Source organism: Coregonus lavaretus (assembly GCF_964263955.1).
Source record: "Coregonus lavaretus genome assembly, chromosome: 3".
NCBI lineage: Eukaryota > Metazoa > Chordata > Actinopteri > Salmoniformes > Salmonidae > Coregonus > Coregonus lavaretus.
In genome coordinates, this window is record NC_139990.1 from 72741614 (window position 1) to 72855600 (window position 113987).

The 113987-nt window shown below is 43.3% G+C and overlaps 5 protein-coding genes across 11 annotated transcripts; 2 read left to right on the forward strand and 3 right to left on the reverse strand.

The window, feature by feature from the left end:
- Nucleotides 1-17156: 17156 nt before the first annotated feature.
- Nucleotides 17157-22913, reverse strand: LOC311110239 (PR domain zinc finger protein 13-like; the record flags this gene model as incomplete). Its single annotated transcript, XM_084152988.1, has 4 exons — nucleotides 17157-18601; nucleotides 20814-20934; nucleotides 21051-21182; nucleotides 22740-22913. The coding sequence occupies 4 exons, from the start codon at nucleotides 22911-22913 to the stop codon at nucleotides 17157-17159; spliced, it is 1872 nt and encodes a 623-aa protein (XP_084009114.1).
- An 8470-nt stretch (nucleotides 22914-31383) lies between these two features.
- Nucleotides 31384-37564, reverse strand: LOC311111659 (desmin-like; the record flags this gene model as incomplete). Its single annotated transcript, XM_084154444.1, has 11 exons — nucleotides 31384-31477; nucleotides 31832-32395; nucleotides 32574-32698; nucleotides 32908-33018; nucleotides 33203-33313; nucleotides 33428-33562; nucleotides 34311-34406; nucleotides 34505-34624; nucleotides 34892-35041; nucleotides 35544-35703; nucleotides 37344-37564. The coding sequence occupies 11 exons, from the start codon at nucleotides 37562-37564 to the stop codon at nucleotides 31384-31386; spliced, it is 1887 nt and encodes a 628-aa protein (XP_084010570.1).
- An 8340-nt stretch (nucleotides 37565-45904) lies between these two features.
- On the reverse strand, nucleotides 45905-50253 carry LOC311117318 (thiosulfate sulfurtransferase/rhodanese-like domain-containing protein 3). The gene is made up of 4 exons (XM_084157510.1): nucleotides 50023-50253; nucleotides 49639-49824; nucleotides 46675-46834; nucleotides 45905-46261 (listed from the first exon to the last, which is right to left on the reverse strand). The coding sequence occupies exons 1-4, from the start codon at nucleotides 50147-50149 to the stop codon at nucleotides 46204-46206; spliced, it is 531 nt and encodes a 176-aa protein (XP_084013636.1). The 5' UTR covers nucleotides 50150-50253; the 3' UTR covers nucleotides 45905-46203.
- Nucleotides 50254-51618: 1365 nt separating this feature from the next.
- Nucleotides 51619-92965, forward strand: LOC311122471 (ubiquitin carboxyl-terminal hydrolase 45-like). 3 transcript variants are annotated; one of them, XM_084158069.1, is made up of 19 exons: nucleotides 51619-51884; nucleotides 52946-53054; nucleotides 53312-53481; nucleotides 53687-53787; nucleotides 54083-54183; nucleotides 73077-73228; nucleotides 75166-75261; nucleotides 75597-75727; nucleotides 82950-83037; nucleotides 86669-86752; nucleotides 87121-87202; nucleotides 87437-87528; nucleotides 87960-88016; nucleotides 88152-88277; nucleotides 88367-89009; nucleotides 89694-89791; nucleotides 89973-90059; nucleotides 90278-90425; nucleotides 91682-92965. In XM_084158069.1, exons 2-19 carry the CDS (start codon nucleotides 52952-52954, stop codon nucleotides 91810-91812), a joined length of 2490 nt encoding a protein of 829 aa, XP_084014195.1. In that variant the 5' UTR covers nucleotides 51619-51884; nucleotides 52946-52951; the 3' UTR covers nucleotides 91813-92965. The 3 variants fall into 3 exon arrangements, with proteins under 3 accessions (XP_084014195.1, XP_084014196.1, XP_084014197.1); XM_084158070.1 differs by lacking the exon at nucleotides 86669-86752; XM_084158071.1 differs by lacking the exons at nucleotides 90278-90425; nucleotides 91682-92965 and having other exon boundaries at nucleotides 89977-90059.
- Nucleotides 92966-99209: 6244 nt separating this feature from the next.
- Nucleotides 99210-109383, forward strand: LOC311126641 (arginine/serine-rich protein PNISR-like). Of its 5 annotated transcripts, none has more exons than XM_084158544.1 (12): nucleotides 99210-99269; nucleotides 100082-100203; nucleotides 100375-100557; nucleotides 102718-102962; nucleotides 103075-103264; nucleotides 103404-103663; nucleotides 103855-104007; nucleotides 105644-105743; nucleotides 106377-106430; nucleotides 106996-107181; nucleotides 107274-108387; nucleotides 109037-109383. In XM_084158544.1, exons 2-12 carry the CDS (start codon nucleotides 100116-100118, stop codon nucleotides 109065-109067), a joined length of 2604 nt encoding a protein of 867 aa, XP_084014670.1. In that variant the 5' UTR covers nucleotides 99210-99269; nucleotides 100082-100115; the 3' UTR covers nucleotides 109068-109383. The 5 variants fall into 5 exon arrangements, with proteins under 5 accessions (XP_084014670.1, XP_084014671.1, XP_084014672.1 ...); XM_084158545.1 differs by having other exon boundaries at nucleotides 107277-108387; XM_084158546.1 differs by having other exon boundaries at nucleotides 103075-103240.
- Nucleotides 109384-113987: the final 4604 nt, after the last annotated feature.

The following is a 113987-nucleotide window of genomic DNA, read 5'->3' on the forward strand; positions in this document are numbered from 1 at the left end:
GGATGCAAGCGGTACCGGAGCGCCAAGTCTGGGACCAAAAGGCTCCTTAACAGCTTCTACCCCCAAGCCATAAGACTGCTGAACAGTTAGTCAAATGACTACCCTGACTATTTCAAATCAAATCAAATCAAATCAAATTTTATTGGTCACATGCGCCGAATACAACAGGTGCAGACATTACAGTGAAATGCTTACTTACAGCCCTTAACCAACAGTGCATTTATTTTAAACAAAAAAAGTAAGAATAAAACAACAACAAAAAAAAGTGTTGAGAAAAAAAGAGCAGAAGTAAAATAAAGTGACAGTAGGGAGGCTATATATACAGGGGGGTACCGTTGCAGAGTCAATGTGCGGGGGCACCGGCTAGTTGAGGTAGTTGAGGTAATATGTACATGTGGGTAGAGTTAAAGTGACTATGCATAAATACTTAACAGAGTAGCAGCAGCGTAAAAAGGATGGGGTGGGGGGGCAGTGCAAATAGTCCGGGTAGCCATGATTAGCTGTTCAGGAGTCTTATGGCTTGGGGGTAGAAGCTGTTGAGAAGTCTTTTGGACCTAGACTTGGCACTCCGGTACCGCTTGCCGTGCGGTAGCAGAGAGAACAGTCTATGACTAGGGTGGCTGGAGTCTTTGACAATTTTGAGGGCCTTCCTCTGACACCGCCTGGTATAGAGGTCCTGGATGGCAGGAAGCTTTGCCCTAGTGATGTACTGGGCCGTACGCACTACCCTCTGTAGTGCCTTGCGGTCAGAGGCCAAGCAGTTGCCATACCAGGCGGTGATGCAACCAGTCAGGATTTGCATTGTCCTATCTATTCGTATTTTTTGTACTTACTCTCTTGCAGAGGCTCGATGTACACTCACTGGACTCCAACCACACACCCACACATACTACATTGACACACACACACACACACACACACACACACACACACACACATATGGACCAGCCAGTGCCGTTTAAGATGAGGGAGTACGATTTTTTTTTATGTGCATGGCCTTATTTCTATTACAGCATATTGGATGACTGTTATTCATATTCCATTCACCCAATTCAATGTAACAGCGATAGGTTTAGGCTACTACATGACACTTGAATTTTCCCTATACCCATCATGAGGTTGCTACAACCTAGCCTATGAATTAAAGTTTACAACGTATGTGCACACAGGTCGAGAGGAAAATTTGAGGTGACACATTCAACATCGCCTTGCACACCCTTGCCTGCATCTAGCTGATTTAGTGTGTAATCATTAGTCCAGCAGTTGCAAACATGACTTTCAATTTGACAAATTCAGTTATGTTTATCGCCGTTTTGTTCCGTTTGCTTCCGTTTAAGACACGTTTTTCTCTCTCTTTGAGTCAACTACTCACCACATTTTATGCCCTGCAGTGCTAGCTAGCTGTAGCTTATGCTTGCAGGACTAGATGAATTCTCTGATCCTTTGATTGGGTCGACAACATGTCAGTTCATGCTGCAAGAGCTCTGATAGGTTGGAGGACGTCCTCCGAAAGTTGTCATAATTACTGTGTAAGTCTATGGAAAGGGGTGAGAACCATGAGCCTCCTAGGTTTTTTATTGAAGTCAATGTACCCAGAGGAGGACGGAAGTTAGCTGTCCTCTGGCTACACCATTGTGCTACCCTACAGAGTGTTGTTGAGGCTACTGTAGACCTTCATTGCATAATAGTGTGTTTTAGTATAGTTTTATCTAAAAAGGATACGTTTGTTTATGTTTAAAAATATATATATTTAATTAAATTCACTGAGGAGGATGGCCCTCCCCTTCCTCCTCTGAGGTGCCTCCACTGATATGGACACACACACACACACACATACATACATACATACATTCACAGATGTTCCCCAATGCTGGAAGGGAGGCCTGAGTGAAAAAGTTTGAATCCAGCCCATTGCAATTTCAGCACACTCTCTCCTCTTTCCTGTCCTATCCAATACAATATACCAAATTAAAAAGGGAAATGATCGGGGGGGGGAAAGCATATGCAGTGTGCCAAGTTAATGTAACCATCAAATTAGATGGAACGGTACATCCATGGCTGGTGCTGAACACTGCAACTGTGTATTCCTTGCACAATTCAGTAATGTTTTGTGAGAGGAAAATTGTTGCCCTTACTTTTGAGTCTATGTGAGTGTGTATGCAGTGTATCTAGTGGGTGACCAGTTGTGTATGTTTACTCTACCTGCCTTCTCCTGGTTTACCTGCTCCAGGAGAGCCAGTCTGTCAGCAGCAGCAGGAGAGCAGTTACATCACATCCTATCTCTCTGACCTCAGATAGACACAACACTGACATAACGGACAGACATGTCTCTATTAAATGGATTCTCCAAATACTGGGGAAGAAAAACCTGCTTTTGTGTGTGTGTGTGTGTGTGTGTGTGTGTGTGTGTGTGTGTGTGTGTGTGTGTGTGTGTGTGTGTGTGTGTTTGTGTCTGTCTGTCTGCCTGCTTATACTGTATGTGTGTGGACTAAATCACACTTTGTGTGAGGGACACACAATGCACATTAGCGTTTTCAGGCCTGGACGAATGAGAATGGATTCTCATTATTCCCCACATCAAACAGGGGTAGTGCTCATTTGCAGCTGAATGTGGGAGGCAGTGGGGATGGAGCTCTGCTTAGCATGTGTTTGTTTTTGGACGCGGACCTGGGATAGAGGAGGAAAGGGTACCAGTGAGCCACAGCTGGTGTGCGCCGCGCCCCTACCTGCTTGTGCATCAGGTCTGACTCGGTATGACCTTAAGACAGACTACCTGTCACCTCCATACCTCCTCATAAGGTGGATCACTATCAGTCTGGGTGGCAGGTTCAGGGTTACACTGAGGTACAATGAGTGACATGAGTGACATTTGTTCTGCTGATGTGAGTGAGGATGGGGCATGTGTGCTATAAGAAACACACACAGTATGGTAATAGAATAATTTTAGACTGAATAGGAAGAGGAAAACAACATGTAAATGTGTGTTCACTGTTGACTACTGTATATTGTATGTGTGTGTGTGTGTGTGTGTGTGTGTGTCTGTGCATGCCCATAGACCCTCAGACCCTCATTAATAGTATGCACATGCAGTGTATCCAGTGTGTGTGTTTGGCCAGCATCGTGTGTTTACTCTACCTGCGCTCCTCTCCTGGTTTACCTGCTCCAGGAGAGCCAGTCTGTCAGCAGCAGCAGGAGAGCAGTCACATCACATCCTATCTCTCTGACCTCAGATAGACACAACACTGGGCTGAGAGCTCTCTGCTCCACTGAGAGGGACAGGTTCACCCCCACAGAGATAGAGGGCACTAGATGGATATAACCCGTTTTAGCATGGACATTGCCATTGAGGGCTTCCACCATTTTAAGGTAGTCAACTGGGTGGGGATTCCTATAGGTTTGGAGTGATCAGCCAATGATCAGAGCATTGTCTTCTCCTTTAAATTTGGTTGCCTATGGTTTGTAAATGGCTTTAAGCTATATCACCACCATCTAGTGGTCACAATAAATTAATGACACACAAGATTTGGTTTAGGACTCCAACACTGCAGGTGCAGTAAATCACCAACATTAGCTTTAGAAGAAGAACATTTACTACTTTAAAATGGAGATAGCCTCAATTGCCCTGCCCGTGCTATCACAGATGATAATAGCACAGATGCGATGATGAGTCCTCTATCTATCTCTGTAGTTCACCATGAGACATCAGCTGGGAAAAGACAGTTAAACCACAAATACAAATAAAATAAAATACACATTTATCAAATAAACGCAGATCTACCCACACACGCAGAACTGGTCGGTTACTTCCACCATTTTAGTAGCAGTGTTCTTTCCTGAGAGATAAACTGTGTCTTTCCTTTTTTTAGAGTAAACATTCTGTTGATACAGCAGCGGGTAAGGTTCAAGGTTGGCCTTCCTGGTTTGACTGAGAGGGGACCAATACTGGTGCTACTGAATGCATCTGAAGGAGATTGTCTCCGACGCTGTGCTAGTGCAGGCTGCTTGTTATCTTTGTGCTCTGTTGTCCTTGCTCTGCTGTCTTTCCAACAACATCCCTTTCTCCCTGCCAATTGTGTTTGTCTCCTCCACAGCCTCTGTTTGTGTGTGTGTGTGTGCATACGTTTGCGTGTACTTGCGTGCTTTTTTATTGGATATTACAAACTTTAGAAGCATTTTTAAACATTGAATACACTACAATTTGCATTTCCTGCTGCACAGGAGAATTCCCTGTGACAACAGAGTGATCAAATTAAGATAGCAGATCTGTACCTGGGTGATGCATAGTGGCGAGCATTTTGCACCATGATGCCCACCACACATCAACAATTGCAGTGAAGAGAGATGCTTTGGCAGGTGAATATCGATTGGCCCCTTCACCAGTCACATTACGGTGTACTAGGGCTGTACATCTCTCCTTTCAAGCACGATTCGATGCACATCTAGATACATCACTGTCTGCCCATATGTAGCCTATCTCTGTGGCTTAGAGATTGAGATCCATTAACCTGTTAATGGAGCTTGTTGATAAACTCCTCATGTGCTGTGACCCCTCTAGAAGCAGGTAATACACTACTGTAGCTGTATCCTACTCAAAGGAAATAGTAAGATTCATCCCCCTGAAGCATAAAGATGTGTAATTCACATACCCTCCTGAGGAGTTTGGAGTATGTACTCTGATAGGTGCTGACTTCCCAGTTGCCCTAGAAACGAGACATGTCTTCAACCAAAGTACAGGCAGTTGTGTTAGCTGGCATCGCAGAGCATCACTATCAAATTGTATCATCCATGGACAGATTTGAAGCAATATGCACACACACACAGGCAGGCATGCATGCATACACACACACACATACATTCTCGTGGACATACGTGCGCATTCACACGCACACGCATGCACACACACACACACACACACACACAGAGCACACAGAAGCCTGGGGTCCTGTGCTGTTGCGGAGTATTTGTATTGCTCAGTGACTGTTACTTCCTCTTTCTCCATCAGATTCCCTCAATAGGAGCAGTTCAACAAAGCCAATGTGATTATACCTTACAGAGAAATCAAATGAAAGAGAAGAACATGTCAAGACAAAACCCTCATTTTAATTAACCTGAGCTTTGTCTCACTCTAAGCTCAAGGTTGCTTCACAAATTAAAATTTCAATTATTAATTTAGGTCTGTTTGGCCTGTTAGTTTTCTTTGTAATTATTCTTATCTGATTTAATTAGCAAAAAAATATGTTTGATGTCTTCAGGACTGTATTGTGCGTGGCCTTTTTGTGTGCTGGGTTTGTGTGACTCCAGGAGTGAGCAAATTGAGAGAATTTAATTAACTTATTTTTGAAAGAGCAGACAATGTGTGTCTGTATTACACAGACTTAGTGGGTGAACGAGAGATTTTTAACATAACCAAGATTTTCTGTTGATAATAGATATAGGAAGTGATGTGAGCTAGTGCATCGGTAGTGATTGTATAGTGGCTTCAATGAGAGAGAACAGTCTCTGATAAGGGAGCAGAGATGTCTGCTGCTTATTACATACTGCATGTCACACACACATACCCACATACACACACAAATAATTTGTGAAGCATTTATGCAACGCTTATGAAGAATGTATTAATGTCCAACAAAGCATATATAGACTGATTTTTTTATGCATTGGAACACACTTGGTCTCAAGTAAAATTGTTAAGAGACAACCCAACTGGAAGAAACTTAAATACCTTAAAATACCTTAAAAGAACTGATATTAAAGGATCTTGAATTTGATCAAGCACTTTAGCCTTCCACTAAAAACTCTGAAGATAGTCCTCTTGTTCTATCAGCAGCCAATGAGTAATAGCCCTGTGGGACCGTGAAGATCTATTTATATTCTGTATCTTCCTGTGTGGATAACACCTAAGACCCCTACTATTTCATCCTATATACACGGTTCTCCTATTCACAGTATGAACTATTGGCCCTCAGTGTTTTCCCATGGTTCCACCTGAGTGAGTCTTCTTTTCTGTACCTATACTTTCTCCTCTCTCTCCATTCTCCTCCTTCTTTCTCCTTCATATGACAATATGTCTTCCTCGGATGAACTGAAAACATGGTATTGATCGAATGCACATCTTTCTCCGAGAGTTTTTCAATTGTACCTACCAATGTCATTATATTTCTATGTGCGTACCAGCCTTTTAAAAAACTCTGAAACATCGAATTTTCTCTGAGTGGTTTTAAAGGTCCTTGTTTTTCAGATTCGATGGTGGTCTGGTTGGTTGGTCGGTATGGACAGCCACATGGATTTGGGTTTTGGCTGTAGTTCTAGGGCCGAGTGTCAAACTCCCTCAATGAAACTCGTTCTAGTGTCCCCACTAATGAACGACACTAATCGATTATAACGCTGGTGGAAGGGGGTGGGTGTTAGCAGGGTGTTGGTGAGAGAGTGAGCTGGGACTGGGGAGGGTGAATATGGTCTCTGGCCTCATTCCAGACCAATGGGGCCCACAGCACAGAGAAAGACGGGAAAACGTACTGTATTGTGAACTCAGTGAAACATTATACCAGAATATATAGCACAGCTATTAGAACAAAAGGCGAGCTTACCAAAGAGCATGTTTGCGTACGAATGAACAGGAATGGAAATAGATACAGAGGCACTCTCCAACATGCACCACCTCACAGGCACACAAAGAGATCAGGTATACACAGGCAAACACTCATAAACAAAGAAATGCACACCGATGCCCTATACAATACTGGAATAAAACACATGCATGTGCACAGGCAGACAGAAAAATAAGCCCTCCACCTACAAAAGCAAATACCGTCGATCACAGTCATTTGAAACCGCCACCAGAAAGATATTGTTGGATGTTGCCCATAGAAATGGCCATGGCTATGGCGTAGCCCAAGTGTTTCACATGTCACTGCCATGACAACATGCTAAATGTGACTGGTAACAACAGAGAACTGAAAGAGACTGAAGACAGAGACAGACAGACAGACAGACAGACAGACAGAGCCAGGGTGTTCAGACTGAGAATCAGTCAGCAGGCCACGTCAAGGCCACACCAGTCCTTCTCTATACATAATGCGCTGAGATGAGTGAATGAAGATAACAAATGACTTTGGGAAAAGCACTAAAGAAATTGAAAGCCTTAGATTTCCAGGATAAATATTTATAAAACCTTAGATTTCCAGTAAAATAGTCAAATTAGCCTATAGTCAAATTTCTATGACATATGTGTTTTGTGGGTAGGCTATTGCTTTGTAAAGAATGCAATGCAACTGCAATATATGCAAGAGGAGAGCTTGTAAAAAACAGAGCACACAATATCTTGACTAGGACCTCACAAGTCAAAATGGTCAATAATGGTATATACTGTAAATTGTCTCTAGTCTGAATGGCCATCATGTTCTTATTTTATCTCCAGTTGTGTGATTGCAGGTAAAATGTGGATGAGTTGAAATGTCTAGGCCAGATTCAGGAGACAACCGTCAGCCACAACACTGGGCCTCGTTTCCCAGAGCCTTCGTAGAGTTAAGATCATTGTTAGAACCATCTTACAATGTATCTTTAGTAGCCTAGGTGTTTCCCAGAGCCTTCATTACTAACGTTACTCTTAAAAACCTTAGCACATTTATGAGTGATCCCAACCTGGATGATCCAGACCACTCGTAAAGCAGCCAAAGTGAATCGTTAGATGCTTTTTGCCATTCCGAGTCACATTATTCACAGAAGAATTCTGCTAAACATAGAATCAAGATGTTTAGGCTGGGTATCCAGATGTGGATCACTTGTAGATGTGTTTTCGTAAGAGTGAGGAGGTTTTTAAATATCCACTGAACACGCAGATTGCAGGTGTATTTTTCTGTTGCTCAATAGAAAAACAAGATTTCAGTCTCGGAGGTGTGTTTCCTGACCAATTCCGTGTTTGGTTATTGATGTTTATCCCCCATGAGAAGCCTATTTCACTTCCTCAAAATCCCCAGAATGAATCTAAGATAACTCAAGAAATCTGACATGAATTTTGCCATTTTTGCCGAGGATGTTTTAGCGCAAAGGTGTTTGGTGCAGTTTCTCAAGTAAAAAAATGTGCGACGTGTTGTCTTATGTAAGCAAAGTCAGAGCTGCTGGGCAGGTATGTCTCACTGTCTATGCTATTGGATAGAGAGCAATCACCACAGCTGTTCATCCCATGTTAGTGGGCAAATGGACATCGTCAAATCAAAACCCAACCTTCATTCACCAATTGTGACACACAGACGTTCCAAACTCCCTTTTAGACGAGATGTATTAAATCTTTTTTTTTTTTTTTTAAGCAATTTCTTTTTTCTGGCCACTCTTCCATAAAGCCCAGCTCTGTGGAGTGTACGGCTTAAAGTGGTCCTATGGACAGATACTCCAATCTCCGCTGTGGAGCTTTGCAGCTCCTTCAGGGTTATCTTTAGTGTCTTTGTTGCCTCTCTGATTAATGCCCGTGAGTTTTGGTGGGCGGTCCTCTCTTGGCAGGTTTGTTGTGGTGCCATATTCTTTCCATTTTTTTATAATGGATTTAATGGTGCTCCGTGGGATGTTCAAAGTTTCTGATATTTTTTTATAACCCAACCCTGATCTGTACTTCTTCACAACTTTGTCCCTGACCTGTTTGGAGAGCTCCTTGGTCTTCATGGTGCCGCTTGCTTGGTGGTGCCGCTTGCTTAGTGGTGTTGCAGACACTGGGGCCTTTCAGAACAGGTGTATATATACTGAGATCAAGTGACAGATCATGTGACACTTAGATTGCACACAGGTGGACTTTATTTAACTAATTATGTGACTTCTGAAGGTAATTGGTTGCACCAGATCTTATTTAGGGGCTTCATAGCAAAGGGGGTGAATACATGTGCACTTTTCCGTTATTTATTTTTCAGAATTCTTTGAAACCAGTAATTCTTTTCATTTCACTTCAACAATTTGGACTATTTTGTGTATGTCCATTACATGAAATCCAAATAAAAAATCAATTTAAATTACAGGTTGTAATGAAACAAAATTGGAAAAACGCCAAGGGGGATGAATACTTTTGCAAGGCACTGTATTTTAAATACGAAGCCCAAAACCCAGTAATATAATCTCCCACCAATACCAAGTCTTTCCATCTTAATCAGTAGGCCTTCTCTCCACATAGTGTAATAAGCCTTTTCGATCACAACAGGATATGACCCAGATGCAGACACAGGAGGCGGATGGTTCAGTTCTCAGATCATTTATTATAACACGGGGAGCAGGCAAAGGGCAGGTCGAGGACAGGCAGAGGTTCGTAACCATATTAGAGTCTGACAGGTACAGGACGGCAGACAGGCTCAGGGTCAGGGCAGGCAGAAGTTCATAAACCAGGTCAGAATCAGGCAGGTACAGAACGGCAGGCAGACTCAGCGTCAGGGCAAGCAGAAAGGTCAGAACCGGAAAGTCTAGAAACAAAAAACTAGAGAGCAGGGAAAACAGGAAACACTCTGGGACGACCTGACAATACAAGACAAACTGGCAACAGAGAAACAGAAAACGCAGGTATAAATACACAGGGGATCATGGGGGAAATGGGAGACACCTGGTAAGGGGTGGAGACAAGCACTAGACAGGTGAAACAGATCAGGGTGTGACATTTTCAATGTCAAAAAAGACAGTAGCCACTTTTTTCATGACCAGAGTTTTTTCAACTTCATTGCTCACCTTTACTAATGCATCCAAAGTAGACCTATCTTTATGGAATCCACTTTGACATTGACTCAATAAACCTCTATGTTCCAGGAAATATGACAATCTATTGACTATCATCTTTTTCATCAGTTTACACAAGTTAGAGGTCAGTGCTGTTGGTCTATAACTATCAGCATATGAAGGGTCTTTACCAAGCTTTACAAAAGGTCATATCACTGCATGTTTCCAACCCAAAGGTATAACCCCCTTAATCCAAATCGTATTAAATAATCCCAGGAGAACATGTATGACCTCATCAGGTAGATGCTTAAACATTACATAGCAGCCTATCAAGGCTGAATGCATCTCATGTATGGTAAAAACAGCATCCAAAGAAGAGTCAACAGTATCCCTTTTCTTATACACATTAACATGAGCATTTAAAATCTCACACCTGCGTTGCTTATATACTTCATCCAAAGTAACCCCACTATGTACCCTAGCAAATGTCTTCCCCAACAAGTTAGCTTTATCTTTATCAGTTACGGTCATTTTTTGACCCACAACCAAAACTGGAATTCGAGTGGACTTGCTTCTTCCAGTCATGTTCTTCAACATAGACCATACATCCCCCAGCTCAGTACCCCTGCCTATTGTAGAGCAGAACTGTCCCCATGCATTTCTCTTGACAGACTTATTGACTCTACGTACTAAAGCTCTCTTCCTTTGGAAATCAAGTAGATTCTCAGGAGTCATATTCCTACGCAACACTCTGTAAGCCATATTTATTTCTCGAATAGCCGCAGTGCACTCTTCAGTCCATCAAGGAACCATCTTCCTTTTCTCACCCACTTCACTCACTGGTACATATACATTTGCAGCACTCAAAATCAGAGAGGTCACACATACATCAACCGGCCTCTCTAAAGACAACTGTCCAACAGACTTTAAGCAATGATCAGCACCATCTTCTGAATGGTACCCTATCTGGAATAGTAACATCAAAGTTCATGGTACACGAAATTGGGAAATGATCACTTCCAACAGTAGAATCATTCATTACATTACATTCACACATAGATGCAATAGATTTAGAAGCCAGCGTGAGGTCCAGGCAGGATGTAACCCCTCTACCAACATCAACTCTTGTAAAACATCCATCGTTAAGACATACTAACGCTCTTGTTTCCATCATATCTTCCACATTAGTACCATTAGCATCTGTAGGTGTGCTTCCCCATAAACTATTATGTGCATTAATGTCGGCCGCTGCACCATATCTCTCTAGAGCCCAATTCTCCTGATATTTCATCAAATATCGCTACAGATAGTTGACGACAAGGCTTGTAAAAATGGTGTCTTTTATTTTTATTTAATCTTTATTTAACCAGGTAAGCCAGTTGAGAACAAGTTCTCATTTACAACTGTGACCTGGCCAAGATAAAGCAAAGCAGTGCGATAAAAACAACAACAACACAGAGTTACATATGGAACAAACAAAACGTACAGTCAATAACACAATAGAAAATCTATATACAGTGTGCGCAAATGTAGTAAGTTATGGAGGTAAGGCAATAAATAGGCCATAGTGTAAAATAATTACAATGTAGTATTAACACTGGAGTGATAGATGTGCAGAAGATGATGTGCAAATAGAGATACTGGGGTGCAAATGAGCAAAATAAATAACAATGTAAATAACAATATGGGGATGAGGTAGTTGGGTTGGCTAATTACAGATGGGCTGTGTACAGGTGCAGTGATCAGTAAGCTGCTCTGACAACTGATGCTTAAAGTTAGTGAGGGAGATAAGAGTCTCCAGCTTCAGAATTGTTTGCAGTTCGTTCCAGTCATTTGCAGCAGAGAACTGGAAGGAATGGCGGCCAAAGGAGATGTTGGCTTTGGGGATGACCAGTGAGATATACCTGCTGGAAGTTACTGTGTAACTTAATATTACTACCTGCATTGTAGATTTCCACCATCACACATTCATATTCAGATGGGTCAGGTATATTACGATATACAAGACCTTCCCTTATGAACGTAGCACACCCACGACCCTGTCCAATTGATCTATCAGATCTGATTGAGCAATAACCAGGAATAATAAAATCTAGATGTTTCTTTTTTGTAGACGCTCTTATCCAGAGCGACTTACAGTTAGTGAGTGCATTCATTATTTATTCATACTGGCACCCCTTTGGAATCGAACCCACAATTGTGCACCGCCCCATGGGTCTCCCGGTCGCGGCCGGCTACGACAGAGCCTGGATTCGAACCAGGATCTCTAGTGGCACAGCTAGCAAATCTATTAAATATGTCTTAAACTCCTGACCGTTAGCAATAAGGCTTCTGGCATTCCACTGAAGGATAACAAACTCTAATTATCATCATACTGAGACATTCCATCATTAGTATTATTAGGAGTCAACATATCAACTATCATGGCGACAGTAACATCTGTTACTCCTAAAAACTCTGTTGCTGCTTCCACAATGATCTTCAACTTGCCAGTTCTTCTTTCCACAAACGCAGTCAGGTTGGTAACCTTTCCAATGAAGGCTATGAAGTCAATCTTATTAACTATTAAGGTGTCCTTTGAAACAGCACATTTGTGAGAGCAAGATTTCTGAACAGAACTCGTACCTGTGTCTGGACCAACATAAGCAACATTTCCTACAGTAGGTCCACTTACTCCAGGAGTAACCTTATAATCTCCATCATTCTGCCTAACAGTTCCACCAATCTGCCTTGCAGCCTCTGCATAAGAGACAATTTGAGTGATTTTATATATTTGAGCCCCTAGCCTCTTTCTGCACCTGGCATCCACCAAATGCCGCACTGTGTTGCCCCCCACAATTACAACATTTAACCTTGACATTGTTCCCACATTCACCATAATCATGTTCCCCTCCATACTTGGCACATCTTTTCTTTTCTTTGCACAGAGCCGCTACATGTCCCATTCTTTGTTATTTAAAACACCTTAATGGAGGTGGGACAAACTCTAACAGTGAAAGCCATGGCATTTCAAAGTAACATTATCACGTGGTCAATGACATCTGAAGCTTGGTTTGATCACGTTTTTTCAAATCGTGTGTTGTAAAATGCGAGATCCCACTGATTTCGCCATGTTTCTGGTGCTTTCTTCTATTCTAAGCTGCTTTCAAATGCCGACCTTTACTTGACACCGTATTTACAATGTATTTTTTCATGTAGTGTCACCTGATTGGTAGCTTAGCAGGTAGGGTTTGGGGACTCAGGGACAAGAACACTCTCAGACCACAGTGAATTGGGTCGAATCCTGGTGAAGGCATTTTATTTTGAAAATAGTGACACCACACTTTCTGCACATTTTTGTTCAAACAATTTATTTTATGTAGTAAAGTATAAGCTTCTATCCTAAATAATGTCATAGATTCACAATTTCTGACAGCAAAAAAACGGTATTCACAGCAAAAAAGGAAAGCATGATGGAAGGTGCGAACCTGTAACAGTAGCTAACTGATAATAGGTGACTAACCACTGCACCACTGAGATATGATGTACTGTGCAATAAACTTCTATATGAACATCAAACCCTGCTTTTCATTGCTGACCAGCGGATATCACTAATTTGCATTATGTTAAAAGCTCAGAGTAATCAACCATTTTTCGGCACAATTTGGTGAAAGCCCCAAAGGCTTCAGAAAGTCTCTGTTTCCCATCACGAAGGCTCTGGGAAACGAGGCCCTGTTCAATTATTGTGGTGCCTATCTTCAGGAGAGGACCCCTGACATCTGAGCGATCTTAATGCACTTTGTATCCAGTTGCTTCCTCCCACAGGCTCGCGCTCGCAGTCAAACGTCATCCATCACGGAGAAACGGAACCAGCAGAAGCCTCGTCATAATTGGCTTCGGTATAGCTCAGTGCCTCGTTTCCCAGTTGCGATGTAACTTAAGCATTACGATGATCGTACCAGTTGCATCGTTATTTATGAGCAAACTTTTTAAGAGTGTTTCCCAAACAAGCCTGTAGAGAGAACGTTCGCTAAGTACGTCGTTAGACCATGTGTCGATATTGATAGGATCGAAAGAAAAGCAATGCCGCTCTCGGATCAGCCTTCACTCATATCTTACCTTAGCATTATAATTATTTCACAATAGTGACAATTGATCAGCAGGTCCGGGACAGGGTAGCACATCCGGTGAAGAGTTCAGGGTTCCATACCCGCAGGCAGAACCGCAGAAACTGGATCAGCAGCACGACCCAATAGTGTGCAACTGCAGCCCGCAATGCAGGAACACCCCCCTCGAGCATCACATTGGTTCCTGCATGAACACCCCACTCGATCACCCCATTGGTTCCTGCATGAATGCTAGCTAGCGGGAGCGACACAGGTAGACAGTGTCCTTCACTCCCACCTGCCGAACACCTGCCCTCACCATGTTAAAAGAACTGCGGGAAAACAGTGCCTGACAGGTGGGGGCAAAGGACACTGTCTTCCGGTCGCCCCCGCCTCCCGCCTCTCGCTAGCACAGCAGGCGGGAGGCTGGGGCGACACCATGTGCTAGCTAACTAGCTAGAGTTGTTAGCGACACCGTGTCGCCCTCGCCTGCTGTGTGCTGGAGAAAACCATGCCTGACAGGCGGGGGGCGAAGGACAATGTCTACCGGTCGCCCCCGCCTCCCGCTTGCACAGCAGGCGGGAGGCTGGGGCGACACTGTGTGTTAGCTAACTAGCTAGCTTGCTAGTTAGGGACACCCGGTGCTAGCTAGCATGCTAGTTAGCTAGCTAGCACACAGTGTCGCCTCCCGCCTGCTGTGTACCGGACTATCTGGCTAAGCTAGCACAGTGTCCTTCGCTCCTGCCTGCCGAACACCTGCCCTCGCCGTCGTCAACAGAACTGCGGGAAAACAGTGCCGACAGGCAGGGACGAAGGACACTGTCTACTAGTGTACAGCTAGCTAGCTACCGTTGTCGCCACTGCCCCTTATTCTGTGGGGTTTATCAGTAGCTGGCATCCAACATTACTGTGCATTAACGCCGCCTACTGTACTGGAGTGCCTCCACCTGTCCTACCTTAAAAAATGACTAATAAAAGCATAAATTCCTGCAGATGCAGGAACGCCCCGAATAGCTGGCAGCAATTGCCCTTCTAGCACAACCAGGTGGACTGGGGACTGGACAGCCAGGAGTCATCAGGCCAGGTAGTCCTGAGGCATGGTCCTAGGGCTCAGGTCCTCTGGGAGGGGAGAGAGAGAGAGAGATGGGTAATTTAGAGGGAGCATACCTAAGATAACACAGGACACCAGATAAGACAGTGGAATTAAGCCTCAATAGCCTATTTGCAGGAATAGGTGGTAATGTCTCTCTAGGAGCTGATCCCTCTCAATATTGTCGAATAATTATAATGGTAAGGTAAGATTTGAATGGAGAAAGCTGATCTGAGAACAGGGCTGCTATTTCTTTCGATTCTATCAGTATTGACACATGGTCTAGTGACGCACTTGTTACATCACAACTGGGAAACGAGGCCCAGAGCCCTTAATGAAAAAGTAGACAGCAGGAGTCTTAAAAAGTCTGACAGGCTTTTGTTTCAAACTGGGAAACCCAAAGGCCTAATGATTGTTGTTTTTTATTGATTCTTTAATGGGTGTTATTCACTTTATACTATTTTATAACTATCTGCGTCTCAAATGCATCAATATTTTTGTTCTAACCCTTTTCTGGATCTGACCTTTTACCCAAGTAAACGTATTTTGTCCTTTAAATGTTCCTTTTACAACAGGCCATAAATCTGACCTGCTGTTATTTTAAGATTATATCTGCTCTTTCCAGGGAACAAGACACGTTCCGACCATGCACTTTTACGCACAATGTAGGAAGGAAGCGTTTTCACTGCTCGGTTAAAACTGTTCGTTATCTCTATAACGAAAAGTTGACTTTATTTGGTGAATAGTGCAGGTTTAGCTCTCTATCAAGATGGAGGTTGATTTCATTTAATTTCCAGCCAGGCATTTCAGCACACATGCGTACACATTCGTGAATGTGTTGAAAACGGACCATGTTTATTTATTTTCTTAATTAAATTCAAATATAAATACAATTTGAATCAAATTAATCCAGTATGGATCTAGAAGCCTACTTGTTGCAGACCCCACATTTAGTTTTTGTTTTCAATTTACCTGGATATTGTTGAAACTCTTACTTGTTGATCAGACATTTGGTTGTAGACCATTTTGATGATGACGATGATGATGATGATGATGATGATGATGATGATATTGGGATGATAACCTCTTTAACCCAATATAATATTCTATTTACAAAGGTAAGAACCCAGTAGGCCTACTTTCTAAACGCCCCAACGCTCGTCGACTCGAATCATTCTTCTTAATGGCTACACCATGCTCTACAATGGGGAGATATATTGCGGATTTACTGCAATGCGCACAAGCCAAGCCTTTCGTATGGGTGCGATAGTGTCCTCATAGGAATTCAGAGGACACCCCATTTGAAAAACGTCTTCAAACTGAAAGAATCTTAAGTTTAACTGCACAGGAAATATAGAGACTAACATCCTGATAACCCTGTCTACAATGTAGGTCTACAAGTGGAATATGGAATTATTCATTAGTGCACTAACCACGGCAGTTAAAGGTGAGGGGATGTGTTCTTCTTCTGTGCGTTAGATAATCTACTAAACAAGTAGGCTATAGAGTAGACTATATATTTGAATCAAGTAAGTTACAAACAATTTCAAAGTTTTAAATTACATTTATTAAAAAGGAACAACTCAGTGAACAAGAAGAAAATATTGTCAATATACAATATCACTTATGAACAAACGTACAACACTTTTTCACTGAACAGTGAAATATCATATTCTTACATTTGTACATTATGCTGTGTAAATCAGATGTTATTTCCTACTATAAACAAGATCCTTAAATAATGGAGTGGTACTAATTGCTATAAATATTTGCTGCCCTTTTCAACTTTGCCCTAAAACAATTGAATGCCCTCGCAAGAAAGTGCAACATTTAAGTAATTGTAATTCAAATGAATGAAAAAATAGTAGTAAGTGTGATTTTAAGTGTTTAAACACTTGACCTACATGGCTTGATAATTAATTGTTCATAACTGTTTTAAAGTGCAGCCGACCTCTATTTGGGGAACATATTGGCTATCAATTAGCATATAAAAAAATAAATGCATTATCATCAGCTATGATATTATACAATTCTGAAATCATACTGCCTATACTTTGTTCCATCTGAAACAAATAGGACATTGTTGTAAAAGAAACAGCAGTAATTGGAAAATTATCTAGTATTAATTCGATTTTTTAAAGAAAAAACAATTACATTTTCAATAGCTTTAAAACATACATAAATAACTTTCACTCATTGGGGAAACATAAATTACACAGAAATCTGTACAGGTAACCTGTTAACCATTTCACAAAACATTGTGCAGTCTTTGCCATAGCCCTATACGTGTCAAAATCTCAATCATCTATTTTACTGGATTCTTGGTCGCTCTGATCATCGGTGAAGCATACATCAACGTCGCTGTCATTGTCGCTCTTTTGCTCGTGATCCTCGAATATGCCCTCGGTTTTGTCCTCAGCTTTTTTTATTGTTTGTCCAGGGTGCCTCGATTTGACATGACGCTCCAAATCCCTCCGGCGCACCAGCACCTTGCCACAGAACTCGCACCTGTACGGGGTGTTCCCCTCCGCGTGCAGACGGATGTGCTTATTCAGGTTGCTGGGGTCACCGAAGGGCCGAAAACAAACTTTGCACTTCAATGGTTTGTACCCTGTGTGAGTTCTCATGTGGATCTTGAGTCCGTATTTCCGAGAGTACAGTTTACCACAGTAAAGACATAAGTGTCCCTTTTTGGGCTTCCCTGAGCCTGTGTTAGCAGTGGGCATAGAGTCGAGCCTGGCTCGGTTCTTTTCGACGGCTATTTCAGACAACTGTTGAGTGTGCATGGCTATCTCCCTGTCAATGTTGGTTATTGAACCCAGGTCTTGGTTGAGTGCAGGTGCGCCAAAGTAGGACATAGACTCCGGGTATTTTAGGAGATTGCTCAAATGGAATTTCAGTGGGTAGTAGGGTGAACTATAAAGCAGCTCGCCATTGTACACGGTGAATGGCATGAGGGGGATATTGCAATCTCCATTATATGGCTTGACGCCATCGAACTGAGGCAGAGAAAACCTCTCAAAATGGAATCCAGAGGACATCTGAGAGTAGCGTGAGGGGGACAGTCCAGGGTGCATCCGGCTTTCCACGTGCTTAAAAGCCGATGTCTCCTCGAAATTAGGTATTAACGGAAAACCCCTGATGGCGTTTGCACACGGGACTACGGGAGATGTGGAGGGATGGCTTCCGGTCAAAGGTTCATTCAGGGCTCGCGTCGATTTCATGTTCCCCAGGAGTTTGCTGAAGCCTAGTCCATTATGCTTTCCATTAGTTTCCTCTCTGTAGACGTCAGCCACGGGGACCTTGGATTGGCCCATGGGCCTGAATGCAGAGCGCACACCTGGGTTGAACCCCATGTTGCTCAACATTGAAGACGTTGCGCCAAGGCCCATGAGATGTCCGTGATTTCTGGCTGAGGTAACGCTCATGTCAAGTGCTCTGTCCTGCTCCTCAGAGCTGGGTTTCTTTGCTACCCCCGCTTTGTTGAGGAAGGGTGAGGAAGACACGGTCCGTCTGACAGAGTCTGAGATGGAGGTGTTGTGGCCGTTCCTGGGCGAGGCCGAGGTGTTGGGAATGTCCCCGGATTTGGGTGACCTGCTGAAGCTGTCTGTGCCCCTGGCCTGCTCGCTGTTCACAAAGCCCCGTCCGTTGCTCAGAGCGCAGTGGAAATGGACGTGGGCCTTGAGTGTGTTGGGATATTTAAATATTCTCCAGCAGTACCAGCAAATGTAACGTTCTTCACCTGTAGAGAAGCACAGAGACATGAGGTTAATATCGATGGGTCTCCATATTCCCGAATCTTCCCACTTCTGTCAATAAAGCGCTTTCAAACCTGAACATTTGTGTTCCTACACATTTCTATATATTGCTTTGTGAGTGTAGAAGCCTATTATCTGGTGCTTTATGACTGATGTTCCATCTGCAGATGCTCCCAGTGACCTATTAGAATAACCTCAAACTGTACGGTTATTTTTGTGCCACATGCAAATCTTTTCCATTTCCCATTTAAATGTTTTGGATAAATCCCTTGAGATGAATCGACTCATTTCCAATGGGATTCAGGTTTTGAATAGGCGACAGAGTATATTAACCCTATCCACCTCATCAAATGTGAGCAATGACACAAGTTGAACAATAGGAGGTCAATTATATAGATGTAATGATTTTGTAATCCTTATAGGGCTGTTGTTTATCATCGCCATCAAAAGAGCAAACGCCCCGTCCAATCTGTCGCTCCGAAACCAATACGTTGAATAGGGGGACTTTCTCTGTGCTCTTTCCCGTGGAAATGACAGCAGCTGTTGCTTGAAATCGCAAATCGCCATAGACAATAAGGCTAGCCCATCTGTTAACGCCAAATAATAGGACGCGTATGTCAAGGAGCGCACGCTGTATTGGCCGGAGAGCAGCAGAAAGTGCTTCGCCACAAATCAGGGCAATATACATCCCACATAAAAGTTAGCATTCATTAGGCAACAATACCTTATGTAGCCAGCTAATTTACCGTAAAGCACCTTTTTTGAAATTATTTGCTTTTGAATACATTAATATTAACGAGGCGATGACATTTGTTAACCTCTGTCCCCCTATGAATTACTATCGTCTGCTTTGATGATTGTTAAAACACGCCTATTCCTGCTTTTAAATTGCGGGTTTATTCCATGTGCCTGTCATTGTAATTAGTGTAACAGTCGAATATAATTTTGGTAGGCTATATCTTGAAAATTATTGTCATGCCCTCCATTTCACATGCCCTATTTTTCTCAGACAGAGTGATTACACACACTCTTAGAAAAAAAGGTTATAGATAGAACCAAATAGGGTTCTATTGCTTGCTTCATATATGGCACCCCTAAAGGTTCTATATAGAAACCCTTTGTAGGGTTCTTTGATCAGAACCCCAGGGGTTCTTCTTCACTGAACCAACATTTCGTTTCTGTATAGAACCTTAAAGGGTGCCATATATGCAGCAAGCATAGAACCCTTTTTCGTTCTATCCAGAACCGTTTTTTCTAAGAGTGCAGTAATAGATGGGTGAAATAATATAGTCTAGGCATTATAATTTAATCTAAACACAGTTATCGAATTTTCCTGAGTTGGCGGTATGTGTAATCTAATTAAAACTGGATTATTTCGCTGGTGATTATATGATTAGGCTATAATTCGATAGGCCTATAAACCTATGGCATCGACGCCACTGTTTGAATATCCAGAGAATTGTTTTGGGGAAAAAGTTATTATTATTATTATTGTTATTATTGTTATTTTCTGTTTATTACACTAGCACAACGAAGCCTAGTAGGTGGTGGTTGGGCCTATTGCTGTCTGTTTTACACATTTTCATTTAAAATGATGAAAAACAATTCGATTTTATTATTGAATTGTTTAACATGAAATTCTGTCAAGCCTATTTAGTTAACAAGACCATTTAACTTTTTAATGTAAATAAAACCATCAAATGACCCCGGAATCGAAATGTATGCTCTGGGGATGCACATTTGTCAACCGTGAAAATATAGGCCTACAACCTTTCCACATAAATTGATTATAATAGCTGGATGCCAAGGTTTGGACAGTCACTTAACTGTGCAATGATGGAACTCACAAAATGTCAATGCCAGTAAGCAGCATCAGCAGGGCTATACTGTAGCCTAATCCATTTCTATTAAAACTTTTGTTTGGACAAGACCACATAATGATACATGTGAATTTCGATCGTGCATAAACTGTTGAACCACCGGCAAACAAATATACATCATATTAACAACATGCCATTTAGCAGACACTTTTATCCAAAGCGACTTACAGTCATGTGTGCATACATTTTTACGTATGGGTGGTCCCGGGGATCGAACCCACTACCCTGGCGTTACAAGCGCCATGCTCTACCAATTGAGCTACAGATTGAGCTACTGTTCTCATCGTTTTAAAGGGTCATTCTACAGTTGTCTTACCTTTCTCGTCGTGTGTTGGAGTGGCAGTGGCAGGGATGTCGTACCACCTGGCCAGAGTGTTGGAGTACCACACACTCAGCTCCTCGCCTGCTGGGATCTCCGTCAGCACACGATAGAAAATCTAACGTCAAAGGGCAACGTTAGATACATGCAACTAACTGTTTCAGCTTGTGTAAAAAAATGAAATAATCAAATGACTTGAGCTTTATGCATTTTTAAATAAAGCACAGTACTGACCTGCCCACCAGGTAGATCTGAGACAGCCTCCAAGTTCTGTTCTTGACTGTTTCTGGCCGCCCGGATACACCCAATCCAGTCTGACACAGAGCAACCTGATTCATCCACGAATTCTCCCCTCAGCAGCCGAATCTAGATCCACAACATGGATGGTTCAACGCTAGAAATGACGCTAACAAGGCCTAACATTCGATAAAATCATAGATCACTAAAAGGCCGGCAGCCGCAGCTTATAATAGTTTATGAATAAATCATGAACAGAGCTGCATATTTGACATTGCAACGTCACGCTTGACTGCAATTGCAGCAAAAAAAAGCTTTGTGTTTCTGTCGGTATAGGCTTAGCACAAATCAATATTAAAGGCTTTAGTTTTTAGAAATATTGGTTTATTAAATATTGAATTAATCGTTTGTAAATAGTATTGTTATTATGCCCAATGGCTATCTGATAGGCTATAGCCTACCTTGATGTGTGCCAAAGCGTTTAATGCGTCTTTATCTGCTATGTTAACCAGCGGTGATAATTTACCAGGGAGAATGACACATAATTGAGTTGATATGGGAAACGAATTTGAGAGGTGTCAAAGGGTCTCTAAACTGTTCAAGCAAATTAAAGATTGAAGCGTGACATTTGACACGGAGATTGCACCTGATGCATCACATGAAGCCCAGGGCGATGCATTTAGCCGCATCAATCACAAACGTCGACAACAGTGTGAAGGCCTATGCCTATATTTATAATGCAGTTTTAATGTAGGGTACTTATCTATTGGTTTGTTTAAGACCATAAACTCAGCAATAAACAATTAGCCTGTATAAAAAATTATGTTAAATATATGAATAAACATTCAATTAAAATAGAAATAGCATCCATTTCTGGTAGTTCCATATTGTATTAAGAACGATATGTGTTGCAGGAATGTTATTTTAGATGTTCTATACATTTCTATAGGCTATATTTTAGCATTTCTTATCCATGTTCTTATTTTATAGCTCGAGGCTGTGGTCTTATGCCTTAGCATCTTTCCATGGCCGGATTGCATAAAGATTAAATGGTTCATTGGAATATCTAGCCTACTAGAAATTTAAAGCGGGCGAGGAAATGAAATCTCACACAACACCCCAGGTTGCCCTATTAGGGCGGTTATGTAAAGGCACAGAGTGACAAGTCGTCCCACTAATATAACTCAATTATTTCCAACCTGACAGCACGAACCAATTAATAACCGAAGGCCCAATGAACTTTGACAGGTCTGGTTCAAAATGTTAAAAAAGATCACTGTGTCCCCTTTACCTGCCCTGATAATTAAATATAGGTCCTATAGAAAGAAAATAATGTTTTCGAAATTCATTTTCTAGTTTTATCTTTCATTAGGTGAATGATTCCCCTAAAGTTTCCATTATTCTTATTAATCTTGTACATAAATAATAATATGAGTATTAATATAGGCCTAAAAGTGATAATGATAATAATAATCAAATTATTTGTCATTCAAATAGGAAAATAATTAAAACAATGCCACAGTATGTATGGGCTGTCGACAATTTTTTCTTCCGATAGTTTGTAATTCAATTCTGAAGCCTGCAAAAATCATTCTACAAAAAGCAGAATTGTAAAAAAGGAATATTTGCAGATGGAAATAATTAGGAATAAATCATATTTCATGCGATAATAAAAACGGTGCTTACCTTTTTCTTGGTTACGACCTCTTTGCGATCAGTCACGTATTTCCCTAGTTTGAAGATGCCCGGCACCGGTCCTATCCGCAGGCCGGTCGGGATGCTGCAGTCTGCAAACACACTGATAGTGGATGCCCGCGTTGCTTGCATGGCTGGCTCTGCGTGCAGTGGTTTGAGAACCATGAAGACCACGCAGTGACTGATTGAGACAAGAAGTAGTCACAGAGATGAGGACAGGCCAATCTCCGCCCGCAAAGTGATGCGGTGGCGTATGTGATCCGGCTTTTCTAATGGAGCAGCAAGGTACCCCCTCGACACATTAACGCGCAAGGGCGAGCAGTATGCGCGCGGTGTGAGAGAGTTTGGCTCTTTCGGCAGCTGTGGGGAGAAAACGGGCCGAGATGGTCACATGGAGACTTTCCCTCACCCTCGCATATAATGAATTGCTCCAAAAACGGCCAGGAGACAATGGGCCAGGCGACCTTCCCATCCCCAAAATCCAATTTGTCAAGGGCAGAGAAAAAAGAGTGCAGAATCAAAGGTCTGGAGCTACCATTAATCCTCAGCATGTGGCTTTGTACCCCAGACAGCTCCGATATTTTAACTGACAAATCCACTGTATAATTTCTCCATAAATTCTCCCCTTTTTATTGTTCCTTTACAAACCAGTTTTTGGAAATCAGTCACTACTTTAAATCTACTTGGCTGCGTTATTTTGGGTTTATATACTTCAAAGCACTTTATTATCTCCGTTTGGCTGCATTGTGTGTCCCTAGTTTAACAAAAGGAGCAGGAATGTTTGGAAGACTTGTTAACTTCTATTGACTCCCGGCGTGTGCCGGGTTGAGATCGGGCAGGTACCAGAACCACCAGAAAAATAGCAAAAGCTTTCAAAATAACCACCATCTTATCATTTCACACTTGTGGGTTTCTTGTCATGAATTCACTCCAGACGTTTTCATTCAGCTGTGACATGGCACAACACAGACCTTCATAACTTTGACTTTAAGTTGCCACAGTTTTGAGTTTGATCATTTAAATTTCATCTAATTATTTATTTCAAAAAAATCTTATTTTAAGATGTTTTTAGTTTTTTTTTATTCATCCTTTATTTAAGCAGGGAAGTAACGTTGAGACTGGCATCTCTTTTTCAAGTGAGCCCTGATATTTTAAGAGCATATTTTATATTTTACATTATTATATCATAATTTCTATGCTTGTTATAAACTTCCATTTTGTTTTCTTTTTATTGATACACTCAAATACGAATCAATATATTAGTCAATAAACCATTTATTTATTATGTGTTTTTCTTAGGCTACTATTTGTATTAGATTACTGGCTATTGGATGCTCAAATCCTCTGAATGAACTTTCAGTGTTTTACGTGGGAAAACTTCACTAGTTCTACTTATAAGCTACAATAGGCCTGCCTATATTATGAAATACTAGTATACTAGGCTGAGTATAGGCCTACTCAGTATTCTGTACAGCCTTTTTTATAGGCCTATCATTATTAGGCCTACTTAATTTCACGAAGTCAAGTTATGTGATCTCAAAAAAAGGGAAAGAAACCTCCAGTCGCTTTTTCACCACAGGTTTTAAAACTGCGATTGATCCCTTGATCATCTGGCGTGGAAGTCTCAACAGAGGGCGAGATAGTGGGAACAAGAACCTGTGGGCGATAAATTCAGGCCATGAACATGTCCTGCTAACCTCTGCCCTGGCGACTCTGGGATGACACTGCGCCATAATTGAGGGGGGCAGAGATGGGGTCTCTCTCTAGCCACGTAAAGGTATCCCACTGCTCCATTCTGTAAGGCTTCTCTTCTCCCAGCTTCACGAGTCAAAGAGCGTGAACGACACGCGAACAATTTAATCAATAGGCGTATGCAAAGGCCGGCTGTGCAGAGGGTTATTTATTAATGTTGCCATTTGTGACTGGTTCCCATCCACCCGGGAATAACGGGTCCGGCCTCCAAATCTCTCACACCAGTCGGCCCGATTCTCATTCCGATCCTGTGGCTCAAAGTCGAAGTTCTCAAAGTGAAATTAATTATTCTCAGAGGGGGAACGGGAGACATTTCCTTTCTGTTTGCTAACCCTCGAAAAGTAAGGGTGAATCCCATTCCAATGCGCGCACTGAAGCACGGTGAACAGTCAAAGGCTCGGTGTCAGAAGTGAAAGCAGTGTTCGAAACAAATGGGATGGAAAATGAAATGAAATGAAATAGCTTGACCGGCGGTATTGTCCTCCTCTTTTTAAAAGACACATTAATTACATGGTCGCAGCTTTATTCGAGAACAATATTGCGGAGTCAATCACAATATTCCACAAAGCCTTACTTACGCTCTTAACGAACTTCGCATCTCTTTAATGATTTTAAATACCGACCATTGAAGAATTGGACCTTGAGCGGAGGGAGACGTTTTTATAGGAGTTGGCCTATTTCGCTTTGCCCGGGTCCTCCAGATTAGAGTGCCAGCACTTCAATTTTACAATCCCATCGTAATGTGGGGTTTTGATTTAACAGGTTGGCCCTTAATGAGCCATGAATGTAGAGGAACAACCAGTGTGTAAAGCAGCGCGGTTATGGGGACCAAGGCCACACCAGGGAACTCAATTCATGCTCCTTAACTACCCGAGAGTGCCAAGGGTTCAACACTCTTCTTCTGGACCGGTGACAATACCATTTCAGTCCCACCGGGCTCCCAGGAAAAATAAGTAGACCATAAACTTTGCTCAGGCCTTTTCAAATGACCAAATCATTGTTCCATTTAAACTTAGCCTGGTAGGTAATTTTTTCCCATGTATAATCATGTGATGGAGGGGGGGGGGGGGGTGGGGGGGGGGGGGGGGGGGGGTCGAAGGGGGACTAGGCACCGTCCATAAAGTGGAGAATTTTGCATTTTTCAAACACCTGAAACACATTTTTCCTACAATCTAGAGCCATAATCATTATGCTTAATATTTCTTCATATCTAAGCATACATCTTGAGCTGTCTTTATCCTGTGATGGCACACTGTGGTATTTCACCCAGTAGATAAGGTCATTCTAGTTTGCTCTGTTTTTTTTGTTAATTCTCTCTCTCTCGCTCTCTCGCTCTCTCTCTGGGCATGACACCTCTGGTATGGACTATAGCCAGGTCTACTGGGGGAACAAGTGCATTTTCATAAAGAGCATGCTTTAAAGAATGAGACCCAAAGAGCAACGTATTTTACTTTTGTAATTTCACACCTCAGACATGGTGTCTATCCCTTTTCATGATAATATTACCATGATTATGTGTTTCATTTTTAGGAAATTCCACAGGCTTTATTTAATGCGCTTTTCCATCTAAAACTGGGAAAATGCATGCTGCACAAGGGGTGGACCAGCTGCTTTGCAGACAGGGGATGCGGGTGGGACATACTGACTCTTTTGAATAGTAGCCCTAATTATGCTTGTATGGGAGTCCCACCAGATGACATGATTGGGATTTTAACCCAGACTAATATTCAAAATCGCATTAAAGAGTGCGATATAAGTGCCAACTGATTCAACGCTGTTCATGCGTGCTCTCATTTTTAAACGCTCCCTTTTTAGAGTAGGGCCGCTCCATTTCAGTATTCAAAGTCCTCAACAAAGTTTGCGCCGGCTTTTGAACCAAATTTCCCTGACTTTAACTCACTTGTCTCGGTTGAGGAGACCGGGATAATGGGGTGTAAAGTTGTTTGAATTGAAAATTTGTTTCGGTGTACCTTATAAATTCATACCTTTTCTCACTCCACCGCCTCAGAATGAAACTGTCACTATTCGATTTTCTCTGCTGTCGAGTGCATTTAACGCGAGCTCTATTTGTGAAGTTCATTCCTAGGCAAATGTATTCAGGGAGGGCTAAAGATGAATAGCGCGGCGTGTCAGCCGCCCCTAATTGGGATTAAGGCACTTAAAACATATGCAAAAAGTGACAGAAATTCACAGGTTTCAAAGAAGTCAAACTTTTGTCCTTCGAGCACACTCAGAGCTTTATGTTTAGGCTATAATTATGAAATAATATGGAATTTTGGAATGTTGTGTGTGGAATAGCCTATAGCCTATGTTGCGCATGCACGTTTTTCGCTGGATGCATGATGTGTAACGTGTGTTTTAGCCCTCTTGCTTCTGGTATGCACTATATGTAAATAATTAGAATTAGACATTGGCTGCTTATCAAAGGTAGGACTAAAGCACTCATTTGCTGCTTTCTGCTAACTGAAAAAATAACATCACAAATTATATTAGGAAAAAGTATGTTTCCATGTAAAGGCTCTCAATGAAGGTACAGAGGAAGTCAAAATAATATCATATGTTCTTGGAATTGTAAATCAACAAGGAACGTGCGTTTCAGTAGCCTACAGATATTAGATTTTATCATTGTATTCTCATAGGCCTAATTGTTAGTTTCGTTTACATAGGCCTACATTTGACTGATTTGACTGATATTAATTTCTTAATTGATCATACAGGACTCTTAACAACTATTTTTATGTTGTGTTTTGTCAAGCTTCTAACTTAATTAATCAGTAGAAAATCCATCAAGTCTATTGTTAAGGCATAATTTGGGGAGGAATATTAGTATTTACAAAAATATAAGGGAGAACTTTATTTCTCCATTCACAATGAGGACTATCTTCCTTGCTCAAGCAACAACTAGGCTACATTTTTGATAAACGACAATATAGCCTACCTTTCTCTATTAAATGCATTTCACAAAATCACAGTAATCATTTACTTAGCCTAGGCCTACACAGAATATTATTTTTTAGTTGAACATGCATGTGTCAATATAAGGGATTTAACAAGGCCTAATTTTAGGATAATTCAAGTATTTAGTCTACTTGTGGTCCTCTGTAGCTCAATTGGTAGAGCATGGCGCTTGTAACGCCAGGGTAGTGGGTTCGATCCCCGGAACCACCCATACGTAAAAATGTATGCACACATGACTGTAAGTCGCTTTGGATAAAAGCGTCTGCTAAATGGCACATTATTATTCAGAGACAAAGTGCTTGTGCTTTTATTTTTCTATTTTTCAGACATTTCTCAAAGTCGGTCAAATTCAGTGGTCTTTATTCCAAGAGCGTGATTTATAGGCCTATGACAAAGTTAGTGCAGGAACTTTGTATATGCATAGGCTACTTCAATTGACTAGCTACTTTTCATTGCCATTCTACACAATAACTGGTTGTTAGTGGACTAATATTTATTTTAAGCTATTTATACCGAACAAAACTATAAAGGCAACATGCAACAATTTCAAAGATTTTACTGAGTTACAGTTCATATAAGGAAGTCAGTCAATTGAAATAAATTCATTAGGCCCTAATCTATCGATTTCACATGAATGGGAATACAGATATGCATCTGTTGGTCACAGAAACCATAAAAAAAGGTAGGGGCGTGGATCAGAAAACCAGTCAGTATCTGGTGTGACCACCATTTACCTCATGCAGTGCAACACATCTCCTTCGCATAGAGTTGATCAGGTTGGTGATTGTGGCCTGTGGAATGTGGTCCCATTCCTCTTCAATAGCTGTGGGAAATTGCTGGATATTGGCGGGAACTGGAACACGTCAATCCAGACCACCCAAAACATGCTCAATGGGTGTAATGCCTGGTGAGTATGCAGGCCATGGAAGAACTGGGACATTTTCAGCTTCGAGGAATTGTGTTCAGATCCTTGCAACATGGGGCCGTGCATTATCATTGTGAAACATGAGGTGATGGAGATGGATGAATGGCACGACAATGGGCCTCAGGATCTCGTCACGGTATCTCTGTGCATTCAAATTGTGATCGATAAAATGCAATTGTGTTTGTCCGTAGCTTATGCCTGCCCATACCATATCCCCACCGCCATTGACATCATCAAACCGCTCTCCCACATGACACCGTACACGTGGTCTGCGGTTGTGAGGCGGGTTGGATGTACTGCCAAATTCTCTAAAACGAAGTTGGCTTATGGTAGAGAAATGAACATGAAATTATCTGTAGTCTCCAGCACCCACACCCCCAGCACCCACGCCTGCAGTCAGCATGCCAAGCACACTCCGTCAAAATTAGAGGCATCTGTGGCATTGTGTTTGTGTGACAAAACTGCACATTTTAGTGGCCTTTTATTGTCCCCAGCACAAGGTGCACCTGTGATCATGCTGTTTAATCTGCTTCTTGATATGCCACACCTATCAGGTGGATGGATTATCTTGGCAAATGAGAAATGCTCACTAACAGGGATGTAAACGTATTTGTGCAAAACACTTTTGAGAAAAAATATTTTTGTGCATATGGAAAATGTCTGGGATCTTTCATTTCAGCTCATGAAACATGGGACCAACACGTTACACGTTGCCTTTATATTTTTGTTCAGTATATGTTCGATTTTCAGCAGACGATGGAATGTGCTTGACAGAATAATGGATAGCTCCGGATTGTGCCTGCGCCACATCAACGCATCTCGACGTAGAGGTCACTCGCAGGACTATGGCTCTTTCTTATGTCTTAATTATATTGATAATACACTGCATCCCATCATATTGATGAATGCTATTTTTCGCTGGTTTTCTATTTCGCAAGTAGTCCTACAAGACCCGAGTCTCATTTAGGTTGGATGCACATTAAGTAGCGAACAAAATGTAATCTAATGATATGAATCAAGGCCAATCAGAGTCGAGAGAACGTCTGTCTGGCTCTTCCTCATTAGAGCGCGGGATTGACAGTTCTAGGTTCAACTATAATCTCCTGTGCGCTTCTACCGAGAAACAACAAGAGAGTTAGAGTCCTGTATACTGGCTATTAATTGCGCCTGTGTTTCGGGTGGGATGAGCTTGTGGAAATGATGACCCAGGGACATAGACGGCTATTGATTAATTCGATAAATGCCTACATCTATCTCGTGCATGCTCCTGAATCATCCGGATAATTGCTGCATTAAAATGATTTGAGCTGGATTGGGATCTATAGCCTACAAATAGGCTACATTAGTATTTTACAAATGCATGTGCATCTTACTGTAGACCCAGCATGTTTTTATTTGTGCTTGACTACATATTAAGTAACATAACCACCTGACTCTGAAATGGTATTTACAAAAATATAAATAAAATGTCCCCCTCCCCGGATTGATCAAAAAATTCAAAATCTTTTCGTTCATGATTACAAGTCACTACATTCACACATGATGTCATAAAATACATGTGTGTTTTGTAAAATACATCACAAAGCTGAGTAGCAATTGACCTCAGCTACCACAGGCCTTGTTCTTCAGATAATTGGTATATTTTTTTATATAATGTATATTTTTCCTTTAGAGAAACAGAAACAGAGAGGTGCAGTGTGAGGTAAAAACCATATATTTAAATAGATGTTATCCTATACCCATAGGCCTGGAAATCTGCTCAATACCCTTTCACCTTCTCAAAAATCTTCCTCTTAACATTTTACTTATCTTTCTCTTTTGTATTTTACCTAAATTCATAGCAAAATACTCTTTATTATCCACAAACTGCAGCAGCGTTTATTTTCCTTCACACTCAAATATCAATGTCAAAACACTCCCTGTCAATGTAGGCCTATATCAAAACCAGCAATGGGTCTATCAGTTTACCTTGAACACAACTAATAGTAGGTGAGTGAGGTCTTCCAGATCTACTGATGCTACAGTTCAATAACACATAGGACCGCAGGTGCATTCACATATATGACTAGAATCATGACACTATTCTGATGTAGTACTACTGGTATTCTAATCTCAGTTGTGTTGTATTTGAGTGGATTCGTGTTGCATGACCTTTAGCTGCTCCGATCTGCCTCATGTCCTCTGTGCTGTTGGTCCTCTCCATCACGGGACGCTAACTGTGTTTGGCATGTGCTGACGAGACCCAATCGCTCCCGATCAGTGCTAGATGGAAAAGGTGTGGATATGGATGGAATGGGGACATGGAACGCCTGTGTACCATCGCTTCGCTGCAAGACCGAAGCTGTATGATGGCCCCTCGAGAGGATGTCAGGGTGAAGGACCCCTCAGGTGACTCTCTTTCTTCACTCATCCCTCGCATTACCTCTCCTTCACCCACTTTTTCCTCTATCGCACCCTGCCTCTCCACACGCTCATACAACCTGTAGGCCTAGTGTCCAGAACAAGGACCACCTCATATATTCAATGTGAGTGGGTGAGCGAGTGAGAATTTGTGTTGCATGGAATGTGTGTAATTTAACCGCTCCTCTCCGTGGTACCATATTGATTGTGGTTTTCATTGTGCCTTAGGGAAAGCTTATATGGAAATGCGTTTCAGGATAACATTTTCTATGTTTCATCATGCACAAAAACATTATGTAGCCTAATAACTAAACCAAACTAGACATAACGTAATGAATGAAACAGCAGACACACCAGGAATTGATTGCTGAGAGCTTTATTTGCTGCTTGTTGAGTAGCTGTTTAAGGCACACAGAGGTTCTGAATATGTGGTTCAAAGGCACATTACAAGAGCCGAAGGATACTGCTTGACTAGGCTGCAGGGTCATTCATGGTCTCATGTCTTGGTCAAAGGTCAGAGACCAGACATGGGCCGTCAGTGCAAAGCTCCAGGGGCGTGAGGGGTTAAGCGGTGAGAGGAGGTCACATGGTCATTCACGCCTATTCCTCGTCCGAGTCATCGGCAGCGCCAGAGATGATGTAGGTTTGCTCCGTTGTGTCGCTTTCCAGTGTCTCGTCATCTGATTTAACTGTTCTAAGGGAAAGCAAAAAATGACCTGGTTGAATAAGTGTCTTTACAAAAGACATGATGTGAAGATTTTATTTTCTCCTCCAGTCATTGTGTTAAACATTCTGACCTAACAATGTTCTGTCCCTGAGCAAGACAGTTAACCCCTATGTTTCCCAGGCGCTGATGACGTGGATGTCGATTAAGGCAGCCCCTTGCACCTCTCTGATTCAGAGGGGTTGGATTAAATGTGGAAGACACATTTCAGTTGAATGCATTCAGTTGTACAACCGACTAGATATACCCGTTTCCCTTTCCTAACGACGGTCAATGATAAGCCTACATTACTCTCATTATTTTTTAAGTGCAGGTTACTTTTACCTGATGAGCACCGTCCTCCTCTCTGTCATCTCCACCGCCTGCTCCTCGTGGGAGTACTCCATGGAGGCGCCGTCTCCATATTCACCTGCACCTTTTCCAATGCCTCCGCCCATGCCTCCGCCCATGCCTCCGCCCATTCCTCCGCCCATTCCTCCACCATTGCCTCCAGCACCCATTGCTCCACCGTCCGTGCCTCCACCCATTCCGCCAGCCCCTGTGCTTCCAGCTCCTAGGCCTCCAGCACCCACGCCTCCAGGACCCATGCCTTTGGCTCCAGTTCCTCCAGCTCCCATTCCTCCACCCATGCCTCCAGCTCCACCCCTGCCTCCAGCACCATTTACTCCTGTACCCATGCCTCCAGCTACCATCCCTCCAGCACCCATTCCTCCACCTAAGCTTCCAGCACCCATTCCTCCACCTATTCCTCCACCACTGCCTCCAGGTCCAATGCCTCCAGCCATGCCCACACTCATCCCAGCGCTCATTGAGCTTGAGCTGCTACTCATTATGGACATGGTCCCAACCATGGTTGTGAGTCGCAAGTCCTCGCCCTCAATCAGCTTCCTATGGAAACAGAGAAAAGCTGTATCAATGGATCAGAATCGAGAAAATATTAAATGACCACAAATTCGTTTTTATATGACTCATCTCTATTTGCTCATCTAATTGTTATTTACACTCTCTGTATGATCCTATCTAAATCCATTGCACTAAACCTGGCATCACCTGAGTGCTACCTCACCTGTAAGTTGTGATCTCAATCTCCAGAGCCATCTTCATGTTCAGAAGGTCCTGGTATTCACGCAGGTGCAGAGCGATTTTCGACTTGGTGGATTTCAGCTCCTCCTTCAGGGCCTCAATCCATGCCTGTGACGTCAAAAGATCCACCTTGAGTTCGCACCTTAGTAGGCTACAGATGAAAGGTTGAACACCAACCTTTCATCTGTAGCCTACTTGGATTTGAACTGTGTACAATCAATTCAGATATATTTAACGGTTGAGTTCTGTAGTAAACCGGACTGAGGTAAGGTTCATGAATAACTGGACCACTCCACCTCCTGATCTAACGTGCTCACCTGAAGGTCCTCCAGCTCTTTCTTGTATTTTTCCTGTGCTTCACGAATTTGTGCCTCCAGAGCCTCATTCTTGGTCTTCAGAGCTTCCAGGCCACGCTCTTTATTTAGGATCTTCAAAGGTTAGGAAAAATACAATAAAAATGTATTTTTCCTTCATATTTTGATTGAGGAAAAATATCCATTGACATAGGCTTATAGGCTACAACTCTTATTTACATATAGCCTTGATAATAATAGTTGATGTGTCACATTTTACAACCATGTAGGAATATATTTTTCAAATAGCCTAACTTACATCCTTCTTGGCGCCAGCAACTTCTTCCCTGACACTTCGAACCATATCCACATGTTTTGTTGTCTTGTTGTTCAGGTCTTCAAACTTACTTTTATACCAGGAATCCATTTCCTACAACATATAGGGGCCATGAAACACATATCCTGGGGTCATGAAACACATTCACACCTTTCAATTAATGACTGCTGTATGTATACACTCCAGTTAATTATAAAATAGGCCTACCTGTAAATTTTTTGCCGCTATTTCGTCATACTGAGCTTGGATTTGTTTGAGAGCGCCTGAGAGGTCGGGGAGGTCATAAGCGCTCTGGGCTGAGGAATGGGCAGCATATATCATTTTCAGCAGCTCTTCAATTTCCTGAGAAAGTAAAAAGGTTCAGTTAAATGTTTAGATGGTGTAGGCCTACACAGTAACTCCTATGCATTCAAATGTAACACTATTTTGGAGTTTATATGGTCCCACCACCATTTTGTGTTAAAACTACTCTGGTCATGGTGTTGATATTTTTGTAGTTAAAACGACACTAAATGGAGTAAATATCCAACTCTCAGAGTTGCTTAAATTTAACTTCAATTGCCATTTTACTATTTTCAGTGTTGTTTTTAATCAACTCCCTTGCCATTTTACACCTTTGTGTTGTTTTGAATTAACAATCAACTAAAGCAAATTACATTTATCTTTCAGTTTACTTCCTTTGTGTAAAGGGTGTAAAGCCTTATTTGAATATTTCTGAATGTGTCACATTATGGTGGTTTGCAATGTGATAAAAAAACAATGCAAAAACAGATAAAAAAAAAAAAAAATCTACCTGCAACAGAGCATGCTGGGAAATATGACAATGAGGCCCCTCCCCACCTGTGGAGAACTCCATAGATTTAACTAATATGGAGTTAAAAGTACTCCATGCCAATGAACTCCAGTTATCAACACAGGAAGCATATCACTCTCTTGAGGGTTAAGATAACTCCCAATAGAGTAAATTTAACCCTTATTTTTTTAACACTGATTCCAACTATCCTTGATTTACTGTTTATCATTTCGTCCATTCGCTAGAGTTGGTACAGGTCGCTGCAAATCAATAAGTGCACGCTATAACGCGACCTACCGCTTTGTGCACCCTCTGAAGGAATTCAATCTCCACCTCCAACTGGTCGAGCTGTTTCTCCAGGGCGATGCGCTGAGAGGTGGCTCTGTCCACATCCTGAAAACCAAATAGCCGCACACAATGGCGTCAATGGCACCTGAATGTTTATCAGGCAATTTTGGCTAAGACTATACAGTGATTAAACAGCCTCTCACCGGACGGAATGCTTCTATCTCCATCTCGGCCCGCCTCCTCAGCTCAACTGCCTCCTCATATTTGACTTTGATTATCACCAGTTGACCTGCCATGGCCTCTTTATTGGCTATGGCTTGGTCCTGTAAACCAAAACACAGATGAACCTTTATTGGGGTATAAAGGTAACAAGCCGATAATAAATTATAGGCTGTGTCAGCCATATTGAAAGAAAGAAATCACCATATTGGCCACATTCTAATTCTCGCTCTCTTTTTAATTATTTCTCCATCTCCTCCTCTGTGTGTGTGTGTGTGTTATTTCTGTTTTTTCGCTCTAATGATCATCTGCGAGGTAAACGAGAAAAAAGGGGATAGTGATGACGTGTGGATTAAGCCATTCCGTCTCACCCGCTGGATTCTCATCTGATCTGCAATCCTCTTCAGATCTCTCAGCTGCTCCTCGTACAGCTTGCGCAGGCCCGACGGCTTCACGAACCGGTTCTGGATGCCGTCAATCTCCATCTCCAACAACTTGTTCTGCTGCTCCAGGGACCGAACCTTTTAAGAGAATGACATTGGCGGGGTATGAATTATCATCAAGTTTGCCAGCAACCCTCACTTGAATATGCTCACTGCCCAAATAAATGGGAATAATGCGCGCCTCCGTCTCCACAGCCAGAAGGTGCATTTCTCCACTGCAGCCCTGTATGGCACACTCAAGCAAGCGTAGTCTAATCAGACAAATTCCATCAAAGAAACATCAGTTCTTCTACTTTAAGGGCGGCAGAATATCGCACAGATGTTAAAGAATATTGGCAGCGGCACTGATGCAATGTCAGAATCCACACACAATCGCGCCTGCATGTGTGAAGAGCAGCTATGTCTAGGCTATAGCTTACTAGAAAGTTGGCTATCTGTAATATGAAAGCCACAAAACAACAAGTTCATCCCCATATGTTGCGTCAATTAGTCTGTGCGCGCACACCTATCCAATAATCTGTTTGTGTGTGCTAGCCTTGGCGCCTTGTGTGTGAGCAAGCGGATAGTGGTGGGTGCTTACCTTCTCAATGTAAACAGCAAGTCTGTCGTTCAATACGACCATTTCCTGCCGCTCACCACTGCGCGTGCTGAGGAATTCTTTGTTTTCGGCAGCAGATGCGTCCAGGTCCACGGGGGCCCCATTGCCATAGCCCACACACGCCAAGGTTCCCGCATTTCCGCTAAAATGACAGTCAGTTCAACACTCACCGCTTGACCTGGATATAACTGACATCACTTTGTTATTCAAGACATAACGTTAATATTAAAGGTTTGAAAGGTTATTGTCACTTGCATGTCACATCACAGCGACATGGTTAACCGATGGCCTGTCACGTAACCTTCTATTAATTTCCAGGTGCCACATTTGTGCCTACTCTGATGTCAGATGCAAAAAAATGTTTTTGCCTGCGCTGAAGACGTCTATATCGGTCATATACTACTTTTGAGAAAAAATCTAAACAAAATGTATTTGTATTTGAGTGTTTAACAGCATTTGTAACTTGAGTCTGATAATTACCCGTACAAAACAATTAATCTGATGATACTTGTGGAATATAGAAATACTTCCTTGATATATGGTTTCCAGTTCCTTGAAATACTTATTTGTATGTGAAAACTGAAATGGTCTATTCATACATTTTACTAGAAGCTCTTATCCAGTCTGTCGTTCCACTATCTAAAAGTTAATTTGCTTGGCGTTGTTATTAATGCTTGACTACAACAAAGGTAGCCTATCAACTCTGAAAGCCATGCTTGTCTCTGTCCTCACTCACACATAGTGCTATTAGATGGGAAAATCTATTTCACACAGTGAAGGAGAATTCGATTTGTTATGTCTGTCAGGAAGAATTGTGGCAAGTCTTTGAGTCATCTGCCAGTAAGGAGACAAATTGGCCTATAGCCTCAGAAGAGCAGTAAAGGGGAGGGGAGGTACATACTGTACACTGTTGACAGCAACATACATCTATCTTGTACTGTACTAATTGCCTGTATTTTGGTGGTAATGTAGCACAAATAGTTTACCTGTAAATTCACAAATATAATACTTGTGGTGTATCAGCAGTGTGTAGTCTCACATTATCTCTTTCAGATGTCACCTATATTGTATCAACTGTATCTACATAACCTCTACTACCCTTTTCACACTACTGTGCCAAACTGAACCATACTGTGCCGTACTGGGCTTGAACATTTGAGTATAGCCACAGATAGAACAATGAGCCAGATATTTCACTGGATGTATAAATGTGAAGCATCCGGTTGGCGTTTCCACTCACTACCAAACATGGTTATGAGAGGAAGCCCAGTGGCCAGCGGTGGGAGAAGACTGAGTGAGGTGGATTTTGGCCGACATTCTGCACATTTTCTCCTTGATGAAACATTTGATCTCAATACAGTTTTCTGTTTCCAAAACTAGAATCTGTACCAAACAGTGGACTACGTTGTGTAGACTTTATCCTTTGACAAAGTTTCTAAAAATTGCTTTGTTTAGAAGGAGTGCAAGGGTGAATTGCACACAGGCACTTCCCAGAGTAGGCGTTCCCTAACGGAAAAATGCAATTAAATGCTAGAATGCACCAATAGGATCTCGCTAGCTCGTGCTTGGCTCTGCCCACCTCCTTGCTTGTTCTGCCCACTATGATTCATTTGCTCCCATTGGAAATGACATGCTCTGGTCTATCTTGGGTTAGTTATAAATATCTTTGGTATAGCCCTAGCAACTATGGTGGATGCGGAACCAGTCCAGCGCAGTACAGCTCAGCTTGGCTTAGTTGTGTGATAAGTGTACTAGATGTAGAGTGTGGAGTGAGCATCTTACCCAGCCATGCGGGCGTTGCGTGAGGTGGAGACGGTCCTTCTGCCCATGGTCTGGGCCTGCATACTGCTGGCTCCGGCACTGCGCAAGGTGCTGGCTGACTGGTGGCGGTTAACTCTTCGGGTCGGGGATGGGCTGGACACCATAACCTGGTAGGAGGATGAGCTGCTGCTGTCCTCAAAGTGGCGTCGGTAGGACGAAATCCTCTCTGGGCTGCGACTCATGTTGGCGGCTGCTTGGGTTTGTCTATCTCTGGGTTCTCTGGAGGTGGTCAGTCTTCACCTATGGGACCTCTGCTACTTTTGCTGTGCACTAGCTCCATCGCCTGAGGCTCTTTATACTACACACGGCCCGGCTTAGCCCAGCCCAAAGGCATGGCCTGGCCCAAACCAACTCATGAGCCAAGACCTCTGGAATCTCTAACCTCAGCACCACACTGGGCCAGACCTGCCACGACATTCAGACATCTGGCAGCACCCTGCGAGGAGCTGAATAGGGGCTATGGAACAGAAAGGCAGATAGAACAGAGGCAGCACTAGCAGGGCCCATTAGGCAGTAGGTGCGTGCAGCAGCAGTCACTGATGTAATCTGCTCCGATGGGGCAGGGGGCTTTAATTGCACGCAGAGCATAGGGCCAGGGGGTGACCCGATGAGGTCAGGCTTCAGAGGGACAAGGGGCTGCCTGAGATTTGACATAAATTAGTACTTATTAGTCTGGTCTGTTTTTTTACATTACATAAAGGATATGCAGGAAAAAAAAGAACATGGAATTAACTGCTTGAGAGAGAATCAGGGAAAATGAAGAAGCAGGGGGGTTTGTCTGAAGTTCATGCTTGATGTGGCAGAAGGATGTGAATGGAGTAAACGCTAGTCTGGTCTGGCCAGGGAGTAGCTCCTACTACAACACCTATAAGGCCACTCAGCCGGCCAGGGCTTCAGCAAATAGACATGGTCCTGACAAGATACTGCCTTGACCCTAAACACTAACAGGCCACTCCAATTACTAACAAACAAAACCCCCCAAACATACTCACAAGCATAGACAGTAAGCACATACACTACCGTTCAAAGGTTTGGGGTCACTTAGAAATGTCCTTGTTTTCGAAAAGAAAAGCAATTTCTTTGCCCATTAAAATAACATCAAATTGATCAGAAATACAGTGTTGACATTGTTAATGGCTATTGTAGCTGGAAACGGCAGATTTTTATGGAATATCTACATAGTTTGCAACTCTGCCTAGAAGGTCAGCATCTCGGAGTCGCCTCTTCACTGTTGACGTTGAGACTGGTGTTTTGCGGGTACTATTTAATGAAGCTGCCAGTTGAGGACCTGTGAGGCATCTGTTTCTCAAACTAGACACTCTAATGCATTTGTCCTCTTGCTCAGTTGTGCACCGGGGCCTCCCACTCCTCTTTCTATTCTGGTTAGAGCCAGTTTGCGCTGTTCTGTGAAGGGAGTAGTACACAGCGTTGTACGAGATCTTCAGTTTCTTGGCAATTTCTCGCATGGAATAGCCTTCATTTCTCAGAACAAGAACAGACTGACAAGTTTCAGAAGAAAGTTATTTGTTTCTGGCCATTTTGAGCCTGTAAACGAACCCACAATTGCTGATGCTCCAGATACTCAACTAGTCTCAAGAAGGCCAGTTTTATTGCTTCTTTAATCAGCACAACAGTTTTCAGCTGTGCTAACATAATTGCAAAAGGGTTTTCTAATTATCAATTAGCCTTTTAAAATGATAAACTTGGATTAGCAAACACAACGTGCCATTGGAACACAGGACTTGAAAAGCAGTGGGAGGCCCCGGTGCACAACTGAGCAAGAGGACAAATGCATTAGAGTGTCTAGTTTGAGAAACAGACGCCTCACAGGTCCTCAATAATGGGCCTCTGTACGCCTATGTAGATATTTTATTAAAAACCAGCCGTTTCTAGCTACAATAGCCATTTACAACATTAACAATGTCTACACTGTATTTCGGACCAATTTGATGTTATTTTAATGGACAAAAAAATTTGCTTTTCTTTATAAAACAAGGACATTTCTAAGTGACCCCAAACTTTTGAACGGTAGTGTACATACAGCATCACTATGTGTGTTGCCTATTCCAACCTAGGCACCATTGAAGTCAGGCTTCTCGAATGAGCTACACTAGGCCAGCACTGTATATAGAAGATAGCAAACCTTCTGCTGGCCTGCGTACTATACTCAGGATATCATGGTTCCCACTCATTATTTGCTTGAGCCACTGCCAAAGTCATAAAACTGTCAAAGATGGTGACACTTTATTTTACAGTGTTATTATTATAATAATTATTGTACATACAGTGTAGGTAATGAATACTCATTGTTATACTGTACTTATAGCAGTAAATAGGTTTCACAATAAAGGGGCCATCTCTCAGCTGTTTACCAAAACAGTGGCGGGTGTAGGCTTTGTTGTTGTTTGAAATGCAGATTCCCCTTTAAGTTCAGCGAAACAATGGGTATTGATTGACAAGAATAATCACATATTAAAAGTGTTACCTCAAATACAGTACATTGTTCTCTTGTCCGATAGGCCTTATGCCTGATCTGAAAAACTGCAACATTGTGTGAGGGTGTCAACACTTTTACGAGAGATTGACAGAATTTCCATTGGTAAGATGCTTTCCATTTACCTCAGAGCTTGCAGGCGTGTGGGATGTGGCGTATGCTCTGCATATCTCAGTGATGAGAACAGAAGCTAAGTATGCCCACCAGCGCTGTTCAACATCTAATCAAACTATGACATCACTCATCCATAACATACTCGCTACATTGCACAAGGGTGCGCGGTGCCGGAGCCAAATATAGAGAGATATACAGTGCCTTCAGAAAGTATTCACACCCCTTGACCTTTTCCACATTTTGTTGTGTTACAGTCTGTTACAGTCTCGCAAAGAAGGGCACCTATTGGTTAAAAAAAAAACAAGAGCAGACATTGAATATCCATTTGAGCATGGTGAAGTTATTAATTACACTTTGGATGGTGTATCAATACACCTAGTCACTACAAAGATACAGGCGTCCTTCCTAACTCAGTTGCCAGAGAGGAAGGAGACCACTCAGGGATTTCACCATGAGGCCAATGGTGACTTTAAAAAACAGTTACAGAGTTTAATGGCTGTGATAGAAAATTGAGGATGGATCAACAACATTGTAGTTACTCCACAATACTAACCTAAATTACAGAGTGAAAAGAAGGAAGCCTGTACAGAATACAAATATTCAAAATAATTCAGTAAAACTTAAAAAAATTGGCAAAGAAAAAACATTATGTCCTGAATACAAAGTGTTATGTTTGGGGCAATTCCAACACAACACATCACTGAGTACCACACTTCATACTTTCAAGCATGGTGGTGGCTGCATCATGTTATGGGTATGCATGTCATCGGCAAGAGCTAGGGAGTTTTTTTTAGGATAAAGAGAAACAGAATAGAGCTAAGCACAGGCAAAATCCTTGAGGAAAACCTGGTTCAGTCTGCTTTCTAACAGACACTGGGAGACAAATTCACCTTTCAGCAGGACAATAAACAAAAACACAAGGCCAAATATACACTGGAGTTGCTTACCAAGATAACATTGAATGTTCCTGAGTGGCCTAGTTACAGTTTTGACTTAAATCTTCTTGAAAATCTATGGCAAGACTTGAAAATGGCTGTCTAGCAATGATCAACAACCAACTTGACAGAGCTTGAAGAATTCTAAAAGAATAATGTGCAAATATTGTACAATCCAGGTGTGCAAATCTCTTAGAGACTCACCGAGAGAGACTCACAGCTGTAATCGCTGCCAAAGGTGATTCTAACATGTATTGACTCAGGGGTGTGAATACCTATGTCAATTAGATATTTATTTATTTCATTTTCAAAACATTTGCTAAAATTCTAAAAACATGTTTTCACTTTGTCATTATTGGGTATTGTGTGTAGATGGGGGAGATAAAAAAATCAATTTAATCCATTTTTAATTAAAGCTGTAACACAACAAAATGTTGAATAAGTCAAGAGGTATGAATACTGTCTGAAGGCACTGTAAATGACTATGTCCTAGAGAAGACGACAACTTGTCCAAAAATATTTATTACTTTCTGTTTTTGGCTATGTACCCTTTCATGAACAGGGTTCGGGTCAATGCCATTTACATTCAGGAAGTAAACTGAAATTCCTATTCCAATTTGCCTCAATGGATCTCTTTGCGAAAAATGTGGAATTGGAATGACAATTTACTTCCTGAAATGGTATTGGCCCCAACCCTGGTCATATGTTATTTCAAGATGGCAATGTAATTAAACAGAGAATGTTGAGCCAGGGAAATTAAGAACACAGAGACATTGTTGCTTCTGAAGCCATTCTAAATGATCTGCCTCTCATTAATGAATGGGATTGGCAGGTAGCTTAGTGGTTAAGAGCGTTGTGCCAGTAACCGAAGGGTCGCTGGTTCTAAGCCCCGAGCCGACTAGGTGAAAAATCTGTCGATGTGCCCTTGAGCAAGGCACTTAACCCTAATTGCTCCGGTAAGTCGCTCTGGATAAGAGCGTCTGCTAAATGACTAAAATGTCAAAAAATGTCAAATTAATGGACCTGGATTGTGTTTATGGTGGTTTTTCAGTTGGATAAAGTGGAGAACCACTAGGTGAATAGATGCCCGTGGCTATGTTCTTGTGTACAAGGACTGCTGAATTTGGCAACAAACTTGACACATTTATCATTGATGACAAAGGAACTTGTGAATGCCTTCTGGAGGTTATGTGGCAAATTCATATAGAGGTATTGGTTATTTGAAGTGGTTATTAGATACAGTATATCACCCCAGTGCACCAGCTTTCTACAGGGCAGGGATAAAGTTTCCAATACCTTTTTCATAGCAGACAAATATCCTAATTTAATTCAGTTATATAGCATTTTATATGGCCATGTCTGTTATTTCATGAGAACCTGTATTTCCCTAGTAAATAATGTTCTTTGTTCCTTGTTATAGATTTAGCCTAGTTTCCATTGCTCAATCCTCAGAAAACCTTTGACAATAAAAAGAGACATGGTAAATCAATGTGTTTATTTCATTACATAAAAAAGCTAAATAAAATATTGTTTATTTGATCAGTATATGCTGCACCAACCTACCTACCTATATTATATCCAATAAATGCATGTTGTATTCACCAATGCTCATATTCACATCACAGGAGAGACCTGGGCCACGTTGAGTAGGCTAACATTGTGAAACGTTGCAGATAGAAATGTCACGAAGAGATGTCATTCTTTATTCTGCATTTCAATCAATCAAGTTTATTTCATAAAGCCCTTTTTACAACAGCAGTTGTCACAAAGTGCTTTACCAGTTACCTGCCTAAATCCCAAAGAGAAAGCAAAGCAGAAGCGAAAGCACTGTGGCCAGGACAAACTCCCTAGACAGAAAAAAACTAGGAAGAAACCAAGAGAAAGATCTGACTCAGTGGGTTGGGCCCATCCTCTTCTGGCTGTACCAGGTAGAGATTTATAGTACATGAGGCATTTAAGGCCTGATTGTTTTTCAGTTCATAGTGTGAGTATGTTTGTCCGACTGATGGATAAGCAGACAGAGAATCATGTTTGTCCTACACAATATAATTATATCTGAACGTGTCACAATGTTGTGCACTGCTGAACGCAGCCCAGATACAATCTGAAGCCAAAACATTTGGTTTCCAACAGCAGAGATTTGTATTAACCTTGCTGTCTGACTCTCCGACATTTGCAAACATTGTTTCAATATTGAAATTCGATCTCCAGCTGTCCCATAGTAATGAACGTGTCGGGGGTCGGGACGAGACATACAGGCTGGCCGCTTTTCTCAGCCAGTCGAAATCATGAAATCAGCATAATTTTAATCGATATATACAAGAAATGTCAGTAGAAAAGTGATTGTGTTAGCCAACCAACGTTACACAGCTATCTCTTCTGAACAGTGGCCTGGCGAAAGAGCAAATACACCACATTACCAAAAGTATGTGGACACCTGCTTGTCGAACATCTCATTCCAAAATCCGTGGCATCAATATGGAGTTGGTCCCCCCTTTGCTGCTATAACAGCCTCCACTCTTCTGGAAAGGCTTTCCACTAGATGTTGTAACATTGCTGCGGGGACTTCAGCCACAAGAGCATTAGTGAGGTCGGGCACTGATATTGGGCGATTAGGCCTGGCTCGCAGTCGGCTTTCCAATTCATCCCAAAGGTGTTTGATGGAGTTGAGGTCAGGGCTCTGTGCAGGCCAGTCAAGTTCTTCCACACCGATCTCGACAAACCATTTCGATATGGATCTCACTTTGTGCATGGGGGCATTGTCATGCTGAAACAGGAAAGGCCCTTCCCCAAACTGTTGCCACAAAGTTGGAAGCACAGAATTGTCTAGAATATCATTGTATGCTGCAGCGTTAAGATTTCCCTTCACTTGAACTAAGGGAACCATGAACCATGAAAAACAGCCCCAGACCATTATTCCTCCTCCACCAAACTTTACAGTTGTCACTATGCATTCAAGCAGGTAGCGTTCTCCTGGCATTCGCCAAAACCCAGATTTGTCTGTCGGACTGCCAGATGGTGAAGCGTGATTCATCACGCCAGAGAACGTGTTTACACCACTACAGATGACGCTTGGCATTGCGGATGATGATCTTAGGCTTGTGTGCAGCTGCTCGGCCATGGAAACCCATTTCATGAAGCTCCCAACGAACAGTTCTTGTGCTGACGTTGCTTCCAGAGGCAGTTTGGAACTCAGTAGTGAGTGTTGCAACCGAGGACAGGCCATTTTTACGTGCTACGTGCTTCAGCACACGGCGGTCCCGTTCTGTGAGCTTGTGTGGCCTACCACTTCGCGGCTGAACCGTTGTTGCTCCTAGACGTTTCCACTTCACAATAACAGCACAACAGATGACCGGGGCAGCTCTAGCAGGGAATAACTTTTATGAACTGACTTGTTGGAAAGGTGGCATCCTATGATGGTGCCATGTTGAAAGTCACTGAGCTCTTCAGCCATTGGAACATTTAGAACGAATGACTGGGTCGCGTCCATAGATTTAGAACAAAAGGACTTAACGGCTGGGTTGAGTTTCTGGCATCCGAACCGATAGAACGAATGACCAGCCGGCTTGGGTAGCAACCCTAGATTTGTGTCGGAACTATATCTCGTGGAATAATTAAATAGTATGAATAAATTAATCAAAATAATGTTTTTAATGAAAATATGTCAATCATTATTTGAATATGTTGGTAACCTGTTGTATACAAATGATAATGCCCTCGAAGCCGGTGTTTGGAGGATATATTGGCACGGTTTGCTAATAACACCCGTGGCAATATATCCTCCAAACACCGGCATCTCGGGCATTACCACTTAATTAAAATATAATACACCTTAGCATAGATTCTCAAATAAAACTGATAGGGAATATGTACTGTATGTAATGCTGCATGTTCACAGCAAATTCTCCAATGTTAAATTGAACAATGTGCCAGTCTCTATACGGGTCCACACTTTGTGTTAAATTAACACTGTGCTTAGTGCTGACACTTTTACAACTGTCAGTGTTAGGGAATTAACACTTTCAGTGTTATACAATAACACCTCATATAGTATTTTCAACAGTAGGAAGTATATATAGTTTACGCCAATGATGTTTTGCAATAACACCTCATATAGTATTTTTAACCATTACACCAAGACATTAACATAGTCTTTATTACCACATGCTCTTATGTAAGCATTTATAAAATACTTTAGAGTTGGCAGCAGACATGCGCAAACTTTAATTAACATAACCATAGACCACTTAAAATAGTATAACACTTCCACTCACGGGTCGCCAAAAATAACTTTTTGAAAGCCACGCCCCCACTATAATTTCCCAGTGTGCATTGTCTTTTCAAATGAATTGTAGTTACCACCCATGACTGTATTTGTTAGTGGTTGTTGAATTAGTTCATTTTTCAGTCCTGTGGACTTCACCAAGTCAATTCCTACTGTAGGCGAATGTCATCATTAAAATATAATTGTGTATGAAAATACATTACATATATCATAAGGCCTTACTTTGATGGCCAAGTTTTACCCGAACACAGCGGGGTTAGGAACCTCCTGGTTTAAATCAGGCCTGCAAGTCTCATTATGCTGGCTTACAAAGTTATGTGTAATTCCTATTCGAATCGAGCCAGAGTTAGGACATCAAACAGTTGGAATTTTTATTCACCCGCAACCTGCATTCAGACTGACTATCAGGGTTAGGAGCATTAATAAAAGGAGACTACATAAACCATTTAAACTGGAATAACCATTTCAGTAACAGCTGCAATAAATCGAACTGATTAGATTAGTCTAGTTTATTTATCTTTGTGTAGCATAAGATTTAGAATTAATCAATGTACATGCAAAAACACTGATATTAAAAACAATCATTTTTTTTGCTGCAGTAGAGCATGCTGGGAAATATGATAATGATGGGCTTGAATTTTATGGGAATGTTTAACTCTCCACAGAGTAAAACTGACACAATCACACTTGAAACTGGTTATTAACAGCCACTGGGTTTATTTTACACCACTGAGAGTCAATTTCACTCTTGAATCAACCCTAGAAATGTTACACTGAAAAATCAACACTAGGTAACAATGGTCAATTTGCTGTGTACATTCCCTCTTTACTGATATAAAGCAAATTGGCTATTTATGGATTACCTTCCATAATAATCTGAAATGTCAGATAATAGCTCAATCTTGATTGATTAAATAAAACCTTAAAACTTATCTGCTATGATTAAGTAAAACGACCTCCAAGAATGGCACAATTCTTGAGCATCCCAGACAGTCAGCTTTCTTGTTCACATTTTGCCCAATCTTGCCATCCACCCGCATAGTGTTGTACGCTAGAAAGAGAGAAAAGGGAGCGAATAAGTGAGCGAAATTATAAAAAACGATTCATGTTTAAAGAACAGATAATGTAAGAGTCCCTGTTTTTGGCATCTACAGCATAAAAAGTAAATATTTCCTTGTACTTGATCAGATGTTTTGGTACTGTATGTGGGATTTGCCCATGGTGCTGAGCATGCTGGGTAAAAGCACTGTTGTGTAAGGAACTGAGATAAAACAGGGAGTTCCCTAAATGGGCCTTAAACAAAATTAAGTCAAGAGCTGAATTGTATTTTCTACAGCATGACATGAGGAAATCTCCAAAGTGAGAAGTTATTTCTAGCCTATGCATTTTATGTCAATATGATATAGACCTGCAATGTATAGTATGGTACTACTAGTCGGTTGTGGATAATGCAGTCTTTCTCACTCTTTATATCCTAGAGAGACTGCTTGGTCTAGGGCTTTTTGGCTCCTGATCCCAGCCAGGCAGGAAAAGACTATGTGGTCTGTCGGCTGGGGCATGTCTCCACCATACTTCTCCTTGAACTCCTCAGGGTTCAGCTGTAGGGCAATGTTCACCTGTCCAACTGCAATGGAAAAAAACAGTATACAACAGAATTGAGGCATAAAGAGCAGACTCCTTTACACAATTGTGTCCTTCTATGTTTATCATTTCTATCAGTAGCCTATGTCCTTAACAGTGTCCTAGGAATGTCAAACAGGTTGGTGGAAGCCCACGAGTGCTACTAGAAGTTGTCATAACAAAGTGTTTGTTTACATTGACATGCATTTGTTTTTGTGCCAGAATATCAGATTGAAAAAGAAAAGGAGAGCAGATGCAATAAATTCATAACCAACGTTTTGACAGCCAAGCTGTCTTCATCAGGATAACACTGTGGGTCACTAGTTTATATACAGCGCCTTCGGAAAGTACTCAGACCCCTTGACTTTTTCCACATTTTGTTATGTTACATCCTTATTCTAAGATTGATTAAATAAATAAAAATCCTCAGCAATCTACACACAATACCCCATAATGACAAAGCGAAAACAGGTTTTTAGGAAAAAACAGATATACCTTATTTACATAACTATTCAGACCCTTTGCTATGAGACTCGAAATTGAGCTCAGGTGCATCCTGTTTCCATTGATCACCCATGAGATGTTTCTACCACTTGATTGGAGTCCATCTGTGGTAAATTCAATTGATTGGACATGATTTGGAAAGGCACACACCTGTCTATATAAGGTCCCACAGTTGACAGTGCATGTGAGGGCAAAAACCAAGCCATGAGGTCAAAGGAATTGTCAATAGAGCTCCGAGACAGGATTGTGTCGAGGCACAGATCTGGAGAAGGGTACCAAAAAATGTCTGCAGCATTGAACATCCCCAAGAACATGGTGGCCTCCATCATTCTTAAATGGAAGAAGTTTGGAACCACCAAGACTCTTCCTAGAGCTGGCCGCCCGGGCCAAACTGAGCCAACGAAGGGAGAAGGGCCTTTGTCAGGGAGGTGACCATGAACCCGATTGTCACTATGACAGAGCTCTAGAGTTCCTCTATGGAGATGGGAGAACCTTCCAGAAGGACAACCATCTCTGCAGCACTCCACCAATCAGGATGTTATGGTACAGTGGCCAGACAGAAGCCAATCCTCTGAATAAGGCACATGACAGCCCACTTGGAGTTTGCCAAAAGGCACCTAAAGACTCTCAGACCATGAGAAACAAGATTCTCTGGTCTGATGAAACCAAGATTGAACTCTTTGGCCTGAATGCCAAGCGTCACGTCTGGAGGAAATCTGGCACCAACCCTACTGTGAAGCATGGTGGTGGCAGCATCATGCTGTGGGGATGTTTTTCAGCGGCAGGGACTGTGAGACTAGTCAGGATCGAGGAAAATATGAACGGAGCAAAGTACAGAGAGATCCTTGATGAAAACCTGCTCCAGAGCGCTGAGGACCTCAGACTGGGGTGAAGGTTCAACTTCCAACAGGACAACGACCCTAAGCACACAGCCAAGACAACGCAGGAGTGGCTTTGGGACAAGTCTCAATGTCCTTGAGTGGCCCAGCCAGACCCCGGACTTGAACCCGACCGAACATCTCTGGAGAGACCTGAAAATAGCTGTACAGCAACGCTGCCCATCCAACCTGACAGAGCTTGAGAGAATCTGCAGAGAAGAATGGGAGAAACTCCCTAAATACAGGTGTGCCAAGCTTGTAGCGTCATACCCAAGAAGACTCGAGGCTGTAATCGCTGCCAATGATACTTCAACAAAGTACTGAGTAAAGGGTCTGAATACTTATGTAAATGTGATAAATTAGCACAATTTCTAAAAACCTGTTTTTGCATTGTGATTATGGGGTATTGTGTGTAGATTGAGGGGGGGAAATACAATTTAATCAAGTTTAGAATAAGGCTGTAACGTAACAAAATGTAGAAAAAAGTCAAGGGGTCTGAATACTTTCCGAAGGCACTGAACAAAAATAAACACAACATGCAACAATTTCAACGATTTTACTGCGTTACAGTTCATATAAGGAAATCAGTCAATTGACATACATTCATTAGGCCCTAATCTATGGATTTCACATGACTGGACAGGGGCGCAGCCATGGGTTGGCCTGGGAGAACACAGGCCCACCCACTTAGGAGCCAGGCCCAGCCAATCAGAATGAGTTTTTCCCCACAAAAGGGCTTTATTACAGACAGAAATACTCCTCCGTTTCATTAGCTGGCCGGGTGGCTGGTCTCAGATGATCCAGCAGGTGAAGAAGCCGAATGTGGAGGTCCTGGGCTGGCGTGGTTACAATGTGGTCTGCAGTTGTCAGGCCGGTTGGACGTACTGCCAAATTCTCTAAAACAACGTTGGAGGCGGCTTATGGTAGAGAAATGAACATTAAATTCTCTGGCAACAGCTCTGGTGGACCTTCCTGCCGTCAGCATGCCAATTGCACACTCCCTTAAAATGTAGACATCTGTGGCATTGTGTTGTGTGACAAAACTGCACATTTAAGAGTGGCCTTTTATTGCTCCCAGTACAAGGTGCACATGTATAGTTTGAAAGCACACACACACAGGTGTCTGTAATCAAGCCTTCTGTGGCTTGACTTCATTGGTCGATTTACAGATAAAAATAGAACATATAAAAACCATGAATGATTACATATGATCATAGATGCAATTAGGCTACATAGGCCTACAAACGATTTAAAATTGACAGCAAAAACACAATAATCACAAGAATGGCTTCAGATCAAACTCTAGGTCAAAGAGAAAGCGTTTGTAGTTTCATATTGTACCATGTTGCAACACATTTTACAACATGCAGATTTGTCATTAGAGGTTGAAGTCATGAGACAGGTCATAATGAAAAGGATAACTCACGAGGTACGTTGATTGACCCCGGGATGTTTCCATACTCTCGGAGTTCCCACGGCTCTCGGACATCTATTACTACACTTGTACGGGTAGCGAGTAGTTTCTTTAATTGTTCGTAAGAGACATCAGTTTCTGGCAATTGGGATGAGCTGAAACTACGTAACACGTACTCTTTGTGAGCGACATGGATATCTGAAAGATACAAAAACAACGGTTGTTGACTAGTGAGCAAAAAGTTAAAAAATAAAAAGGGGTTTACCAGCATTTTGAATAAGTTTTAGTGTAAAAGAGTCACTACAATAATTAAAATTAAGCCTCACATTTTCAACTTCGCTAATTACACAGCCTTAAGACTTGTTATTTATTTCAACCCATGCCAAGCAGACTTACAGAATGCACATCGGGAGTGAGACCCGAATGTGTTTGACAGTGCTCTTCTTGAGGCTGGAATGACATTTCGGTTTGCTAAAAGCCGTGGAAACGCTGCAGCAAGCCTCGAACAAGCTTTCTGAGCCATGTCAATATTTACACATGTAACTAAATCAAAGGTACACTATTGTATTGTTAATGTGTATTCACTGCTCCAGCGCCGTCGTCTTCTTCTTCCTCTTCTTCTTCTTCTTCTTCTTTGGATTTTATGACGAACTACACTCAAAAGGTGTATTGTCGCCACCAACTGGACGGGGGTAAAACATTTACAAAAGAAAATTCAACTCCATATGGAGCGAAAATTAACATTAATGCACAATAAAATATACATTCCCACCCCTTCAGTCCTTCTAAAACTCAAATACCCTACTCAGGCAGAGAAAGTATGGGTAACTGCATACTTGGAGTGTGTCTGAAAGTGGGCGTTGCAAAAAAAGTGGGTGGATCAACAGTGATGGGTGTAACATCAGCCCTCCATTATAGGTCATAGCCAGGTGCACCGCGGCTTACTGTCACCTGGAGCGAGCGGACCACAGGGGAGTGCCATCACTGACCCCTGGGTCTAGGGCTCCCTTGTGTGTCTGCTTGCTCCTCAGGTTGTCTTTCCTCCTCTCTACAGATCCCGACCCAGGCCCAGTTCGCAGTTCCTGTTTTCTCTGAGGCCGACAGTCCCAGCACCAGACCCAGCACCAACCCCTGGTTTTCCAGCACGATTTCTAACCTGGCCCCAACACCAACCCAGGTTTTCCTTGTCCCAGCCCCAACACCAGCACCAACCCTGGACACAGCACAGACCAACCCGAACTGCCACCTTCATCCAGCAACTGCCAGCTCAACCCTTCCCCTCCCCAAAGACACATTGTGGACTGACTGACGGACTGAATTGACTGACTGACTGAATTGACTGACAGATTAATTGATTGCTTTGTTTTTCGTTTTTTTATTTTTATTATTGGATGACCATTTGGTTTGCTTTATTTGAAATGATTACTTATAGTTTGAATTGTTGATTATTTAGAATTTAGAATTAATGATGGACTGAATTTTAACTTGTTGAACATTTTAAACTGTAATGTTTACAGGTTAAGAGAACAAATGTAGCAGGTTATGAGAATGAACGTAGTCGGTTAGGATAATTAACGTGGCAGGTTAGGATAATGAGGATTAGGTTAGGAAAAGGGTTAGGGTTAGGTTCAGCTAAATGTAGCTCTTCAGATGTAAAATCGTTTAATCCCAGAAAGTGTTTAACTGCAAAAAAATCAAGTACCGTCCTTCTGACTGACATGCGCAACATTGCGTGTGCACCGAAGTGTACGTATCACACCAAAGACAGTAAAGCGCACTTCTCAAATCGAATCTCTAGTCTGTTTACACAAGCATGCGCCGATCATACATATTTTCTTAAGAATATAGCTCCATAATTTACTTTCCTACCATCATAATTTCGCCTTTCCTGCTAGCAATTTCTGTCACATGGTAGTGCAGGGGATGTATTTTCCGGTTGTGTTTAACCTGAACGAGCCACCGTATTGCGTCACATATTGACTTCAGAAATTTGATCATGTGACTTTTTCTTGGTTCAGACGCTAGCTATCGACATGTTCCCGACAGTTTTAGAAAGTCAAGATTATAACTTAAACTGTATTATGAGGTTTGGACATTAGCTACAAGTATTATGTGCACTTCATTCGAGTTTCTTGTCGTGTATGACATACAATAAAGTCAATCGTTTGAAAAAAGCTACGACGCTACAGTGTGTTGACATATTAGCTAGCTAGCTAACTTGCTAGCTCATTGGCCAGTTTAAGGGCAAAATCAAAGAGGTGAGTTGTTTCATGTTAGCAACAACATATTCTAAAATCTTCAGAGGCAATGTGGTATGCCAGCTAAGTAGCTAGTAGTAAAACGCTTTTAAAACCACGAACTCCCAAGTTAACTTAGCTAGCTAGCTAACTTCACAGTCAATACGGCGGTTAGTAGCTAACGTTACCTGTAACGTTAGTTAACTTGTCATGCACTGCGTTAACTAATCCTCACGGTGGCTTGACTTGGTTGTATATTGTTACATTAAGTGTAACCCAGCTAAAATAGATTTGGAAAACACAAACGTATTATTTTCTGTGGTTGTAGTTATGTCCTTCTACAAACTAGAGCGGTGTCATATGCTTTTGCATCATGTTGAAGTTGATGACTTTATAAATTAGTTGAATGAACCATTGTCGATATCTTTACAGAACAAATCAGATTTCAGCTATTGTTGTTTAGATTACTGTGTCTGTGCCCTCCTAACGTTAGTTCACTCTGGAGGCCAGGCATCATCAGTCTGTCCATTCTACAGCTCTTACCCACACTAGATTAGACTAATTCTAATGGCAATTCAAGACCATGACTATGTGATTCTTTGAATCTGGTGGTGTGTTGGGGCTGGGCTGGAACAAAAGCCTGCACATACAGCAGCCCGTCAATGCCAGATTTTCCCAGTAAGTAAGTAGCCTTGCACGAGTTGGAACGGCTCATAGGAGCAGATCTCCTGTTTCTGTAGCGTGAGGCAGCTTGATGAACAAGTACATCCCCTGCACAGGACGCTAGTCTATCGCAGGTCCTTACCCCCAATCTATCTCCTTAATGCTGGGTGCCAAGCAGAGACACACCGGTCCCATTTTTACAGTCTTTGGTATGACTCGGTCAGGGATCGAACTCCCAATCTCAGGCAGATACTCAAACCACAAGGCCACTGAGTTGGTTAGAGTTGCCCAGCCCTATACTAAATCATGCAGCAAAGCTCTTAGATTTGCCTTCAATGTTTTCTCTTAGCCCGGTCGATTTTGGGCACTGCTTAAAACCCAGAGTAGTACTGATATTCCTATATCTCTCCAATCTACAGCTACAGATGCGGCTAAAGGATCCCTTCTCCTTGAAAGCCGCCGACATGACTAAGCGGACTAACAAGCCGAGGAAGCCTCGTGATGAGGAGTCGTCGGACGAAGTTAGCGGTAAGATCATGGGAAGCTCATGCTCCCTGTTGTGATGAAAAAAAACATGCCTAAAAAAAGTTTAATTGACCCAATAAGCCTTCCACATGTTTTGCGCTAGTAATGGCTAGTCCAATCATGTCTGATTAATTCTATGGCAGGGGACTTGTGGAGTTCAGATTATGCCTTTATTTGATATCTATTGTAAATCATGGTCATTAAGGGATTTGTAGATGCTAGATTAGCGAGCAACATCAATGTGACTTCTTGCTCCTCAGGGCTGACCTGCCAGCATGTCAGCAAGGCGGTGGACCTCAGCTCAGTCAAGAAGGCGGTGACCTCGAGCATGTGGTCGATGTGTTCAGATTGCCTGAGGGAAAGGACTATGATAGATGGAGAGCCAGCCAGTGGCCACGACATCCTCGTATGCCTCAAGTGTGGCTTCCAGGTGAGCTTGGACTTTGAAAGCTTTTATCTAAGGTGGGGGGGATGAAGGTTCCATCAGTATTTGATGTATGAATTGCTGCACTTGACATGTGATTCAGAAATGTAACACTGTTTGTTTCATTTGTAACAATCTGACCTGCAAAGAGTATGGATGGTGGTAGCCTATCTAAGTAATGGTGATCCAGTGATCTGTACCCCTTTCACAGGGATGTAGCCAGCCAGAGAGCCAGCACTCCACCAAGCACCACCAAACCCTCCACCCTGAGTCCCATTGTATCACCATCAGCCTCGGCACCTGGAAGGCATGGTGAGGACCCTACAGCAACACATGGAACATACAGATTATAACAGGACAACAACAAAATATGTTACAGCCATTCTGCCGTTCTAAATAGGCTGATGTAGCACTATCCCTGTCCCTTTGTGTTCACTGTAGGCGGAGGATCTTGAACTGAAAAGCTATTCAAATATTTACATTTTGCCTCAGAATATCTCCAGTAAATGTTATGAGCAGTAGTTATTCACACCACCTCAAAGAATGACAACTTCATATCAGTAAGCTGATGGCTGTGTTTGCTATTCTGTCTCCAATTCGTTCACAGGTGTTTTGAATGTAATGAAGAGCTCTCCACTCATTGCAATAAGAAGGCTTTGGCCCAGACCCTGGATTTCCTACAAAAGCACTCTGTCAAGGCAGCCTCAGGTAACACATTCAACACACCTGACAAGGCCACGGGTTGCCAGCCACCCAATGAAAGGTGATCAATTGTAGATATATTTATGTGTAGACTAAGAGAACAGCAGGCTACCACCTGAAATGAAAAAGGGTGGGTAAACAGTGCTACACCGCACAAGGTGCTGTTACAACATTTTACATTTTAGTCATTTAGCAGACGCTCTTATCCAGAGCGACTTACAGTTAGTGAGTGCATACATTTTTTTTTTTTCATACTGGCCCCCCGTGGGAAACGAACCCACAACCCTGGCGTTGCAAGCGCCATGCTCTACCAACTGAGCTACAACTGCCACTTCTTTTCAAATTGGCACTTCAAATAATTTACTTATGAAATATTGACATTTCTTGGCCTTGACAAAGGCACTGGACTGAATGAAAAGCTGAAGAATTTAATAAATGAGAACCAATATTCAAAAAACTCTTCTAGGCTAGAGCCAAGAAGCCATTTCATCCTCCTTTCACTTCTATGTATTTTGAGTGCAAGTGCTATTGGTTTTTACAATATGTGCTAATATATAGAGATATAGGTTATTACTGAATGCAGAAACCCTCTGTGGAGACTCCTCTCCTCTACAAACTTAAATTGATGTTCACCTGAAGGAGTGGAGTTGAGTGCAGCACGCCAACTCCCCCTGGTGGCCAAGGCTTTTTGGATTCCAGAATCCAGACAAGTTTTTCTTTGCAACTGTGGCCCATAAAATTGTTAACTAAGGATGTGCATCTCTTCTTTAATGAAACGATTCAATACGCATCTAGATGCATGGGTTCTGATATGATACAGGAATGATACGTTTTAGATTAAAACGATTCGGTGTAATTCGGTTTGATTAGGGGAACGAATTGATGTGATATGATTTGATGCACTAAAATGTATTGCATGAACACATTCATTTTCCATTTAAAATTAATATCTGCTGCTGAAGGGAGCTCAGGAACTGGGCCTCTCTGAGCTGGACCTGTCTGAAATTACTTCTCTAAACTGAGTGGCCGTGTGTGTGTGTGTGTGTGTCAATGGTGTGTGTGTAGGCAGCTGAGGCCAGACTGAGCATCTACCAACTCGCTATCAGATTAGGGGTGGTGGAAATGTTTGCTTTTTGTCCCCCCACTGTTTATCTGAAATCATCATCACCCACTGATTAACTTGTCATTTTTACAGATTCAAAATGTTTTGAGCTAGTACTATGTCAATATTTATATTTAGAAATTAGCATAGCATTTAGTCAATTAATATTATGCAGCTTTGGATTTTACCCCGTCTCGAAAGTGAATGGTTTAGACCGTTTGGAATTTAATCTCAGACCAATGAATGCGAAATGATTGCTGTCCTTTATGAAATTCCCCTGTTCATGTAAAAATGACCAAATACACTGACTGTTTAAAGCAAAACGATTTCTTATGATCAACCTGAACAATCTAAATAAAATCTGAATGATTGTTGGATCTGAGTTGCTGCTTCCACTCCTGTAGGCTACACAACTCCGGTAAAACACAATTGTCTACAGCGCATTTGGTAACAATGACCCAACAATTTACATTGGTTGTCACTCAACTAATAAAGCCTATGATTTGACATTGCAAAAAAACAACATTTTACAAGCATCTGAATGCTGAAGGTGCCAGATGCACGAATAGCCTATAAGAAAGAACAGGGATAGGCCTACCTTTCGTTTGGCGCGAGCAGCTGTGTTTCCCACACTGTGCACAGTTGTTATCTGACAGTCATACTTACTTGCATGCATAAAAGTTTGATAGGCTACTGAACTGAAGGTGAGGGACGCATCAGTTCAGTCACAACAGATAACTTATTTTTGGAATAAAACAATATGAGGAAAAAACATGAGTGAATGCAACTTTTAACATTTGAATCGATTTTCTGACCGACGCTTGCTTAATTTGGATCGGTTTGTGCTCCGACAGATGCACTCATTTCTTACGCATCAGTCCCCGGTTCAAATGTTTATTGGTGAATCAATCGTTGCATCTCTATAGTTAACTGTAATTTTTCCTATCAGTCAATAATCCTCTAATGAGAATGCTGCATGTAATAACAGAGGTATTACTGTGCAAATATGTAAATGAATCATTTGCAATGGTTGCATCAGGTTCAAAAATGTTCACTGCTTTGTTACAGCACATTTCTGCATTAAAAGACGCACAGAGGTGTGTTTTAAGTTGACAAAAGCTGTGATGACTTCCCCATTCATGTTTGGTCAGGGCCACAGTATAGCTTAACTGCTGACATCACTGAAATGAAAAGCTGCATTATGGATGCCACACAGGTGACAACTGAAAACTTGTAAAGATGAGATGATTCATCTTTTTTTCCTATTGAAATTATATTTAATAAGCAATTTGGTGAATGCTTTTGTGAAGGGGCTTGTACAGGATTCATTTTGTTGGAATTATCAAGTCAATGTTTCTGTATACAGTAATTTCCGTCTTTCCTGCACTTGCCATTACTTTTTCATGATTCTGCCCATTCACAAGAGTGGTTTTGTAGTCTAGCCATGTGTATCCCAATCTGTACAGACCAAGACAATTCCACCTTAACCCAGCCAGCTGAGCCACCCTCACCCAGCCCACCACATTCTCCTAGACCCCCACCCCCCCATCTCCCATGTGGTAGATTCCCATTCCTTGTGATGCCCTGTTTAATAAAGTTCCCTGGCCTAAAGACTACTGTGGACGTCCCCTACCTTTCCTGAGCCTCCTACCTCCAGCTCTGCTGCTCTTCCTTCCGCCTGCCCCATGTTCATGCCCAAGCTCAGGCTGGTCCCTCACAGTCATTCAGGCAGGCAGGCCCCGTGTAGCTCAGTTGGTAGAGCATGGCGCTTGCAACGCAAGGGTTGTGGGTTCGATTCCCACGGGGGGGCCAGTGTGAAAAAATATATAATAGAAATGTATGCACTCACTAACTGTAAGTCGCTCTGGATAAGAGCGTCTGCTAAATGACTAAAATGTAACTTGTAGTGTTGCAGGAGTGACGCTCCAGTTCCCCACCTCTGCCGCATGGCCGCACTCATTAGTGGCATTAGGCGCTTGAGCGACGCTCCCCGGCTGGGTTCCCTGAAGAACGAGAGCAGCTGTGTGGGGTCCGGCCACTGCGCTGAGCTCCCCTAACCCCCCCTCCCCCTCTCCCACAGTCCCCCCCCCCCCACCTCACTGTCCCCCTGTCCCACGCTGCATATCTCAGCACCTCTGGGAAGGGCCTGTGGGGCATGCTTGTGGGAGCCAGGGTCCAACAACGAGTCCAAAGGGATGGAGATCAACAGCTGCAGCGCATTCCCAGGGATGAACACTCTCAATGACTGGACACACACACACATTCCTTCAATTGTATACAATGTGAATAGGTACATTGTTTTTTTTTAGGTATATGAGTTTGTTAGTGTTGGGCTTTACAAGTCTCTTCCTGTGTCTTAGAAATCACAGAATGGCGCTGTAGCCTCCAGTATTATTTCCCCAGCTTCAAGGGCACTGCGGTTTGAGCATACCAGTATCCAATTAGATTCTCCAGTCCTCTCACTCCAGCCTTCACATAGCGTACAGGACTACACAGAACTGAAATTGCATCTTGTTCCCTCAGAAATGACTTTCACTGTGGTTGTGGTGGCGGGGGTGGGCATTCCTTTTCATGAAACATGGTGTTCTCTCTAGATAACTTCCTGTCACCCATCCACTCACTCAGTGGTATAGACAAAACCTGCACGAGTCACTTGTCGATGTCCCTGATCCTTTGTTTTTTGAGCAGTCCCTTTGAGTCCGTGGCAGGGGTCCAGTGTTGAGGTGGCACAGAGGGTGAACACTGCTGGGCACCAACAGCCGACATCCCTTCCCCTTTACCTCCACGTTACCTGTCATCTTTCTTCCCACCTGATTGTTCCACACCGGCTGGCTAAATAGGGAGAGAAAACAGGCAGCCATTGTTGCGGCGAAAATGGACTGCTGCTTTCGGATGGGGAGCTGGTGAAATTGCTTTTCTGCTTGAAGGCCAGGTTTTTAGGCAGAGGCTGTTGTTGTATTCTCTTTTTACCATAGATCCCAGGCACAAAAGAGCCCCAGCAAGAATTTTTCAGAATCCATAATAGTTTTGTACAACAACAGTTCTGGGAAGAAATAAAATCTATTAACGGTGCTCTCTCACCAACAAGGCCTTCAGGTGAAGTACCAGAGTCCCACTAAAAGGAGACTTGACCTCAGGGAGCTAGTCTTCAGCTTGTAACACAGCTGGGGTGTCTTTGTGGAGGAAATTTAAAATGTTTCCTTTGAATAGGCATCAGAGCTTGGCACTCGCTGCGTTTTGCCCATTATTTTCTGGTATTGATTTTCATCCAGTGAGTAATTTCTTCCCCCCTTTGTTATTAGTGTTCTTGCAATAGCAAGGACACGCACAGAATTCTACGGAATCTTTACTTATTACTATTATACTATTATCTTTCTTCCACATGCCTCTCCTACTCATATACCAAAACCAATGGCTGTACGTTTTTAATAGGTAGCTTGTGCTTTTTGAGCTGATTCTTTTTAATTACATTTTTTAAGACCAGCATACAATCTCATAACGTCTCTATGACCATAATATTTCAGTATTTAATGGTCAATAGAATTTTCAGAAGTGTAAAAACCACAGCTCCATTTCTACATTTGATGACACAGAAAGGGGGATTCTTCAATACCAAATGAGAGAACCCATGTCGACTTTGTTAAAGGGGCAGTGCAGTCAACAACACGATTTTCATGTTTTCTTAATGATATTTCCACACTATGAGGTTGAAATAAATCTGAAATTGTGATAATGTCATTTTACTAGTGTAAGAGCTTTTTGAAAAACAAAGCCAGGAATTTCAGCATGTTTAGGTGGGATGGAGTTTATGGCCAACAGCATGACATCACAATCTGATCGTATTATTCTGTCCAGTCATAACTATTTGCATAATGTATCCTCCTACTTTGAAGGGGTAAGCGGGGTAGGCTCTAGACTAGAGTCTAGTTGATCCTATCTGCCAATCAAGGCTGTGTATGTAGAAATATTGAAATTTGTATCAACACACCCACACGATCAGACTGAGCATTTCAATGGCAAAAGGAGGCTCAGGGAAATAAATGATTAAAATATATATTTTGAGTTATTTTAATGAAATTAACACACAGTGATGATTTAAAAATACTGCATGGAGGCTTTAATATGGCTTCTCCCACCTCAATCTTGCCATTCATACAAAATGCATAGGTTCTTCTACTATTGTTTCAGCGAAAACTTTACCTTTCTAGTTACTGGTGTTATGTATTTTTTGTATTTAGAAAGATGCTTGCCACAGTGGAACGGAATGCTGTACCTGGTGAAAGCTAAAGTTTTTTTCTCTCTCTCTTGACAAATAAACACATACGGTGGGGGGAAAAAGTATTTAGTCAGCCACCAATTGTGCAAGTTCTCCCACTTAAAAAGATGAGAGAGGCCTGTAATTTTCACCATAGGTACACGTCAACTATGACAGACAAATTGAGAAAAAAAATCCAGAAAATCACATTGTAGGATTTGTAATGAATTTATTTGCAAATTATGGTGGAAAATAAGTATTTGGTCACCTACAAACAAGCAAGATTTCTGGCTCTCAAAGACCTGTAACTTCTTCTTTAAGAGGCTCCTCTGTCCTCCACTCGTTACCTGTATTAATGGCACCTGTTTGAACTTGTTATCAGTATAGAAGACACCTGTCCACAACCTCAAACAGTCGCACTCCAAACTCCACTATGGCCAAGACCAAAGAGCTGTCAAAGGACACCAGAAACAAAATTGTAGACCTGCACCAGGCTGGGAAGACTGAATCTGCAATAGGTAAGCAGCTTGGTTTGAAGAAATCAACTGTGGGAGCAATTATTAGGAAATGGAAGTTATACAAGACCACTGATAATCTCCCTCGATCTGGGGCTCCACGCAATATCTCACCCTGTGGGGTCAAAATGATCACAAGAACGGTGAGCAAAAATCCCAGAACCACACGGGGGTACCTAGTGAATGACCTGCAGAGAGCTGGGACCAAAGTAACAAAGCCTACGATCAGTAACACACTACGCCGCCAGGGACTCAAATCCTGCAGTGCAAGACGTGTCCCCCTGCTTAAGCCAGTACATGTCCAGGCCCGTCTGAAGTTTGCTAGAGTGCATTTGGATGATCCAGAAGAGGATTGGGAGAATGTCATATGGTCAGATGAAACCAAAATAGAACTTTTTGGTAAAAACTCAACTCGTCGTGTTTGGAGGACAAAGAATGCTGAGTTGCTTCCAAAGAACACCATACCTACTGTGAAGCATGGGGGTTGAAACATCATGCTTTGGGGCTGTTTTTCTGCAAAGGGACCAGGACGACTAATCCGTGTAAAGGAAAGAATGAATGGGGCCATGTATCGTGAGATTTTGAGTGAAAACCTCCTTCCATCAGCAAGGGCATTGAAGATGAAACGTGGCTGGGTCTTTCAGCATGACAATGATCCCAAACACACTGCCCGGGAAACGAAGGAGTGGCTTCGTAAGAAGCATTTCAAGGTCCTGGAGGGGCCTAGCCAGTCTCCAGATCTCAACCCCATAGAAAATATTTGGAGGGAGTTGAAAGTCCGTGTTGCCCAGCGACAGCCCCAAAACATCACTGCTCTAGAGGAGATCTGCATGGAGGAATGGGCCAAAATACCAGCAACAGTGTGTGAAAACCTTGTGAAGACTTACAGAAAATGTTTGACCTGTGTCATTGCCAACAAAGGGTATATAACAAAGTATTGAGAAACTTTTGTTATTGACCAAATACTTATTTTCCACCATAATTTGCAAATAAATTCATTAAAAATCCTACAATGTGATTTTCTGGAATTTATTTTCTCATTTTGTCTGTCATAGTTGATGTGTACCTATGATGAAAATTACAGGCCTCTCTCATCTTTTTAAGTGGGAGAACTTGCACAATTGGTGGCTGACTAAATACTTTTTTCCCCCACTGTAATTTGTGCTATAGAAATATTTCCCTCCCAAAAGAGACAATAAATTCCAACTTGTGCAATGCATTCCATTTATACAATGGAGCTAGACAATCCCTTTCTCTTTTTGACATTTTGGTTTTATGTGTTCAGCCTTTTTCATCTAGGACCTTCAACCATAAGAAAATAATGTATTTATTATATGTGTCCATTTACATGGTATCTCTCAAAGGATACAACTCTTCAACTCTTACCATGTAACTTGCATTCACGGTTTTGTGTAACCTTTTAAAAAATGACTTGTAGTAGGCTAACTCCCACAGTAGTGTAACAGTTGGCTAGATTTTCTATTTTTGGGGACCTTGGTCAGCCCATAAGACCCTTGTTTAAATCCAGGGTTCCAGTTCTACATGTGATGTAGTGTTAGTCTACAGTCAGTCAGTGGGTAACGTCCATAAGAAAAAAGCTTTTACCCTGGTGGTCCCTTTATGAAGCGAATCAAGGGTGCTTCTGTAGTTTTTCCCACCACTGCACACTAATGTAGGCAAGCAATGTTGCCAGCAACGGCTTGGAAAGTGTGTGTGTCTGTTTGCGAGTGTGTTTGCGTACATGCGCGCGTGTGTTTAACATGGTAGTGGGCTCTTTTGGCCTCAGATGGCAAGAAAGCAGGCTTTTCATGCCCTGCAGTCACAACAAATTAACAAATTAATACGACATTTGGTGTTGCCCAGCCTTCCCCTTGACTGCCTGTTCTCTGCTGCATGACGAGAGCTGTCCTTGGCTCTCCACTCCGGTCCCATTCTCAATGGTGAAATTAATCAAACAAGCCTCCTGATAAATGCTCTCTTACAAGTATCTGCTTTAATGTTTTACTGTGATGACACTGCTTCATAGGCTTTTGAGGAAGTATGTCAAATGAGAGGTCATGTAACATTTAGCGTGTCTGTTGATAAGTTAGGTTTTGGATGTCCATTTTGTTTTATCCTAGCCCTATGCTGTGGCTGGTATATTCAAGTTTTCAACCATAGTTACAGTACTCTGCTCTAGACCAATAGCTACTGTAGTGATTTTTGTATTTTTAATATGTCAACATCCTAAATATGTTTCATACACCGCATCAATCCAGTGAGTCTTGTAAATTCAATTTATAGTTCAAAATTGTTTGTGGTGGAATGGCGGTATATTTGATCATATGAATAACCTCTATCGTTTTGACAGATTTGCGTTATTTTTTTGTGAACATTTTTTTTTATTAAATCACAAAGGCAATACAATCAATAAAACAATTAAAATAAATCCTCCTTTTGAACCCCGCCCCCCAATCCCTAACAACGCATACTATTAAAAATGTAACTCCAACATAACCACGTCCTGAAAATAAGCCAACAATTTCCTTATATGAAGGTCATGTGGTGGCAACCAGTGCTGAACATGTTTTTTGGCAGCAGTCAACCAAGCCAGCCAAACCTTGCATTGTTTCTCATTCAGCTGCATACCTGATCCGTCATTAAGTAACAGAGGAATTGGTTCAAGGGGTACAGTTTTAGACAACACTTTCCTCCAAAACTCATCAGGACAATCCCATATCATATGTTTATACAATGGGGAGAACAAGTATTTGATACACTGCCGATTTTGCAGGTTTTCCTACTTACAAAGCATGTAGAGATCTGTAATTTTTATCATAGGTACACTTCAACTGTGAGAGACGGAATCTAAAACAAAAATCCAGAAAATAACATTGTATGATTTTTAAGTAATTAATTTGCATTTTATTGCATGACATAAGTATTTGACACATCAGAAAAGCAGAACTTAATATTTGGTACAGAAACCTTTGTTTGCAATTACAGAGATCATACGTTTCCTGTAGGTCTTGACCAGGTTTGCACACACTGCAGCAGGGATTTTGGCCCACTCCTCCATACAGACCTTCTCCAGATCCTTCAGGTTTCGGGGCTGTCACTGGGCAATACGGACTTTCAGCTCCCTCCAAAGATTTTCTATTGGGTTCAGGTCTGGAGACTGGCTAGGCCACTCCAGGACCTTGAGATGCTTCTTACGGAGCCACTCCTTAGTTGCCCTGGCTGTGTGTTTCGGGTCGTTGTCATGCTGGAAGACCCAGCCACGACCCATCTTCAATGCTCTTACTGAGGGAAGGAGGTTGTTGGCCAAGATCTCGCGATACATGGCCCCATCCATCCTCCCCTCAATACGGTGCAGTCGTCCTGTCCCCTTTGCAGAAAAGCATCCCCAAAGAATGATGTTTCCACCTCCATGCTTCACGGTTGGGATGGTGTTCTTGGGGTTGTACTCATCCTTCTTCTTCCTCCAAACACGGCGAGTGGAGTTTAGACCAAAAAGCTCAATTTTTATCTCATCAGACCACATGACCTTCTCCCATTTCTCCTCTGGATCACCCAGATGGTCATTGGCAAACTTCAGACGGGCCTGGACATGCGCTGGCTTGAGCAGGGGGACCTTGCGTGCGCTGCAGGATTTTAATCCATGACGGCGTAGTGTGTTACTAATGGTTTTCTTTGAGACTGTGGTCCCAGCTCTCTTCAGGTCATTGACCAGGTCCTGCCGTGTAGTTCTGGGCTGATCCCTCACCTTCCTCATGATCATTGATCTTGCATGGAGCCCCAGACCGAGGGTGATTGACCGTCATCTTGAACTTCTTCCATTTTCTAATAATTGCGCCAACAGTTGTTGCCTTCTCACCAAGCTGCTTGCCTATTGTCCTGTAGCCCATCCCAGCCTTGTGCAGGTCTACAATTTTATCCCTGATGTCCTTACACAGCTCTCTGGTCTTGGCCATTGTGGAGAGGTTGGAGTCTGTTTGATTGAGTGTGTGGACAGGTGTCTTTTATACAGGTAACAAGTTAAAACAGGTGCAGTTAATACAGGTAATGAGTGGAGAACAGGAGGGCTTCTTAAAGAAAAACGTACAGGTCTGTGAGAACCGGAATTCTTACTGGTTGGTAGGTGATCAAATACTTATGTCATGCAATAAAATGCAAATTAATTACTTAAAAATCATACAATGTTATTTTCTGGATTTTTGTTTTAGATTCCGTCTCTCACAGTTGAAGTGTACCTATGATACAAATTACAGACCTCTACATGCTCTGTAAGTAGGAAAACCTGCAAAATCAGAAGTGTATCAAATACTTGTTCTCCCCACTGTATGTGCCAAGTGTATTGAGGGAACAGGTCACAGTTTGGGCTTGGAGACTGTTTGGATGAAATCTTACAAGTGGTGTCAAGTATGACCTATGAGCTTAAAATGAATTAACTGATGGTTTGGGTTATTTGAGTGAAATGCACTGCTCAAAAAAATAAAGGGAACACTTAAACAACACAATGTAACTCCAAGTCAATCACACTTCTGTGAAATCAAACTGTCCACTTAGGAAGCAACACTGATTGACAATAAATTTCACATGCTGTTGTGCAAATGGAATAGACAACAGGTGGAACTTATAGGCAATTAGCAAGACACCCCCAATAAAGAAGTGGTTCTGCAAGTGGTGACCACAGACCACTTCTCAGTTCCTATGCTTCCTGGCTGATGTTTTGGTCACTTTTGAATGCTGACGGTGCTTTCACTCTAGTGGTAGCATGAGACGGAGTCTACAACCCACACAAGTGGCTCAGGTAGTGCAGCTCATCCAGGATGGCACATCAATGCGAGCTGTGGCAAGAAGGTTTGCTGTGTCTGTCAGCGTAGTGTCCAGAGCATGGAGGCGCTACCAGGAGACAGGCCAGTACATCAGGAGACGTGGAGGAGGCCGTAGGAGGGCAACAACCCAGCAGCAGGACTGCTACCTCCGCCTTTGTGCAAGGAGGAGCTGGAGGAGCACTGCCAGAGCCCTGCAAAATGACCTCCAGCAGGCCACAAATGTGCATTTGTCTGCTCAAACGGTCAGAAACAGACTCCATGAGGGTGGTATGAGGGCCCGACGTCCACAGGTGGGGGTTGTGCTTACAGCCCAACACCGTGCAAGACGTTTGGCATTTGCCAGAGAACACCAAGATTGGCAAATTCGCCACTGGCGCCCTGTGCTCTTCACAGATGAAAGCAGGTTCACACTGAGCACATGTGACAGACGTGACAGAGTCTGGAGACGCCGTGGAGAACGTTCTGCTGCCTGCAACATCCTCCAGCATGACCGGTTTGGCGGTGGGTCAGTCATGGTGTGGGGTGGCATTTCTTTGGGGGGCCGCACAGCCCTCCATGTGCTCGCCAGAGGTAGCCTGACTGCCATTAGGTACCGAGATGAGATCCTCAGACCCCTTGTGAGACCATATGCTGGTGCGGTTGGCCCTGGGTTCCTCCTAATGCAAGACAATGCTAGACCTCATGTGGCTGGAGTGTGTCAGCATTTCCTACAAGAGGAAGGCATTGATGCTATGGACTGGCCCGCCCGTTCCCCAGACCTGAATCCAATTGAGCACATCTGGGACATCATGTCTCGCTTCATCCACCAACGCCACGTTGCACCACAGACTGTCCAGGAGTTGGCGGATGCTTTAGTCCAGGTCTGGGAGGAGATCCCTCAGGAGACCATCCGCCACCTCATCAGGAGCATGCCCAGGCGTTGTAGGGAGGTCATACAGGCACGTGGAGGCCACACACACTACTGAGCCTCATTTTGACTTGTTTTAAGGACATTACATCAAAGTTGGATCAGCCTGTAGTGTGGTTTTCCACTTTAATTTTGAGGTTGACTCCAAATCCAGACCTCCATAGGTTGATACATTTGATTTCCATTTGATAATATTTGTGTGATTTTGTTGTCAGCACATTCAACTATGTAAAGAAAAAAGTAATTAATGAGATTATTTCATTCATTCAGATCTAGGATGTGTTATTTTAGTGTTCCCTTTATTTTTTTGAGCAGTGTATATTCTCCCAGACATTCTCCCAATCAATAGCCTCATCATCAATAGTCATATATTTTATCCACGCTTTAACAATTGAAATATCTTTCCGCTTTAGTAATTGAAGATGAGAGTAAATAACTGACACAGAACCTCTGGACGGGAATGTAAAAATTCACAGCTGACTAAGATGAAGTAAGAATGACGACCCTGGCAAACTGAAAACTAAGGAGACCCTCTGAGTTAAATACATGTATTTCCCCTCGATTATTGACCCCTTTTGCAGACCAGACTTTAGACTCTAATGCTTTATTACCTGAAGTAACAGCCTGGTTATGCCACAGAGGGGTATGGAGATGCCTCTTCCAGTTACTCCCTACACACTTCTCAACCCTCCTAAAATTATATTTTGTATCCTTACCCAATAACCTAGTGGTGGAGAGAGTGGGATCATCATTGCTTAGGAAATTAATACGTGGCAACACACTCATCTTTATGGAAGCAACCCTCCTTTGTAAGAAAGCCAGTATAAAAAATAAAATAAAATAAAATTTATTCACTAACTGTAAGTCGCTCTGGATAAGAGCGTCTGCTAAATGACTAAAAATGTTTTAAAAATGTATAGGAGAAGCAATTGCGTTCTGCCTCAAATGCGGCTCTAGAGATAGAATGAATGTCGGGGATAAGTCTACATCCACGAAAAATAGGAATGGACTTGATTCTATGTCATTTGTAGACACCATGGCAAAAGGTTTAGCATACGATCCATGAACCATATCGATAAAATGCTTTCCCAAACCAAATATCCTTAAGGCCGCCCACAATACTGCTATTTGAGCCTGTCAAAATTCATTTCGGGGCTCCTGAGTGGCGCAGTGGTCTAAGGCACTGCATCGCAGTGCTAACTGTGTCACTAGAGATCCTGGTTCGAATCCAGGCTCTGTCGCAGCCGGCCGCGACCGGGAGACTCATGGGTGACGCACAATTGGCCCAGCGTTGTCCAGGGTAGGGGAGGGAATGGCCGGCAGGGATGTAGCTCAGTTGATAGAGCATGGCGTTTGCAACGCCAGGGTTGTGGGTTCGTTTCCCACGGGGGGCCAGTATAAAAAAAAAAATGTATTCACTAACTGTAAGTCGCTCTGGATAAGAGCGTCTGCTAAATGACTAAAATGTAAAATGTAAATGTAAATGTAAATTTCAGCATCTAGTGACAGCACAGCGCACGGTGTGTCCAACTGTTGTGTTTCATGTTTTCCGTGCATTAAATGACGGACGTAGATTTGCGCTATTGAATTATTGAGATGGTAGCTAGTGTCCACAAATTCAGATATAAATGAAACCTCAGCCTCAATATGAATGCAACATTCAGGCTTGCCTGCTTTCTGGTCCAATTCTGTCCAGGTTTTTGGAGATAAAATCGTTTTTTTTTTTTTCATAAAGAAAGCAAACAATGACCATTTTACTTTCTCGCTTGTGTGAAAAAGAGCTGGGAGTCGAGGAGGAAGTCGGCAGGCGGGGGGTAGGCAGGCAGGCATCGTGATCGTTTAGTCTGCCCTGGGGACAAGCTCCACAGTGTCACTGCTGCCCATATTCGGTGGCTGAGCAAGGAGGGCCAGGTGGTGGTGCCGAGCGCGGCACAGTCAAGCGTGGACGCAGCTCATGCTGACATTTGCCTTCCCCGACTGCTGCAGGGGGAGGAAAAATCTGCTTTTCCATATGCTTGTGCTCGTTGCACCCCCTTCCCGGGTCCCTGGCAGATGGCTCCCTGAACATTGTTTACCTTGAGTGGCGGTCCCAGATAAAGAGTGTGTCCATAGGCATTCCCATTCCGCCCAGTTTTCCCCTCTCTCCTTAGCCAAGGAGCCGGTCGGAATGCTCACACACACACACTTGTGTAAACAGGCACATTCTCACAAAGCTACATACCCATCTCGTCACATATTCCCCATCGCATACAGATTCCAGAAAAACCGTATAGTATTTCTCTAACTCGTTCTCTCATTCTACCAGGAACTACCCTGTCCACACTTGTTTGCTATGAGTTGTGTGTAGTGTGGACATATGGCCACCTCCCTGATGGCTGTTTTGTTCCAGACAGACAAGCCTCCAGATGTTTCCGGTGTGGAGGCTGGAGGGACAGATGCTTTTGGCTCGACTGGGGTGAACCGACACTCCATTCAATGGTCCCAAAGCGGAACCCCGCCCCGCTTGGTCACAGAGACCATCACAGTGCCAGGCAAAGAACATCCATCTGCCATAAAACAGAGTAATTATCATCAATGTTTGATGATGTTTGACATTCTCAGTCGATGTTTTAGCAGGATCACTAACCGATTCTGTGGTGGTAGAGTAGATCTAGGGGGGAGGGTTGGGGGGAGACCGTAGCGTTTCCACATCCTCAGCCTTCCATAGTTACACACTTGTCCTGATCTCTGTTACAGGGTTACAACTGGGTCATACTCAATGGTAGTGATGGGGGGGAAATAATCGATACAGTTACATATCAAGATATTATAATGATATTTGACTCGAAGTATCCATTTGTAAAATACATTTATACTTGGTAGCGGTAGCTAGCACTAGTCGGCTGTTCTAAAATGTTTCATCCTATAGCTTGTTCTCCATCTTTTTAAAGTGAGCCAACACCTTTTCAGCACTTATTTCCATGACTGATCAAAACACATGTTCTCATGCTCTCTCTTGTCGCTCTGCAGCAGACAATACTGTATAGTGAGCAATATGTTTGGAACATCAAATAAAATCACAGTATCGAATCGCAATACATATAGAATCGTGACAATCGCAATAGATATCGTATCAGCACCTAAGTATCGTGATAATATCTTATTGTGAGTTTCCTAGCAATTCCCAGCCCTACTCAATGGGTCTTCTTTAATATTAAATGTTTTGAATAAACCTCATATAACTTCCGGCGAGTAATGTTGCTCTGTGAAAAATAATTTCATTTTTGTCTATTTGGTCTACGCTTCATCGGGGCGCAGGGCAGCAGCAAGGGGTCCACTGCTAACTGAGACATCTGTCTGTCTGGTCGGGGTGAAGTGCTGCTGACAGATAGCAGAATACATGGTCCTGAGTCCTCAAGGTAGCTTAACCTCCTTCTCTATCCAAGCACATGCTGGTATGGTTTACTTATGGTACATGCAGCTATGACAATCTCCATTTGATACCATTTATATGATGAAATAGGTAGGTACAGCAGGTCACCCATAACCTGTCACCCAAATAATAACAATGTCACATAATTATAGTCAGAAAGATAATGTCACATACTGACATTGAGCACCTAAGATGACCACATTTCTCATGTCTTCCCGTCAGAAAATCACAAATCAACAGAGAGAGACGGACAAAGGCAGTAAAGCAAAATTCCAATCAGGTAGATGGCACGGCACCCACCTTTTCCCGTCTCTGGTAGTCTTGTAACACTGATTAAGGTACACATGAGAAGTGTGCATTAATTCACGGTTAAGCAGCTTGCTGTCTTCCGGAGCATGAAAAAAAAGGGCAAAATAGTGTAAATTATGGGTTGGGGGAGGGGGAGGAAGGCAAACAGGCACAGAGGGTGCTTTCTCTCATCTCAACAGCCTTGGGTCCTCTCACTTGTTTTGTTCATTAATGCCTAATGTGACGGAACACCACTTGTCTCTCCCTTCACAAATGACACCGATGACAACAGAATAGGAAATGATGGGCTGCTGGGAGAATTATTAATTGTTTATTGCTTGTAACGTTTGTACTAGGTCCTAGCATGTATAAGGCAGCCCATTGACTATACAGTACACAATATATACAAAAGTATGTGGACACCACTTCAAATTAGTGGATTCTGCTATTTCAGCCACACCCGTTGCTGACAGGTGTATACAATCGAGCACATAGCCATGCAATCGCCATAGACAAATATTGGCAGTAGTATGGCCTTACTGAAGAGCTCCGTGACTTTCAACGTGACATCGTCATAGGATGTGGTAATGTCTAGGAGCAACAACGGCTCAGCTGCGACGTGGTAGGCCACACAAGCTGACAGAATGGGTCCGCCGAGTGCTGAAGAGCGTAGCGTGTGAAAATTGTCTGTCCTCTGTAGCAACACTCACTACCGAGTTTGAAACTGCCTCTGAAAGCAACGTCAGCACAAGAACTGTTCGTTGGGAGCTTCATGAAATGGGTTTCTACGGCCCTAGCAGCCAAGCGTCGCCTGGAGTGGTGTAAAGCTTGCCGCCATTGGATGCCAGGAGAACGCTACCTGTCCGAATGCATAGTGCCAACTGTAAAGTTTGGTGGAGGAGGAATAATGGTCTGGGGCTGTTTTTCATGATTCAGGCCAGGCCCCTTAGTTCCATTGAAGGGAAATCATAACGCTATAGAATACAATGACATTCTAGACGATTCTGTGCTTCCAACTTTGTGGCAACAGTTTATCTTATCACTCTTTCGCCTCTTAGGGGCCGATTTGCCATATGTTTCAGTGTGAAAGGTTTCTGACTTTCCTAAAGTATTTCTTAGCATTACATCCCCCTCATTTTGTAGATAAGAGGTCAGTAGAGAGATGTTCTTAGTTTGTCTCAGCCAGCCACACCCCATGGTTTGAGTGTTAGACTAGTGCACAGAGCTGTCAGTCTCCTGAGTCCTCCCCAACTATAATCCCTCAGTGCTTGTCCCTGCTGGCCTGCTCTGCACTGACGACTGCCTCCCTCTTGCTGAGTTGGGATGGTCATGGAGGAGTAACAGCTGGGCCAGAGAGCCGTCTCTCCCTAAACAGCGGAAACTTCTCCAGCTGTCATCTGCTCTCTCCCATATGACCCGGCTCTCCTTCCAGCTGCCACCCTGGCCTCCCACACGTTAACCCACTTCCACCGCAGGAGACCACGCTCGCCGTTTGCTCCGGTGTGTGTGTCTGTGTGCTGCTGGGACCGGGACTGACCCCCCCCACTAAGAAGCCACCCCAGCACATAATGGGTTCAATGCAACCCCTGGCTCCCTGAACAAACTATTAGGCTCTGGTCTCACAGGAGATTGAGAGACACTTTAGATGTTGTTTTTTTCTCTGGCGACCTCAGAGAACTTGGCTCGTACGTGACTCGTATGTAGCTCATGCAGTTTAAAGTTTCAAAATGCCTTTGCTGCACCAAGCAACATCGATACGGACAAACTCTCTTGCAAGGTGACGCCATGCGAAAAACAAAACTTAACACATGTTCACTGCGCTTTCCATACTAAACGAACAGTAAGCGCATCTTAGCTAAAACATTTGTCAGTGCATTCAGAAAGTATTCAGACCCCTTGACTTTTTCCACATTTTGTTACGTTACAGCCTTATTCTAGTATTCAGACCCTTTGCCATGAGACTCAAAATTGAGCTCCGGTGCATCCTGTTTCCATTGATCATCCTTGAGATGTTTCTACGACTTGATTGGAGTCCACCTGTGGTAAATTCAATTGATTGGACATTATTTGGAAAGGCACAAACCTGTTTATATAAGTTCCCACAGTTGACAGTGCATGTCAGAGCAAAAACCAAGCCATGAGGTCGAAGGAATTGTCCGTAGAGCTCGAGACAGGATTGTGTCGAGGCACAGATCTGGAGAAGGGTACCAAAACATTTTTGCAGCATTGAAGGTTCCCAAAAACACAGTGGCCTCCATCATTCTTAAATGGAAGAAGTTTGGAACCACCAAGACTCTTCCTAGGGCTGGCCGCCCTGCCAAACTGAGCAATCGGGGGAGAAGGGCCTTGGTCAGGGAGGTGACCAAGAATCCCGATGGTCACTCTGACAGAGCTCCAGGGGTCCTCTGTGGAGATGGGAGAACCTTCCAGAAGGACAACCGTCTCTGCAGCACTCCAGTCAGGCCTTTATGGTAGAGTGGCAAGATGGAAGCCACTCCTCTTTAAAAGGCACATGACAGCCCGCTTGGAGTTTGCCAAAAGGCACCTAAAAGACCCTGACCATGAGAAACAAGATTTTCTGGTCTGATGAAACCAAGATTGAACTATTTGGCCTGAATGCCAAGCGTCACGTCTGTAGGAAACCTGGCACCATCCCTACGGTGAAGCATGGTGGTGGCAGCATCATGCTGTGGGGATGTTTTTCAGAGGCAGGGACTTGGAGACTAGTCAGGATCGAGGAAAAGATTAACGGAGCAAAGTACAGAGAGATCCTTGATGAAAACCTGCTCCAGAGCGCTCAGGACCTCAGACTGGGGCGAAGGTTCACCTTCCAAAAGGACAATGACCCTAAGCACAAAGCCAATACAACGCTTCGGGACAAGTCTCTGAATGTTCTTGAGTGGCCCAGCCAGAGCCCGGACTTTAACCAGATCGAACATCTCTGGAGAGACTTGAAAATAGCTGTGCAGCGACGCTCCCCATCCAACCTGACAGAGCTAGAGAGGATCTGCAGAGGAGAATGGGAGAAACTCCCCAAATACAGGTGTGCCACGCTTGTAGCGTCATACCCAAGAAGACCCAAGGCTGTAATCGCTGCCAAAGGTGCTTCAACAAAGTACTGAGTAAAGGGTCTGAATACTTATGTAAATGTGATATTTGCTAACAATTCTAAAAAACAGTTTTTGCTTTGTCATTATGTGTAGATTGATGAGGGGGGAAAAACCATTTTTGAATAAGGCTGTAACGTAACAGTCCCGTGTAGCTCAGTTGGTAGAGCATGGCGCTTGCAACGCCAGGGTTGTGGGTTCGATTCCCACGGGGGACCAGTATGAAAATGTATGCACTCACTAACTATAAGTCGCTCTGGATAAGAGCATCTGCTAAATGACTAAAATGTGGAAAAAGTCAAGGGGTCTGAATACTTTCTGAATCCACTGTACATTTCACATGCTAATAGTTGCATTTGAAAAAATGTCAAGTACTCATTAGTAATCGAATACAAACCTTGAATCGAGTACTCGCGCCCAACTCTCGTCTAGAGTTGAAGAAACCTTGTATCCAGAATATAGGAGTTAAACAACTTTTCCTTTTTGTGTCTTGCAGGAACAACATCGAAAATGATAAAGCTTAGAGAGGAGCCCAGCGACTATGCAGACCAGCCCAGAGGGAAGAGTCTGGTCAACAACAGCACACTGGTCCCGGTCAAAGGCATCAGCAACCTAGGAAACACCTGCTTCTTTAATGCAGTTATGCAGGTACGGTCATTATGAGATTGGTTTGTGTACCGTAAACATCATGTCACTGGTGAGGCTGCTTATGAAATGCAACCATAGGGATAAGGTCATGTCGAAGAGAGTCTTTTACCACTGGTGTAATAAAGGTGTGCTCATGGGGTATCGTCTCCAAAACACGTCATAGCATTGTGTGTCTTTATTAATGCCAGCATTACAGAAGCCCTGATGAAGGCAGCGTAGCGTCGGAGCTACAGTGTGCTGCTTTTCTTTTCAAAGTGTTTTGCTCCATCAGCCAGCAACTAGCTAACCCTGTGGTGTGTTTTCCCGTCTCCTGGCTATATGAAAGCCACAATGGTCAGTCTTGATCAGGTGTGCTTCTTAAAGCAGCCCGTTTGTAGAGGGCAACAGAAGTGTCCTTATCTAAAATGGTAGAGTAGGCTTTAAACCCAATTGCAAGATTTCCATGTGACAACTGTCTAGGGCAGTGGTACCCAAACTGTGGGGGGGCGCGAGGGGTCGGCAGGTCCGGCTTTCAACTTACTCTTGAAAGTTGTAATAGTAGAATGCACAAGGTGCACTTTCGAAATTAAGTAGTGCATTATCAGTTTTCCTCGTCATGTCAGTCATTGCATACCTTAGAGAACTATTTCTAACTTGTCAGAAATGTCCAGATCAACTAGCCCGTGTCAGCTAACATGTTTTAGCAAGGTTTGTTAGCCCATAGATGTTGTTGTAATGTTTGAGTCACTCAAATATCACATGAATAAACATTAGACATGACAAAATGTGTAGAATTGCAAGAAAATTAGCTTTAAAACTGCAAAATGTTCTCTCCCCCAACAAGAGGGGTGTGAACAGTTTGTGTCATGAATAGTGCTTGTGCCCATAGAAATAGACGTTGCGCACACGCAGGGGGGGCGTGGGATGTACCCCAATGCTGGAAGGGGGGCCTGAGTGAAAAGGTTTGGGAACCCCTGGTCTAGGGAACAGTGTACTGTAAACATGGTGGCTGGTCAAAGTGGCATGTCAAGTGCTACTCCTCCCTACAGTAAAATACCATACCATACCAGCCATCAGCAACACATGAAAGGCTTGTATAAACAGGTTCTGCCATAATGCCATCGTCCATTATAAGTTTTTTTTTTTATGTCTTTACAATACAGCTGTATAGGCAAGGACAAGTTATGCATATATAGTACAAGGGTATTTTATATGCATATGTGTGACTCATCTCTCCACAGGAGAATAGGACTGGTATGGAGCACATTCTCTAAGGTGCATTGTGTGTTGGCTGTCTGCTCTTGGGGATTTGAAACGTACATTACCTTCCCGTTTTCCGCCATTTTGTTAATCACCTTCTGGAGCTCTCTCGTGATTGAAACCAGACCGAACATTCTTTCTTGACATGTTTTTTTCTCTCTCTCTCTTTCTATTCTCATTGTCTCCTTCAAAATTGCAATTTTGCTGGTGAAACAACATAATTGTCTGAGAAACAGCACACACTGCTGAAGCCATTGTGTCTTTTCCATAGCAACTGTCTTCATTGCCAGGATGTGACAAAACAACTGTCGTTTGAAAGGGAAGAACGAGATGCTGCAGTAATATGATGGGACAATGGTGGCTCCTTTCTGTTTCAGTCACAGCTCATCGTTTCTTTGGAAAGGGCTTTTTTAGCATAATGATATTAGGCTAACACCTGCCAGTTTCTCAGAATGAATAGAGATGTTTCAATTGTAGACCAGTTTTACCAATCTTTTTTTTTGTTGCATTTGTAATATTTTTCAGTTTTTATTATTTTTTGTGAAGGGATGATGAATAAAAAGGAAGAAGTGCAGGAAGATGTTCATTAATGATTCTTCTAACTGATAAGAAAAGATTCTGTCCTGTCCATGCAGATGAAAACGATGATGACTAGATTCATGTGAATGCGTTTATAATGGCTGATTTCTGTCCATCAGAATCTGTCCCAGACTCACATGCTGAACGACCTGATACAGGATGTGAAGGAGAAGGGACACAAGCTGAAGATCTGCCCCCCTGCCGAGTCAAACGTGGTACGTTCCACCATCAAAAACCTCTCCCTCATCCACTTGGTAGAGTCCAGTCCCCTTTAATCCTGTCCAGTCCACCACTATAGTCTTATACTGTACATGACACAGGAAGCCACTTAGTACTGTCTAAATGGGTGGTTCTTTTTATTATTAGCATAACAGGCTATCGTAAATAACCCTTGAGTCATGTTGTAGCCCTCCCCCAATGTCTCCAGTCATCTGTAAAATGCAGTCAAGCCCATTCAGCTTCTCCATGGTAGTGCAACACTCTGTATGAAATACATGCCTTGTCTAACACTCATATGTTCGCTCTCTCCTTTCCTGTGGTTGTCCTTCAGGGGGCGTTGACGGTGACCCTGCCCAGCCCTGAGCCCCTGACCTCGTCCATGTTCCTCTTCCTACACAGCATGAAGGAGTCTGGGAAGGGCCCTGTCAACCCCAAGATCCTGTTTAACCAGCTCTGCCAGAAGTAAGAATCTACATTGTTCTGCATTTGTCTTTATTTGATGTATTGGCCATCTCACAGCATTGGTGTTGATTGTGCCGGAACCCGGTATAGGCTATTGTATAGCCATGGGTGTGGACTTGACCTACTTCCTGAGCCGGTCCTACTAAAAGATAGTAATGAAAATAACATATGTGGGCTGCCCTGTAGGGTGCCAGAGGAGGCACTACAGACCTGGAAAAGGTTGGCTAAGCTTTCATAACTATATTCTCTTTCATCATGTACTAATAACAAACTTGATCACCAAGAGATATCAATCGTTTTTGTTCCCATCAATTCTTCCTTACTCGAGTGATGAAATCACCACTGCGCAACATTGTAGAAACGTTGCGCTGTGGTTGCAGCGTCGGCGGTGCATCAATGTTAGCCACACAGCCTCATGTGCAGACAAGCTGCCCCACTCCCAAGGTTAGAGGTCACCGTGCCCCAACTGGTCTGGCGCTTCTCCATCGCCGTAGCAACAGTCAACCACGCAGTACAGGCAGGGTCCACAGCTTTTACCTGCCCTGTTGTCAAGCTGCCATGGCGACCACTTCAGAGAAGAGGTTTTCTCAACCTGCTGGACTCTACCAGCACCTGGTCCATCCAGTTTTCAGTCCACCCTGCTCCCCAACGCTGGTCAACACTAAACCCATTAACACCAGTACCCACTCCACACAGTAGACCTCACTGCACAAAATGGCTCTGATGCACTCTGCTTCCAGCTGCAATCAAAACAGCATGGCATGTCCCTGTTCTCTTTAACACCACCTGTGTTCGTGTTTGAACCTGAGCGTGGTAAACCAGCTGCTTGGCTGGCCCGGCCAGCCCTCCCAGTTTCATGGTGAACGCTTATGAACACGGGGCTCTTTGAACATGCTGAACGGTTGGTTAGGTCTCTCTTTGAACGTGTGGTGAATGGTTGGTTGGCTCTTGTTGTTGGAACATGGTGAACGGCTGGTTTGGCCCAGGCTGGCTGTAGTGTGTGGGGCCTGTTGGGTTAGGTAGGACCGGGCTCTGTACAGTTGGCTGTGTCTGGGTGGGATGAGGAACGTTCGGATGGCTGGAGCGCGGAGCCTGTAAGCCGGCTGGGTGCCTCTGCTGTGTCCAGGTACCAAGCCTTCCATCTGCCCAGGTGTGTGTGTGTGTGTGTGTGTGTGTGAGAGCAATGCCACCCCTCACCTGGTACCACCTCACCCCGTAGTGCACATGCACTCAGCCGGGCGTACACATAGACACAGCATGCATGCACACACACACACGTACACCAACACACATTCACCCGGTAGACCTCATTTCATGCCCTTCCTCACGCTCACATGCACGTCATGCACACGCATTCCTTAATTCAAACCCTTCTTCCATGCACACATTCACTCGAAAACATACAAATGCACATGCAACGCACCTCATCCCATGTTTCTACCCACACGTATGATTTGCCATCGCACTCCCATCCTTCACAAACAAACTCTACATCTCTCTCCTCATTCTGTCTGGAACTGCCAGGTCAAGAGTCACTCCTCTATACAGGGACATTCTGCTGATGCTGTTTATGATATTTCTCCTGCAGCGTGTTGACCTTCGGAATGGCTAAAGCCATGCACACTAGGCTGTGTGCATGTCTTTATTTCCTGAGCTCTCCTAGCTCAGTGGTGTGTTGCCGGCCCTGACCTGGGAACGTGCACCCTAGTGCTTAACAACACACAGGCTGGTTAAAGGGGCTACTTGGGCAGGACTCCACGGTGTGTGTGAGTTTCTTTGGTATTAGAGGCAGATTGAGCCTAGTGTGTTGTGTTCACCCTTGACCAGCTGAGTCAGTCCCAGCCTGGCCTGCCCATCTGGCTGCCCCTCTATACCCAACGCCAGGCCCCCTGTGCCAGCTGGACGGGTCCGGCTCGGACCAGCGCCAGGCCCAGTGGTTTGGAGGGTCAACACCACACACTGTTTCTGGTGCCAGTGAGAGACTCAGCTTGTACCCAGACCCGCCACTAGGCCTATGCTGCTGTGGTGGGGGATGTGTCTATGGTGCACGAGAGGAAAAAGCTCTACCAAAAGAAAGGTTTATTCTCAAATCATACAAATTGTCATATGACTTTGGGCATTCATTAAAGCTTCATCTAGAGAATCTTCTGTATGCTTACACAGGAACCCTCTTTTACCCCCCCCCCCTTTCCTTACACTAGCATTCAGTTATAAAATAACACACACAAAATACGAAAACACACACACTTGCACAAATGCACTCTGCAAACACACACACACACATACACAATGACTGACCTCCTTTCATGACTTCTAGGCTATTTCTACCAACCTGTGTGTACATCCAACGCAGTAGGAAAATAGCAGGGTACAACAATGAGCCAAATCTCTAGCAGGCAGCCACACAAAGGCACATGGCCACACAGGTCTGTACATGCATGGAAGATCTCCTGCCGCTGAAGAATTGAAGAACAGTCATTCTCGCAAGGAAGGTCACATTCAGCTGGTCTCACAATGCCTGATAAATAATGTCCACAGAGCTGCAGCTGCCTATACAAGGCATTCATTCGATTTCTGATGTTACATATCACGCTTTTGTCTGTCCTTGTGAGGAATAATCTATATGTGAATGAGACGTAGAGCGGTGGACAAAAAGCTGTATTCAACAATGTGAGAATGGCAGAAGAGCGACACCTTGATAAGAAATGGGCCTACACTTATTTTAAAGGAATGACTTTCATAAATGATTGCTTGTGGCACTGTGAATGTGATTACATACGAGGCCGGGTGTTCTGTAAGTCAAATAAGTGTTGATTCTTATGTTATAAGAGTGTTTTTACATGCTTATGCTGGATAGATAAGTGGCTTTTATCATGTAATTATGTCTGTCAATGTGAAAGTGACTCAATGTATATGATTTCTATTTTGTATTGAAAGTGTTTGTGAGTGTGTGTGTGCGCCCCTCTGCCTGTCGAGGTGGTGCAGCATGCCGGGGTTGCCTTGCGTCTGGTACTAACTCATCCGCTGTTAATTGTGTGAGCACCGCAGCTGTCTGCATTGGTCAGGGCCAGATTGGGAGCAGCGCCACAGGGCCCTTCTGCCTCTCTTCCACTGGGATGAGCTTCCAGACAGCCCCGTTCCCACTGATCCCATTGGAGCTGCTCGTCTGCCTCTCACCCGTCGCTGCTCCGTGCTCCACTCCCGGAAAAAATACCCCAAGACTGCTGCGTGCCTCTCTGTCTGTCTTTTAATCCCAATTATCACTATGTGCCAACCAGATACTGTACCAGTACGACCCGCTTTGTGTTCGAGCTGTTAGATAAGCAGAATTTGGGATGAGTGTGTTTGGCGTGCATGCTTGATAAAAAGCCGAATTCCTACTATAATCCCCATTGTAATTCCCACTTCAGTTCAATTTCTTTTTTACACTTCCTTTACACAGGATACAAAAGAGGTGGCAAGCTAACAGCTCAAGTATTAAGACAAGTTGGTCATATGATTTTTAAAAAACATGCTTTAAAACCCAACACTCATTTTGTACACATTTGAAGGAAGATATTCCATTATATGATTTGGCATCTTTAAAGGGGATGAAATGAGGGACATATGTGATCCCCCCCTCCGCCCCCGAGGGCAAAGGGACAGAGGTAGAGGAGGGGGGCTGAGTTGGTCCTCTAGACCTCCTGCTCATGACCTGTGATGGGGGCAGGTGGCCATTCGTCTCTCCCCCAGCTCCAGTCACTCATTCTGGGGCTAGACGTCAACATCCATCAGCACATGGAGATGATCCAGACTGTAGGCCCATCCACTCTGCTACCAGTTAGAGGATGAATACCTCTGTTCTGATTGGGTCTGGGAACTTGCCAAGAAGAATGGTTCACCAGTTCAAAGGGTAAATCGTTTGGTTTCATTTGCATTGCAGGCCAATCTGGACGGGTCATTGACCTGGATGTAGAGAGGATATGACATCGGATCAGGATGCTATACCTGGGACAATGAAGCCCCTACAATGCCTTTTAGGAGGACACATTTCTCTGTGGAGAGCTGCTCAGGTGTGTTTATAAAATACATGTAGTACCAGTATTCCAGTTATCAAGACTGGTGAACACTAGATGGTGAGATGCTAGACTGGTATCAAAGAGGCAACGAATGTACTTGCCCTCCTCTCTGACCCTGTGCACTCAGATAGCATTGGCTTAGCAGTGGTCTGTGATCCTCTCAGGTCAGCTGCATGTTGTCCTGCCAGCCTGTCAGGCCAGCCTGTTCTATGGCTGTGTGGCTGGCGCTGCCCAACAGGTTGTGGTGGTGGCTCTGGCCCTGGCTGCCCATCTGGCCCTAACATCTGGCCCTAACATCTGTCCTGCTGTGACCAGGGACAGGCTCAAGGAGAGCCCCCTCTACGAGCGCTGGTGCGTGAACACGCAGGATGTCCATTGGCACCATCGCCATACATTTTCTCCCTTAGCTACATGTACTACTCTAGACAGTAAAGTGCTTTCTATTAAAGAAATTCTGAATTGGCTTACACAGTAGTCTGTTGGTAAAGGGCGGCGCACAATTGGCCCAGCGTCGTCCAGGGTAGGGGAGGGAATGGCAGGCAGGGAGGTAGCTCAGTTGATAGAGCATGGCGTTTGCAACGCCAGGGTTGTGGGTTCGTTTCCCACGGGGGGCCAGTATGAAAAAAATAATAATGTATGCACTAACTGTAAGTCGCTCTGGATAAGAGCGTCTGCTAAATGACGTAAATGTAAATGTAAGCCCAGAAATACCATAGAGCTCCATCGCTAACAGCCATTTTCACCTGCAATGTCCCAAAACATTTTTTTACAATTAGCCACGTAAAGAAAGAAATTCTCACGTAAAACATCAAATTTAATGAATTAATGAATGTATGTCTTTGTTATAGGAGACACCTTTAACAAAGTCAGTAATCTTCTTTACTTGGAATCTTGCTTAACACATGAAGGCAGAAAGAGGTCATTGTCTGGGTATGCATGTACAGTGAGGGAAAAAAGTATTTGATCCCCTGCTGATTTTGTAAGTTTGCCCACTGACAAAGACATGATCAGTCTATAATTTTAATGGTAGGTTTATTTGAACAGTGAGAGACAGAATAACAACAAAAATATCCAGAAAAACGAATGTCGAAAATGTTATAAATTGATTTGCATTTTAATGAGGGTAATAAGTATTTGACCCCTCTGCAAAACATGACTTAGTACTTGGTGGCAAAACCCTTGTTGGCAATCACAGAGGTCAGACGTTTCTTGTAGTTGGCCACCAGGTTTGCACACATCTCAGGAGGGATTTTATCCCACTCCTCTTTGCAGATCTTCTCCAAGTCATTAAGGTTTTGAGCCTGATGTTTGGCAACTCGAACCTTCAGCTCCCTCCACAGACTTTCTATGAGATTAAGGTCTGGAGACTGGCTAGGCCACTCCAGGACCTTAATGTGCTTCTTCTTGAGCCACTCATTTGTTGCCTTGGCCGTGTGTTTTGGGTCATTGTCATGCTGGAATACCCATCCACGACCAATTTTCAATGCCCTGGCTGAGGGAAGGAGGTTCTCACCCAAGATTTGACGGTACATGGCCCCGTCCATCGTCCCTTTGATGCGTTGAAGTTGTCCTGTCCCCTTAGCAGAAAAACACCCCCAAAGCATAATGTTTCCACCTCCATGTTTGACGGAGGGGATGGTGTTCTTGGGGTCATAGGCAGCATTCCTCCTCCTCCAAACACGGCGAGTTGAGTTGATGCCAAAGAGCTCAATTTTGGTCTCATCTGACCACAACACTTTCACTGAATCATTCAGATGTTCATTGGCAAACTTCAGACGGGCCTGTATATGTGCTTTCTTGAGCAGGGGGACCTTGCGGGCGCTGCAGGATTTCAGTCCTTCACGGCGTAGTGTGTTACCAATTGTTTTCTTGGTGACTATGGTCTCAGCTGCCTTGAGATCATTGACAAGATCCTCCCGTGTAGTTCTGGGCTGATTCCTCACCGTTCTCATGATCATTGCAACTCCACGAGGTGAGATCTTGCATGGAGCCCCAGGCCAAGGGAGATTGACAGTTCTTTTGTGTTTCTTCCATTTGCGAATAATCGCAAACTGTCGTCACCTTCTCACCAAGCTGCTTGGTGATGGTCTTGTAGCCCATTCCAGCCTTGTGTAGGTCTACAATCTTGTCCCTGACATCCTTGGAGAGCTCTTTGGTCTTTGCCATGGTGGAGAGTTTGGAATCTGATTGATTGATTGCTTCTGTGGACAGGTGTCTTTTATACAGGTAACAAGCTGAGATTAGGAGCACACTCTAAAAGGGAGTGCTCCTAATCTCAGCTTGTTACCTGTATAAAAGACACCTGGGAGCCAGAAATCTATCTGATTGAGAGGGGGTCAAATACTTATTTCCCTCATTAAAATGCAAATCAATTTATAACATTTTTGACATGCGTTTTTCTGGATTTTGTTGTTGTTATTCTGTCTCTCACTGTTCAAATAAACCTAGCCTTAAAATTATAGACTGATCATTTCTTTGTCAGTGGGCTAACGTACAAAATCATCAGGGGATCAAATACTTTTTTCCCTCACTGTATATTTGTGTGTGTGACCCTAACTGGTTTAATGAAAGCTGTGGGAATGAAACAATGGCTGCCTTTAAGCGCCAGAAAGCTGCAGAGAGGAGAGGAAATTGAACGGATGAACCAACGAAAAGTCCTTGAGAAAAGATAATGGTCATTCTCCACTCTCATTGATGTCTCTGTATGCACTATTGATACAGCTGATTGCTTTGTGCATGTGGTTGATTGCTTTGTGCATGCTTGTCTGAGTGTGTGGGAGGGTGGGTGTTTGTGTACCAATGATTTGTGTTTGCCTGTCATAGATTTACTGATTTTGTAAAATATTATCCGTTATCAGCAACATACATGTGACAGGTCTAGCTTAGCGGTAGAGTTGCCAGCTTCAGACCACATGTACTGACCCTGGAGACGGTTCGATCCCCTGTCCACCTCTAACTTACATCCCTCTCAACTGTCTCCCTCTCTCAAGATCTGTCAATATCTGTAAAAAATAAAAATAAAAAAAAATACGTAAGGAATGCGGAATTACGCTGTCCTTTAGGGAAATGTTTTTTACACAAGTGTGCGTATGTGTACACATTTGACAAGGGTTCTGTGTGATTATATGTGTTCTGACTAAGCTGTGTTCTCTCTGTCTCACCAGGGCTCCACGCTTTAAGGGCTACCAGCAGCAGGACAGCCAGGAGCTTCTCCATTACCTACTGGACTCCATGAGAGTAGAGGAGACGAAGGTGAGACGATAGACCCACATTACAAACGCCACATCCTTCTTCCACTCAGCCTAGTACCATGGCTCCCTCTCTGTGCCAGTGGCCGTGTTTGAGATCCACACTGACTGAGCAGACGGACCGATCTACAAATTGTAATGAGTAGTTATTTAGGATGCCTTTTTTATTTATTTTTATTTTAATTTTTTTGGTGATCAGTTAGGTGACTGAGCAGAATGTACAGTGCCTTGCAAAAGTATTAAACCCCCTTGGCGTTTTTCCTATTTTGTTGCATTACAACCTGTAATTTAAATTGATTTTTATTTGGAATTCATGTAATGGACATACACAAAATAGTCCAAATTGGTGAAGTGGAATTAAAAAAATAACTTGTTTCAAAAAATTCAAAAAAATTCATACTGGAAAAGTGGTGCGTGCATATGTAGTCACCCCCTTTGCTATGAAGCCCCTAAATAAGATCTGGTGCAACCAATTACCTTCAGAAGTCACATAATTAGTTAAATAAAGTCCACCTGTGTGCAATCTAATTGTCACATGATCTGTCACATGATCTCCGTATATATACACCTGTTCTGAAAGGCCCCAGAGTCTGCAACACCACTAAGCAAGGGGACCACCAAGCAAACGGCACCATGAAGACCAAGGAGCTCTCCAAACAGGTCAGGGACAAAGTTGTAGAGAAGTACAGATCAGGGTAGGGTTATAAAAAAATATCTGAAACTTTGAACGTCCCACGGAGCACCATTTAAATCCATTATTAAAAAAATGGAAACAATATGGCACCACAACAAACCTGCCAAGAGAGGGTCGCTCACCAAAACTGATGGACCAGGCAAGAAGGGCATTAATCAGAGAGGCAACAAATATAACCCTGAAGGAGCTGCAAAGCTCCACAGTGGAGATTGGAGTATCTGTCCATAGGACCACTTTAAGCAGTAGACTCCACAGAGCTGGGCTTTACGGAAGAGTGGCCAGAAAAAAGCCATTGCGTAAAGAAAAAAATAAGCAAACACGTTTGGTGTTCGCCAAAAGGCATGTGGGAGACTCCCCAAACATATGGAAGAAGGTACTCTGGTCAGATGAGACTAAAATTGAGCTTTTTGGCCATCAAGGAAAACGCTATGTCTGGCGCAAACCCAACACCTCTCATCACCCCGAGAACACCATCCCCACAGTGAAGCATGATGGTGGCAGCATCATGCTGTGGGGATGTTTTTCATCGGCAGGGACTGGGACACTGGTCAGAATTGAAGGAATGAATACAGGGAAATTCTTGAGGGAAACCTGCTTCAGTCTTCCAGAGATTTGAGACTGGTACGGAGGTTCACCTTCCAGCAGGACAATGACCCTAAGCATACTGCTAAAGCAACACTTGAGTGGTTTAAGGGGAAACATTTAAATGTCTTGGAATGGCCTAGTCAAAGCCCAGACCTCAATCCAATTGAGAATCTGTGGTATGACCTAAAGATTGCTGTACAACAGCAGAACCCATCCAACTTGAAGGAGCTGGAGCAGTTTTGCCTTGAAGAATGGGCAACAATCCCAGTGGCTGGATGTGGCAAGCTATAGAGACATACCCCAAGAGACTTGCAGCTGTAATTGCTGCAAAAGGTGGCTCTACAAAGTATTGACATTGGGTGGGGGTGAATAGTTAAGCACGCTCAACTTTTCAGTTTTTCTGTCTTATTTCTTGTTTGTTTCACCCCAAAAAATATTTAGCATCTTCAAAGTGGTAGGCATGTTGTGTAAATCAAATGATACAAACCCCCCAAAAATCCATTATAATTCCAGGTTGTAAGGCAATAAAATAGGGAAAATGCCAAGGGGGGTGAATACTTTCGCAGGCCACTGTATGCTCTCAAACGCACCCTGTGTCTTGTGTAGTATGAGGACATAAAGCTGTTACTCTCTATGTCAACGGTGTATATGATACCAGACAGACTCCCAGCAGCCAAGCTACATGCAGGGGGGTGTCCAAGCTAGTAAGAGTACGCAAAAGAACAGGCATTGTTGCGATTGCAATTGAGAAGCACACTTCAATCGCCAATGGAGAGCAGGCTAAAAGCCATGGGAGACATTCACCTGTGCTTGTGGATGACAGTGTGCAGGGTTTGGTCTTTGCGCCTCGGCCAGCCATTGTCTTTTAACCTTATGGTGCCATGTTTTCTGGCAAGTGCAGACTGTCCCCCCCCCCCCCCCCGTTCAGGAATTAGGGGGAGCCCACCACCACCACTATGGGCCCAGCCCAAGGCTGAGTCATTTGGCCCCTCGGCCCCACCAGTGGCTCAGCCAGCCCCAAAAAGAGAGGAGAGTAGCGGGTGTGGAGTGGTCAGCCCGGGGCCTGGGACAGGGGGACAAGGGTACAGGCTGGGACTTCCCCCCTGGTTCTTTTTAAACTTGTGAACACTGACAGTTGTGCCACTTAGGTGACTTGCAAGTGGCACGGCGGGCGTCATTGTGTGATCTGGGAAACACGCAGCTGTGGGTCGCCCCATTGTGCTGGAGGGTCACCCCCTCCCCCGCTCCAATCAGGGAGTCCGAGAGGGAGGGGTGAAGGGGGGGAGCTGGCCCTATTCATACATACACTCAAATGTAAACACACGCACACACACACACACGCTTATATGCATTTTACATCTACTGTCTGATGAATTTACAATAAAGTCACATAAATTGACCTGAAAAAAAGGTGTAATGGGTTTGCACTCGAAAAGATGTCGCATAAAGCTTACTATTATTAAATTTTGTACATTATTTTCACTGCGTCAGGGATAGCGTATACAGACATTTTGGCTTTACAGCCGCCTTCAGTGTGTAGATACAAAGAACAGCCGATGAGCTGCAGGTGCTTCTTCTAATCAGGGCTGCCACTCATCTGCCATAAATTGATCTGCACAGCATACACAACCTAACAAAAATTGTGTACACATAGTAAAAAAAAAAAAATGACACTTACACATTTTATTTACTCTAAACAGAATTGTAGAGACACTCATCGTGTTTAGCTTGCACCAACTCAAATGTCCTCAACTGCACGGAATCAGCCCAAACAAACGTGCAATACAACACACACACACACACACTCTGAGTGACTGGCCATTTCTCCCATAGCCTGTCACCACCAACCTAGGAGGCCCAAGTGGTTGTGTTGATTGGCCATTTAGTATCAGAAGTCTAAATATGCTAATCGCACACAGTCAATTATCACCAATTAGCTGAGACGTTAGGTAATGCTCCCTCTCGGGGCATGGCCTGTTCTTCTTGGCCCATCTTCATTTAGATTTAGTTTCCACCCCTCCCCCCTTTCCTTCCTCACCCCCCTTCCTTTACCCTGAGCCCCTCTCAGTCTTGCGTGGGACAGTACACGCTGTTACTTTGGGTAGGGGGGTTCAGGGGGGGGCGGACGGGGGGGTCCTGCTGGTGATTAATTAGTGTGGGGCTCAGCAGGGTCTGACTGACTAGGGAGATGGGTACAGGAGGGGTGCAGGGGGGCTGCAGAGCTGGGATTAACCAGGCTTTTGACCTAAATAGCCAGTCCAGTGCGTGGGTCCGGGGACAATGGGGGCGACTAGTCGGGTCCACAGACACAGACCACGGCCAATTATCTATTGATTGGTGTTTTTACTCTTCACAGCTCTACTCGCCGACACACTCACTGACCATGTCACCTTCAATCACTGCCCACGGCCCCGCCACCGAGACTGTCAGAGACGGCTGGGTGACACACTCCACACAAACACATACGCAGTGTACACACACAAACACACACGGCCGCTGTACACACACGCAGTACCAGCACACCAGCGCACAGTACACACACACACACACACACACACACACACACACACAGAGAGAGCGAGATGCAAGTGTACATTCAGATGTTCTGGAAGAAGTGTGTGTTTGTTTACTAATGTGTATTTACATACACACTATCATTTTTGTAGTGGTTTCAATTCCTTGGCTTCCCATGGTAGCTGTTATATGAATCAGCCTTTGTTGTATAAAACCTACATTTTGTAGTCGCACATTTTTATATCTACTTAAGTGACATTTATATGAGATCAATTTAGTGTTTGACATTCCCAGCGGATCAAAGCGGGCATTCTGAAATCCTTCAACTACCCCACAGAGAAGACTGCAGATGATGAGACCAAACGCCAAGTCAAAGGTTCATGTTCTATTCTGACACAGTAGAATTGACCTAGATCAATAGCCCCATCTTGTGGCAGCTTTATTTACTGTTCAATGGCTTACTATGGAGAAAAAAAATACCTCAACCACAGGAAACAGAGCATGTTTCATGAATGAACATAGGCATTGGTTAAAGTACATTTATTCTGAATGATTATAGCTGAACTTTGTTGTTTTTTATTTGATTAACCTTGATTTCCTTTTATCCCAGCATACGGGAAGGAGGGTGTGAAGATGAACTTTGTGGATCGCATCTTTGTGGGGGAGTTGACCAACACCATCATGTGTGAGGAGTGTGAACATGTAAGTGATTCATTGCCCGTCCATTCTGTTTATGGTTACTGGAATCTAGGTGCATTTAGGTATATGTGTGTGGTCAACCATTGAAGAGTTTGGCTGTATTCCTTAATAATTAATGATGATTAATCATACAGCTACAGTTATAATAATATATGCCATTTAGCAGATGCTTTTATCCAAAGCGACTTAGTCATTCTAAATTCATTTTACGTACGGTGACCCTGGGAATCGAACCCACAATCCTGGTGTTGCAAGCGCCATGCTTTACCAACTGAGCCATATGTTTTGTATGTGTCATGCACAGTTAAACCATTTAAAAATACTTCTCAATGAGAAGTGTTCATCTTTCTGTAAGGCTATAGTTGTTCCCAGCTGAAAGCCATGCCGTACTTTGATTGTTAGTGATATGGATGCCTGTCCTCTGTCTCCCTCAGATCTCCACAGTAAAGGAAGCCTTCATTGACATCTCCCTGCCCATCATTGAGGAGCGGGTGAGCATATCTTTGCATTCGTTTTGCAATAGTTCCCAGTCCAGAATACTGCTTCTGACATGTTGGTCATATGTGATAAGTGTACAGTATGTTGGTTTCATCTCTGTCTTTGTGTCATGTCCTGGTGCTGTTCAGATGTCCAAGCCGTCCAACCCGGGCAGGACTGGGAAGAGCAGTCGGGAGCAAGAAGCTCACGTCTCCCACGGTGACGAGATGCTTTCGGCAGCGCTCAATAAGAACAGCAGGAAACTTAGCGGACAGGTGTTTGTTTTCTTTGTGTCTGTGTGTAAGTGTAGTTTGAGTCAGTGGGTGGGTGTGTTTTGCTGACTGTGTGTGTCTACCTCCCTCAGAAGCAGCAGCAGGGCCGGAAGTCCCCTGGCTCTGTGGAAGAGAAGGGGGCAGACAGCCCCTCGGACCACCCCGAGGAGGAGTCCCCCTCCATAATGGCCCGTGCCGCTGGAGGTTCCAAAATGGCCGCCACCAGCAGCCTATCGGACGGCAGCGAGAAAGACTCTGGCCCTCAGGACAGCAGCAACGATGCCGACAGCGAAGCCTCGGAGAGCGAGTGGACCCCCCGGCACTCCTCGGGCCACAGCCATGGTGGCAGAGGGTCCACCCCTACCCAGTCTCCCACATCCGCTAACCCGTCCGCCCTCTCCCCCAGGACCCAGCAGGTTGGTGCTGTGGAGCAGCTGGTCAGTGCAGTGCATAAGATGAACCTGGGCCCTGGTTCAGGGGACTCACCCTCCACACACTGTCCTGAGGACCAGGGGGAGCCCCAGCCTCAACATCCTCAACAGTCTCCTCACCCCCACCACCAGGGGGCATTCCAGGCCCTGTCCCACAGCTACACGCCCTGCTCCAAGGAATGCTCCGTTCAGTCCTGCCTTCACCAGTTCACCTCGGTGGAGCTGCTGATGGGCAACAACAAGCTGTTGTGCGAGAGCTGCACGGACCGCCGGCAGAAACAACTGCGGAAGAGCAGCTCAGCAGGTTATTTAGAACACATAGAGCGTTTGAGAGAGAACTTGTGCTGGTTTGAAAGAGAACCACTGTTAAAGGCAAGTTGTTGAGATCCTGACCTGATAGTGACAGCAGTACGTGATATGGAAATGCATAGCTACTCGGCACCTATCCATGTCACGCATTTACACAGATATTCAAATGCAGGCATTTAGGCTACGCTTGTATCAGGCAGAGCAATCATGGATTTGAAAAATTACCATTCACAGAGTGACATTGTGGTGTCTGTATGTGCTTACAGACAGTGGTGTAAAGTACTTAAGTTGTTTTTTAGGGTATCTGAACATTACTTTACTATTTAGATTTTTGACTACTTTTACTCCACTACATTCCTAAGGAAAATAATGTGCTTTTTACTCCATACATTTTCCCTGACACCCAAAAGTACTCATTACATTTCGAATGCTTAGCAGGACTGGAAAATGGTTAATATAAGGAATGTGGAATGATTTATACTTTTACACTTAAGTATATTTTAGCAATTACATTTACTTTTGATACTTAAGAATATTTAAAACCATATACTTTTAGACTTTTACTCAAGTAGTATTTTACTGTGTGACTTTCACTTCTACTTGAGTCATTTTTCATTAAGGTATCTTTGACTTTTACTCAAGTATATTAATTGGGTACTTTTTCCACCACTGCTTACAGAGAAGAAGTCTGACAGGGTGTACACCAGCGCTCGCAAACAGATACTGATCTCTTCGCTGCCCCCGGTGGTCACTCTGCACCTCAAACGCTTCCATCAGGTTAGCGTATTATTTCATGCGTTATTGTACACATCTTTACGTTATAGTATATGATATATCATGTTCATGTGAAATACGTTGTGTTCTCCTGTTTATCTAAATTGTGGTCATGGTGTAGGCTGTTACTGTGTCAGTGTATATTTGAGGTTGATTGTGGTTTTGATTGTGTGTGTGTGTGAAGGCAGGGATGAACCTACGAAAAGTCAACCGTCACGTCAACTTCCCTCTCATCCTGGACCTGGCTCCGTTCTGCTCGGCATCCTGCAGGGTACTCACTCTTCTTCACGTGAAAACAGGGACAATATCTTTACTAAAAACCTTACACTGAAATTAATATGGGTCCATGGACACTGTAGCTCATGTATTTGTGCTTGTTGTGAATGGTTGAAAAGATACAAATAGCTTAGACGCTCCTGTTTCTGTCTGAGCTCTTGGCACTGCTCAATGCCTCATCCTGAGTTAATTTGTGTGTTTCTATTTGGGCAGAACCTGGTGGGGGGGGAGCGTGTGCTCTACAACCTGTATGGCATCGTCGAACACAGTGGGTCGATGCGCGGGGGCCACTACACCGCGTACGTAAAGGTCCGCTCGCCCCAGAGGAGAACCGAGCAGCCACAGCGCAGAAACCTGGCAGGTAACTACTGTCTCTTTCTGTCTGTCCGTAAAATACTCTATTCCTTTAGCGATTTTGTCTTAAGAGTCTATGTCAATACGTTTACATAAAAAAAATATATATATATCGACCAAAGCATGGAATTGTATGATTGTAAAAAGTATGTGTGTGAAGGCCTGTATTTGTGTGAAGGCCTCACTCCGTGTAACCTTGAAGGCGGTATTTATGAGAGAAAAAGCGTTGTAGTGTATATAGATGTCCGCCGTTATATAGACGTATTTTCTCCTTTCCCCACTCAAGGAGAGCGCCTGCCATTCAGCGCCGCTCAACTGTAATGAAAAAGTCTTTATGACAGAGGTCTTTGTGAGCAGTTGTCCTCGCTGGTAAAGAACTAGTATAGGACTTGAGGTGACATTGTCTTGGCAGCATTGGTGAGCCACCATAGAGAGGTCAGAGGGGCCTTGGTAACCACTGAGAGTTTGTCTCCATCAAATGGCAACGCCGCTGTCGCCTGCTCTCCTTTTCCTCATGTCAACACATCCCTTCTTACAACGCTCGTCTTTGTTTCCTCTCATTTCCTTCTCACTGCTTTTCCTTTTCTCTTTCGTTTCAATACATGTTTTCCTCACCCTGCTGTAACCTTCCGTCAGGTAAAGGCTGAAATACACTACACGATCTTTGCCCGGTCTACGGGCTCTAACCATCGGAGAACCTCTCACATTTAACGATTCAGTCAAGCCAAATCGTAGCGTACGCCTGGCGGTCTCCACGGCAGTACGATTGGAAAACTCGCACTTGCCGATAATTGCCTGATATACGTCCAAATATATTCAACATATTTTAAAATTATCGGGACACCGTAAGTGCCTGTGAGAGCCATCAACCGTAAATGGGGTATGCGCTTACACATTTACGGGCTGAGGCGTTAAGTTTTACTACGGTTTGCTCCAATTCCCTACGATCTGGAAAAATGCGCCGGGTGCCCGTAGATCAGGCTAAAAATCTGTAGTGTCCGCCTGGTTTAAGTGTAAAATAGAGCCTGAAGTAAGGCTTAAGGCCTAAGTGTAGTGTTGTTATCATTATGTAATATGCTCTGTCTAATTCAATTGCCTTACGTACATACCAGTGTTGCTATGAACATATCTTTGTCCATGCTGCTCCTCATTCTGTCACTGTTTCTGTGGTAAGCTAGCCACAGTCATTGGTTTCTCACAGTAATGGCTCCTAGAAACTCTCCATCTCTTCCCATTTCACCAAAGACCCTTACTGTGTTTCAGGTCCAAGGGAAGCAAGCAGTGCCACACAGGGTCAGTGGGTGTATGTGAGTGACACCAATGTCCAGACGGTACCAGAATCCAGGGTCCTCAACTCTCAAGCCTACCTGCTGTTCTACGAGGAGCTGCTGTGACAGCCAGAGCACAGAGCTGCCCAACAATCATTGGTCTCTCAGGAGAGAGAGGAAGAGGAAAAAAGAGAGAGAGACCTGCTTTGGGCATACCTCTCTCTAAACTTTGACTCCCAAGAGCCTGAAACATGGCATGCACTGCATGATGGGATTTGTAGGCCATCAGGGACATGCATTACCTTGATGTATGCTGGACTGCTCAGCATGGAAGGGTTACCATACTGTTCGTGTCTCGGTCCACTTACTGAAAGTCCCCATACAGTTGCTTATACGTCTGTGAAAGGGAGCGAGAAAGGGAGAGAGTGGCAGAATAGTATATTTAATTAGCACAAATTATACAGAAGAAAAATGCTATGTTATTTATATTTTACAGCCTGCTGTGGTGAATACGAATTGTATTTTTTTGTAGAACATATGAATGTGTGACTATCATTAAATCGTGATTGCCAAAGAGTTTTTGGTAAGAGAAATAATATGAAATTATGGAAAACATACACGAAAGAATTAAGTGCCAAAAGAATGTGATCTCAAACTATTCCTAAAGGAGAGGTCCATAATGTGGCTGGCCATCCAAGTGTGTTTCAGACCAATACATTACTGTGTTGGTCGGCACAGTTTTTTTCAATTATATTACATATGCACACTGGTGGACAAACAATCTCTAACCACACAGATACAAACACATTGTTAAACATCACAAAGAGACATAAATGATTGCCAGCTCGCCGGACAATAAACAATCCTTTTCATTTCATTTCTCTTTTTATCCCATATTTTCTGCTGTAGTTAAACTAAAGGCAGTGAATGTGTTGATCAATCTTGGGATTCAAATGTGTCTTACCATTTATGTTAATCGTTCTGCAAATATTTTTGGGGGGGAATGAAATGGAGATCTTTTATCTGTCGGTTGTTGGGAAATAGCCAAATTATTCTGGTGAGGTGATAGGTTTACTATAAGTAAGAATACGGTTTGATGAATTTATTTCAAAACAAAGAAATACTCAGTGCCTACACTCTAGGATTGTTATGCTTCTGCATGTTAAGAACAAATAATTACAGTGAACATATATTTGCATACAGACAGCTTGTGTGAAATGTATATGCAAAACCATGAGAATTTGGTGTAATACCACAATACTAAACTATGGTGACTCAGGCTACAGGGTTTTTCTTCAGGCTTTCTTTTCCTTCTGAAAATGTCATTCGATTTCAATAAGGAACTCGGAACACCATTGGGTTATGTGAAATCATATATATCGAAGAGAATAAATCTAATTTATGAAATGGGAAACCAACAAGGCTCAGCTGGCATGTTCTTATTTTGAGTGGATGTTTGAATCCTCTCTTTCTTTCCCCCAAAGGAAAGTACTTGATAGTGGATGAGTATGGCTGTTGTTTTTGCACTGGAATTTGTGTCATCCCTCTTTACTGTGTGAAGACGGTGCCGGCCATTAGTCAGGGGCTGTCACAGTGAATCCCATGGTGCCATATTCACTCTGTCGGTGGTGGCGATGTGCCATGACGGGTGCAAAGCAACGCTGTTTGAGAAACATGTCGCGAGCTGGTGAAGAGGAGGTGGGTGTGGAATCAGGAAAAGGGCAACGTCTAAAAGCATCCCATCGTCCGCCCTCCTGGTCCCACACACTGTGACATCCCAATCACGCTGTTAAAACATTAAAGCAGAGTGTCAAGCCACCCACCAACAACACAGCCATTTTTATAAAAAAAACATGTATTTGGTCTATTTTGAAAAGCAGAAGCCCTTGCTTGGGGACATTCTCTTGAAGGATTAGATATGATTTTAATCTCAGTTAATGAAAGGGCCTGGTCCTCTTTCCTCTGTCACGATGGTAATGGAAACCAGTGACAAGGGACCGCTGCAGTGTTCATCTCTTACAACAGTACAATACAAAGGGACAGTGCTCAAGCTCAGTTTAACATTTAGTCACTGTCATGGAAGGCCTGGGTGGCAGAAATAGAAGTGTGTCCCCTTCAAGCTTGGAAGCGTATTAACTTCAGGGCACTGGGCACATGGTACCAAGAGTTGTTTCTGAGAACCATGTTCTCTGTCAGCATCTGGGTTAGGCGGCCTACATGGGTGTTTATTTTAGTCTATAGCGTTATAGTCTTCTTCACTTGTCATCTTGTGTTTCAAATGTTTATTTCAGAGGTTTTAAGACAGGATCACAATACTGGATGGAATTCAATCAATTGAAGATAGGTTTTCGGATAGAGCCAATGTTCTCTGTCCCAGACAGTCCACCAGATGGCTGCATGTACTGGATACTGGCAGCTGTTTGCCATTGGAACTGAACAGGGCCACGTGCATTAGGAAAACATCCATCTTTTTAATAGCCAACCACAAAAATTACTGAAATGACAGGCTACTGATCTTGACTGAGATCAATAAAAATGACCTTGTCTTGAATGCAACCAATAGCCTAGGCCTATGAAAAGAGGGGAGACACACAGATTGTACAATATGACTTCAATCTAACCTGGAGGGAAAAAATTAAAAATACTTTCCAGTGGCATTGACTCTCCCATTGATAAAGATCATTCCAATAGCATCAATTGACATCATGCGTCCGCCAGTGCTCACTGGGCTCTTTCCCACTCTCTCTTTCTCATCTGGTCATGCTCTTTATTTGGGTGCACTACCGAAACAGGGAACTGAATGGGGAAGTATAGGTTCAATTCTAAATGTATGTCCATCTATAATTACGATAAGGATTTATTTGTATTCGTATTTATATTTATAGACCCCCTTGTCCCCAGCTGCTTGCTAAATATTGCTAAATAAGTTCAGGTCCAAAAAATGATTCATGCAATAATTATTGATAAATGAAGTTATTTTTTTATTCCTTTAATGTTCTAGCCAAGCAATGCATAACGTCTCATCTTACAAACAACTGATGCAATATTTTATCAAAACCCTTCCCCCTGAAAATAGATTAGATTTAATTGTTTAACAATATATAAAATGCTCTTATGCAATTTCAAATAAAATCAGTTGTTTTAGCCCATGAGCCAGACCACCAAATTTAGACCGTCAGGTTCCCTTCGGGTGACGATGTCTCATAGTGATTTTCTTGAAGGTCTATGTCCCTAGAGCTGGAAAAATGTGTGATAGCAGTGCAGTAATGGGAGCTTTCTCTGTTATCACTCTCTTTCATCTCTCCATCTTTTCTTTCATCAATCCATCTCTCCACTTTCTTTAAGACATTCACTATGTACAAATCTAATTTTAAAAAACATGAAAGATAATATTTTCATGCCATTCTTTAAAACGATGAGAAAATGTCAGGAATTTTTTTTTTGATGTTACGCTATGACAAAAAATGGCAGTGTACAAGTTATTGCTCATGTATACCCTTTCATCAGATATCATTGGAAAGCTTAGATTCCCAGCTATCCAGCAGACACATTTTCACAATATTCAGGTCAACATAACTTTGACCTCGAGTCTAGGGTACATATCAGAATTACCTCTATAAATTGCTTTAAAAAGGAAACCCTGGTTCATTTCAAAATTAGTTTCAAGTGTGTCACGAGTGTCAGTGTAATGCGGTGGATTGAAGTCAGGCGCAGGACACAGAACTCAATGAAACGTACTTTACTGAATAAGTAAAGAATCCAAATACAAAAACACCTCCACACAGGGAGGAACAAACCCGCTCACCAACGACACACGAAACGAAAAACAAACACGTTGGGAGCCACCGGGTTAAATAGGGAAGGAGTAATCACGTAATGGGCAACAGGTGTGTAACAATCAGACAACAGGTGCAACATAGAAACATAGAACATAGATCGGCAGCAGCTAGTATTCCGGTGACGACGAACGCCGCAGCCTGCCCGAACCAGAAGGAAGGGCAGTCTCGGCAGAATGCGTGACAAAGTGGTTCTGAAAGGTCATGAAATTATCTTTCAAATGATGTATAATTTAACCAACTTTGAAAGCACCAGCTACAACTATTGTTTAAAAATGGCCCATATTGTGACATTGACATTACAATGTTGGAAGCTTCGCTATAGAATTCCATGTAGTGGGGCAGCTGTTTTTGGATTGTAACTTTGGTGATAGATGCACCACATTTCACACACGGCTAGATCACAGGATTCATGCATTAGCCCTGTCAGAGCCTATCTTCTGTAGCGTGTGGCAGCTCAATGTACAAGTACAATCCCTGTACAGGACACTATCGCTGGGCCTTGAACATATATTTCACAGAGAAATTCAGTCTCAAATCGTCACCTGTTTGGGGTCAGATACTGCTGAACATCTGAGCAGAAATATCCATGTCCATGTTCTCCTGGCTGGAGTGGACTCAGATGAGAATCACACTTTTCAGTGTGGCAGTGCATCTGTGTGTGTGTGAGTGAGTGAGTATTGTCTGTAGCTTGTGAGGTGTGTAAACATTATTATTTTTCTGTATTTCTGTTTGGTTGCTTTTTGTGTTATTGCTCTGTATGTCTGCATGCTAAGTGTTGCTTGTCATTTGTTGCTCTGCATGTGTTCATTGTCTGTCTGCATTGTCATTTAATTGTTTTTAATAAACTGCACAGGGACTGTGGTTGAAAATTAGCCGGCTGGCTAAAACTGGCACTTTTACAGAAATGTTGATTAATGTGCACTGTCCCTATAAAAATAAACATAATAAAGTACATTTGAGTGAGTGAGTGAGTGAGTGAGTGAGTGAGTGAGTGAGAGAGAGAGACAGAGAGCAAGAGAGAATGAGAGAGTTGTCATCATCATAACACATTTAGGGTTAGAGACACGGATGCCCAACAACACTGTGGATAGCCTGAATTAGAGTACATGCGTGATGCTTTAAGAGTTACTTATGGTGGAAATGTTGCACATCATACAGAGATACTGAGGTACTATTGTACGTCAACCTTTAACTGAGAGAACATGGTTGTCTAAAACCTGAGAGAAATCTGAATTTACCTCAGCTGATGTAAAGTCCAATTGTTCATTGATGTCCTTAACACAGTTGATGAGAGACTGACTGCCTCACTTCTTCTTTTTATAAAAAACAGTGTTGAAAATTCCAAAATGTTTGCATAGTCAACTTATACACAGCTCTGACACACACACACATACCCCACCAGACATGCCACCAGGGGTCTTTTCACAGTCCACAAATCCAGAACAAATTCAAGAAAGCATATAGTAGTATATAAAGCCATTATTGCATGGAACTCCCTTCCATCTCATATTACTTAAATGAACAGAAAACCTGGTTTCAAGAAACAGATAAAGCAAGGCGTCACGGCACAACTCCTCTCCCCTATTTGACCTAGATATTTTGTGTGTGTGTATGTATTGATATGTGCCGTTTTTAAATTGATGTAGTTCTGTCCTTGAGCTATTCTTGTCTATTAATGTTCTGTAAATTATGTAATGTTTCATGTTTTGTGTGGACACCAGGAATAGTAATGGGGATCCTAATAAAATACCAAAATACCAAACACAGTAGAACCCCATTCTGTACCAAGTAGAATGGCCAGTGCATGGGTGAAAGGAGGCCTTGACCTTCCCAGAGACCCTGTAGGTTCTGAAAGCAAAAAGGGAGAACAAGGAAGAGATGAGGAGGATGGATATGAGCGAGCGAGAGAGGGGCTGTGCCCCAAATAGCACCCTATTCTCTAAAAGTAGTGCACTATTTAGGGAGCACGCTTTTTAGTCCAGGACTAGAGAATATACAACAGTCACTGTGGTCTTGAGATGACGAGGGTAGGCTATACTGTACCAGTGGAGTTTAGGTCGTTGAGCACCCTGGCAGATGCTCTGAGGAGCATCATCATGAAATGCTCACTACTCTTCAGCTGTTGGGAAGAGAACACACATTAAACCACTCAGAGATAAAGAGGAATACAGAGAATACAGAGTCAAATAAGAATGCAAACAAAGAGAGGTGGAAGAGGTGGAAGAGGTGGAAAAGAGGTGCAATGATTCATTACATAATCAAATACTTTGGTTTTACCTTGGTGTGTGTAAAAGCTTTTTCTTCTCTCCTCTTCTAAGATGCTCACTCTTTCACACAGCTCTATCTCCGTACCTCTTTTATTTACATCCTGACTTATTTTCTTCAGTGTTCATTTCAAGGGAATATGTCTTCCAGTGTTGGGGAAGCTACTCTGAAAATATAGTTTACCAAGCTACCAATTACTTCACATTGGAAGAAGTTAAGCTACGCTAACGCTACCCTTAAAAAACATATATAACGTAGTTAGATTTAGCATACCTATATCTGAAACATCATAGAATACAAATTGCAAGAACAGACTGGTCCATTGTGACAAAGCTCTTAAAAGAAAAGGAGACAAAATGAGAATGGACTCCTTTTTACCAAACAAATGTCAATTATGGAGTCAGATGTTAGCAGAATGCGATATTTAACCTATTAAACACAAAAACAATGTTTCAATTGAGAATTAGGCAGGTCTGATGCCAAAAAAGAAAGGAAATTCTTGCCTACTTTACCCATATTTTATTTTTGCAAAAAAAGTAATGTGTAGTTCCAGTAGTTAGCTACACCACTACATGGCAAAAAAGTTAACTACTGAAAACACTATCAAGATTTTAATTTAGTTCAACTACCACCAAGCTACAGAAAATGTTGATTAAATTACTAGTTGAACTACATGTAGTTCACTACTCCATATAAGGATATGAATATATCAATAGTGTGTAAATAGTATTTTTGTTTTCTCTTGGTTTCTTTCCTATATATAACTCTTGTTTTATTTTTAATTTCATGTATATTATGCTGTTCTTGTCTACTACTGTTCTGTACTTTGTCATATATTTGTACGTTGTATGTGGACCCCAGGAAATGCTGCTGCATGTGCAGTAGCTAATGGGGATCCTAATAAACTAAACTAAACAAACCCATTAGTTTTGTCTATATGCATCACTTACTGATAATAACCTCCATGGCCCTAATGACACCCTATTCCCTGTAGAGACTATGGCTGCGTTTACACAGGCAACCCAAATCTGATATTTTTTTCACTAATTGCACTTTGAAATATCTGATGTGATTGAACAAAATACCAATTAGTGGGAAATAGATCAGAATTGGGCTGGCTGTGTAAACACAGCGTAGGACCAGCACAGCTATTGTCAAACAAATTCAATTTCATGAAAATATTAACTCTACTAAATCAAATTTGGGACAAATTGTTATTAGGAAATAGGCCTGTAATATGTACCAGAATAATGACATTACATCATTTCTGCAGAATTGTTTAAAGTTGATTGTTTTGTCACTTTTTCATGATCTTTGGCCCTAATTTACAATCAGTAGGTTTATTTTTGGCCCCATAGAGCCCAATGGTTTGTGACGAGCGTTTTCTCGTATACTTTTGCTCCGTGGCTGCCAGCCAGACTACTTCCAGGTCGTAGCCATTTTGAGTGCTCGACGGTGAAGAAGAACCAAGTTGGAGAGGTGGGAAACGCTCAAGCGTGTTATGATGTTTAGTTTGTGTCCATTCTCCTGATGCAGCTGTTACAGTAGATTATGTTAGCTACTGTTCTTTGAAGCATTATTCCAAACTATAGCTAGCTATTTTCTAACTTTCCAACCAAAATCTTGAAAACAAGCAAGCTGACGCTAGCTAACTGTTAGCCAGCTAACATTAGCCAGTTGCATTTCGCACCGAGCCCGGGGAATTTGGAAAACACTGACTGAAGAAACAGACAAGTAATGCACAATCGTTTAGATACAATTATATAACGCGAGAATGTTTACCTACCAAGATATCAACAATTAAGTGCATGCAATGTAAATGAAATACACTGGTAGCGTGAAGTGCAAACGTTCGCTAGCTAGCGCCACCCAGCAAACATCCATAGCCAGCTGAGCTAACTTAGCTAGCTAGCTAACATTCATGCCCCTAACTGCCGCTAGCTAGCCACAATTACGCAGATCTCAATTAGCTATCAAGGTTACCCATTTAGCTTTGTTGATTTTTTTTTATTATTAGCTGGCTTCTGCACTGTCGATAAAAAACTATCTGCATCGATATCAAACTAATGTTACTAGTTTGATCCGAAGCCATTTGGGTGAAACGCCTAATGTAGCTAACTTTACTTAGCTGATGCCGATTTCTAGCCGTTCTGATTTGTAAACAGCCGCTGGCTACCTAACTAGCTTGCTAACACATTCATCATGATACGTACAGTTCGCATAGACGGTTCACATTGAGAATATCACTATTCACTTTCAGTAATGTCATATCATGCTTCTGTCCCACATAGTCAGGCTCCAGGCGTAGGAACTACAGGGTGAGAGATGTGGGACCAGGGTGGACAGCCCTGGCCGCAATGGCCTATGAACCAGCAGCAGTGGATGCAGTCCTTCCAGCACCAGCAGGATCCAGGTGGGTGACATCACCTGTATGCATAGAGCTCTGTCCAATTGGAAATTATCCAAGATTGGATTGGTGTAACATTGCTTTGACCATGCAGAATGACAGCTCAGTCATTATTTACAATTTTACAAAATTACACCCCAAGCAATGCTTCTCTTGTTGTCTCTCTGTGTTGTGCAGGCCAAGTGGACTGGGCAGCACTGGCCCAGGCCTGGATTGCTCAGAAAGAGTCTACAGGCCCTACAGTAGACCAGCAGAACCTTCATCCTAATGGACAGGACATACCTGGCATGGATCCTGTGGTGCCCAATAACCATGGCTCCTTCCAGGGCGACTCCAATTTTGGCAGAATGTGGCAACCTGGTAAACTCTTAACATAATTTTCTGGGGATGGTGAATATATGAGGCTTATGTCCGTGATCTGTTTTCTCACGTTGCAAGAAGACCCACCATACTTGCTATACTCAGTCTGTACATCATTTTTCTTTAGATCTCAGGGAAGGTGTGATGTCACCGATGTACTCAATTTCACATCCACCACATTACCATACAGTACCAGTCAAAAGTATGGACATACCTATTCATTCAAGGGTTTTTCTTTATTTTTACTATTTTCTACCTTGTAGAATAATAGTGAAGACATCAAAACTATGAAATAACAAATGTGGAATCATGTAGTAACCAAAAAAGTAGCCTCCCTTTGCCTTGATGACAGCTTTGCACACTTTTGGCATTCTCTCAACCAGCTTCACCTGGAATGCTTTTCCAACAGTCTTGGAGTTCCCACATATGCTGAGCACTTGTTGGCTGCTTTTCTTTCACTCTCGGTCCAACTCATCCCAAACCATCTCAATTGGTTAAAAGGTCAGGTGATTGTGAAGGCCAGGTCATCTGATGCAGCACTCCATCACTCTCATTCTTGGTAAAATAGCCCTTACACAGCCTGGAGGTGTGTTGGGTCATTGTCCTGTTGAAAAACAAATGATAGTCCCATGAAGCCCAAACCAGATTGGATGGCGTATCGCTGCAGATTGCTGTGGTAGCCATGCTGGTTAAGTGTGCCTTGAATTCTAAATAAATCACACACAGCGTCACCAGCAAAGCACCATCACACCTCCTCCTCCATGCTTCACGGTGGGAACTACACATGCAGAGATCATCCGTTCACCTACACTACGTCTCACAAAGACACAGCGTTTGGAACCAAAAATCTCTAATTTGGACTCATTAGACCAAAGGATAGATTTCCACCGGTCTAATGTCCATTGCTCGTGTTTCTTGGCCCAAGCAAGTCTCTTCTTCTAATTGCAGTCCTTTAGTAGTGGTTTATTTGCAGCAATTCGACCATGAAGGCCTGATACACGCAGTCTCCTCTGAACAGTTGATGTTGTGATGTGTCTGTTACTTGAACTCTGAAGCATTTATTTGGGCTGCAATTTCTGAGGCTGGTAACTCTAATGAACTTATCCTCTGCAGCAGAGGTAACTCTGGGTCTTCCTTTCCTGTGGCGGTCCTCATGAGAGCCAGTTTCATCATAGCGCTTGATGGGTTTTTGCAACTGCACCTGAAGAAACTTTCAAAGTTCTTGAAATGTTCCGCATTGACTGACCTTCATGTCTTAAAGTAATGATGGACTGTCGTTTCTCTTTGCTTATTTGAGCTGTTATAATAAATAATAATAATATGCCATTTAGCAGACGCTTTTATCCAAAGCGACTTACAGTCATTACATTTTACATTTTAGTCATTTAGCAGACGCTCTTATCCAGAGCGACTTACAGTTAGTGAATACATTTTTTTTTTTTTTTTTTTTTACACAGTCATGCGTGCATACATTTTTTTTTTTGTATATGGGTGGTCCCGGGGTTCGACCCCACTACCTTGGCGTTACAAGCGCCGTGCTCTACCAGCTGAGCTACAGAGGACTGTTCTTGCCATAATATGGACTTGGTCTTTTACCAAATAGGGCTGTCTTCTGTATACCACCCCTACCTTGTCACAACACAACTGATTGGCTCAAACGCATTAAGAAGGAAAGAAATTCCACAAATTAACTTTTAACAAGGCACACCTGTTAATTGAAATGCATTCCAGGTGACTACCTCATGAAGCTGGTTGAGATAATGCCAAGAGTGTGCAAAGCTGTCTTCAAGGCAAAGGGTGGCTACTTTGAAGAATCTAAAATATAAAACATATTTTGATTTGTTTAACACCTTTTTGGTTACTACATGATTCCATGTGTGTTATTTCATAGTTTTGATGTCTTCACTATTATTCTACAATATAGAAAATAGTAAAAGTAAAGAAAAACCCTTGAATGAGTAGGTGTGTCCAAACTTTTGACTGGTACTGTAGCTGTGCCCCAATCAATTTAGTTCCCCTGCATTCCAGTAGTTTAATGTTAGAATAGCATGACTGCAAGTGTACGTTTTGGATTTTTGAATTGTCTCTTGTAAGACAAGCCTTTTGGTGGGCTTAAAGAGATCCTAATAAACAATAACAATGCACATGTGTTGTTTACAGAATGGGGGATGCACGGTCAGCCCCCTCCTCCTCCCATAGACCAGGCGTGGATCCCCCCAGGAACAGGACCTATGGGGACTGGACCTATGGACGTGGTGGCTCCCTCTGAGGACAGCAACAGCCAGGACAGTCTGGAGTTCTCTGAAGGCCACCATAGGGTCTACCCCCAGAACAGCCACGGCTTCGGGGGTCAGCCCGACAACTACGCCATGAACCCAATGGCCATGAACCAGTTTGATTATCAGGTACACACACACCACACACTTAAAGTAGAGTTCCATGGCTGCTGTTGTGTAGGGCCTCTCTGTCATTCAACTAGTTTGGATGGTCCTCATTTCTCATTTCCTCTCTCTGTAGCACGGGGCGGCTGCCACCTACGGCCCCACTCCCACAGGGTTCCACCCTCCATACTGGCAGCAGGGTCCCCCACAGAACAGACGGGACAGGCCCCCAGGCTTTAGGGACCGTCAGAGATCCCCCATCCAGATCCCCAAACAAGACGCTCCTGCTGCTGCCGCCCTCGGTGAGCATCTTCACCAACACCTCGGTACAAAAACTTCCTCGTACTGCTGTCAGAGAGGCAGAGACTTGCTTCAGCTCTCTCGCCGTTCATACCCACACCATCCAAAATGTTGTTTCTCACCATGTTTTGTATCTCAGAGTTGCTCTCTACTTTTCTCAATTAGCTTTCCCAGGCACGCAGGAAAACAGACACACACACACAGCATCCAATGACCTGGCTCTCCTCTCAGATGCGGTGAAGAGGCGCACCCTGCCGGCCTGGATCCGAGAGGGCCTGGAGAAGATGGACCGGGAGAAACAGAAGAAGCTGGAGAAGGAGCGCATGGAGAAACAGCGTGCCGAAATGGCTAAAGATGAAGACAAAGAGAGCGACGTGGCGGACGAGGGAGGCGACGGGCCTCGTTTACCCCGCAAGAGTAAATTTGTAAGCATTGATCTCTTTTTGTTTCCATGGCGTCATGAATCCCATTAACCTTATGAACAACGAGTTGAAAAATCCCCAAAACAATTGCATTATGTTCCTGTAAATTCTGTGACACTGGTGAGCTTTCAGGAAGTCCTGTTGTCGTGTCTTTTGTATCTGACCTACCACCCCCTTTCCCTCCCCTGTAACAGGACAGTGATGATGAAGAGGTTGATGAAGAGGAGAGGGAAGATGAGGACCGGGTCCTGACCAGGAAGCAGGAGCTGGCCAGCAGGAGCCCGTCCCCTCCCCCGGAGGACCAGAGCGAACCAGAGATGACCGAGGAGGAGAGAGAGTTCCAGCGGGTCAGTTTTGGCTTACAGCTACCATTCTGACACATTGGGGTGGGTGTAGGGCTGGGCGATATATCGAATTCTTGCGCGATATTCTAAATGCCAATATTGCAAGAATCTAGTTTTGTATTTCTATGAGCGTTTGTCGGCTTGTAGGCTACTCATGTCTTTTTGGTCTCTTCTCTTTTGCTCCTTCTGTGCTGTGTGCACCTTCCCATTTACACCAGAGATCTGGATATAATGATGACATGCTCATGCCTCCTCCCTAAAAATGGGAATCGTCCCGAAGACAGGCGACAAGCTTATGTCCAAAATAAGCCCATAGAAACGCATTGGGTTAAGATTGGACAGATTTTGGCGAGAGCGAAACCTCTCGCTTCGCATCTTCCTCTCTGTTTACACACACACACCAAGCCCCTTCCCCTGCCACTCACAACAACAAAGATGAGAGATCACTTTTTCCTCTCTGACAAGCGGTTTCAACACACAATTTGCATGTGAGGTTTGGACCAACAGAATCGGTCATATGAACACCGAAACACATTGATACATTATTTTACTGTAATAAAGTTAACCTTTCTAGCAATACCCTTTTATATGTCAACTCCTCAAATTGCACGCAGAGCAGACACTACTAAAACGGGAGTATCAATGAACATTGATTCTGGAAAATTAATGCTCAGTTTGTCGGGGTGGCATTGCGGTACCACTAGCAGCATTTTAGCCAAAGACCGTTATACTAGCTGTCTAGTCTGTTTTATACATTTGCAATAAGCATAAAACACAATTATATAAGGAACTGGTAATTTGTTCTCATTCTGAGAAAAAAGGTAGGCCACTTGAATTCAACATCTGAACAAAATGGACAGGCTAGCATGCTGTTCAAACAGTTGGAGACGGACAGAAGTGTGTGTTCATAGCAATTCAACTGTTCAGCCTTGTTAGCTAGCAAAAAAATCCAAGTTAACTACAAATATTAAGATTAGCTAGCTACTCACTAGCACGTGGGCTTGTGCTTGAGAGATTGTGTACATTTTCTATAATGACTGTTATAAGAAGTTAGTCATTATTAGTGAATGTGCATTATGCATGGTTCTGGTTAAATTTGTAACAAAAAGGACATTTTAATAGACAGACTTGAACGCCAGATCAGTTATTATTGCAAAAAAGCAGGTTAAACTCTTTTGATAAAGTATTTAAATTATTAGTGGGTTGTGGAAGGCTTACATTTAGCCTAGGTATAATTTCACAAGCCCTGAATTCATTAGATCAATGTATTGGACCTTTTAATTGTACAACAAAGCTTATTTGGAGAAAACATTTTTAAAATTTTTATAAACTAGATGTGTATATATCGTGAATCGCCTATACGTTTGAAAAAATCAAGATATAATTTTTAGGCCATATCGCCCAGCCCTATGAGGTTGTCTTTTGTTATATATTTTTTTGTGTTATGTTCTAGAGCCCTGAAGCTCAAATAGCAGCTCTGAAACAAATCCAGCCTGCAAAAACAGTTAATGTGGCCCCTGTTCACTCATTTCAATATATAAGAAAACATCCTATCCAAGACTGCAAAAATTGCCCTCTTGACAAACAAGTGATTATCATTAACTCATGTCAGAGCCTTTTCTCACATTTCTCTCCAAAGATGATTGTGACTAAAACTCTGCTGACGGAAATCCTACTGGAGGTCACCAACGAAGAGATCCAAACAGTGGCCAAAGAGACGCACCGCAAAGCCACCAAAGGTCTGCTTACCCCCGTCTCCTCGAGCCCACGCATCATCTGTGCCTGTCACAAAGACATTTTTAAGCCTGTTTTATATAGTCTGAAAACATCACTCAATTCATCTCTGTAAGTCAGGGTAATTGAGTGGCAAACTTGGAGTATTTTCAAAATGTGATCATATGCATCTTCAACCATTCTCTGCTAATGCAACGGAAGGAAAAAGAAAATGTCTCTGGTAAAAAAGAAAGAGCAGCTGGTGTATTTAAAAGAAAACAACAGTAACCTAAACTGTTTTCCCTGGTTCCTGCTCCTGAAGGTCCTCCTGAATGACTGTATTTCTGAACCCATTGACTCTAACAAACGCTGACCTATAGATCAGATTCAAGTGACTTGTCCCCGTTTATCTGACACTAGTGCATTAGTACAGAGTGGTTCTTCTCCCCCATTCCAACTGTCTTGACTTTGAATGTGTGTGACAGACGTTGTTTGTTAACCCCTTCTCTTTTCTCCGTTTTTTGTCTCTTTTTTTCTTTTTTTTTGCCAAAGACCGCTCTTGTGAATAGTGCATTATCTGTGCCCCCTTCTCTAGAGACTTCTCTATGGTGGCTCTATGTGTTTTAACATGTTGTTCCTGTTGTTGATGTGAATCAAAGCTCCTGCCAAACAGCTGGCACAGTCAAGTGCACTGACTTCTCTGATCGGCATCGGTGAGTTCCTCCTCTTTTCTTCCAGGCGGGGGTGGGGGGGGGGACGACACATGGGTGTGGGGAGGGAAGGGAGGGGTTGTTGGGGGATAAGAATCAGAGCTCAAACCCCTGTCCCCTCACTGCTTTAGTAGCTCGAGAGTGACTGAGGCAGCCGAGGGGAAGGTCCACCTCACAGCTAGGGTTGAAAAATTCCCCAAACATTCCCCAAAATCGTATATATATTTTTTTATTCCGGTTGGAAGGGAATAAGCTGTGAGGGAATCCTCCAACCTGGAATCTTTCAACCGGGATTTCTGAAAAAACTGGGAATTTGGGGAACGTTTCTGAAATTTTGCAACCCTTCACAGCACAGTTTGAGTGTCTTGGCCTTAGATTTACTAAGTATTTTCTTATCAGAACACTAAAGAGCATGCCATCTTACAGTAAGTGGAGTGTCAGTGGGTTTCTAGTGTGTAGTTCAGTTGGAAACATAGACAGTAGGCTGCGTCTTTGACGGGAAGCTTGGTTGGTTGTATGGGTAGTTACTGCGATCTTGCTGAAAAAGCTGGGGGCTCTGTTGTGGCAGGTGGACTTGGCGACTATGGCTCGGACTTGAGTGAGGACGAGGAGGAGAACAGCGCCCGGGCGTCCGAGTCCTCTGACACGGACGAGGAGGAGCTGCACCACCGCATCCGGGAGAAGATGGACGCCTTCCGACGCAAGGAGAAGGAGCTGCAGGAGAGACAAGCGCAGGAGGCGCAGCACGCACGTGGTGAGGGAACTAAATGCAATATCAATATCAATAAGCAGTGGTGATGTTGTCTTTGAGAGTAACATAAATGTTTTGTTTTCTGTGTCTCCCAGAAGAGATGGTGCTGGACAGAGTGAGCAGAGAGAAGGGGGATTATGACGAGGGCCAGTTAGAGAGCCTCCATAAGCAGGAAGTGAGAGAGAGGGAGGCAGAACCCACAGCAGAGAGACGCAGGTCCCGCAGTGAGCCTGAGGTTAGCAGCGAGGTCAGGCAGGCGGGCCGGGGTAAGGAGCGCGGCGGCGGGCGGGGCACCAGCGGTACCCCCAGCAACGGACGCAGCAGCAGCTCCAGCTCCAGCAGCGCCAGCAGCCGATCGTCTTCCTTCTCCTCGTCATCCTCTACCTCCTCACGCTCCTCATCGCGCTCCTCCTCGCCCCGGAGGAAGAGGAGGCGCAGCCGCTCCTCCTCGCACAGGGCCCGTGGTGGCGGCCGGCGCAGCCACAGTCGCAGCTCCCACAGACGCCACAGGGAGCGCAGCGACGACAAGGCCCGGGAGAGGAGGAAGGGCAGCCGGAACCACAGCACAGAGCGCTCGGCCCGCCACCGGAACCGCAGCCACTCTCGAGAGCGAAGGGTCAGCAGGGGAGGCAAGAGCAGGTCCAAGGAGCGGAACAGAGACAGGAAGATGAGCAGGGAGCGCAGGGAGAGTCACAGCCGCAGCAGCAAGCACAAGCAGAAAGCCTCCAGCAAGGATAGGGACAGGAAGAAAGAGCAGAGTGGCGGCCACGACAAGAAGGAGAAAGAGAAGAAGGAGAAGGAGAAAGAGTTAGATAGGAAGAAGGAGAAGCAGAAAGCCAAAGAGAGAGAGCGGGAAAAGGAGAAAGGGAAGGAAAAGGAGAGGGGGAAGGAGAGAGCGAGGGATAGGGAGGTGAGCGCTGTGGTGGCGGAGGAGAGCAACGGCAAATCCAAGAAAAGGAAAGAGAGCAGCGATCACACAGACCCTCAGGGTGACAAGCACTCCCGTCAGGATAGCAGGGCAAGCAAGAAGGGCTCCGCCAAATCTAGCAAGAGGTACTCTGACTCAGAGTCGAGCAGGTCTCCCACCCCCGAGGTTAGCAAGGAAAAGAAGTCTAAGAAATCCAAACGTAGTCGCTCAAGATCAACGGAAAAATCTCACAAGTCTGGTAAGAAGGCAAGCCGCAAAAACAAGTCTAAGTCACGATCAAGGTAGTATTCCATTTTTTACCATCTCTTTTTCTGTTGTATCATGTTTCTGTTGTGTGTGTGGGTGCGTGTCGTATTGGAGGCCTACTAACCAGTAATATTTTTTTAGCTCAACTTTCCCTGTTCACTGTTAGGGCTCAAGGCTACCTTACAAAGATAAATAGTACATATTTTCATGATGTGTTAAAAAAAAGGAACCATTTGTAGCCAAGTTTATGTTCCTCAAAGACTGTCTCCATAGTTCCCCCTGTTGGGCATGTGGAGCATATCAATCAATTTTAATAATAATAATATGCCATTTAGCAGACACTTTTATCCAAAGCGACTTACAGTCATGTGTGCATACATTTTTACGTATGGGTGGTCCAGGGGATCGAACCCACTACCGTGGCTTTACAAGTGCCATGCCCTACCAATTGAGCTACAGAGGACCACAATTTTAGTGCCTTGTGTGAATGTAGTAACTGTTCTTCCCAAAGGAGAGTGACCAAGTTCATTCAGAAATCAATGCAATATTGTCCTCATGATGAGCTGATGTTAACAGGGCCCCAGTGGGGCTGTGACTGTTTCTTTTGCCTGTGTCTGTCATTTTGCATGAGTGTGTGTGAGTGGTGCAGCACCATTAATGTTCCCCTTCGCGTCTCTGTTTCAGGTCCACGTCTCCCGCCAGGCGCTGGCGTTGAGGAGCGCAGGGCTCCCTGATCTGTGCACTTACTTTTAAATTCCATGAGTTTTTAACAGGCTTGTCTCATTATAGAGGCAACGGTGTAGGTGAACTCTCCAATCCCCCCTTCCCCCAACCCTCTATCTTTGTAAATATGTTATTTTTAAGTGCAAGTCGGCAAACAGGACATTTTGAATGCTAGGTTTTTGCCTTGTATCATGCAAAGCTCGGAGGCTTTGTAGTCAGTAGAATCTGGGAAAGATGTCATTTTAAAAAAGCTAAACAGGATAAACTTATTAATGTAAATTGTCCAATAAAACTGAAATGATCCCTTGTTCTGGGTATTTTCTTTGTCTACTGTATAACTGTTCCCAAATGATGAAGATGAACTCATCATGGGAAACACCATTTACAGTGAGGGGAAAAAAAGTATTTTATCCCCTGCTGATTTTGTACGTTTGCCCACTGACAAAGAAATGATCAGTCTATAATTTTAATGGTAGGTTTATTTGAACAGTGAGAGGACAGAATAACAACAACAAAAATCCAGAAAAACGCATGTCAAAATTGTTATAAATTGATTTGCATTTTAATGAGGGAAATAAGTATTTGACCCCCTCTCAATCAGAAAGATTTCTGGCTCCCAGGTGTCTTTTATACAGGTAACGAGCTGAGATTAGGAGCACACTTAAAGGGAGTGCTCCTAATCTCAGTTTGTTACCTGAATAAAAGACACCTGTCCACAGAAGCAATCAATCAGATTCCAAACTATCCACCATGGCCAAGACCAAAGAGCTCTCCAAGGATGTCAGGGACAAGATTGTAGACCTACACAAGGCTGTAATGGGCTACAAGACCATCGCCAAGCAGCTTGGTGAGAAGGTGACAAAATAACTGTCAATCTCCCTTGGCCTGGGGCACCATGCAAGATCTCACCTCGTGGAGTTGCAATGATCATGAGAACGGTGAGGAATCAGCCCAGAACTACATGGGAGGATCATGTCAATGATCTCAAGGCAGCTGGGACCATAGTCACCAAAAAAACAATTGGTAACACACTACGCCGCGAAGGACTGAAATCCTGCAGCGCCCGCAAGGTCCCCCTGCTCAAGAAAGCACATATACAGGGCCGTCTGAAGTTTGCCAATGAACATCTGAATGATTCAGAGGAGAAACTGGGTAAAAGTGTTGTGGTCAGATGAGACCAATTGAGCTCTTTGGCATCAACTCAACTCGCCATGTTTGGAGGAGGAGGAATGCTGCCTATGACCCCAATAACACCATCCCCACCATCAAACATGGAGGTGGAAACATTATGCTTTGGGGGTGTTTTTCTGCTAAGGGGACAGGACAACTTCACCGCATCAAAGGGACGATGGACGGGGCCATGTACCGTCAAATCTTGGGTGAGAACCTCCTTCCCTCAGCCAGGGCATTGAAAATGGGTCGTGGATGGGTATTCCAGCATGACAATGACCCAAAACACACGGCCAAGGCAACAAAGGAGTGGCTCAAGAAGAAGCACATTAAGGTCCTGGAGTGGCCTAGCCAGTCTCCAGACCTTAATCCCATAGAAAATCTGTGGAGGGAGCTGAAGGTTTGAGTTGCCAAACGTCAGCCTCGAAACCTTAATGGCTTGGAGAAGATCTGCAAAGAGGAATGGAACAAAATCCCTCCTGAGATGTGTGCAAACCTACAAGAAACGTCTGACCTCTGTGATTGCCAACAAGGGTTTTGCCACCAAATACTAAGTCATGTTTTGCAGAGGGGTCAAATACTTATTTCCCTCATTAAAATGCTAATCAATTTATAACATTTTTTACATGCGTTTTTCTGGATTTTCTTGTTATTCTGTCTCTCACTGTTCAAATAAACCTACCATTAAAATTATAGACTGATCATGTCTTTGTCAGTGGGCAAACGTACAAAAGCAGCAGGGGATCAAATACTTTTTTCCCTCACTGTACAGTGCATTCGGAAAGTATTCAGACCCCTTGACTGTTTCCACATTTTGTACATTACAGCCTTATTCTAAAATTGATTAAATAAAAACTTTTCCTCATCAATCTACACACAACACCCCATAATGACAAAGCAAAAACAGTTTTTTAGATTTTTTTGCAAAACATACCTTATTTACATACGTTTTCAGACCCTTTGCTATGAGACTCGAAATTGAGCTCAGATGCATCCTGTTTCCATTGATCATCCATGAGATGTTTCTACAACTTGATTGGAGTCCACCTGTAGTAAATGCAATTGATTGGACATGATTTGGAAAGGCACACACCTGTCTATATAAGGTCCCACAGTTGACAGTGCACGTCAGAGCAAAAACCAAGCCATGAGGTTGAAGGAATTGTCGTAGAGCTACGAGACAGGATTGTGTCGAGGCACAGATTTGGGGAAGGGTACCAAAACATTTCTGCAGCATTAAAGGTTCCCACAGTGGCTTCCAATATTCTTAAATAGAATAAGTTTGGGACCACCAAGACTTCCTAGAGCTGGCCACCTGGCCAAACAGAGCAGTCGGGGGAGAAGGTCCGTAGTCAGGGAGGTGAGCAAGAACCCGATGGTCACTCTGACAGAGCTCCAGAGTTCCTCTGTGGAGAAGGGAGAACCTTCCAGAAGGACAACCATCTCTGCAGCATTCCACCTATCAGGCCTTTATGGTAGAGTGGCCAGACGGAAGCCACTCAGTAAAAAGCACATGAACACCTGCTTGGAGTTTGCCAAAAGGCACTTAAAGACTCTGACCATGAGAAACAAGATTCTCTAGTCTGATGAAACCACGATTGAACTCTTTGGCCTGAATGCCAAGTGTCACGTCTGGAGGAAACCTGGCACCATACCTACTGTAAAGCATGGTGGTGGCAGCATCATGCTGTGGGGATGAAAACCTACTCCAGAGCGGGGTGAAGGTTCACCTTCCAACAGGACAATGACCCTAAGCACACAGCCAAGACAACGCAGGAGTGGCTTCGGGACAAGTCTCTGAATGTCCTTGAGTGGGCCAGCCAGAGCCCGCACTTGAACCCGATTGAACATCTCTGGAGAGACCTGAAAATAGGGGGGGGGGGGGGGACAATTTAATCAATTTTAGAATAAGGCTGTAACGTAACAATGTGGAAAAAGTCAAGGGGTCTGAATACTTTCCGACTGTATTGTATGTACCACACTAAAGGCATGACTAAAGTGTTGTATGTCACTCATTTGTTAGGGGTGTAGATGTATTTATTGAAAAATGTGTGTGCAACTGACTTCCAAATAATATTTATTCTTTTTTGGGGGGGTCGGGGGGGGGGGTGGTTATTAGACCTGCAGTAATTTGGATTGAGTGCAATTAATAACATGCCATTATTAATAAAATGTAATTCATATTGATAATTTTGAACACTCAGGAAATCTACAAATAGGAACATTTTGTAAGTTTAGCTATATGAACACTACAAAATCACCATATTTTATATATACTGAACAAAAAATATAAATGTAACATGTAAAATGTTGGTCCCATATTTCATGAGTTGAAATAAAAGCTTATTGCTCTCATTTTGTGAACAAATTTGTTTACATCCCTGTTAGTGAGCATTTCTCTGCCAAGATAATCCATCCACCTGACAGGTGTGGCATATCAAGAAGCTGATTAAACAGCATGATCATTACACATGTGCACCTTGTGCTGGGTACAATAAAAGGCCACTCTTAAATGTGCAGTTTTGTCACACAACACAATGCCACAGATGTCTAAATTTTGAGGGAGCACGCAATTGGCATGCTGACTGCAGAAATGTCCACCAGAGCTGTTGCCAGTGAATTTAATGTTAATTTCTCTACCATAAGCCACCTCCAACGTCATTTTAGAGAATTTGGCAGTACTTCCAATTGGCCTCACAACCGCAGACTACGAAGTCCGGCTTCTTCACCTGCGGGATCGTCTGAGACCAGCCACCCAGACAGCTGATGAAACTGAGGAGTATTTCTGTCTGTAATAAAGCCCTTTTGCCTATGCCCTCCCAGGTCCACACATGGCTGCGCCCCTGCCCAGTCATGTGAAATCTATAAATTAGGGCCTAATGAATTTATTTCAATTCACTGATTTCCTTATATTAACTATAACAAAGTAAAATCGTTGAAATTGTTGCATGTTGCGTTTATATTTTCGTTCAGTATATATTACTGGCACAGTCCAATTTCATCTTTATGTTATGTTTGAAAGATACAATAACGCAGTACACAATATTGTGTTTTATTAGCCCAAAGGCCGGCAGATGACGATATTGTTGTTTCAACTTAGCATTCAAAGGGAATGTATGCAGCCGGCTGTACTCGTACCCCCCGTGGACCGACCAGTTCGTGCATAAACATTTCTCCATTCAGCTGAAACAAGATGAAATGACTACCGCCATAACGGGGCTTGGTTTAGTGTTATACACTATATGGCCAAAAGTATGTGGACACCTTATTCCAAGATCATGGGCATTCATCTGGAGTTGGTCCCCCCTTTGCTGCGATAACAGCCTCCACTCTTCTGGGAAGGCTTTCCCCTAACTGTTGGAACATTGCTGCGGGACTTCAGCCACAAGAGCATTAGTGAGGTCGGGCACTGATTTTGGGTGATTAGGCCTGGCTCGCAGTCGGCGTTCCTATTCATCCCGAAGGTGTTCGATGGGGTTGTGCAGGCCAGTCAAGTTCTTCCACACCGATCTCGACAAACCATTTCTGTATGGACCTCGCTTTGTGCACAGGGGCATTGTCATGGTGAAACAGGAAAGGGCCTTCCCCAAACTGTTGCCACAAAATTGGAAGCACAGAATCGTCTAGACTGTCATTGTATGCTGTGGCTTTCAGATTTCCCTTGACTGGAACTAAGGGGCCTGGCCCGAACAATGAAAAACAGCCCCAGACCATTATACCTCCTCCACCAAACTTTACATTT

Coding starts and splice junctions, on each gene's coding strand:
- LOC311117318 (XM_084157510.1), bottom strand. CDS start 50,149: ATGGCTCAGAAAGCTTGTTCGAGGCTTGCTGCAGCGTTTCCACGGCTT. Junction 49,825..50,022: donor TCACTCCCGATGTGCATTCT/GTAAGTCTGCTT, acceptor TGTATCTTTCAG/ATATCCATGTCGCTCACAAA. Junction 46,262..46,674: donor GTCTCTCTAGGATATAAAGA/GTGAGAAAGACT, acceptor CTCTCTTTCTAG/CGTACAACACTATGCGGGTG.
- LOC311122471 (XM_084158069.1), top strand. CDS start 52,952: ATGCGGCTAAAGGATCCCTTCTCCTTGAAAGCCGCCGACATGACTAAG. Junction 89,010..89,693: donor GCGGAAGAGCAGCTCAGCAG/GTTATTTAGAAC, acceptor CACTGCTTACAG/AGAAGAAGTCTGACAGGGTG. Junction 90,426..91,681: donor ACAGCGCAGAAACCTGGCAG/GTAACTACTGTC, acceptor ACTGTGTTTCAG/GTCCAAGGGAAGCAAGCAGT.
- LOC311126641 (XM_084158544.1), top strand. CDS start 100,116: ATGTGGGACCAGGGTGGACAGCCCTGGCCGCAATGGCCTATGAACCAG. Junction 103,265..103,403: donor GCATCTTCACCAACACCTCG/GTACAAAAACTT, acceptor TTTCTCAATTAG/CTTTCCCAGGCACGCAGGAA. Junction 104,008..105,643: donor AGGAGAGAGAGTTCCAGCGG/GTCAGTTTTGGC, acceptor TTCTCTCCAAAG/ATGATTGTGACTAAAACTCT.